This window comes from Hemitrygon akajei, chromosome 5 (genome assembly GCF_048418815.1).
Source record: "Hemitrygon akajei chromosome 5, sHemAka1.3, whole genome shotgun sequence".
Lineage (NCBI taxonomy): Eukaryota > Metazoa > Chordata > Chondrichthyes > Myliobatiformes > Dasyatidae > Hemitrygon > Hemitrygon akajei.
In genome coordinates this window covers 35393800-35537978 of record NC_133128.1, presented here as the reverse complement: position 1 = coordinate 35537978, position 144179 = coordinate 35393800, and the positions used below count along the sequence as shown (strand labels likewise).

Here is a 144179-nt window from a genome sequence, read left to right as displayed (position 1 = left end):
TTTGCATTGTCCAGATGATGCAGGGCAGCGTGGAGAGCCATTGAGATCGCATCTGATGTATAACTTTTGTGGAGATAGACAAATTTCAGTGGGTCCATGTCCTTCCTGAGAGACAGGTGTTGATTCTGCTCTCAAAGCATTTCATCACCATAGGTGTGAGCATACTGATAATTGTTGAGGCAGCTCACACTGCTGCTCTTGGGCACTGGTATAGTTGTTGTCCTTTTAAAGTAGGTGAGACTGTAGCAGAGAGAGATTGAAAATGTCTTTAAATACTCCTGCCAATTGGTTGGCACTGCTTTTCAGACCCTTACCAGGTCCTCCTTTGGGACCTGCTGCCTCCTGAATGACAGCCTGATGTCATCTTATGAGACAGAAATCACAAGGACATCAGATGCTGCAGAGATCCTCATAGCTGTGGGTTTATTCTCCTCCAAAGCAAACATGAAAGATGTTGATCTCGTCTGGTAGTGAAGCACCGCTTTTTAGGAAGTAATGGCTTGCAAACCCTGCCAGAGTTGACGTGCATCCGATGTCCCCTCCAACCTCCCCCGGAATTGTTTCTTGGCTCATGAAATAGCCCTCCACAAGTCATACCTGTTTTTTTTTATGCAGACCTGGATCACCAGACTTAAATACCACAAGATCAGCAGACTACAAACCTCCTGGTTCATCCACAGCTTTTGGTTTGGGAATGTACAGTAAATTTTTGTAGGCACACACTCATCCACACAGGTCATGTTGAAGGTAGTCACGACTGTGACATACTCATCCAGACTCAAAGATGATTCCCTAAACACAGTCCAGTCCACTGATCCAAACCAGTCCTGTAAGCACTCTTTTGCCTCCCTGGTCCATACCTTCTAGTTCCTCACAACTGGTGCTGCAGTCTCCAGTCTTTGCCAGTACTCAGGGAGTAGAGGTACAGACTTACCAAAGTGTGAGTGTGGGTAAGTATGGTAGGCATTCTTGAACTTAGTGCAACAGTGGTCCAGTGTGTTGGTTCCTCTGGCACTACAGGCAATTTGTTGATAATAATTATTTTAAATTGATAATAATTAATAATTTGAAAGCTGTTATAGATGTCCAAAGCAATTACATGCAGAAAAATAAACGCTTTCAAGTTTTCATTGGTTCTGCTCACTCTGCCAGCAGCTAAATATATATTGAATCGCTGTTTGAAGCATTTCCAGTTATCAGTTAGATTTCCAGTAAACTAGGGGACTTAGCCTCTCCATGACGGAAACTCTCAGCCTCTCTCCTGAATCCAGTGACCGTTGAACTTTGGAAACAATGTGCTCTCTCGCCTCATTGGCCAGCTTCTCTGCATTGTAACTAGCGTCCGACCTTTCGTACTCACGCAGTCACTTTCTCAGTCGTGCACTGAAATCACTTCCCTCCATGTTTAGACCTCACACTGTCTTCTGACACCATGTTATATTTGTCCTTAATGAAGACAAATTTGGTGCGGGTTTCTGTTTGAACATTTTATTACCAAACTCTGCTCAACCATGCACTCACACATGCAGGACACCATTACATTCCCAGTTCCAAGTGAACCCCTTGCATTGCCCCCTAGGAGCTGAGGTTCTTTATTTTGCTCACATAGTAACACAAAAGGATCTGGGCAAGAGGTTGTCACAGACATGACGGGTACAGTAATCAGACTTTAGTGCCCCTACAGGAGGCTGAAATCAAATCTGTTCCAGTCCTTTAAGATTAACTACACTTTTAAAATTATTTTACAATAATAAAGCACAGGTATCAACAATGAAAACAGTTTTTTACTACATATACATCATCTATGTGAAAAATGGTCTATAAATAAGTTACTATTATTATTTAGATACAATCTACCATCATGGAAACTTACACATTTAGATAATATGTCCCTTTTCTGTTTTTGGGCAGTGATTTTTCCCCACAATATTCTCTATTTGTTTGATCTCTGCCTGGCCATTTAGCACACCTTATCCCTTTATAATTCCTCTTGACTTTTTCACAAGCTCCCTTTAAGAACCATTCTCTGGTCATCTTTAGCAGCTATACCTCTTCATGCTCAATTTATAGTAATCATAAAAAGCAGAGGTACCAATAATAAAGCCTGTGACACATTACTCAGTGTGTTTTGCCAATCAGAAAAAAAATCTGTTTATGCTCATTCATGTTGTTTGGCCAGCCAATCTCATATCATTACCAAAATGTTACCTCCTGCACCATGGGTTTTATATTTCCTGCACTTTATCAATTTCCTTTTGGAATTCTAAGCATGGTGCACTCACAGGCTCTTCCTAACCATATGATACTTCCTCATTATTTTAAAATCTCAATTTAAAAACAACAGTGGCATGAATCTATAAAGAATTTACAGTTTTCTCTGAAGAATTAAGAGCAACATGAAGGTTATCTCACAAAACTCTGGTAAAGACACCTAGATTCTATATTTCAGAAATACATTTTCACTCCAAGCCACAAAAGAATCAGTAGTCTGAACACTGTCTATGATTTCTGTTCTAAGACCTGTGGGGAAATCAGTGCCTGATCAATCAATCAGAAATAAAACACAGATTGTTTGAAATATATAAAGTCAGGCAACATCCATAGAGAATGAAAAAGCATCAATCTTTGAGACTGATGACCATTCATCAGAACTGAAACATTAACTGTTTCTGAAGCATTGATTCTGCATGTATACGTGTGTGTGTGTGTGTGTGTGTGTGTGTGTGTATGTGTGTGACACACGTGCGTGCGCGTGCAGATGCTGCTAGTCCTGTTGAGTATTACAGTATTTTCTATTTTGCATTAGTCAGATGCTCAACTCCAAACTGAGATTAGTGCTCAGAGATTAACCTTATTTTTTTAATTGAGGTACGGTGTGGAAAAGGCCTTTCCAGCCCGTTGAGCCACACCTCCCATCAATCCCCCAATTTAATCCTAGCCTAATCACAGAATAATTTACAATCACCAATTAACCTACCAACCAGTATGTCTTTGGACTGTGGGAGGAAATCAGAGCACCTGGAGGAAACACACGGTCTCGGGGAGAATGTACTAACTCCTCACAGGCAGCAGCAGGAATGTTGCTGGTACTGTAATGCATTGTGTTAACCACTATTCTACCATCCCATTTCTGTAGGATAAAGAGATTCTAGGCTCTGATTCAGAACAGTTAGAGTAAATGCTGATCCTAAAATCACCAGGATCCTTTCCCTGGACCACACTGTTCCTTTCAGCAGTTCCCAATTCTGCGGCATAACTTATACAGCACTTCTCCCGGTGCAAGTGACCCTTGAACTCACAGACGGCCAGTGGGTCCCCATTTCCACTGAAAAAGCTGTCTTTGCCAATCATCAGCCTGCATCTAAGCCACCTAGACTATTAGGAAATAACCATCTCAAATAAACTAAAATGTAATCATTGAGTACCATCCTGACACATGGTCTGTGTCAGGATCAAGTTACATCATATCAGGATGATTCAGAGTTGAGTGTAATACAAGAGAGATGGTGTCCTTCAATCTAGATGTTTATTTATGAGCATATTTTAGTTGTTTACAATTTCTTCTTTGACACCACACAATAGATCCACTGCCAACCAAAACTTTTGTACTTTAATGTTAAATAAAAAGATAGTTTGTGTTTATCTTCAAATATTAGGAACATTTTCCATAGTACTATTAAAATTTCTTGACATATGATTGGAAATCAGTATTAGGATGAAACCCTTTAAAATCAAACTTTAAAGAAAAAGCTGACTATGAGCGGGCAAAGCTTCAAAAGTTTATTTATTATCAAAGCAGACAGACCACTCTGAGATTCTTCTTCTCCAGATGGTCATGAAACAAAGAAAACCATGGAAGTCAATTCAAAGAGAAACAGCAAAACCACCCCCCCACACACAAAAAAAAAGAATGGCAACAAAAATATTGACCCAAATCTCCCCCTCTCTGCACAAAATACACCTGGAATATTGAACCACAAAACCCCCTCCCCTGCACAACAAAAAAATGAGAAAGAATGGGCAAAATCACAGAATATAAAAAGTATAAGACTGAAGAAGTCCATTGTCTAAAGTCTAAATTCATAAGCACAGAACATCAATAACACCTTCTAGCATCATTGAAAGAGAGAGACATCGCTCGACCACAGAGGCCTAACCCTGGGGCACAGCGACAGGCCAGAGATTCCTACTCTGGCAGCAGAGGGGTCCCATCAGCGATCAATAGGCACGCAGTTGGAACTGAACCCTCACACACCTTCTGCATTCGCCTCGAAGTTTCAATCTTCCTCAACACTTCAATTGGTGAAATGAAGTTGAATATCTGCTTGTGCCCCATCTCAAAGTTACTTTGCCTCAATGCCTCGAGGGTTTGGGCTTGCTACCCGGAGACAGCAAAGTACTGGCTCACACAATCAATCTCCAAACTATAAGTCTCAGGCTGTAACAGTTCCAGAAACCCATTTAAGATGAAAGACAGATATAAAAGAAGTGAAATGGCTGCCTAACAATGGTGTGGGTGTACCTACACCTCAGGGACTGCAGCAGTTCAAGAAGGCAGCTCATCACCATCTTTGCAAGGGCAACTAAGGATGGGCAATAAATGTTGACTTAATTGGTGATGCCCACATCTCATAACTGAATTAAATAAATACATAGTATTAAACAGTTTCAGGATTTATCTGGAAGATGTCAACTAAGGGAGTGTTCCACCTTGACTGGAAGATGGAGTCTTGTCCATGGGTGAGTAGAGAAACTCATCAACAGGAATCCCAGCTCCTTTGCTTTCAGACTTCTCTCTTCCCTTAAACATCTTCTCATTCTTTGCACATTTCATTAAGTGCCGTGCAGGCATTTCCACAGCTCTCCCTCAGTCCTCTCTCCATTACAATCTTCATCTTTTAATCTATAACATGCAGCTTCCCTGACCTTAAGACCCCACTCTGTATTGGAGCAGTCAGTGTCATGCTTTCATTTGTCTGAGGTAAAGTTCTATTGGTAACAAGAATACTGAAGGGCATGAAATCTGCCACACTCCCAGCACCATAGCTATTATTTTCTATGTCGCTGTATTTTGAGAAAAACTCTTCTATAAAACAGTAAATAACCCTTTAACACTTCCTTTAAAAAAGCTAATGCCATCACCATGTCCAGCTAGATCATTTGTACATAAAAACAACTCTTTGCCTCATTTGGTTATGTTTATTGGAACATCTGGAATTTGTAAAAAAATATAAACATCTAATTAAATAATTCTTGCTATTTTTACAAATCTAAGATTTCAACCAGATTACTTGTTTGAAAAATTTCAAGGGTCAAATTTCAAAGTAAACTTATTATCAAAGTTTGTACATGTCACCGTACATATCCCTGAGATTTGTTTTCTTATAGGCGTTCACAGTGAGTATGAGGAATACAATAGAATCAATGAAAGACTGCCCCCAGATGGACAGCAACTAATGGCAAATAAGCAAAACTTGTACAAACACAAAAAGAAGAGGAAAAACAAAATAACAATAATAAGCAATAAATATTGAGAACATGAGACAAAGTGTCCTTGAACGTGAGTCCATTAGTTGTTTGAACAGTTCAGTGATGGGACAAGTGAAGTGAGTGAAGTTATCCCCTCTGGTTCAAGAGCCTGATGTTTGTCTGACAATGATTGCCCTTAGTATTGAACAGTTAGGCACAGACAGAATCTGTATTTACTGACAAGAACCTTTATTGTCACAGCTAAACAGCATGTAGGTTCACAAACTGACTAATGGTGAGCACACCAATTACGTTTCCCTGACACAGAACAAAAAGGTAATAATTAGGAAGAAGAGTTTACACTGGCCAGGCATTCCTCGTGGCCTCCACTTGTCCAACGTGGGGTCTTCCACATCTGCAATAGTTGGTCTCCAGAGAGTTGTCGCTGTCTGTACTCCAAAATTCTTCCTTTATCAGATCAGTCTCTGATGTTTCAGTTTCCCTGGTTCAAGCTAATCTGACTGACTTGTGTCAGTTCTCATTTGTTGTAGCTCAGGTCTACAAGCAGTACTTTTGTTATGGCCTGCACCTTCAACTTTCTGACTTAGGTAACTTCTTTTCTTCTATCCAACTCTGACTGGTTCAGACTGGATCATCCAGACACTGAACAAGAGAAGATCTGCAGATGCTGGAAGTCCAGGGGATGCACACAACATGCTGGAGGAACTCAGCAGGCCAGGCAGCATCCATGAAAAAAAAAAGTACAGTCATCATTTTGGGCCGAGACCCTTCATCAGGTCAAGAGGCAAAAAGATGTGGAGTCAGAGTAAGAAAGTGGGGGGGAGGGGAGGAAGAAACACAAGGTGATATGTGAAACTGGGAGGGGTGAAGTAAAGAGCTGTGAAGTTGATTGGTGAAAGCGATACAGGGCTGGAGAAGGGGGAATTTGATAGGAGAGGATAGAAGGTCATGGAAGAAAGAAAAGGGGGAGGAGCACCAGAGGGAGGTGATGGGCAGGAAAGGCGATAAGGTGAGAGAGAAAAATGGGAATGGGGAATGGTGAAGGAGGGGTCATTACCAGAAGTTTGAGAAATCAAGGTTCGTGCCATCAGGTTGGAGGAGATGTCCTCCTTCTTCAAAAAAAAGACCTTCCTTTCCTCCATCATCAACACTGCCCTCAACCACATCTTTTCCAGTCCTAGAAGGACTGTTTGGGGACCTGAATGATAGTGAGGGAGGGGTTCTGTATGGGCAGGTGTAGTACTTGTTCTGTTTGCAAGGACAAGTGCCAGGAGGGAGTTCAGTGGGGAGGAACAAATGGACAAGGGAGTCACGTAGGAAGCAATCCCTGCTGAAAGCAGAAAGTGAGGGTGGGGGATAGGAAAAGATGTGCTTGGTGATGGGATCCCATTGGCCCAGATACTGGCATTACCGAGATCACAGACTGTTGCTTCAAGCCTGCCATTTTACACAATAAACAGTTTATCAGAGAATGGACTCACATTTAGCAGAATTTCTTGTGTCCACATTCAATTGCTGACTACGTTATCCCAGAGCCAGAATCAGTTCAACAAACAGTTTACAAAATGGTGGCTGCAAGGACAGTCTCACAAAATGGCTGCCTCCATTCCTGTTCCCTGGTGGTCATTCTTTCTGGTCAACAGCTGAGGAATAATAACTGTTCTTGAACCCGGTGGTGTGGGTTCTAAGGATTCTATAACTTCTTCCAGCAGTGAAATGAGAGCATGACCTGGATGGTGGGGGTCTATGATGATGGATACAGCTTTCCTGTGACAGCTCTGTGTAGATCTGCTTAATGGTGGGATGAGCTTTATCTGTGATGGGTTGGGCTGTATCCATTGCTCTTTGTAGGCTTTTCCATACAAGGTGGTGTTTCTGTACCAGGCTGTGATGCAGCCAGTCAATATACTGTCCACCACACATCTGCAGAAGTTCGTCAACGTTTTAGATGACAGGCCGAATCTTCGCAAACTTCTAAGAAAGCAGAGGGGCTGCCATGCTTTCTTTATAATGGTACTTACTGGACTCGGGACAGATCCTCTGAAATAATAACACTAAGGGATTCAACACTCCCTTTTGCTTTTCAATTCACATATATCATTAAAATGTCTATATTACACTTTATAATAATTTAAGACGTATGTCATAGGGTATAGTTATTTCCCATACATCTACAGATAGTTGTCTCAGCACTGAGTTAAGCAAATCGGAGAGCTGGTGATTGGGTACGGGCTAGGAGTTAGTGCATGGGCCTGCATGTTAGCAGCCTGCATTGCATCCAATGTATTCAAGCAGCTGTGGAACGGGTACCCAGAAATGCTGAGGCCTTCAGATAAAGAGAACACTTCTACTGGGAGACTGTTTACTATAAGTGTACACACAGGCTGATGGTATTACTATATGCTTCCCTCTTTTAAATTCAGGTCACTTCAAAAGTACTATAGGTGTTGGATTAAAATAGCATCACACTGGACTGGTGGGGCACAATGGTGATATTTGTCACCATGACATTCTTTCCCCCCACCTCCCCAAATTTTAAAGCACGTGGTCAAACGCCAAACCCCAAGCAGAAGATATATAGAAGTCAAATTCTTTCTTGAAATCTGGTTCAGTCCATACCCTGAATTCCCCTGTGTGCACAACACATGCTATTGTTCACCATTTTAAAGTCTCTGTTCATAAATCATATGAAGGAGTTGCAATGTTTGTAGCAAAATTCAGAGGAATACTAACTGTCTTAAGTCACATTGTAGGAGATGTTTACAGGAATGAAACCAGGCAGGACAAACCCACTCACCGGAGTGCCAAATAATTATAGATGTTGTTATTTGGACAAGACTTCAGGTAACTAAATTTATAAACCTAGTGGAATCTGGCACTGAATTGGGAAATTCCAAGTGGGAGCATATTGACAATACCATCTCTCAGTGACTGTTGGCCAGTATTTCATGTTTTACAGTAGAATGCTCACAGGGAATTATGAATATCCACTGCCAGCATGAACCAGTAAAATCAGCTCCACTGAACTGACTGTTCTCCAACTCTCAGGCCATGTGGAGACACACAGACTATGCCCCACACTCCCACATCTCCACCATTATGTTGGACTGCATTGATCTGTAGGACTGCTGGCAGTAAGTTCAATTGAACTCAGAAAATTGGCTGCTGGGTCTGTGAGGAGAGTTCAATATCATTTCACCCCATTTACAACAGAGGGATGGAGAATGAAGGGGAGAGGATTAGACTGTCAAAGTGGCAAACAGGAAAACAGAGAAGCAAGGGAAAGGGGAAACAGAGGGGAAGGGGCAAAGAAGGGAAGGGAGAGAGAAAATGGGTTGCAAGGCAGGGGGTCCAAACTAAAAGAGTTCAGGAGACCAGATATCTCCTTCGATTTGGACTTCAGGCCTGATTTGATTCACTACTAGACCTCCAGCTGAATGTAGCCCTTTCTCCTCACTTTTCCTAACTCTGTCTCACTCACCCCTTCTCCCACTTTTCTTCCCTCTCCCCTTCATATTCTTCTGTCCTCTGCCAAACAGCCACCCCCAACTCCCCCGATTATCTCAATCTGACTTCCTCTGCTGGGACCAGAAGATCTTTCTGTCAGGGGCAGAACCCCAGGTCTTATTGACGCATGGAATCTATTGAGTAAGATATGGACTAACAAACGGAAGCTCGAGGACAGGACTGCATCAGGACAAACCTGGAAGCTCAGACACCGGCTGGGGCATAGTGGAGTAACTGCTTCAAAGACATGGAGTTCAGACCTTGCCAAATGTGCTATCAAAAATCAGGTGATGATAAACAAACTGTTGCAACTTGAATGGGTGGCGGCTGCACAGGTAGAAGGTCAACTGAGGAAGATCTGTACCAGCAAGGCGGCTGGACCGGATGGAGTTTCCCCACAATTACTGAGGGCCTGTGCGACTGAGCTGGGAGAACCACTACAGCGCATCTTCAACATGAGCCTGGAGCAGAGAAGAGTACCCAGACAGTGGAAAACATCCTGTATTGTCCCGGTACCGAAGAAACCACAACCAAAGGAGTTGAATGACTTCAGACCTGTTGCCTTGACGTCGCACATGATGAAGACCATGGAGCAGCTGATAATACAGAATCTGAGGCCACAAACCAGGCACACCCAGGATCCTCTTCAGTTTGCGTATAAGGAGAAGGTGGGAGTGGAGGATGCTATCACGTATTTGCTGCACAAATCACTCTCTCACCTAGAGGGGGTCAGTTGTGCTGTGAGGATTACATTCCTTGACTTCTCTAGTGCCTTTAACACCATCCAGCCCAAGATCTTAAGGCACAAACTAATGGAGATGGGAGTAGACTCTCACATGGTGGATTGGATAGTGGACTACTTGACAGACAGACCTCAGTATGTGTGGTTGGGAGACTGTAGGTCTGACACGGTGGTCAGCAGCACAGGGGCGCCGCAGGGAACCGTACTCTCTCCGGTCCTGTTCACCCTGTACACATCAGACTTCCAATATAACTCGGAGTCCTGCCATGTGCAGAAGTTCGCTGATGACACGGCCATAGTGGGGTGTGTCAGGAATGGACAGGAGGAGGAGTATAGGAAACTGATACAGGACTTTGTGATATGGTGCAACTCAAACTACCTGCGTCTCAATATCACCAAGACCAAGGAGATGGTGGTGGACTTTAGGAGATCTAGGCCTTATATGGAGCCAGTGATCATTAATGGAGAATGTGTGGAGCAGGTTAAGACCTACAAGTATCTGGGAGTACAGTTAGATGAGAAGCTAGACTGGACTGCCAACACAGATGCCTTGTGCAGGAAGGCACAGAGTCGAATGTACTTCCTAAGAAGGTTGGCGTCATTCAATGTCTGTAGTGAGATGCTGAAGATGTTCTATAGGTCAGTTGTGGAGAGCGCCCTCTTCTTTGTGGTGGCGTGTTGGGGAGGAAGCATTAAGAAGAGGGATGCCTCACGTCTTAATAAGCTGGTAAGGAAGGCGGGCTCTGTCGTGGGCAAAGTACTGGAGAGTTTAACATCGGTAGCTGAGCGAAGGGCGCTGAGTAGGCTACGGTCAATTATGGATAACTCTGAACATCCTCTACCTAGCACCATCCAGAGACAGAGAAGCAGTTTCAGCGACAGGTTACTGTCGATGCAATGCTCCTCAGACAGGATGAAGAGGTCAATACTCCCCAATGGCATTAGGCTTTACAATTCTACCACCAGGACTTAAGAACTTTTTAAAAGCTATTATTAATGCTTTTTGAGATAGTGATTTAGATGCATATCATATTTTTTTTACTGAGTTAAGTATTGTATGTAATTAGTTTTGCTACAACAAGTGTATGGGACATTGGAAAAAAGTTGAATTTCCCCATGGGGATGAATAAAGTATCTATTTATCTATCTATCTATCGATTTCATCCAAGGTTGGAAATTTCAATATTCAGTTCTTTTAATATCAACAGCAGTGCTGTAAAACTGCCAGTTTGGATGGGGAACAGCTCCACCTAGTGGGAGACAGATTAGCACCACAAAGATTTAAGTTCTTAAATTTTTTTTTAAACTACAAATGCCAGGAATCTGAAAGAAAGACAGAGAATGTTGCAAATGCATTGCAGGTAAGGCAGCATCTGGGGCAAGTGAAACAGAATTAACGTTTCAGGTTGTTGAACTCTGAGACAGGGATAACAATTGAATAACAAGCTCGCTGATAAGGGGTAAAGAACCAAGAAAGGTTGGTGTTACAGGAACACCAGAAGGGAAGTGCCAACAAGAAAATGGGTTTGATTGAGATTGAGATTGAGAAAACAGGGAAGAGGAAGAGGAATGAGGAATTTGAGAAATGAACACAGGGATGAGGTGTGTGTCTATCTATGGAGGAGGATATGCAAAGGGAAGGACATTCAAAGATGGCCCAAAGTATCCTAGTTAAGTCGAACAGAATTAAACATTTGATCTGGCTTGTTTCACAGCTCGCTCTCCAGCCAGTAGTGCAAATGGTACTTACTCTTACTTCTTCCCTCCCTGTCTCACTCTCCCCTACTCTCAGAATTAGGTTTATTATCACAGACATATGATATGAAATGTGTTGCTTTACAGCAGCAGTGCAGCACAAAGACATAAACGTCTTTAAGTAACAAAACTAAATAGTGTGGTGGTAGTCACAGTGTCATGGATTATTCAGAAATCTGGCGGGAGAGGGGAAGAAGCTGTACCTAGATTATTGAGTGTGGGTACTCCATCCCTGATGGTAGTAACAAGATGGTCAGGGTCAGGGTCCTTCTGATGGATGATACCTTGTTGAAACACCACCTCTTGAAGATGTCCTTAATGGTGGGGAGGGTTCAAAATTCTATGTAAATTTATTATTAAAGTACATATATATCACCATATACAACCCCATCATTTGTTTTCTTGTGGGCATACTCAATAAATCCATAATAGAATAATAACCAAAACATACTCAACTAAAGTGCACCAACTTGGGTGTTCACTCAGTGCACAAAAGCTAACTGTGCAAATATAAAAAAAATTGAAAATAATAATAATAAAATAAGCAATAATTATTGAGAACCTGAGTTGAAGATTCCTTGAAGCTAAGTCTATAGGTTTTGGGAACACTTCAGTGATGCCGAATGAAGTTATCTGCTTTGGTTCAAGAGCTTGAAAGTTGAGGGGTAACAACTGTTCTTGAACCTGGTGGCCTGAGTCCTGAGGCTCTTGTACCTTCATTCTGATGGCATCAGTGAGAAGACAGTATGATCTGGGTGGTGGTGGAGGGGGGTCCCAGATGATGGATGCTGTTCTCCTGTGGCAGGATTTCAGGTAGCTGTGCTGAGTGGTAGGGAGGGTTTTACATATGATGGACTTGGCCGTATCCACTAATTTTTGTAGTTTTGCCTATGGTAGAGTTGGCTGTGTCTATAATACACTGCAAGCTCTTGTGATCCTGTACATTGGAGGCTCCAGAATAGGCTACAAACAGTCAAGATGTTCTCCACTGTACATATAGAGAGATTTGCAGGACTGGGTGGTGATTTACCAAATTTCCTTCAATTCCCAATGATGAGTTGCTGGTGTGGCTTCTGTGCATCAATGTGTTGGGCTCAGGATAGATCCCCTGAGATGTTGGCACACAGGAGCATGAAGCAGCTCACTCTTTCCACCACTGACCCCTCAATGAGGATTGGTGCATTTTCTCCTGACTTTCTCTTCCTGAAATGCACAATCAGTTCCTTGGTCTTACTGATGCTGAATGCAATGTTGCTCTTGCAACACCATTCAACTCAACTGATCCATCTCATTCTTGTAAGCTTCCTCATTGCCATCTTTGTCCCTTCTCTCTATCTCACACCAATTTTAGCTCCTCCTCCCCACTTTACTCTCCTTCTTCACAACTCTCTTTCTCAATGCTTCACCTTATTCCTCGAAAACAGAGTCCATCAAATGGTGTCCCCAATAAAGTTTCTATCCCCCTCTGATCTGTTGCCCATTTCCTCTTCCCCAGTTCAAGAAGCAAAATGTTTTCCTTATACAGTTTTGAAAAGCATCAGTTTTCCATTATTGATGAATAGGGTAAATAAACTCAAGATTTGATTATGATTTTTTATTTAATTGCTTGGCATCCCTAAATTTACACTTATAGTATTCAAAAGTTCCATTTAATATCAGATAACATATACAATATACATGTTCATTTTAGAATATTTTTATTAATTATTATTGAAGATCAACAAAAAAGATACATTAAGTCAATATGTCATTATGTACAATGAAGAATTAAATTAGCAAATAACTGATTAACAAAGCTAAGCAATATATCAATAATAAGAAGAAAAAATAAAGTGTTAAGAATATTTTGTTTTGAAAGAAAAAAGAAGGAAAAAAAGAACCCCTACTAACTAAAAATAACTAAAAACCCCATTGGGAGCACAACCCTGGAGCTATACATCAGAAAAGTTTCCATAAAGGAAAACCATCAATCTGCCAACTCAAATCCATTTAAAGAAAAATCAGAAGGAAACGATATTAATTAACTCAAATCAGATGATAGTAGCAGGCAAATGAACCCCACCTTTTCTCAAAATCAAATTGAGGATCGAAAGTTCGACTTCTGATATTCTCCAAACTAAGACATAACATCACCTGAGAAAACCATTGTATTAAAATAGGAGCAGAAGCATTTTATTTCCATTTCAACAAAATAGCCCTTCTGGCCAATAATGTAACAAATGCAATTACATGTTGGTCTGATGGAGAAATACCATGAATATATTGAGGGATTATACCAAATAAAACTGTCAATTTATTAGGTTGTAAATTAATTTTTTTAAACATTAGAAATTGTAGAGAAAATAGACTTCCAAAAATGTTTCAATACAGAACATGACCAAAACATATATGTCAATGTGTATGTCTCGGTTTTACATCTATCACACTGACTATCAACATTAGGAAACATTTTAGACATTCTCTCCTTTGTCAAATAATAATGATGTACAATTTTAAATTGAATTAAAGAGTGACTGGCACAGATCAGAGAAGAGTTAACCAACTTCAAAATCCGCAACCAATCTTCTGTTATCAAGGTCATGTTAAGCTCTCTCTCTCAATCTTGTTTAATCTTAAGTGCAGGGTAATTGTGCCGTTGTAACAATAAATTATAAATTTTTCCAATAAAACGCTTCACTGAAGGATTCATATTTAAAATAACATCTAACAGGTCAGAATCCTGTAGAAATGAAAAATTACTTAAATATTCTTGTATGAAGTGTCTAACCTGAAGATATTATAGGAAATGTGAATACGAGAGAGAGTATTTAGATACTAATTTCTCAAAAGACATCAATCGGCCATGTTGGAACAGATCCATGAAGGAATAAAATCCTTTATTCCTCCGAAGAAGAAAGGTAGGATCACTTAATGAAGGTTTAAATAAATAATTTTGATAAATTAAACTAAAAAGTTTAAATTTTTTGAGATTAAAACATTATGAAACTGGAACCAAATTTGTATGACTGCTTAATCACAGGGTATAAATTTAAATTAGTAATTTTGGCCAGATGTACTGGTAGATAAGTTCTTAATAATGAGGTTAAGTGAAACTGTTTCACAGCATTCGATTCCAAATCAGCCCAAGGTGGTCGTTCATTTCTATCAGCCCAATATAACCAAAAACACATATAACATATATTAACAGCCCAGTAATACATTCTTAAATTAGGCAGAGCAAAACATCCATCTTTTTAATTTTTGTAAATGTTATTTACCAATTCTTGGTCTTTTATTAATCCAAACAAAAGATGAAATAATAGTTAACCTGAACAAAAACTTCTTAGTTAAAAAATAGGGATATTTTGAAATACATATAAAAATTTTGGCAAAATCATCATTTTAACTGCATGAATTCGGCCGGCTAATGAAAGTGTAAGTGGATTCCATCTACAAAATAATTGCTTCATAAAATCCACGAAAGGAACCAAATTAGCTTTATAAAGGTCTTTATAAATTTTAGTAATAATAATACCTAAATATTTAAATGAGTCCGTAACTCTAAAAGGAACATCATCATATATAGAAACAGAATCATTTAGGGGAAATAATTCACTTTTATGAGGGTTTAGTTTATATCCCAAAAACTTTCCAAAATCATTTAGTAGTTTCAATAAACCAGGAAAGGATTCTTCAGGATTCGAAATATAAACTAAGAGATCGTCAGCATAAAAGGGAGATCTTATGAACAGTCCCATTTATGAGAATTCCATGAATATCTTTAGCTTCACGAAGTGCAAAAGCCAAGGGTTCCAGCACCAAATTAAATAACAAAGGACTTAATGGACATCCTTGTCTCATAATCCGCAAAAGCCGAAAAAAGGAGATCTGCAATTATTAGCAATAACAGTAGCAATAGGGCTTTTATATATCATTCTGATCCACTTATTAAAATTAATACCAAAGCTGAATTTCTCTAAAACATTAAACAAGTATTTCCAGTCAACTCTGTCAAATGCCTTTTCAGCATCGAGAGAGACAACACATTGGGGAGACTTAGAAAAGGATGAATATATAATATTTACCAGTCTATGAACATTAGAAAAGGAATAATGGCCCTTTAAAAAACCTGTTTGGTCTTGAGAGATAATTTTAGCTAGAAAATTCTCCAGCCGATTAGCCATGATGTTTGAAAGAATTTTAGCATCCACATTTAATAATGAAATAGGTTTATATGAAACACAATCAGTAGGGTCTTTATCTTTCTTAAGAACTAAAGAAATAGAAGCTTCATAAAATGTGGGAGGTAACTCTCCTATCAAAAAAGAATCTTTAAGCATTTCCAACATATATGAAGAAAGCAATTTTTCTAATTTTTTAATAAAATCTTACAGAATAACCATGCAGTCCAGGAGCTTTACCAGATTCATTGAAAAAATAGCTTTCTGAATTTAGTTTTCAGTAATAGGAGCATCAAGAGTTTGTTGATCTTCAACTGAAATTCAAGGAAAATCAATCTTTTGTAAAAAAGCATTTATTTTAGAAGAATCAACTGGAAACTGAGATTTGTAAAGTTCAATATAAAAATCTTGAAAAATTTTATTAATATCTTCATAATTACATGCTAAACTACCATCTCCCTTACGGATTTTTTATATTTGTCTATTAGCTCTAGCTGCTTTTAATTGAGATGCTAATAGCTTATCATTTTTATCTCCAAACACATAAAATTGACTTTTCTGTAAGTTATTTTTTTTTTGAAGTTCATCATCAAACAATCATTTCCATAAGATGTATTTCAGGCATTGTACATATATATCACAAATCTCCACAAGGTATTTATCTGAGGTATACACTTATAGAAAAGAGCAGAAAGAAAAAACAAGCAAAAGGTAAAAACTATGTACAAGTAGACAGTGATTTTTTTTTACTACATATTCATTGATTTGTGAGAATAAAATCAGGCCTATGAGGCATTATGTAGTTAAACCATTTTTCCCAGTATGAATCAAATTGTTCCAGCTTATGATTAACAGATGCTGTTATCTTCTCCATTTAAGCAAATTTTTTTCAATAGGATAAGTTAATAATAAATTATATTGTGATTGGAGTTCAGCTCTTTATTAAAACAAATCAATGTTAGGAGAGATTTCATAAATATTATCCAAGTCTTTTATTTGTTTGGAAATCTTATCTAACTCTATTTTTGTCTGTTTCTTAAGCTTAGCTAAATAGGAAATTATCTGACTGCGCAAATATACTTTAAATGTATCTCATATAATCAATTTCAACACATCTCCCATATTATTAAAAATAAAAAAATCTTTTATCTGAGTCTCAATAAATTTGACGAAGTCCAAATTTTGTAATAAATTTTCTGGAAAACACCAAGGCAAATTTGCAATAACGACATCATTCAATTCAAAAGCTAAGCTTAAAGGCACATGATCTGAAAGAACTATAGCATCACATTCACATTTCTAGTCTTTGGTCAAAAATCAGAGAACCGCTATAAAATAATTGATTCATGAATATTTTTAGTGAACATGTGAAAAAAAGAAAAATCGATATCCTTAGGATGTAAATGTCTCCAAATTTCAACAAGACCAAAATCAATTAAAAAAGAGTTAATAAGTGATGCAGAACAACTTGGAAACCACTGATTGGCTGAACTCTTGTCAATCAAAGGATTTAAACAACAGTTGAAATAACCACCCATTAATAACATATATTCATTTAAATCCTGCAATAAAGCAAATACATTTTTTTAAAAAAGAAGGATCATCTACATTAGGTCCATATAGGTTAACCAGAAAAATTTTTCTATTACAAATTGTTCCTTTAACAATTAAAAATCTACCATTAATATCTGACACAATGCCTTCTTGGATGAATAAAATATTAGATTTAATAAAAATAGATACTCCCTTTGTTTATTTTTAAAGTTGCATGAAATTGAAGGTCCTTCCACGTTTAAAAAAATCTATTTTGATCGCCTGTTTTGGTATGCATTTCTTGAGCAAAAATTATATTGTGTTGGAATTGATTAATGACTTTAAACATCTTCTTTCGCTTAACAGGATGATTCCAACCACATATATTCCAACTTATAACGTTTATCTGTTTAGTCACATAAATACACGCATGCCAGCTCGGGCTAATCTAAACTGGCGGTGATAAGTAAAACCATATACAAAACATGCATGCTCCAGAACTCCATAATGGGAAAAAATACAAAAAAGAAAACTAAAATTAAGCCTATAGTTAATCCTGTAATTCAAAACTAACCCCAATCCTCCCACCACCCTGAAAAGCCCAAAATTTGGCAATAAAAGCTGAAATGCATCCCCATAGAGTACAAAAGAGAGATAATCCATGAGCTGCCCATTTTATAAAAGTGATTTTAAAAGCTCTCCTTAATTCCTCCCCCAGTTACAAAAAAAACACCATACTGCCCTAAAATAGAAAAGCCCTGCAGAAGAAAAAAAAATTTTTGTTAAATATAAAAAGCCAAACACACCACATCAAGTCATGTTAACTGGTTCTTCTGCCCACTTACAGGCCTTGCTTCTAACTGATATATATGCAATTTAAATATCAATTTACTTTGATGCCTTCCATTGCTTTACAGAGTATTATTGTGCTGGAACAATGGACACTGTTGAGGCTGAGTATTCATTAAAACATGGAACAGATCCCAGCAGAAATGGCTGATACGAGCGGGCACAATTTTACAGTGATTAGACGAAAGTATAGGGACCTCAGAGATGTTTTTTTTTTCAGTCATAGACCAGTGGGTGCATGGAAAGATCTGCCGTGTGTAGTCATAGAGGCAGACGCAGTAAGGACATTTGAGAGACTCCTAGATAGGCTCATAATGAAAGACAAATGGAATTCTCTACAGGACGGAAGCATTAGATTGATCATGGAGTAGACTGAAAGGTGAGCAGAACATCATGGGCCAAAGGGCCTGGACTGTGTAGCATTGCTCTACAGCATCTGGTTCCCTATATCCAGTATAAAAGTTCAGAGAAAAAAAATGTTTATACTTAATCCTTAGAAACAAGATGGGGAATGCAGAAACAATCTCCAAAAACACCAAAACAATAAAATTAAACAAAGAGAAAAATGCCCATGTAATCTCTAATGAAGAAAAATCAGCACCATTTTCCATTTAAGTTACATGCCCAATGAAAATCTGTTTTTAGAAAAAAACTAAGTATCTATCTACTAAGCACTCCCAACTATATATATAAAAGAAAGAGTCCTTATGAACTATGAAAACTATCACTTAATTAATGAAAAAAGGAGGATAAAAACAAATAATCAAACAATCTGTCCATTGTGTTCATTCACTCAGTAGACCAAACAGATCTTGGGAAAGTCATTCATCATTCACATCAAAAAGTTCACATCTACTTTAAATGGTTGATTGATCAAAGGACATCTTAAGCAAATCAGAAATCTTCAAAGCTTATCTTCTCCAAAATAACAATTGTTCAGCAAACCTAAAACCATTCAAACCTCAGTTACAACTGAAATAGAGTTAACATAGTCCAATGCCTCTTTGAGGTCCAGAAAAACACGTGGAGTTGAACCTTCGGGAAATAATTTTAATCAGGCTGCATATTGAAGTGATGGGAATAATCCCTTATCATAGGCTATCTTCATGGTTGGAATGAATTTAGACCACAGGTCCATAACTTCCCATGGATAATCTCCATAAAAACGAATCTCAGAACCCTTAAATTTAAAAACTCAGTGTTTCCTTGCATATTTTATGATTTGGTCTTTAACTTTAAAATGAAGGAAGCAAACAAAACTGACCTTGGTTTACTCAGATCCCAAGATTTTGAAGTGAAAATTCTATGCGCTCTTTCGATATCGGGAGGTTGAGGTAAAATATCTGGAAACTGAGATTGAAACAAATTAGCAAAATAGTTCAATAAATCCCCACTCTCAGATCCTTCCTTCAGTCCAACAATTTGAATATTATTCTGACGAGATCTTGCTTCCAAATCGCTAATCTTATGTTGAGACTTTTCCAAGCGGGCTGAAATATCCACTATTTGACGCTTTAAGTTCAGAATTCAGGGAAATAATATTTTCTTACACAAATTGAAAACTCTCTCATAACAACTTCATCTCAGAAGAGATAGCATCAAGTTTTACCATGTTGTTGTCTATTTTCCTGTTGAGAGCCATCAGCGAACATTCTGGACACTCAGCCCAAGTCAGCATATCCTCTGACTATTTCCCCTTTCTATTGCTGGATTCAGGAAGCTGCTTTCCACTTCTTAAAGATTGTGACAAAATAACAACTATTCCCCTCTAAGATCCAACAAATAAAAGTTAAAAATTCAAAGTTTAAATTGGGGAAAAGGAAGAATTAATTGCAGCCACTCGAACTGTGTGTCACTCCATTAGACAGTAGGCGGAGTGTCCCTACAATATACAACCTGAAATTCTTGCTCTTTGCAGACATCCACAAACAGAAGGGGACCCCTAAGAATGAGTGACAGTAAAAACATTAGAACTCCAAAGGTACTCCCACTCCCTTCCACCCACGCAGATGCAGCAGCATAGCATCAACCTCCTCCTCCTCCTCCTCCTCCTCCTCCACTTACTACAACAAAAAGTGTCAGCACACTCCACCTACCAAGCAAGCAATAGCAAAGCCCCCAAGAGAGGACATGATCTACAACAGAAACTAACCATTCACCCAACAATTCAAAATGCCACAGACTCCCACCCTCCCCAATAAAGGGCAGAGAGGTATCGCTCTGCGAGAGGGTAGAATGACAAACATACTCCCTGTTTATGGTGTTAAAGTCTGCTTTTCTTCCCCTACCCCACCACTGAGTTCACCGACTCGAGATTCAGCAACTAACTCTCCCCCTGCCGTCAAGAGAAATAGACAGAGAGAGTGTTCACCAAGGACAGAGATCTCCGACAGCTGATCCGCTGTTCCCAATATTCCATTTTCTCTCACGATGCTTCAGCCGGTGACACCGGCCAGGAATCAGCTCATCCATAGGGGTACAAAGCCTCAGCACCCTGCAGGGAACCTCGTCTTCAAGTTTGCATCCTTGAGACATCAAAAAACAGCCAGTGTGTGAGATTCACCACCAGTTTTGTCATTCCCACACAGCCGCTTGCCAAATGAGGAAAACAATATTGGAAATGAAGAGTAATACATGGGCCACACTGTACATACAGGCAGACTGCAGAGAATTATTTCAACCATTTCTGTACTTATCTCAAATTCCCAGCACCTGAGGATTATTTCTTGCTTTAATAGCTCTTAACCTCCAACAAAGAGGCAAACAATTGGAGAAACTCAGCCGGTCAAGCAGCATCTGTGGGAGGAAAAGAACTGAAGTTTCATGTTGAGACCTACATCAAGACAATTCCTCTCCCCGCCTCCACCACCCACAGCTGCTTCCATATCTGCTGAGTTCCTCCAACAGACTGCCTTTGCTATCGATCTCAGAGGCTGCAGACTATGGTTTCATGAATCTGAACGACTTTCAAAGACTTCAAAGAGTCATAGAGAACTACAGCAGGGAATCAGGCCCTTCAGTCAATCTAATCTGCTCCAAACCTTTTAAACTGCCCAGTCCCATTCACCTGGACCCAGACCATAGCCCTCTATACCCTCTATGTACCAATCCAAATTTCTCCTAAATGTTGAAATTGAAATTGTATCCACCACTTGAACTGGCAGCTTGTTCCACACTCTCACCACCCTCTGAATGAAGAAGTTTCCCTGCATGTTCCCCTTACACATTGCACCTTTCACCCTTAACCCATGGTAGTCTCATCCAACCTCAGTGGAAAAAACCTGCTTGTATTTACCCTATTTATACCCTTCATAATTCTGTATACATTTGTCAAACCTCTCCTCAATCTTTTATGTTTTAGAGAATAAAGTCCTAACCTATTCAATCTTTCCTTATAGTTCAGATCTTCCAGTCCTGACAACATCCTTGTAAATTTTCTCCATACTCTTTCAGCCTTATTTACATCTTTCTTGTAGGTAGGTGACCAAAACTGCACACAATGCTCCAAATTAGGCCTCACCAACATCTTATCCCTAATCACCATAACATCTCATCTCCAGTACTAGAAAGGCCAACATGGCAAAAACTTTCTTTACAACCCTATCTACCTGAGACGCCACTTTCAATGAATTGTGGACCTGTATTCCCAGATCCCTTTGTTCTCCCACACTCCTCAGTGCACTACTGTTCACTGTGTAAGACCCACCCTGGTTGGTCCTCACAAAGTACACCTTACACTTGTCTGCCTTCAATTCCATCTGCCATTTTCACCCCATTTTTTTCATTGGTCCAGATCCCACTGCAAGCTTTGATAGTTTTCTCACTGTCCAGTACACCCCCAGTCTTGGTGTCATCCCCAAATGTGCTGATCCGGTAAACCACATTATCATCCAGATCATTGATATAGATGACAAACAACAATGGATCCAGCACTGATCCATGCGGCACTTCACTAGTCACAGGACTCTAGACAGAGAGGCAACCTCTGCTACCACTCTCAGCCTTCTCTCACAAAGCCAACATCTAATCCAATTGACAATCTCATCTTGAATTCCAAGAGACTGAATCTTCTTAACCAACTGCCTAAGATGGATCTTGTCAAATGCCTTGTTAAAGTCCATATAGACAACGTCCACTGTCTTGCCTTCATCAACTTTACTGGTAACATCCTTGAAAGACTCTATAAGATTGGTTAGACACAATCTACCACACACAGATCATGCTGTCTATCCCTAGTCAATCCCTGCCTATCCAAATACTCATACATCCGGTCCCTTTGAATACGTTCCAATAATTTTCACACTACTGATGTCAGACTCAACAAGCTATGATTTCCTGGTTTATTATTAGAGCCTTTCTTAAACAGTGGAACAACATTAGCCATCCTCCAGTCCTCCGGGACCTCACCGGTCAATAAAGATGATTTAAGTATCTCTGCTAGGGCCTGTGCAATTCTTCACTTGTCTCCCACAGGTTCCAAGGGAACAGGTTGTCAAGTCCTAGGAATTTGTCCATCCTGGTTTGCTTCAAGATAGCAAACACCTCCTCCTCTGTAATGTGTATAGGGTCCAAGACCTTGCTGCTACTTTGTCTCACTTCTATAGACACCATGTCCATCACCCAAGTAAACAAAAAGGTGAAAACAATCCATTTAAGATCTCTCCCATCTCTTTGGATCCATGCATAGATTACCATTCTGATCTTCCAGAGGACCAGTTTTGTTCCTTGCATCATTTTGCTCTTAATACACCTGTAGAAATGCCCATCCCAACACATTTCAAATTATAGTCAGTGCCTTTAACCAGGCCCATTTGAAGGAAACCCTGCCCAGTTGTCACCAGCCCATAACCTGTTGCAGCAGAGGTCCCAATTCACTGGACCACTGCTAAACTATGGTAAGGAATGCCTGTCATTCCTTTCCTAGACCACATTTTGGCAGGTTGGATAATTTGGCTGTATTCCTTCTACCTGCGTACAGATAGAACCAAAAGAGCAAGGCTCCAGAGATCAAGACAACTAAGAGGTGGCCACAGGAGGCCGACAAACAGGATTGTCTTGAGTCAGTGGTTTGGGCCATGTTCAAGCACTCATCTGAGGATCTGAATGACTACACCAGGGTCAGAATAGACTTTATTAAGACAGCTATAGTTGAGTGCAGCCCTACAAAATTGTTCAGAGTTTTCCCCACTCAGAAGCCCTGGATGAGCAACAGAATCCAGAATTTGCTGAGGGCCAAGTCAAAGGCATTCAAGAGAGATGGCTTTCATCTTATACACCTTCAAAAATACTACAAGAGGTGCAGGTACAATCTCCTTAAAGCTATCTCACGGGCAAAGTGGAGATTCCAGACTAGTCTGGAATCAACGAGGGATGTGTCTAAACACGTTGATGAAGGTAGAGCAGTAGATGTAGTGTATATGGATTTCAGCAAGGCATTTGATAAGGTACCCCATGCAAGGCTTATTGAGAAGGTAAGGAGGCATGGGATCCAAGAGGATATTGCTTTGTGGATCCAGAAATGGCTTGCCCACAGAAGACAAAGAGTAGTTGGAGACAGGTTATAATCTGCATTGGAGGTCGGTGACCAGTGGTGTGCCTCAGGGATCTGTTCTGGGACCCCTTCTCTTCGTGATTTTCATAAATGACCTGGATGTGGAAGTGGAGGGATGGGTTAGTAAATTTGCTGATGACACAAAGGTTGGGGGTGTTGTGGATAGTATGGAGGGCTGTCAGATGTTACAGCGGGACATCAATAGGATGCAAAACTGAGCTGAGAAGTGGCAGATGGAGTTCATCCCAGATAAGTGTGAAGTGGTTCATTTTCATTGGTCAAATATGATGGCAGAATATAATATTAATGGTAAGACTCTTGGCAGTGTGGAGGATCAGAGGGATCTTGGGGTCTGAGTCCATAGAATGCTTGAAGCAGCTGCACAGGTTGACTCTGTGCTCAAGAAGGCATATGGTGTATTGGCCTTCATCAATCGGGAATTGAATTTAGAAGCCAAAAGGTAATGTTGCAGTTATATAGGACCTTGGTTAGACCCAACTTGGAGTACTGTGCTCAGTTCTGGTCACCTCACTACAGGAGGGATGTGGAAACTATAGAAAGGGTGCAGAGGAGATTTACAAGGACGTTGCTTGAATTGGGGAGCATGTCTTATGAGAATAGGTTGAGTGAACTCGGCCTTTTCTCCTTGGAGCAATGGAGGATGAGAGGTGACCTGATTTAGGTGCATAAGATGATGAGAGGTATTGATTGTGTAGATAGTCAGAGACTTTATCTCAGGGCTGAAATGGCTAACACAAGAGGGCACAATTTTAAGCTACTTGGAAGTAGGTACAGAGGAGATGTCAGGGGTAAGTTTTTTTTATGCAGAGAGTGGTGAGGCATGGAATGGGCTGCCGGTGATGGTGGTGGAGGGGGATAAGATAGGGTCTTTTAAGAGAATCCTGAATAGGTAGAAAAATAGAGGGCTATGGGTAAGCATAGGTAATTTCTAAAGTAAGTACAGGTTTGGGACACAATTGTGGGCCAAAAGGCCTGTATTGTGCTGCATTTTTTCTATGTTTCTATGGATGCTGAACTGCCGTGGCAGGGTTTGAATGCTATAATCTCCTACAAAGCTTAATCTAGTGACCAAGGGGACAGCTTATCTGGAAGTGAAATTCTGCTGTCCCCTGATCACCAGAACAGGGAGGAACCATCACACACCCCCATGTCTCCTGATGATCCTTTGGTCTCAGTGTCTGAAGATGACGTGCAGACTGCCTTGGAGACTGTGGTGAACTACATATACCTGTCTGGACACGACCCCTGCTGACTGCTCCTGTGGCTCCTCCCACAGACCCCTGTATAAAGGCGACTGAGGCCTGAGTCTGGCCTCTCAGTCTCCAGGATGTAGTATGGTGGTCAACCACTGCTTGTTCCTTCTTCCAGTCAATAAAAGCCGATATCTCGCCTTTACGTCTCAGAGTGAGTTATTGATGGTGCATCAATTTTATTGACTAGAAGTTTTAAAACATGGAAACCATTTTACGTCCGGAAAGATTGGATTTGGACCCCCAAGACCCTGAAGCAGCTCTTGCCTTTGAACTCTGGCTTGCATGTTTCCAATCATACTTGGAGGAGGTACGTGCAACTGATCCCGCTGTTATGCACAGAATTCTCCTCTTGAGGGTCACCCCAAAAGTTTATTCATTTATCAGGGACCTGTCGACCTACGAAGGGGCACTGGACACCCTCAAAAGACAGTACCTGCGGCCGGTGAACACCGTCTACGCAAGACATCGTTTAGCTACCCGACGACAGTGGCCTGGAGAATCGGGCGCCGAATTTCTCCGAGCCCTACAGACACTCGTCCAAACTTGTGACTGCAAAACGCTCACGGCGGAACAGCATGCGGAACTCTTGGTACGAGACGCCTTTGTTACAGGAATCAGGTCAGTGTATGTGCGCCTGCGGCTGCTGGAAAATGCCGATCTTACCTTACACTTGGCGATCGAGATGGCCGACATGCTGGAGGCTGCTCTGCACAACGCTGATGCAGTCCAGCCGCGCGATTCCCCGCCGGTTCCGTGGACACCTCAGACCCCGCCGCCGCCGGTTCCCGCGAGCGAATTCGCCAACGCCGCTGCCAGTCGCGATTCCATGAACTCCCCGAACCCGACCACGGCTGCGGCCAGGCGAAAGCCCGAGCGGTGTTACTTCTGCGGACTCGAAAAGCACCCCCGAAAATGCTGCCCGGCCCGAGAAGCGACCTGCTCCAGCTGCGGGAAGAAGGGCCATTTTGCCAAGGTCTGTAAGTCTAAACCGCGAGCGGGGGTCGAGCAGCGCTGCGTGTGAGACGTGGGGGCCGCCATCTTGCATGCCCGGATGTGGGCGGCCATCTTTGTCGGCGTCAACATGCCCCGCCCCCAACCCACCGGTGTTTACCGGGTACCAAGACAGCAGTTCCACTCTGGCCACCGTAACCCTCAACCAAAGCGCCCCGCACCAGCTTGCAAGGTCAATGATGGACATCCTGGTGGAGGGGCACAGGACTAGCTGCCTGTTTGGGCAGCACTGAGAGTTTTATTGACCCGGACACAGTGCAACGCTGTGGACTCGTGACATGGCCGGTAAGTCAGAGAGTCACCTTGGCTTCTGTGTCGCATTCCACAGACATCCGGGTGGGTTGTGTAGCGACATTGGTGGTGCAGGGCACAGAATATCGGAACTTTGCTCTACTGGTCATGCCTCAATTGTGCGCGCCTGTGCTATTGGGGCTGAACTTCCACAGCCATCTTGAAAGTGTGACTATGGCATATGACGGGCCCCTCCCACCACTCACTGTCAGGAATCCTCAGTTTGGTGGGACTTCACCATATACCCCGCTACTGACCACACACACACACACCGAACCACACGTCCTGCCCAGCACCATGCCGACAGCTGCACTACCGACACCACTTGCAGCCTCTCCACCCTCAAGATCCCTCCCCCATCGCTGTTCGCCAACCTGACCCCCGACTGTAAACCGGTGGCAACTAAAAGCAGTAGGTACAGCGTGGGGGACAGGACCTTCATTCAGTCAGAGGTGCAGCGGCTGCTCAGGGAGGGGATCATTGAGCCAAGCACAAGCCCTTGGCGGTCCCAGGTGGTTGTTGTTCGGACTGGGCAGAAAAATAGGATGGTCATGGACTATAGTCAAACCATCAATAGGTTCACGCAGCTTGACGCGTACCCCCTACCCTGCATCGCGGATATGGTCAATCAGATGGCTCAGTACAAGGTGTACTCGACAATAGATCTGAAATCCGCTTATCACCAGCTCCCCATCCGCCCAGAGGACCGCCCCTACACCGCCTTCGAGGCGGGCAGCAGGCTCTATCACTTCCTGCGCGTCCCATTTGGTGTCACAAATGGTGTCTCGGTTTTCCAGAGGGAAATGGACCGGATGGTGGACCAGTACCAACTGAAGGCCACATTTCCCTATCTGGATAATATCACCATCTGTGGTCGCGACTGGCCAGATCACAACGCCAACCTCCAACAATTTTTCCAAGTGGCCGAAGCTCTGGACCTTACTTATAACATGGACAAGTGTGTGTTCGGAACCACCCGACTCGCTATCCTTGGGTATGTCGTGGAAAACGGAGTCATTGGCCCTGATCCCGACCGTATGCACCCCCTGTTAGAACTCCCTCTTCCCACCACTCTCAAAGCCCTCAGATGGTGCCTGTTTTTTTTTTTCCTATTACGCCCAATGGGTCCCCCATTACGCAGACAAGGCCCGCCCCCTGGTCAAGTCTACCACTTTTCCCCTCTCTGCTGAGGCCTGCATGGCCTTCAGCTGCATTAAAAGGGGACATTATCAAAGCAACGATGCATGCGGTGGACGAGACCATTCCCTTCTAAGTAGAGAGTGACGCCTCCGATTTCGCGCTGGCTGCTACCCTCAATCAGGAAGGCAGGCCAGTAGCATTCTTTTCTCGTACCCTTCAAGGCTCTGAAATTCGGCACTCCGTGGTGGAGAAAGAAGCCTAGGCCATAGTGGACGCTATTAGGCACTGGAGGCACTTTCTCACTGGCAAAAGGTTCACCTTGCTGACCGACCAGCGCTCGGTTGCGTTCATGTTCAGCAACCAACAGCGGGGCAAAATCAAAAATGATAAAATTTTGCGGTGGAGAATAGAACTCTCCACCTACAACTATGACATCCTGTACCGGCCTGGCAGACTCAATGAGCCCCCTGATGCCCTATCCCGGGGAGCATGTGCTAGCGCACAGCTCGACCAGCTATACACCCTTCATGCACATCTTTGCCATCCGGGGGTCACCCGATTTTACCATTTCGTGAAAGCCCGGAACCTGCCGTACTCCCTGGAGGACATCAGGACAATGACCAGGGACTGCCAAATATGCGCTGAGTGTAAACCGCACTTCTACCGTCCTGAAATGGCGCAACTTGTTAAGGCCACCCGCCCTTTTGAGCGACTGAGTGTTGACTTTAAGGGGCCTCTTCTCTCCACCGACCACAATGTCTATTTTCTCAATATTATTGATGAATACTTGCGGTTCCCCTTTGCCATTCCCTGCCCCGACACCACTACCACGTCCGTCATAAAAGCCCTGCGCCAGCTCTTCACTCTGTTCGGATATCCCTGCTATATCCACAGTGATAGAGGGTCCTGCTTTATGAGTGATGAGCTGCACCGGTACCTGCTAGCTAGGGGCATTGCTACTAGTCGGACCACGAGTTATAATCCCCGGGGAAATGGACAGGTGGAGAGGGAGAATGCCACAGTGTGGAAGGCCACACTCTTAGCCCTTAAGTCAAAAGGGTTGCTGGTCTCTCGATGGCAGGAGGTCCTCCCTGAGGCACTCCACTCTATCCGCTCCCTGTTATGTACGTCCACCAATGCCACCCCTCACGAGCGCCTATTCTCTTTTCCTAGGAAGTCTGTCACTGGGACCACCCTACCAGTTTGGCTGACGTCCCCAGGGCCAGTGCTGCTCCAGAAACATGTGAGGAGTAATAAATACTCCCGGCTGGTCAAGAGAGTTCACCTTCTACATGCGAACCCCCAGTATGCCTACGTGGTCTTACCTGATGGGTGGGAGGACATGGTCTCCGTCCATGATCTGGTGCCCGCAGGAGCAGCAGACCGCTACCCCGAACACTCCCCGGAAACTATGAACCCTGTACCTGAGGTGACACCGCGCACACCAAGCCCTACACAGACTCCTCACGACACTCATATACCGGGAGTCTCGTACGCGTATATTCCAGGTGCCTCGCACACGCGTGAGGGATCACTGACGCCTAGTGGGCTGACACCTCCAGTCAGGCCGGAACCAGCACAACCCCCATCTCCGGTGCAATCACCACCGGCACCTGTGCAATCACCACCACCGGCATCTGTGCAATCACCACCACCGGCACCTGTGCAATCACCACCACCGGCATCTGTGCAATCACAGCTGGCACCTGTGCAATCACCACTACCGGCACCTGTGCAATCACAGCCGGTGCTACTTAGATCGCAGCGACAGATTCGACCACCTGATAGACTTAACCTGTAAATATACTTGTAAGAAACTTCGCCCCATGGGGACTCTCTTTTAAAACAAAGGGGGGGTGAATGTGGTGAACTACATATACCTGTCTGGACACACCCCCTGATGACTGCTCCTGCGGCTCCTCCCACAGACCTCTGTATAAAGGTGATGGAGGTCTGAGCCTGGCCTCTCAGTCTCCAGGATGTAGTATGGTAGTCAACCACTGCTTGTTCCTTCTTCCAGTCAATAAAAGCCGATATCTCGCCTTTACGTCAGAGTGAGTTATTGATGGTGCATCAGAGACAGTGAATCCGGATGGAGGAACCTGGCGGAGGTTCAACAGGTTCAATAACAGTTACTACCCCACAACCATCAGGCTCTTGAACTAAAGAGGACAACTACACTCATTCTATTTATGGTATTTCCACAACCAATGATCTCACATAAAGAACTATTTATCTTGTGACTTCATGCTCATTACTTATTGCTATTTATTTATATCTGCATTTGCACACTTTGTTGTTCATTGATCCTGTTTACAGTTACTGTTCTGTAGATTTGCTGAGTATGGCCACGGGAAAAAGAATCTCAGGGTTGTATGTGGTGACATGTGTGTACTCTGATAATACATTTTACTGTGAACTTTTTAGAAGCCCTTATGATTATCCTTCACCTTGTCTGCTAGAGCAACCTCATGCATACCTTTAGCCCTCCTGACTTCCTCCTTGTGGTCTCTTTCATTTCGTATACTCAAGTATTGCTCCTTCCAGCCTGTATCTGCTATGCACATCCACCTTTTTCTCAATCAGGGCCTCAATATCCCTCAAAAATCAACCTTCCCTAAACCAGTTCTCTCGCCTTTTTTTTCCTGACAGGCACATACAAGCTTTGCACTCTCAGAATTTCAATTTTGACGGCTTCCCGTTTACCAAGTATACCCTTGCAAGAAAACACACTTGCCACATCCATTCTGATACCATCAAAACTGGCCTTTCTGTAATTTAGGACCTCAACCTGAGGACAGGCCAATCCTTTTCCATAATTACCTTGAAACTAATAGCATTGTGATCACTAGATGCAAAGTGTTTCCCTACACAAACTTCTGTCACCTGCCCTCTCTCAGGAGATCAAGTATTGCACTGTCTTGATGGGACTTCTGTGTATTGATTAAGGAAACTTACCTGAGCACATTTGACAAACTCTATCCCATCTAATCCTTTTATAGTATGGGAGTCCCAGTCAATATGTGGAAAGTTAAAATCACCTACTATCACAGTTGCACTCACAGATCTTGATTTTGGAGATGACGTAGTCCTGCTCTCTGACCAGATGGAGGAAGCACAGCAGCTACTGACAAAAATGGAAATTGAGTGCAATAAAGTTGGACTTCACCTAAACATAAAAAGATAGAGTACATGGTGTTCAACTGTGATGAAGGTACTCTCAAGAACGTAAAGAATGATACCATTAAGAAAGTCTTAGACTTCAAGTATCTCAGGTCAAGAATGATGAGTTCGGAGAAGGACATAAAGATATGGAAGGCGCTGGCATGCAGGGCTATGAACGACATGAAGGAAATCTGGAGGTCGAACCTGACCAGAGGGCTCAAAAAGAGGATCTCATAGCAGTCATAGAGTTTATTCTCATGTACAGATGCGAGTCGTGGACACTCACCAAGACCATGCAAAAGTCACTGGATGGTTGCTATACACGAATGTTCCGGATGGCTCTTGACGTGAGTTGGCAACCGCATATGATGAACGTCAAGCTCTATGTCAACCTACCGATGCTCACTACTACAATCGAGAAGACTGCAACTAGCGGGGCACTGTCTATCCCACCCTGAGCTACCTGCCAGCTTAGTCATCACATGGGAGACCAAGCATGGGAGGATGAACCCTAGGTGCCCTCCAAAGACTATGGTCAACATGCTCCTAGAAAATAGCGGTGTGGCTAACATAGATGAACTGAACTCACTGATGTGGGAGCAGGAGGAGTGAAGATTCTGTCATCATGCCCAACGCCAGCCCCCTAGGCCTGAGTCGACATAGTAGTAGTAGTACTATCACAACCTTGTTTCTTGCAACAGTCTGCAAGCTCTCTACAAATGTGTTCCTCTAAATCCTGTGGACTGTTGGGTGGTCTACATGTATAGCCCCATTCACATGGCCACTCCTACCTTGTTTATTCCTCAGTTCCACCCATAAAGCCATAGCAGATGAGTTCTCCAGTCTGTTCTCACTGCATTGAGAACTGCCGTGATATTTCCCCTGATTAGTAACACCACCCCACCCCCTTTAAACCCTCCCACTCTGTCACATGTTCTCAATATTTATTGTTTATTTTTATTTTCCCTTTTGTATTTGCACAGTTTTTGTGTTTTGCACATCAGTTTTTGGTCTGTCTTGTGTGTGGCTTTTCATTGATTCTATTGCGTTTATTTGTACTTACTGTGAATGCCCACAAGAAAATGAATCTCAGGATAGGATATAGGGAGATAAATATAGTTCGATAATAAATTTACTTTGAACTTTGTGAGCAACAAACAAAATGCTAGAGAACATAGCAAGTCAGGCAGCATCTATAGAGAGGAATAAAACAGCCAACACTTCCTGCCAAAAACCTTCCTCTCCATTGATGCTGCTTGGCCTGCTAAGTTCTTCCATCATTATTTGAGTGTTGCTCTGGATTACTGTTATCTGTGATGAGAAAACAATGGGGAGATGGGGTCCAGAGTTGACCCCCGTGAACTATGCTGCTAACGAGAGAGAGAGAGAGATAAAGAGGGGGAGAGGTGCCATGCTACACATACTGATAATGAGAGAGACACAAGGATTTAAAATTATGGCTTCTTTGCTGATTGTTGACTTTACTTTCAAGGACTCTGCCTGCTTGTGTGAATCCTTGCTGACACAGCAGAGTGATGCCAGGTGCCTGCTGAGACAGGAGGGAGTGGCCAGTTTGATGGACATGATCAGTTAATGGATGGCTGGTACCCCGCTGGGGAGATAAAAGATGGAGTCTGCTGAGACACAAGCAGACACGCCACTGGACACTGAAAGAGTGTTGTGCACCCACAGGAAGGTGGGGGCTTGGAGGATCAATTCGGGGGAATCGGTCAGAAGCTCACAGTGTGTGAAACCAGGCCGGTGGGGGCTTGTGTGTGTGTCCACCCACACCTGGGTGATGAGCCCACCACTGAAGAACGGTCTGGCTGGGAACGGAGGGGTCATAATCGGTGACCACAACGGTACAATGGAACAAGAAGACAACGGAAGGTTTGCCTGCTGCAGCTGCTCATCTCTCGCTTGCTCTCTCTCTCTCTCTCCAACGTCACAACAGCAACTACCTGATCCCAAACTGAACTGAACTCTGCATTATCTTAAGACTATTCATTTACCCCTAGACTATGATAGAGCTTGGTTTTGATTCTTATTCCTACACTTCTGTATTTATGATTGCTAACTTGTTTTGTATGTATATTTGCATTTTTGATACTGTATTACTTAGTTTACTAATAAACACCTTTGGTTACAGTACCACCAGACTCCAATGTATCATTCAATTTCTGCTGGTTTGGTAACCCGGTCATAGGGTACGTAACAAATTGGGGGCTCGTCCGGGATTTTAACCATCAAACTGGGAGGTTGTTTGATTGATCGGGGTAAATTCTCTTACCTGATTCGGTGTGTGGGAAATACAGGTAAACAGCAGTAATGGAGATTGACAAGTTTTTAAAGGAGCCAATTTCAGAGGCACTAGGGGATGCCAGAAAGTTGGAATTGTTGAACGGTTGAAACTTGTGAGGGTGAAACTGGCAATGAGGAAGTCGGAGATACAGAGAGCCATAGTTGACCACTATGTATCTGAGGAGGTGTTTTCTGAAGAGCAGCTGGAGATGTTTCCCGAGAGTAAACCCAGTGGGGTTGAGCTTCAGCTTCAGATGGAGAGATTAAGGATGGAGGAGGAGGAAAGGAAAAGGGAGCATGAGTTCCGAATATGGAAGCTGGAGGCTGAAGAAAGGGAGAAGGAAAGGCAGTTTGAGATGGATAAGATAAGAGCATTGCAGGAAGGGAGACATGTGGTGGACCCAGACAGGGTGTTCAAGATTGGTCAGGAGGTTAAGTTGGTACCACCATTCGAGGAGATGGATGTCGATAGGTAGTTCCTCCATTTTAAGAAAGTTGCTATGAATCAGGACTGGCCTAAGGAGAAGTGGGCTGTTCTGTTACAGAGTGTTCTTAAGGGGAAGGCTCAGCAAGCCTATTCGGCATTGTCTGTGGATGAAGCTAAAGATTATGATGAAGTAAAAAGGGCTATATTGAGGAGTTACGAGCTGGTTCCAGAGGCATACCAGCAGAGGTTCCGGAATTTAAGAAAGCTGTGGGACCACACAAATTTAGAGTTTGCCTGTGAAATGCACAAAGTAAAGTTTCCCCCAAATAAGAGCTACCAGAAGGGTAGTAGGGATGGTAGAGAAAGCCCACCAGCAAAGTCAGAGAATAAGCCGGGGACTAGTGGAAAGGGTAAGGAAGAGGAAAAGCAGGCTGGAAGGAGGTTTCCCAGCTTTACATGTTATAATTGTGGGAAGGCTGGTCACATAGCATCTAAGTACCTAGCTCTGAAGAAAGAGACAGGAAAAGGAAAGGCGACAACCCCAACTGGCTACATTGGGCTGATCAACAGACTGATGAGGAAGGAGACGTCAGATAGAGTTCAAGAGGGGCGTGAGCAGTTTATTTTGGACGGGTTAGTATCTGTGAAGGAAGGGTCAACCCCAGTTCCAGTTTGGATCTGGAGAGACACTGGGGCTTGTCAGTCATTGATCTTAAGAAAGGTGTTAGAATTCAGTGATGAGAAGGAGGCTGGGGAGGTAAATGTGATAAAATGTATGGGAAAAGCGACCGAGGCGGTACCATTGCATAAGGTATTTTTGAAGTGTGACTTAGTGTCCAGATCAGTCACAATCGGGGTGCGATCTGCACTCCTGATACGTAATGTGGATGTCTTACTCGGTAATGATCTTGCAGGTGGGGATGTGTACTCAGCAATGAAGCTGACGAGCAAGCCTGTAAGGACTGAAGACCCGCCCATAGATTCTAAGGTTTATCCCACCTGTGCAGTAACCCGCAGCATGTTGAGAAAGGTGGCTATGACAGGCACAGATTTAACTGAGTCCGGCGTTGCTTTAGCTGAGACGTTGTTATCAGGAGGTGTTAGAGGACAGTGAAGCTAAGGGAAGTAAGGGGGACGAGACGGATTTATTGTTTTCAAGAAAAGACTTTGTGGAGGAACAGAGGGAAGATGAGAAACAGATGTGGCAGCTGGAAGGTCCAGGTTTGGACACTGGTGATCAATATAGCTTGAAAGAGCTGGTTGTAGTTGAAGAATTTAAGTGTGTTCCCGATGATATAAGGGCATTCCGAGATGAAAAAGATGTGGCTACCTTGAGGGAGTCTGCTGGGTTAGCAGATGAGGTTGTTTTAACCTGCAAGGTTGAGTTTACTCCAGATGGGAGTTGCCCAGAGAGTAACAGGAAGGATCAGGGGAACTTGGAATTTGAAACTGGGACTGGTATTGAAAGCCTAGAAGAGGCAGATGTCCCGTTTGCCTGTGTTCAGGTTGTTGAAGTACCTGTGAGTTCACAGGGTACTGAACCTTGTGTTGAAACTCAGGAAAGGTCTGAGGTATCTGACTTGGTTAAAAAGGAATGCAATCCTTTTGGGTCAGATAGACTTGATTCAGTGAGTAAGGGGTTAACCCTGGCACCAGTGGAAGGTGAGGATTCTCAGTCACTTGTGTTAGACGGTGTTCTAAAAGTTAGTGATAAGATGAAAGCTTGTGATGTGAATATCCTTGAAGATAAAGGGAAAAGTATTGTTACTGGACTTCTGAATAAGGAAAATTTAAAGTCTGAATTGGTTTTAGAAGTAGTAACCATGCTAAAGGGTCAGTGGTCTGTTAACAAGGTGCTTGCTAGTTTATTACAGTTTGTTTTGAAATTTAAAGATAAACAACTTGGTGATGTTGTTCAAGTTTGTGATTTGGAGAGGCAAAAATTGAAGTGTTTTAACCAATAGGGATCACCTGCAGGTGTTAAACTGGAAACTAATAGACTTAAAGATCTTGAAGATAAAATTAATGACTTGCTTAAAATTAATGAGTTGTTTGGAAGTTCAGCAAATGGGCTTAGTCTGGAAAACATTGGTGATAAGCTAGCTCCTGTGAAGGGAGTCTGTGAAGGCCTATTCCAAACTGGTGAGCACACTGATCACGTGAGGGTTAAGTGTTCTGTGTCGAAGTGGAAAAGAGATAATGACTCCTGATGAAGAGTTTCGGCCTGAAACATCATCACTACCCCCTCCCATAGATGCTGTCCAGCCCGCTGAGTTCCGCCAGCATTTTGTGTTTTTAATGGTTGACAAAACACCACTTTGAATAACAAGATCTGGTTCTGCAGGAATTTGATTTTTTTTTGTAACAAAGCATGTGAATAATAAAGACAAGGTCATGGTAGATTGACTGACTGAATGATAAGTTTAAAAGTGAAATATAGATTAGTATTTGTATACACTTCTGTAATGTGTTACATGGTAATCACACATGTATTAGTTTAACCTCTGTAATATACACCTACGTTAAAAAAAACTATTCCACTGTAGAAAAAGAATTACTGTCACTTATCCTAGCATTACAGCATTTTGAGGTTTACATTTGTCCGGCACAGAAACCATTGATAGTTTATACTGATCACAACCCAGTAGTATTTTTGACTAACATGAAGGATAAGAATAGACCACTACTAAGTTGGAGTCTGATGTTACAAGAATTTGATATACAGATACAACATGTAAAGGGAACTGACAATGCAATTGCTGATTGTTTATCTAGGTGTTAGATTTGAAATTATATCTGTGTTACTCTGTTGGCTAATGATGCATCTATATTATATTAGACTCTGTAATGTGCCTTACTATTGAATTTATCCCCCCTCCCGGTAAAAATTCTTTTAAGGGTGGAGGTGTTATGTGTGATGAGAAAACCATGGGGAGATGGGGTCCAGAGTTGACCCCCATGAACTATGCTGCTAATGAGAGAGAGAGATAAAGAGGGGGAGATGCGCCATGCTGCACATACTGATAATGAGAGAGACACAAGGATTTAAAATTATGGCTTCTTCGCTGATTGTTGACTTTACTTTCAAGGACGTTGCCTGCTTGTGTGAATCCTTGCTGACACAGCAGAGTGATGCCAGGTGCCTGCTGAGACAGGAGGGAGTGGCCAGTTTGATGGACATGATCAGTTGATGGATGGCTGGTACCCCGCTGGGGAGATAAAAGATGGAGTCTGCTGAGACACAAGCAGACACGCCACTGGACACTGAAAGAGTGTTGTGCACCCACAGGAAGGTGGGGGCTTGGAGGATCAATTCGGAGGAATTGGTCAGAAGCTCACAGTGTGTGAAACCAGGCCGGTGGGGGCTTGTGTGTGTGTCCACCCACGCCTGGGTGATGAGCCCACCACTGAAGAACGGTCTGGCTGGGAACGGAGGGGTCATAATCGGTGACCACAACGGTACAATGGAACAAGAAGACAATGGAAGGTTTGCCTGCTGCAGCTGCTCATCTCTCGCTTGCTCACTCTCTCTCTCTCTCTCTCTCTCTCTCTCTCTCTCTCTCTCTCTCTCTCTCTCTCTCTCTCTCTCTCTCTCTCCCTCCAACGTCACAACAGCAACTACCTCAACCCAAACTGAACTGAACTGAACTCTGCATTATCTTAAGACTATTCATTTACCCCTAGACTATGATAGAGCTTGGTTTTGATTCTTATTCCTACACTTCTGTATTTATCACTACTAACCTGTTTTATATGTATATTTGCAGTTTTTGATACTGTATTACTTAGTTTACTAATAAACACCTTTAGTTACAGTACCACCAGACTCCAATGTATCATTCCATTTCTGCTGGTTTGGTAACTCAGTCACGGGGTACGTGACAATTACCAGCATCTGTAGAGTCTTGTGTCTATGAAGAACTTTACAATACTGATAAATCACATTACCACTAGGTGGTGCTATTCTCCACTAAAACATTGGAGAAGTTTATGAGTCATTCTAGTGTTTGATGGAAAAGTAACTGTACATTGTCAGAACATCATTTAAATGTCTTTCTTGAATGCACTCAAGTACAATTCCACCCTCCCACCCATGCCCAACCCTATAACCTCTCTTTACAATTTAAAATTCTATTCATTGTCAGGGATGCAGTTTTGCTCTGGCTAGTCTTTTTCTGTAAGCTTATAGTCCAATAAAGTTTCTCACCAGACCACTCTCACATTTTATCTTAACATTTATTTTAATCAGTTTCTTTGGTCCTTATTTGCTGAGTTCTAAAATGTTCCTCCTTCTCCTCCCTTTTTCTGGAATAGTTACAAGCCTATTCCACTATCAACCATTTTATCTTTTGGGATCATGTCAGAAATCTGAGCTATTTAACCGACTTTACTTTAATGCAGGATTTGATTATGTTGAGATTACATTACTGAACTTGGAATACAGAGATCTGGTCTAATGCAGAGACCTCGGCCAAATAAATAATTCTGGACACAGGAAGCTCGGGTCCATGATGGTCAACTTTCTGGACTATCACTGGACAAAACATCTCGTTAATATGATGTGGGGGAAAAAATTGGGCCATCTTTATCTAATCAATACCACATTCGATAACTACCAATCGGTGCAAGGACAATTAGTAACACACATTAGAAAAAATAATGAGAAAAAATATTGTTTAAATAGAGTGAAAATGTAAAATATTGTTGAATTATGGATCTGGAAATCTTGGTATCCAAAAGCCAAAAATTAGCATGCATGTACAGTAATTGGAGAGGCAAATGCAATATTGCTCTTTATTGCAAGAAGAATTGTGTATAACGGAAGTTTTGATTAAAGTTTACAGGGAGCTGGTCAAATCACACCAGGAGTTCAGTGTGAAGATTTGGTCTCCATATTTAAAGAACAATATACCTGCATTGGAGGCAGTGCAGAAAAGGTCCAGAAAGTTGATTATTGGGATGAAGGACATGACATATGAAAAATCAAATCAGCATATTGGTCTTACATTCACTGGAGCTGAGAATGAGAAGTGATTGTATTGAAAATAAGATACTGAGGCAGATTGACAGGGTTGATGCTGCCAATGTTACTCCGGTGGGATGATCTAGAACTAGGAGGCATACTTTCAGGATAAGAGATTGCCCATTTTAGGGAGAAATGAGGAAGGATTTCTCCTCTCAGAGGTTTATGGCTCTGTGAGAGCTGCAAAGGCAAAGTCATTGAGATGGAGATCAACAGAACCACACAGGAGTCAAGGGAAGTTGGTAGAGAGCAAGGAAGTGGCATTGGGACTAAGATTAAATCAGACCTGCATCAACCACTTGTGCTGGAAGCTCATTCTACACTCTCAATGCCCTCTGAGTGATGAAGTTCCCCTTCATGTTACTCTGAAACATTTCACCTTTCACCCTTAACCCATGAGCTCTAGTTTTAGCCTCACCCAAACTCAGTGGAAAAATCAACCTGCATTTACCCTATCTATACCCCTCACAATTTTGTATACCTATATAAAATCTCCCCTCATTCTCACATGTTTTAGGGAATAAAGTCCTAACCTATTCAACCTTCCCTATAACTCAAAGGTTTAACAGTTCATTGATGATCAAAGTATGTATCTGCACACAACTCTGAGATTCATCTTCTCCAGATAGCCATAAAACAAGGAAAGAACATAACAATCTTCCAGAGAAATATCAAACACACCCTAGCACCAAAAAGAAAGACATCCCAATTATCAACTGCTAAAACCCCTCCCTCTGCACAAAACACAACAAGAACAAGGACTGAGATCCTTAAGACCCAGCAATATCCTTTTAAATTTTCCCTTGCACTCTGTCAATCGTATTTACATCTTTTCCATAGGTATGTGACTAAAACTTTAAACAATACTCCAAATTAGGCTTCACCAACATCTTATACAACTTCAACATATCATCCTAACTCCTGTACTCAATAAACACACACAAAATGCTGGTGGAACACAGCAGGCCAGGCAGTCTCAGCCCGAAACATTGACAGTGCTTCTTCTTATAGATACTGCCTGGCCTGCTGCGTTCCACCAGAATTTTGTGTGTGCTGCTATAATTTCCAGCATCTGCAAATTTCCTCGTGTTCCTGTACTCAATACATCGATTTATGAAGGCCAATGTGCCAAAAGCTTTCTTTATGACCCTATCTACCTGTGATGCCACTTTCAAGGAATTATGGATCTGTATTCCTGATTCCCTATGTTCTACAGCACTCCTCAGTGCCCTACTGCACAGCTTGCAAGTCCTACCCTGGTTAGTCTTTCCGAAGTGCAATACCTCTCACTTTTCTTCATTATGTTCCATCTGTCACCTTTCAGCCCATTTTTCCAGCTCATCCAGATCCTGCTGCAAGCTTTCATAGCCTTGTTCACTGTCTGCTATGTCTTCAATTTTGGTGTCATCTGCAAATTTGTGGATTTAGTTGACTACAGTATCATCCAGATTGTTCATATGGTGACCAACAACAATGGAATGAGTACCAATTGCTGTGACTCACCACTAATCACAGGCCTCCAGTCACAGGTGCAAACATCTCTGGCTTCTCATATGAAGACAACATCTAATCCAATTTAATACCTCATCTTGAATGCCAAGTGACTGAACCTTCTTGACCAACCTTTCCAGTGGGACTTTGTCAAAAACCTTAGTAAAGTCTTGGTAGACAACGTTGACTGTCTTGTTTCCAACAAATTTTCTGGCAACTTCCTCAAAAAATTTTATAAGATTGGTTAGAAACAGACTACCACAAACAAATCCCTAATTTTTGTTTATTTGGTATTTTAGTATTATTTGAGTAATCTTGTAAGTATATTGGTTGTTTAAGCTTTCTTTGTGTTTATACAATTCATTATAACCAAATAACCATATAACAATTACAGCACGGAAACAGGCCATCTCGGCCCTTCTAGTCCATGCCAAAAGCTTACTCTCACCTAGTCCCACTGACTTGCACTCAGCCCATAACCTTGCATTCCTTTCCTGTCCATATAACTATCCAATTTTACTTTAAGTGACAATATCGAACCTGCCTCTACCACTTCTACTGGAAGCTCGTTCCACACAGCTACCACTCTCTGAGTAAAGAAATTCCCCCTCGTGCTACCCCTAAAATTTTGCCCCATAACTCTCAACTCATGTCCTCTTGTTTGAATCTCCCCTATTCTCAATGGAAAAAGCCTATCCATGTCAATTCTATCTATCCCCCTCATAATTTTAAATACCTCTATCAAGTCCCCCCTCAACGTTCTGTGCTCCAAAGAATAAAGACCTAACTTGTTCAACCTTTCTCTGTAACTTAGGTGCTGAAACCCAGGTAACTTTCTGTAAGTCTTCTCTGTACTCACTCTATTTTGTTGACATCTTTCCTATAATTCGGTGACCAGAACTGTAAATTAGGCCTTACCAATGCCATGTACAATTTCAACATTACATCCCAACTCCTATACTCAATGCTCTGATTTAAAAAGGCCAGCATACCAAAAGCTTTCTTCACCACCCTATCCACATGAAATTCCACCTTTAGGGAACTATGCACCATTAATCCTTGATCACTCTGTTCTCTTCTAACCGGCCTAAATCTCTCTGCAAGCTTTGCAAACCTACTTCATTATCCACAACACTACCTATCTTAGTATCAACTGCATACTTACTAATCCAATTTACTACCCCATCATCCAGATCATTAATGTATATGACAAACAACATTGGACCCAGTGCAGATCCCTGAGGCACACCACTAGTCACCGGCCTCCAATCTGACAAACTTGTCTCTCAACTCTCTTGTTTTCCTTTCAATTAGTTTTGTAAGAAGTTACAAAACATAACAGTGGTGATCAGGTATTTTTTTAAAGCAAACTTGAAAAAACTACCTAACTGTTGAGGCACAGCAAAATGTGCACGTTCAAAAAATGCAGCGCAGTGCATGTTTCTTTGGAATGGTAGACACATTTGAGTTTTTTTTTTAAGGGCAGGAAATGGAAGAATTTGTGGGTTCATGAGCAGTGAGTACTAGATGATAATAATCATAAATAAAAAAGAGCAGAAATGACTAGTTATATCAGAAAGATAGACACACTCAATTGCTCAACTGGTTACTGGTTCATGTATACTGAGCTAATTGAACCGTATTCTGAAGCAAATGAAATAGCCTATAAGAAATGAGTACCAATTTTGCTGAGTGCATTGGGTTTCAAGCCATGCAGTATGCTTTGAAGTTTGACCAACCAATCCAACTGAAGTGAGTTTTACTGACATCACGAAAGTGATGCACGAACAATTAGAAACAAAACCATTGTTGATTGCAGAACACTTTAAGTTTCACAAGCAGAATCAAAAAGAAGGGTGTCCATTTCAGCATATGTGTCTGAATGGAAGAAGTTGTTTGAGCATTGTCAGTTAAGTAGTGGGCTTAAAGATGCACCGAGAGATCGTTTCATTTGTGGAACCTTACAAGAAAGCACTCAAAAATGGTTCCTAACTGAAGCATCAATTACGTTTGAAAGAGCATTTGAAATTGCTGTATCAATGGAAACAGCAGACAGAGGCACAATTGAGTTGCAGTCAGGAATGACAGTATAACGTCTAAATAGAAACCAGCCTGGCTAAACAAATTGCATTACTATTGTTGCAGGGGCTAACATGCGACCCCTGTGAGTTTAAAAGTGACACTTTCAGAAAATGCAATAAAGTAGGACACATACAAAGAGCAGACAAAACTAAACAGACTGCACAGGGAAGAAAGAGAGATGAAAAGCCAATTTGTAGTTTCAAAAGGAGAACTCATCTGCACGCTGTTGATGAAAAATCTGATAATAATGAGAGTGACACAGGACCGGGTAGTCTTTAGTCTTTAGATGTACAATGTGTAAACTAACAAAAGACAAGCAATATGGCTTACACCACAAGTGAACAGTAAATTAAGTAAAATGGAATTGGACACTGGCTCAACTGTTTCAGTTATTCCACAAAATCTGTTTGAATGGCATTTCAAAGAGACTGAACTGAAGCCTGCAGATATACAACAAAGAACTTATACTGGAGTAAAGATAACTCCTGTAGGAATGACATTTGTAACACTGAAATACAACAACCTACAAGCCATATTGGACTTGTATGTGGTAAAAATGGGAGAACCAGCATTGTGGGGATGTGATTGGCTGAGACAGCAACTGCAACTTGATTGGAGATTGATCCACTCTTTGCATGCAACATTCCCTCCAACGGAGTCAACTGAAAGTGAATTAAGAAAGGTACTGGATGATGCCACAGCTGTCTCCATGGTGTACACCATGAACCATTGCCCAACAGAGGGCAAACAGGTGCTGATGCCAACTTCTGTGTCTGGAAAACATATTGGATCAAGGAAGGACCATGCTGCTCAGAGGAATCATGAAACAGGCAAATGCAGTTGGACTGACTACAACAGATTTTGTAGGCAACATAACTGAGAAAGCTTCTGATATGTTAATCAGGCAGTTACTTGTGAAATGTGGTTGTGTTTTAAGCTGAAAGAGAGTTCTAGAGCTACAGGAAATTACAAGCATTTTGGCTTTTGTGAGCATAAAGAAACAGAATTTACTCTGCATTAAGGTTATTGCATGAACTTCGAGTGGGAGACAGAAATTGGAATCTTTTGAAGAAGTAACAAGCAGGATAGACAAAGGAGAATTGGTTGATGTTGGATACTCGGGATTTCAAACCGCCTTTGCAAGGTTCCAGACATGCTTAACAAGTTAAGAGCCCATGATATTACAGGAAAAATACTAGCCTGGATAGAGCATTGGCTGATTGGTAAGAGACAAAGTGTGGGAATAAAGGGAGCCTTTTCTGGCAGGCTGCTAGATATGTAATGTCCCACAGGGGTCTGTTTTGGGACCGATTTCTTTACAATGATTGGGATGACGGAATTGATGGTGTTGCAGCCAAATGTGTGAATGATACAAAGATAGGTAGAGGGGTAAGTAGTTTTGAGGAACCAGAGGGGCTACAGAAGGACTTAGACAGATGAGGAGAATGGGCAAAGAAATGGCAGGTGGAATATAGTGTTGGGAAGTGTATAGTCATGAACTTTGGTAGAAGAAGCAAAAGTGTAGACTATTTGCTAAATGGTGAGAAAATTCAAAAATCTGAAGTGCTAAGGGACCTGCAAGTCCTTGTACAGGATTCCCAAAAGGTTAATTTGCAGGTTGAGTCAGTAGTGAGGAAGACAAATGCGATGTTAGCATTCATTTTGAGAGGACTAGAATATAAAAGCAAGGATGTAATGTTGAAGCTTTATAAGGCCTCTCTTGGAGTATTGAAAGCAGGTTTTGACATTTACTTAAGAAAGGATGTGCTGACGTTGGGGAGGGATTAAAGGAGGTTCACAAAAATGATTCTGGGATTGAAAGCTTTATCATCTGAGAAGTGTTTGATGGCTCTGAGCTGGTACTCACTGGAATTGAGAAGAAGAATGAGGGGAGATCTCATTGCAACCTATCGAATGTTGGGAGGCCTCGATACAGTGGATGTAGAGAGGATGACTCCTATGTTACAGAAGAGCAACGCCAGAGGACAGAGCCTCAGAATAGAGGAACATCTATTTTGAACAGAGATGAAGAGGAATTTCTTTAGAGACAGGGCTCAAAGGGATACAGGAAAAAGGCAGGAGGCTGAGAGGAAAAGGGAAATAGTTCAGCCATGATGGAATGGTAGAGCAGACTCAATGGGCCTAATGGCCTCTTTCTGCTTCTATATCTTACAGTATTGGTCTAAAAAACTGCTTGCAGAGGTGGATGCAGGGACCAAACCCAGCTAGAGAATGGAAGGCCAAAAAAGAAAGGAGGTGATGGAGATATGAATACAGAGGATTAATCAAATTATATGGTTGAGGAAACCAATGGGGAGAAATTAGATTGTAAAGGGGGCAATTGGTGGGAGAATGCACCAGTGCTCTGGATGTATCTTCCCAGGATCAAGAAACACAAACTAGAAGAAAAAGGAAGGAGAAAAAAAGTGTACAGAGCTATCATTAATGGAGAATGTGTGGAGCAGGTTAAGACCTACAAGTATCTGGGAGTACAGTTAGACGAGAAGCTAGACTGGACTGCCAACACAGATGCCTTGTGCAGGAAGGCACAGAGTCGAATGTACTTCCTAAGAAGGTTGGCGTCATTCAATGTCTGTAGTGAGATGCTGAAGATGTTCTATAGGTCAGTTGTGGAGAGCGCCCTCTTCTTTGTGGTGGCGTGTTGGGGAGGAAGCATTAAGAAGAGGGACGCCTCACGTCTTAATAAGCTGGTAAGGAAGGCGGGCTCTGTCGTGGGCAAAGTACTGGAGAGTTTAACATTGGTAGCTGAGCGAAGGGTGCTGAGTAGGCTACGGTCAATTATGGATAACTCTGAACATCCTCTACATAGCACCATCCTGAGACAGAGAAGCAGTTTCAGCGACAGGTTACTATCGATGCAATGCTCCTCAGACAGGATGAAGAGGTCAATACTCCCCAATGCCATTAGGCTTTACAATTCTACCGCCAGGACTTAAGAACTTTTTAAAGCTATTATTAATGCTTGTTGAGATGGTGATTTAGATGCATATCACATTTTTTTTTACTGAGTTAAGTATTGTATGTAATTAGTTTTGCTACAACAAGTGTATGGGACATTGGAAAAAAAGTTGAATTTCCCCATGGGGATGAATAAAGTATCTATCTATCTATCTATCTATCTATCTATCTATCTATCTATCTATCTGTCACAGCCACTAAATGTAGTTTCTGAGTCAACCACCACGGAGGAAACCCCAGAACCTGAGAATGTTTCACAGACACAAATCTCATCTGCAAAGCAGAGTGATCCCCTTGTCAGGAAAGATATTATCCCACAAGAGTATTTTTAGGCCTGAATGGGACAATTCAAAATTCACTCTGCTGTGGATGTGTGTATTATGTAACATATTGTGTATACAGTTGAGATGTATTCTATATTGAAGTGGAATTTATAATTAAGCAGGGAGGAGTGTTGTGTATTTAATATTCCAGGAATCTTGTAAATGTATTATTTGATTAAACATTCTTTGTTGTTTATACAATTCATTACGGTTATATGTAAAAAATACATGAATTGCATACATTACAACACTACCATAGTATATGTGCACGCTTCACCTAAAGTAAAAATGATGCACATGTCTTATCTCCCCAATCTCTTCATTTTCTTTCATTTAGTTTTTATATTTTTGGAATTACAAAACATATCAGTCCATTTTTGTATACTCAGTCCCTTAGGATACCTTCCAATAACTTACACACCACTTATGTTCAGCTCACTGGTCTATAATTCCCAGCTGATTCTTAGAGCCTTTCTTAAACAACAGAACAATATTAGTTGTCCTCTAACCTTCTGAAACCTCACATGCAGCTAAGCATGTTTTAAGTATCTCTGCTAGGGCCTCTGCACTAGCCTCCCAAAAGGTCCAGGGGAACACCTTGTCAGATCCTGGGGATTTATTCAAGACAATAAACACCTCCTCTCTGTAATCTGTATTGGGTACATGATCTCACTGCTGCTTTGACTCTGTGTCCATCTCCCAAGTAAATACAGATGCGAAAAGATTCAGTTAAGTTCTTCTCCATCTCTTTTGGCTCCGTGCAGAGATGGCCACTCTGATCTTCCTGAGGACCAATTTTGTTCCTTGTTATTCTGTAGAAGCCCTTAGGATTCTCCTTCACCTTGCCTGCTAGAGCAACACCATGCCTTCTTTTAGCTCCCCCCACCCCCGATTTCCTCTTGCATTTCTTATACTCCTCAAGTACCTCAGTAGCTCTTTCCTGTCTGTACCTGCTATGCACCTCCTGCTTCTTTATCAGGGCCTGGTTATCTCTCGAAAACCAGTCCAATCCTAATAGAAAATCTAGTATGGCTCCTCGATAGTTGGAGTCTCTGTGTTCAGATTAAGGAAACTTTCCTGAATCTATTTGACAAACTCTATCCTATCTCATCCTTTGACAATATGGGAGACCCAACCAATATGTGTAAAGTTAAAATCACCAACTATCACAAACTTATGTTTCTTGCAACAGTCTACAATCTCTCTCTCTCTACAAATTTGCTCTTCTAAATCACACGTAACTATCGGGTGGTCTGTAAGCCCCATTAACATGGTCACCCTCTCTTATTCCTCATTTCCACCCATATAGCTTCAGTAGATGAGCTCTCCAGTCTGTCCTATCTGAGCACAGCCATGACATTCTCTTGGACTAGAAATGCCATCACACACCATTTAATCTGTCCCACTCTAAAAAGTCTGAAGTATCTGAACCCTGGAACACTGAGCTGCCTGTCTTGTCCCTCCTGCAACAAAGCCTCACTAAAGTCTATACTGTCATAATTCCACGTACTGATCCATGCCCTTTCCTACAATACCACTTGCATTGAAATACACACAACTCAGAATATCACAGCCTTCAGTCATAGAGAAGTACAGCACAGAAACAGGACTTTTGTCCCATCTAGTCCATGCCAAAACCACTTAGACTGCCTACTCCCATCAACCTACACCGGGACCATAGCCCTCCATACCCCTACTATCCATGTCCCTATTCAAGCTTTGTTTAAACATTGAAATCGAGCCTGCATGCATCACTTGTGCTGGCAGCTCATTCCACACTCTCACAACCCTCTGAGTGAAGAAGTTTCCCCTCATATTCCCCTTAAACTTTTTCTCTTTCACCCTTAACCCATAACCTCTGGCTGCAGTCCCACCCAACCTCAGTGGAAAGAGTCTGTTGCATTTACCCTATTTATACCCCTCATAGTTTTGTATTCCTCTATCAAATCTCCTCTTAATCTTCTACGTTCTAAGGAATACAGTCCTAACCTATTCAATCATTCCCTATAACTCAGGTCCTCCAAACCCGGCAACATCCTTGTAAATTTTCTCTGTACTCTTTTAACTTTATTTACATCTTTCCAGTGGATAGGTGACCAAAACTGTACACAATACTCCAAATTAGGTCTCACCAATGCCTTATACAACTTCAACGAAACATCCCATCTCCTTTACTCAGTACTTTCATTTATGAAGGCCAATATGCCAGAAGCTCTCTTTGCAATCCTATCAACCTGTGACACCACGGTCAATGAATTCTGGACCTGTATTCCCAGATCCCATTGTCCTACCATGCTCCTCAGTGCCCTACCGTTCACTGTGTAAGACCTATCCTGGTTGGTCCTACCAAAGTGCAACACCTCACACTTGTCTGCATTAAATTCCATCTGCCATTTTTCAACCCAATTTTCCAGCTAATTCAGGTCCCTCTGCAAGCCATAATAGCCTTCCTCAGTATCCACTACACCCCCATTCTAGGTGTCATCCAAGAATTTGCTGATCCAGTTAACCACATTATTATCCAAATCATTGATACAGATGAGAAACAACAATGGACCCAGCACTGATCCCTGCAGCGCTCCACTAGTCACAGGCCTCCAGTCAGAGGCAATCCTCCACTACCACTCTCTGGCTTCTCCCACAAAGCAATTGTCTAATCCAATCTACTACCTCATCTTGAATGCCGAGCAACTGAACTTTCTTGACCAGCCTCCCATGCAAGACCTTGTCAAATGCCTTGCTAAAGTCCATGTAGGCAACATCCATTGCCTTACCTTCATCCATTTTTGTGGTAACTTCCTTGAGAAACTTTAGCATTGGTTAGACATAACCTACAATGCACAAAGCCATGCTGACTATCCTTCCATCAGTCCATGCCTATTCAAATACTTATATATCAATTCCCTTGAAGTACCTTCCAATAAGTTTCCCACAACAGTTGCCAAACTCATGGACCTGTAATTTCCTGGTTTACATTTAAAGCTCTTCTTAAACAGCAGAACAAAATTGGCTACCCTCCAACCCTATGGTACCTATTCTGTTGCTAAGGAGTGCCACTATGCTAAACCTCTTAATCCCTGATTTTGTATGTAGGCTTAATAACACCTTTCCCATGTCTTTCTACTGTCTGCACTGGTGGTCTGGCTCCCATCCCCCTGAGACTCTGGTTTAACCATTATGCATCACAAGCAAACATTCCCACTAGAATATTGTCCCCCTCCAGTTCAGGTGCAAACTGTCCCTCCTGTCTGTTCCCCTAACTAATGAATCCTCTGTCAGTACAGCTCACCTCTTCCTCCCACTTTCCTTCTGAGCCACGGAGACAGACTCAGTGCCAGAGACCTGACCACCATAGTTTTCTTCCGCTAGGTCATCCCTCCAACAAGTATACCTGCTGTTGAGGGGAGCAGCCACAGAGATACACTGCACTGGCAGCTTAGTCCTTCTCCCCCTCCTGACCATCATCCAGTTCCCCACGTCCTAACCATCACCCAGTTCCGCATGTTCTGTACCTCGGGTGTAACTCTGTCCTTTCTGTCAATCAAACCATCATCCTCCCAAATGATCTGATGTTCATCCAGCTCCAATTCCTTAACAGGATTGGAAAGAAGCTGCAGCTGAATGCACTTCTTGCAGGTGTAGTTATCATCTACTCTTCACCCTTTTGAGTTCTTAATTACAATATAGTTAATAAACTTAATAAATTAAACAGAACCAATTGTTGCAGTGTTTTAATAAATTAAGCAATAACATGGATGCTGCTTTGACAAAGCTAATATTACACTCTGCTTCCTTGTAAATGTGACTGCCCCCAGATAATATTGCATCCATTATGATTAGGTAATTCAGTAAATACATCTATTTTTATTCATTTATTAAGATACATCGTAGAATAGGCCCTTCCAGCCCTTTGAGCCGCTCCACCCAGCAGTCCTCCAATTTAATCCTAGCCTAATCACAGGACAATTACCAACTAACCTACCACCAGTTGGTCTTTACACAGTGGAAGGAACCCAAAGTAAACCAATGTGGTTATGGGGATAACATACAAACTCCTTACAGGCAGTGGCGGGAATTGAACTCAGTTCACTGGTACTGTAAAGCATTGTGCTAACCACTACACTACAATGCCACCCCAACCACAACAATAAATTATACACAATTGAAAAATAGCCCCAAATCTAAGGATAATTGGAGTAAAAAATGATTCCACCATTCTCTTTAATGAATTACAAATGTGCAGTTGCCTTTTGTGCACTTTATGTAGTCCTGTGCAGTTTTTATGTTGTTTTACATAGCCTTGTGTTGTCTCACATAGTCTAGTATAGTGTTGTGTTGTTTCCTGTAGCACCGGGGTCCTGGAGGAATGTTGTTTGCTTTTACTGTATACTGTACCAGCAGTTTATGGTCGAAATGACAAAGAACTTGACTTGACTTGACTTATCTGTCCAGATGCTTGGTGCCATATACACATATAATATACAATGTCATGACAACAACCTTTGCCTCAATGTCATCAAAACAAAAGAACTGATCATTGACTTCAGGAAGTGGGATGGTATATATGCTCCTGTTTATATCAATGGCACAGAGGTCAAGAGAGGTGAGATCATCAAGTTCCTAGGAATGAACATCCCCAATAGCCTGTCCTGGTCCGAACACATAGACACCATGAGAAGGAACCTACCCAGCACCTCCACTTCCTCAGGAGGCTAAAGAAATTTGGCATGTCCTCTTTGAACTATCACCAACAGTTATCCATCGGAAGTATCCTGTCCAGATGTAAGATGTAACATGGTTTTTGGCATGGTTTACCAATGCTCACACATGATTCATGGTTTTTTGTTTCAGGGTAAATGTCTCCATGGGAAGATAGTTTGATTATAGAGTCACTGCCATCAGGACAGCAGGCCAGGCAAATGATTTGCAGGAAAAAATGATGAAAAGAAAATGTTTGTGTAGTTTTCATCCACACAGATTTAAGAACAAGTTATCCATGGTAAATTTTGTAACTTCATTTCTGTTGCAGAGATGCTCTGAGTCAGACTTTCTAACAAAAGGAGGAATGGAATATGGCCAATGAAGTGAGACTCCAGAAGCCTGGAATATGGTCAATGAAGGAAGTCTGGAAGCCTGGAATATGGCCAATGAAGTGAGTCTGGAAGCCTGGAATATGGCCAATGAAGCGAGTCTGCAAGCCTGGAATATGGCCAATGAAGCGAGTCTGCAAGCCTGGAATATGGCCAATGAAGCGAGTCTGCAAGCCTGGAATATGGCCAATGAAGCGAGTCTGGAAGCCTGGAATATGGCCAATGAAGCGAGTCTGGAAGCCTGGAATATGACCAATGAAGCGAGTCTGGAAGCCTGGAATATGGCCAATGAAGCGAGTCTGGAAGCTTGGAATATGGCCAATGAAGCGAGTCTGGAAGCCTGGAATATGGCCAATAAAGCGAGTCTGGAAGCCTGGAATATGGACAATGAAGCGAGTCTGCAAGCCTGGAATATGGACAATGAAGCGAGTCTGGAAGCCTAGAATATGGACAATGAAGCAAGTCTGGAAGCCTGGAATATGGCCAATGAAGCGAGTGTGAAAGCCTGGAATATGGCCAATGAAGCGAGTCTGGAAGCCTGGAATATGGCCAATGAAGCGAGTGTGAAAGCCTGGAATATGGCCAATGAAGCGAGTGTGAAAGCCTGGAATATGGCCAATGAAGCGAGTGTGAAAGCCTGGAATATGGCCAATGAAGCGAGTCTGGAAGCCTGGAATATGGCCAATGAAGCGAGTCTGCAAGCCTGGAATATGGCCAATGAAGCGAGTCTGGAAGCCTGGAATAAGGCCAATGAAGCGATTAGGTTTCCTCCACTCCTCAACAGTAGCAACATCATGATATTTTATATTACCAGCATACTTGAGCTGCCCCAAAGGAATTGTGCTTGCAATATTTGATATGATTTTACCAGAATACTGTGTGAAACATCTGTAAAGCCATAACATCAGCTGCAGAGGTAGGCAAGGATTACATTACCACCAACAATAACATTGAAAGTTAATCGGTGATGCCCTTTCCAGTCTGTTGCTGAAGATACAAGAGCTTGCTGCACATAATCTACTATAGCATCAGAAAGGTCAGTGAAACTTTCCATTCAAAGAGGTCTGCTCATTTCCGGAGTAGATAAAAGGAAAATAAATGGATGACCAATTTTCATGTAGGATCTTACTGAATATTCAGAATGCATTCAGTAAAATCCCTTACTGAAGGTAAGAAAACTTGAGCAGAGCTGGGGAGTAACATACAGACATGATTGTCAAACAAAAGCATATTATAAATAATCAGGTCCCTCCCAGGTTTGCAAGTTGTGACTGGCTGGGTATCACAGACACTTAGCACTTGATCCACAGTCATACAAAACTTTGTATCAAAACTTTGGATGGGGGAGCCAAATATCACATTTTTCCCCCAAACTGACAGTTCTAAACCTATATAACATACTGAAGAGGAGGAGGAAGAGAACGTAAAGAGACTTTAAAGGAATTCAGACAAACTGAATGAGTGGGCAAAATCAAGTAAAATGGAATATAATTTGAAAAAACTTTGAGATCATCCAGTTTGATACACAAAGCACAAAACTTTGCTCCACAATCAGACATCCATTAATGTGGAGAAAACAATATTGTGAATTTGCCAGAGATGCAGTGGATAAGTGGAACAACTAATATGATATTGAGCCAATGAAAGATCATCCTAGTTTGTGCAGTTAAACAGGGGATCAGCCCAGGTGACAGAAAGAACAGAACATCATTAACCTCCTGGACTAGAAATGAATAAAGAACAAGAATCGTTGAAGATACATTTTAAAGAAAATTTGAAAGTCTATTACAATGATGCAGGAAAGATATTTTTAGTTTCAGAGAAACACGGTTGGCAGGTAGGAGTATCAGAGGAAAGCTAATTTCGTAACAGAGTTCATAATTCATTTAGATCTATCATTGATAACAAAAAAGGTCAAAAGAAGAAACAAAGTCCTCAATTGGGGTAATGCTTTACAGTGACATGTAATTTACCAATTGTTGATTGGAAACATAAACTTGAAGTTAAAACACTTTTAAAGCAATTGGAGAAGAGTTTCAAAGGTTTAGATAAGCATATTCTCATAGAGAAAAAAGTGTAGGACTTCCTGACAACATAGTGAATAGGATTGGATAAATCAAAGAAAGAGGAGGTATATACTGGCCACCCAGAGAAAGCTGAAATCATGTAGAAAATGTTGACGAAGTAGGAAAGCCAAGAGAGGGTATGCAAAAATAAAAATAAAAATAGATCCAAAGTTTCTATATAAGCACATAAAGAGTAAAATATTGACTAAGCGTAGAGTAAATTAGGGACTACTAAACAACGGGGTGACCCGTTGGGGCACCCTTTGAGAGAAAGGTAGTACAGCCTGATGTGACCAGAATGAACATGACATTTTCCTGAATGCTGTTGGTATTGCTTAGATTTGGAAATTGAAGAAGAAAAACCAGTTTATTAAAGAAGAAAGATGCGTAGCAAGGCAAATGTAGCTCCTCCTCGTTTAAAGGACACTTTTGATGGCAACATTTCTGGTTGATTTGCTACCCTTGTGCCTCCCGTTGTCATTCTAGAGACGTGCAGTCCATTCATTCATGCGCCGTCTCTTCATCTCTTCTGCTATTTATTCTTTGTCTCTGATCTTGGAGACATGCATTTCTCAGCTCTTTTGTCTCTTCCTCTCTCCTCCTCCTGTGCCTGTTGTCATTTTGGAGATGTGCATGCCTCTCCTCCTCGGTCTCTTCTTCTGTCACCTTTTTTGTCCTGAATCTTTGATCCTGGAGCCGTGCAGCCCTGGCCTCATCCGATTCTTGTTCTCTCCCTCTCCTTGCCGCTTCCTGATGACGTGTGGTGTCATTTCTTGACTATAATATCCCCCTTCTCTTTCCATGTGGCATAAATAGACTGACCATTTTTTTACCCTAATGCTGGATAGAAGATATGAAGTAACACCAAAGGAAGCTGTGATGATGTGGTTGGCGCTCTCCTAAATGGACGTGACATAGTCACCGCTGTCTTTTGACTGCAGCAAAAGGTTTTATGAGTGTCTTGAAGAATGTCATTAATGGTTATGGGATGTTATGTCATGCTTAAATTTAGAGAAGATCCGATGTTCAGTTTTTGAATCTAGTCAAGACTTTTATATATTGTGGGGACCATTTTGAGTTATTTTCAAAACCTTTGATTTGTTGCAAAAGTACAAATGGTGGCTAATAATATATTTCGTTATATGATAAGGGTTTTCACCCTTTTTTCTTGCTTTTCCTAACAGCTCTGACTTTGGTAGTGGGTTTAGATTTTTTTTCTGTATAACAAAATTATTATATTTCAATATTATGAGTTAATTTAATTTTATGAATATAGGGTCTTGTGATTGTAACTGTATTTTTAACACAATGTATTTGGTGTTTTTTTTTACTTATAACATATATCTTCTTGTACTCTGTATTCCTTTATGCAGAAACTAATAAAAATATTGAAAGAGAAGTACGTCATTACAATAAGATTTAATGATCCCTTATTGATGGGTGGCAGTTAGATCTGTCCTAATCCTGCACATGCTGATGGTGATATGTGACCGCTCGAAATAGAGCTGCCCTGCCCTTTTGCTCTGCTTGGTTTCACTGCTGAGGCTGGCCGTGCGCATACGTTGTGGTGTCACATCCCAATCTCCATGATGGCGGATCAGCTCTCGAGTGAAAGGCAGCCTGGTGATTTTTGCGAATGAGCAATTTTAAATGAATATATAACCCTAAACTTTGCCTACATTCTGTAAGTTAGCGCATTTTAAGTTGATTGAGCCGAAAGAAGTGCCACTGTAATGCACCATTTGCGCTAACTGGAGGTCACAGACAGACCGAGCATGAGATTTTTAGTAGTATATAGATAGATAAGTAGATAAATGTGATACAAATGCAATGTTAGCATTCATTACAAAAGGATTAGAATATAAAAGCAAGTATGTAATGTTGAGGTTTTATGAGCACTTGCAAGGCCTCACTTGGAGTACTGTGAGCTGTTTTGGATCCCTTATCTGAAAAAAGGATGTGCTGACATTGGAGAGGGTTCAAAGGAGGCTCACGAAAATTATTCCAGGATTGAATGGCTTGTCATATGAAGAGCATTTGATGGCTCAGGGCCTGTATTCACTAGAGTTTAGACGAATTAGGGGTGACCTCACTGAAACCTATCAAATGGTGAAAGGCCTTGATAGAGTGGATGTGCAGAGGATGTTCCCTTTGGTGGGAGAATCGAAGACCAGATGACACAGCCTCAGAATAATGAAGTGGCCTTTTAGAACAGAGAAGGGGAGGAATTTCTTTAGCCAGAAAGTGGTGAATCTGTGCAATTCATTGCCAAAGGCAGCTGTGGAGGCCAAGTCTTTATGAATATTTAAGGCAGAGGTCAATAGCTTCTTGATTGATCGTGGCATGAAGGAATAAAAGGAGAAGGCAGGACTTTGAGGATCAGAGGAATAATGGATCAGCCATGATGAAATGGCAGAACAGACATGATGGGTCAAATGGCCTAATTCTGCTCCTGTATTTTATGGTCTTATAAAGGTAAACTGTGTGTTGGCATGAGTAAGATTTGTAATGATTTTTTTATGACTGATCCCTGAACAGAAGATGTACCAATATTACAGATAAGACAAATGAATGTGATAAGGGTGGAGGAAGCAATTAAGTAGCTTATCAATCCATTATCTCTGAAAATGGACAACTTGCTAAGCCTGAATGTCATGACATTAGATCCCTGACTACATTTTTTTTAAGCAACACTCATAAAAAATCTTTTTACCCCCAGTCCTGGTGGTCCAAAACATCAACTCTGTTCTTTTCCATCGATGCTGCCTGGCCTGCTGAGTTCCTCTGGCATTTTGTGTGTGGTGCTCGGATTTCCAGCATCTGCAGATTTTCTCTTGTTTACAGTTTTTAAAATCCTATTTCACCACATGCATCAAGCCATCTGTAGCAGCCAGTATAGCCTTTAATATTATACTGTTGTTAAGAAAGTGAGGCAGTGAAAAATCTTGCTGTTACTGGGCAGTTAGTATAACATCAGAGGTGGGTAAGTTAGTAGAAATCATTCCAAAAGCCACTGTGTGAGAAGGTTGAGTCTGATTAACCTGATTGAATCTTTTTATTGATGATTGATAAGTGTGTTTACTATCATAAATTTTAGCACAACTTTTGATCAGGTGAGTTGCACATGACATAAAAGTGAAATCCCAAAGAATCACAGGGAATATGAAAAATTTGATTGAAATTGACTCAGTGACAGGAAACAAAGAATAATGTTGACTTTCTTCTTAAATGAGCTTTCATAGGTCTCCATACTTATTGTAATATGTTTTTAATACATGTATATATATATACACACACACACCATGGTAAAGAGGTGTGCTGATGTTGTAGAAACTGGCCATGCAGTCAACAGTAAGGAGGAAAGTTTTGGACAACAGAAAATTTTTCATTAAGTTACCAATGTATATTGGCAGATTTAGTTTACATAATGTCAGTCAATTTCTATTTATTTGACAGAAATAATTTCAATCATTTCCAATTATTTATTCGGCACTGAAAAGTCTGAAACATTTCCAGATGTGATATTCAATAAATGTCCAAAACTTAGTAACCAGTGAATACTACACCATCTAAAGCTTAGAGGTCACCAGTGACCAAAAAACTCAACAGTACTAGTCATGTAAAAGCTGAGACTACAGGAGCAGGCTGGGGGCTAGTATACTGCAGCAGTGACTCCCTTCCCAAATAAGCAAGGCTTTTCCACCATCTTAAAGACACAATTCAGGTATGTGATAGAACAACTTTTAAGAAACACAGTGTTATTCAGGTGAAAGCAGTCCACTTCAATGGCATTTAGTTAACCACATTAAACATTCATTCTCTCCACTTCTGGTACACATTGGCTGCATATGTACAACAGTCTGCATATTTAGAGGAACAAATTTGTAATGAGATCGCAGACTTTTGCAAGAAATACATAGTTTTTATAGTAGGCGATTTTAAGTTTCCACATATTGACTGGGGTTCCCATACTGTAAAAGTACTAGATAGGATAGAGTTTGTCAAATGTGTTCAGGAAAGTTTCTTTAATTAGCACAAAGAAATCCCAAGAAGAGACTGTGTAATACTTGATCTCTTTTTAGGGAATGAGACAGGGCAGGTGACTAAGGTTTGAGTAGGGGAAGACTTTGCATCTAGTGATCATAATGACATTAGTTTCAAAGTAAATATGGAAAAATATAGGTCTGGTCCCCTGGTTGAGATCATAAATTGGAAAAAAAGCCAATTTTGATGGTATCAGAAAAGATTTGGCATGTGAGGATGGAGACCAGCTGTTTTCTGGCCAAGTTGTACATGGTAAATGAGTGGCCTTCAAAAGTGAGTACCTAGTTTGTACGTGCCTATCAGAGTAAAAGGCAAGGATACAGGTTCAAGGAACCTCGGCTTTCAAGAGATATTGGGCCATGGTTAAAAAAAAAAGGAAGTGCATAGCAGTATAGGCAGGTGGAAACAAATGAAGTACTTATAGAGTATAAGGAGTGCAAGATAACTCTTGAGAAAGAAAGGAGGGCTAGAAGAAGACATGAGGTTGCCCTAGCAGACAAGGTGAAAGAAAATCCTTTGAGGTTTCTGCAGATATGTTAAGAGCAAAAGGATTGTAAGGGACAAAATTAGACCTCTGGAAGATCAGAATGGCAATCTGTGTGTGAGGAGCCAAAAGAGATGGGAGATCTTAAATGGATTATTTTGCATCTGTATTTACTTAGGGGATGGACCCTGAGGCTATAGACATGAGGCAAAGCAGCAGCAAGGTCATGGACCCTAAGCAGATTACAGAGGAGGAGGTGTTTGCTGTATTGAGGTGGATAAATCCCCAAGGCTGGACAAGTTGATACTTCAACCCTCTGGGAGGTGTGCAGAAAATATAGGGGCCCTAACAGAGATATTTAAATCATCCTTAGCAACAGGTGCACTGGAGGATTGGAAGTCAGCTAATGTTGTTATTCTATTTAAGAAAGCCTCTGAAAATGAACCAGGAAATTATAGCCTACTGAGCCTGACATTAGAAGTGGATATGTTATTGGAAGGTGTTCTAAGAAACTGGATCTATGAGTATTTGGAGAGACATAAATTGATAAGGGCTGGCTTTGTGCATGGTAGGTAGTGTATAACCAATCTTATAGAGTTTTTGAGGGCTTTACTCAGACAGTTGATGAAGCCAAGGCAGTGGATGTTGTCTACATGGACTTTAGCAAGGCATTTGACAAGATCCTACATGGAGGTTGGTCAAGATTTAGTTGCTTACCATTCAAGATAAGATAGTAAATTGGATTAGACATTGACTTTGTGTGGTAGTAGATGGTTTCCTCTCTAACTGGAGGCCCGGGACTAGTGGAATGCCACAGGGATCAGTGCAGTGTCTATAGTTGTTTGTCATCTATGCCAATGATCTAGATGATAATGGGGTTAACCAGATCAGCAAATTCACAGATACACCAAGATTGGGGGTGTAGTGGACAGTGAGGAACACTATCAGACCTTGCAATGGGATCTGGATCTACTGAAAAAAAAGGCAGATGGAACTTATGCAGAAAAATGCGAGGTGTTGCACATCGATAGGACCAGCCAGATTAGCTTACACAGTGAACGGTAGAGCACTGAGGAGTGTGGTAGAATAAAGGGATCTGGGTTGTGAAAGTGAGGAACAAGCTGCCAGTGCTCAAGCATATGAGCTTGATTTCAACATTTAAAGGTTCAAAAAGTTTCAAAGGTTAATTTTATTATCAAAGCAGGTATGCAGTATAAAATTCTGAGATTCGTCTTCTCCAAATATATCACGAAACAAAGAAAGCCATGGAAATTGTTGACAGAAAGACATCAACAACCCCATACACATAAAGAGACAAAAACTTGCAAGCCGCCAATACCCTCCCTCATATAAAAGAACTAACGCATCGCCCACACAGAAAAGCAGCAACAAGAACATCAAACCCCCAACCCCCTTTCTCGTGCAGAATAATTAACAGGTCGCCCACATGGAGAAACAGCAGCAAGAACTTCAAACCCCCAACCTCCTCCCTCGCCCAAAAAAACTATCACATCATCCATCCGGAAGAAAGCAACAAGGACATCAAAAGTCCAAACTCCCAACATTCCGATCAGCAACAAGGAAGAAAACACAGAAAACTGAGGGAGACCAATATGAACTTCTGTCCACACCAACAATCACAAAAAACTCAGAATCTCGATAACTTTCTCTGACAGTGACTCGTACACAACAGCCTTCCAAGGAGAATGATCGCTCAAACACAACGACCTTCCAAGGAGAGTGACTTGAACACAGAACACAGTTCAAATTTGGAAAGTTACATGGATGGGAGGAGTATGCAGGGCTATGGTACGGTATGGAACTAGGCAGTTTAAATGGCTCAGCATGGACTAGATGGGCCAAAGAGTTTGTTTCTGTGCTGTATTGTTCTATGACTCTGTACTAAATGCTTTGCAGTTACTCATCCAGTCCACCCCAATGTTACCTCCCAAATCCGTGCACTCTTCCACAGACCGAGTAATTTGTCCTTCTTGTGATGTATACTTGGGAAAATATTGCGCAGAACTGGAAGGATTCGTATGCCTGTCATGGTACTACATTTTTATTTAGTTTCAAGACAGATGGTGGATTTTGTTTCAACATCTAATCTGAAAATGGGCCACAGACACCACAGCCTTTTCTTTTTTTTTGCTTGAATATCATCTTGGGTATACATTGAAGTCTCTGGGGAAGAATGAGAGCCACCATCTTGTGTCAGATAGACAATGCTTTGAGGTGGTCATTGGTGGGATGGTGATTAAATTACTGAACTGGTATCCATAAGCAAAACCATTTACAGTGCCTATAAAAAGTACTCACCCCCCCCCCCCCCACCCTTTGGAAGTTTTCATGTTTTACAACATTGTACCACAGTGAATTTAAGTCATCTTTTATGACACTGATCAACAGAAAAAGACTTCTTCGTGTCAAAGTGAAAACAGATCTCTACACAGTGATCTAAATTAATTACAAATATAAAACACAAAATAATTGATCTCTCTCTCTCTCTCTCTCCACTTCCCCCCCCCCCCCCCCGTCTTGTTTTACGGCAGTTGGCACCAGGCTTAATGGTGCATTACCGCCACCTTCTGCTCCGGAATGTGCGACAGACTCACATTCTAAATCCCTTCACCCAATCGCTCACACACACACGTACCATGACCTACACTTCATCCTTCCATCTTTGGCCATCCTAGTACCCTATTCCTGTTTATCCATCATATCCTATAAAAAACCCCTGTACCCCTTAAGAAAGCTAAAAATATCCTAACCTGTGCTCTCTCTCCCATGCCCAGCAACCCTTTTAATGTGAATTCCTGCACCCCCAATCCCCTTAGATTAATTCTCATCATCTCTCTGTATCCCGTATGTCCTGCAACTCAGAACTACATGTTCTACTGACTCCTCTTCCTGACATTCCTCACACAATCCTGTCTGGTGTTTCCCTATCAATTTCAATGTTTGGTTTAGTGCACAGTGCCCCACTTAACCTATTCCACACAATTTCCTCTCTTCTGAATCTACTACCTACCCTAGTACCTGCAACACATTTTTTGTATTTGATATAAATGCCTCCCTTTCCCCTCCCTGTCCCATATTTCTTGCCACATTTGGTTGATTTTTTCCCAGATTACACAATTAACCTCTGCTTTACTGATACTAATGTGCATTTCTATATTTTCTTTCTTTAATGCACTCTTTGCCAACTCATCCACCCTTTCATTCCCCTTCACCCCTACATGAGCTGGAACCCATAGAAATTTAACCTGACCTCCCTGATTTGCAACTCTTGTGACTGACTGAAGGAATTCATGAAGTACATCTTGCCGGCTGTTTGAGTGAGAAGACCTTAAACTTGCTAGAACTGAAGATGAATCTGAGCATATCAATGCTTTGACTAGTTTAGTTTTCTCCACCCAACGCAACGCAACCAACACTGCCATCATCTCCACTGTATACACCACTAACTTATCAGATGTTCTTCTGCTGATTGCAATTGCTTTTGCTGGTATAGCCACCCCAAACCCTGTCACTCCTGTTTCAGGTTCCTTAGCACCATCTGTATAGACCTGAGTATAATCACTATACTTTTCCATCACATGACATTTAAATACACTTACCAAATCAGTTTTATATTTTCCTTTCCTTTTTACCTCTAACAAATGCCAGTCTACATCAGGCCATACAAGCTTCCATGGAGCTACAACCGGATAAACTACTGAAGGACTTATCCTTAGATCAAACACTCCACATTCTCTAGCAATATCATTCCCTACCCGACTAAAGTTTTCCCTCTGAAACCTCCCATTTTCCCAGGACTCCTGCACACTCCTTTAGTAGGGTGAGAATCATTGTGTCCCTGCAAATTAGCCCAGTAGTTTGCCATCAATTGCATCCTCCTTAAATCCAAAGGCATTACCCTTATTTCTACCTGCAGGGCTGATACTGGTGATGTTTTAAAAGCCCCACTGTACATTCTCAAAACCTGAGCCTGAATCACATCCAGTTTCTTTATAAGAGACCTAGCTGCTGATCCATATGCTACACTTCCATAATCCAACACAGATCTTACTAAAGCCACATACATTCCCTTCAATGCTGAACAACTTGCTCCCCATTCCCTATGAGTTTTCTCTACTGAAAATCTACATCCTCAATCATAACCCCACTCTACCACTTCATCAATTGCTCCTTGTAGTTTCCTGATTATATGCTTCATGTTCCTGCCTCTTTTCCACAAGTCCCCATCATCTGCAAACAGTGACCTACCTATATCCACTGGTACCTTTGTGAAGACATCATTGATCATACTGATGAAAGGTAATGGGCTAATCACACTACCCTGAGGTGTGCCACTTCCCACTATGTACTGTTTTGATCATTCTGATCCAATCCGAACTTGAATTTTTCTACCAAACAAAAAATCTTTAATCCAATTAAAAACTCTCCCCCCAACCCCCATCTAGTTGCAGTTTAATTAATAATCCTTCCTTCCACATCATATCATAGGTTTTTCCAATGTCAAAAAACACTGCAACTACTGATTCTTTATTTGCCTGGGCCATTCTTATTTCAGTCTCTAACCTTATCACTGAGTCCATGGAATTCCTTCCCTTCCTAAAACCACTCTGATAACTTGCCAGCATTCCTCTCTTCTCAAGATCATACAATAACCATTCTGTTATCATCAATTCCATTACCTTACATATATTTTATGCTAGTGTTATTGGCCTGTAGCTAGTGGGTTTTGACCAATCCTTGCCAGGTTTCCTTATTGGAATTACTACTGCTTCTTTCCATGCAATTGGTAATCTTCCCTCCTCCCACACTCTGTTATAAAAATGCAGTAACTTCAAGAGTGCTCCTTCTCCTAGATTTTTTTAGCATAACATAGCATATTAGATCTTTCCCTGGGGAGGTTGGTCTTGATCTCTTTATTGCTCTCACTATTTCTGCCAAAGTAAATGGATAATCAATTATATCATCTGTTTCTTCCCTCCTGTTTAACACACCTGGGTATTGATTCATTGTTCTTTCCCTTCTCCCTTCTTCAGACAAATTTTCTGAACTATGTATCTTTACAAATGATTTGGCCATGATCTCAGCCTTATCCTTGCTGGAGACTGCTGTTTCCTCCTCAAATATCATTACTGGATGTTCCCAATCCCTTCTATCTCCCCCCCATCCTCTTAATCATTCCCCATACCTCTCCCACAGGCGTTGGTCTTCCTATTTTGTTGCAAAAACTCTTCCAACTTGCCCTTTTAGCTTGACGTATAGTTCTTCTCACCACTGCCTGTGCCTTCTTATATTGAATCAAATGCTTGCATATTATGGGTCCTTTTAACTAGCCTGAATGCTCTTTTTCTGTTTTTTTACAGCCTGACAACATTCCTCTGTCCACCATGGCACTAGTTTTCTATTCATCCTATTTTTACTCCTGGGTATAGATCCTTCTGCTGCCATAATAATTGCTGAAGTTACTGAATGTTTAATTCATCTATATTTCCAGAAATGTCAATCTTTGTCAATGCTTCTTCACTTAACTTCTGGAACTTACATCAATCCACTTTTCCAAACACCCACTTTGGGAGCCCACCACCTGGTCTTACTTCAACTCTTTCACCCACTGAACATAAAACTGGGTAGTGATCACTGCCTACTGTTGAAGCAGTCCAAACTCCCCAGTTACTAATGCCAGCCAAGATATTAGACACTAACGCAATATCTAATACCGACTCAGTTTCTGTTGTTATGTTTATCCTTGGTCCTCTACCATCATTCATACACACCAAATCCCTTTCTTCCATCTAATCTTGAATTACCTTTCCATTTGAATCTGTAATCAGATCCCCCCATATTGTGCTGTGATCATTGAAATCTGCACACCACACTACTTTGTCTGTTTTGTACTTGTATCCTTAAAAGGCTGTCCAAATCCAAACTTTTACATGGATTGTAGTAATTAATTATAACCACTCCCTCCCCTCTCTCCCACATTTCCACCACTATGTATTCCTGATCATCTCCTTTTTCCAGTACCCTATACGGTATACCTTGCTTGATTAACATAGCACAACCCCCTCCTCCCCCTAGATTTCTATCTTTCCTTATCATTATATACCCATATGCCACAAAGTCTAAAGCTGGTTTCAACCAAATTTCCTGAATACACACTAGATCCAGTTTTACAACCATTTCCTTAATAAAGTCCTTAAATTCCTGGCCATTGGCCAGTAAACTCCTTGCATTCCATTGCAAAAGAATCACCATAATGAGCATTAACCAACCTATGACACTTCCTGGCTTGACTGATTAGTGAGGTTCTCCCTCACTTCTTCCCATGTCAGTCCTACTAACCCTAAATGGTTTACTGCTGCTTTGACCACCAGCTGAATTTTGTCACTTTTTGACTTTACCTCAGCCGTACTATTAATCATTCCTGCAATGAATGTTACTAGAGCTTTTTTTTCTGCATAAATCCTGTCATTTGTTTTTTGTTGCATTTCTCACATCCCTATAGCTCCCTGTTCATTGGGAGCATTATTCTGTTCTCTTGACATTCTTACAGCTTTTGCATAAGTGATCTTTCTTTTCACACTTATTTCTTGAATTTTATTCTCCCGTCTCATAACCTCACACCCCCTATATGCCACATTATGAGCTCCTCCACAACTACAGCATTTTGGTTGCACTCCTGTTCCGCACTTTCAATATTCATGATCACCCCCACATCTAGCTCATCTCCTCTGCCTTTTACAGTTTTTAGCTATGTGTCCAAACCTTTGACAATTATAGCACCTCAATGGCTTTGGCACATATACCCTTACTGGGTAACTCATGAAACCCAGGAACACTTTCTCTGACACTCCTTCAAATTCAATCAATACTGCTTCACTTTCCTTTTTCATTCCCTCCTTTGTTCTTTTCAGTCTTAGAACATTAACTACCTTTCCCCCTTTGATACTCCTCTTTATCTCCTCCATGTTTATACTCATTGGTACACTCGTAATCACTCCTTTACAACCACCATTTCGTGCTCCCACCTTCCCTGTATATTCCACCTTGCATTTTCCCATCTCTTTTAGATTGAGTGCTTTCTCAAGTTGTTCCTCATTCGCACATCTTACCAATAGATTGTCATCATTAAGGACTTTTGCAAATACTATTTCCCTCATCTTATTTGCCAGAGTTGTTAGCACAAACGGGTTAATTTTCTTCATGTGTCCTTATGCCTTCTCATTAAACCTAATTATGACAACACCTCCTCTCTGAACTTGTTCATCTTCCTCACTTTCAGAACTCTCTCCACTGTCATTTCTTATTCTTTTATTCCCTTTGTCTCGGTTTTCATTCATCCATCCCCTCACTATCTGCTCATTCCCTTTATTTCTCTCTTCACAATTATCCATTTCTCCTCAGCTGCCTACCTCTGATCCCAAATCCCTATCCCGCTCCTTCTCCACTCTCTTTCCCTCAGCCCCTCCTCTCACCTTGTCTGCCATTACCGGACCCGGGCAACCCCCTCCCAGCAATTCCCACTCCTTCCCCACTCTCTTTCCCTCAAAAGTTCCAAACCACATTCACGCATGCACCAACCAGCCAGCCATAATTGATTGCTTAGGTATTTACCCCCTTTAAAATGACACACCAAATCATCACTGGTGCAGCCAATTGCTTTTAGAAGTCACATAATTAGTTAAATAGGGTGTTGCAATTGATTGTGGTAAACATACACCTGTAGTTGGAAGGTCCAACAGCTAGTGAGTCAGTATCCTGGTAAAAAGTATACCATGAAAACAAAAGAAAACTCCCAACAACCCCGTGATAAAGTTGTTGAACAGCGTAAATCAGGAAATGGAAACAAGAACATTTCCAAGTCACTGAATTTTTCCATTGAGAGTAGGTGAGATTCAAACAAGAGGACATGAGTTGAGAGTTAAGGGGCAAAATTTAGGGGTAACACGAGGGAGAACTTCTTTACTCAGGGAGTGGTAGCTGTGTGAAACGAGCTTCCAGTAGAAGTGGTAGAGACAGGTTTGATTTTGTCATTTAAAGTAAAATTGGATAGGTATATGGACGGGAAAGGAATGGAGGGCTATGGGCTGAGTTCAGGTAGGTAGGACTAGGTGAGAGTAAGTGTTCAGCATGGACTAGAAGGGCCGAGATGGCCTGTTTCTGTGCTGTAATTGTTAAATGATTATATATTATTATATATGCAGCTTAATAGGAGAGTGGCAAAGAGAAAGCCGCTGTTGAAACAAAACTCACATGAAATCCCAGCTAGAGTTTGCCAAAAGGCATGTGGGAGACTCTGAAGTCAGCTGGAAGAAGGTCTATGGTCTAACGAAACCAAAATTAAGCTTTCTGGCTACTAGACTAAACATTATGTTTGGTGTAAGCCAAACACCGCACATCTTCAAAAACACACCATCCCTACTGTGAAGCATGGTGGCAGCTGCATCATGCTGTGGGGATGCTTCACTCCAGCAGGCCCTGGAAGGCTTGTGTAGGTAAAGGGTAAAATGAATGCAGCAAAATACAGGGAAATCCTTGAGGAAAACTTAATGCAGTCTGCAAGAGAACTGAGACTTTAGAGACACACGAGTGAATCTGCAGATGCTGGAAATAAATAAAAACACAAAATGCTGGCAGAACTCAGCAGACCAGACAGCATCTATGGGAGGAGGTAGTGACGACGTTTCGGGCCGATAACCCTTCATCAGACTTTAGAGATTTGTTTTTCTGTAAGACAATGATCCCGAGCACAAAGCCAAAGCTACCCAGGAATGGCTTAAAAACAACAAAGTTAATGTCCTGGAGTGGCCAAGTCAGAGTCCAAACTTCAATCCAATTGAGAATTTGTGGCTGGACTTGAAAAGGGATGTTCACTCACAATCCCCATGCAATCTGACAGAGCTTGAGTGGTTTTGTAAAGTAGAATGGCGGAAAAGTTGCAGTGTCCAGATGTGCAAAGCTGATAGAGACCTATCCACACAGACTCAAGGCTGCAATTGCTGCAAAGGATGTAAATGTTTATGCAATAGTTATTTTGTGTTTTATATCTGTTTTAGATCGCTTTGAAAAGATCTGTTTTCACTTTGACATGAAAAGAGTCTTTTTCTGTTGACCAGTATCAAAACAAGTCAAATTAAATCCATTGTAATTCAATGTTGTAAAACAATAAAATATGAAAACTGCTGGGGGGGGGTGAATACTTTTTATAGGCACCGTATCTTCATTTACCGGTATGTGATTAAGTCCATACAGCTGCTGGGCAGTGAACTAAATAAATCAGAAATCAATCATTTGTATCAGAAATGGTAACCAAGAAACTACTGGATTCGCTACTGTTTTTAGGGAAGAAAATTTGCTGCCTTTAACTATCCAGGCTATATTTAAATTCATCACCATCAGTCTGGCACATGCAACTGCTTGCTCTGTTTAAAGGTAATTAGTGATTGTCAGTTTGACTTATTCTTTTTGAAAAGATAATGAAGTGCATTTCTGAGGACAGTGTGGTAGGTACAGCTCTGCCTGAGTTGTCAGATGTGATTTGTTGCCTGACTTCAATGACACTGACAATGCAAGACAGCTTATAAAACTACCAACAGTGGGACAGTCTGACGACGCCCAACATTCAGCTTGCAATCAGAGTCCCACTCCACAAGATGTTAAAGAACAGTTTATTTACCTATTGTCGCCATCTCCAATTGCCTCTTCATCTCAGCCCTGGGTAGGAAAGGATAGTCCTCCTAGGACCCAGGAACCTGTAGGTCTTCACTTTTGGAAAATTCAGAGTTTTCTTTTGAAATCACTATCACCAATAATATTAAAATGAATATGCCTGGGCTCTTGGCTTCTGCCATTTTTTTGTGAGTGTGAATATAAACTTAATCAGGAGTCTTTGGATTCTTGGAAAGTGTTCTTGGACATCTGAAGGAATGAGACTATGACTCCAAGCTGATTGTTGGCCACCAATTATCACTTAACTTGGGCCAATGGTTAAAGCTGGAACTTTATTTTGTCTATTTTAACAATTATTTCAGCTCTGTGGAAGTGGAAATAGAATAAGAGGATGATTTGGCCCTGATTTGTTTGACAGGGATTTGTACAAATGTAGTTTGAAATTGTATAGGGATAGCTACGTCAATTCCATTATAGATAATGCTGGCTATATCTGTATGAGAAAACCCCATGTGAAAAAGTTAAACATAAAAGCGGTAATATCTATGAATTTTAATAAAATCAGCCCTTTTTTAAGCTAAATTATCGTTGGTTGAACTGGAAGAACCATGTAAATTGAGCGATTATTTGCATGCACATTGTAAACAAGATAGCAGGAATAAATCCAAGTAAAGATGAAGTAAACATTCAAACTATAATAAGTATCAGTTATGAACAACATTACAGAAAATGTTCAAATTAAAATAGCACCATTTGATGTCCAGAAAAGATTCTTAGTGTCAGAATGTTTGGATATGGCCTAAGTAGGGGTGGGGGGGGGGGGAGAAAGAGAGGAAGAGGAAGAGGGAGAGGGGGAGAGACAGAAAGAGAGAGAGACTGAAGCAGGTCAACAATTTAAAAATAAGTGTTGTAGTATTTAAAGGAAAAACAAATAAATTAACACCAGGCCAACAGGGCTATTAACTAAATCTCTCAAATGGAAAGTTAAATGCAATACTGTAGCCAGAAACAACTCAATGCTAAATGAATACTGCTCTTTTACACTGTCTGTGGAAACAGTAGTCCTCTTTCCCAGACGAGGGTAAGCAGGGAACGTAACGTTACTGTGCTTTGGGTCAAGTCTCAACAAGACTTTGACGAAAAGAAGAAACTTAAATACCACCATCATGAATCCGTAATTAGATGGAACATGAATATTCATGAATGCAATTGCCGAGCTGGTTCTGCATCCCACCTGCAAGATCCCAATTCATCAGGTGTCACATCAATATTACAAGTTTCTGGTGTCAACATCGTAGATGATTGATCCTGTCCCAACAAATTGATGGAACCATGCAGAAGGCATGAACACTCTGATACACTGGATCGCAAGAATCTGCAAAGGATTGTGGACTCAGCAACTCAATCCCGGGTTGCATCAAGAAGACGACATCCTTTGCTAAGGACTCTTACCTTCTGGGACAATGTACTCTTCTCATTACTCCCATCAGAGCAGACCGAAATCCTGTGCCAGCCATCTGGCAGGAATGTTCAAGGACATCTTTATCTCTCACTGCTACAGTCAGAGGTTTCCACCTGCTTCAAAAGAGCAACAAACTCACACTCTGGAGCTGAGTAATCCTTCTGAAACTTGAGCTGCATATCAGTGCTGAGATCTCTGTTCACGCAGTAACATGTCAAATCACTGTCGATAACACCGTCAACCACTTGGCAGATAATTGAGACTAGATCAGTGGGATGGTTATTAACCGGACTCGATTTGACTTGCTTTTCAGAAACAGGGCATACCTAGGTAATTTCTCACACTGCCAGGTAGATGCCAGCTTAGTACTGGTGCAAGTATTTCTGGAGTTTTGGTGTTCAGCAATATAGCTGAAACAGTTCTAAAGTTTTTTCTTTTCCCCATGCTCTCAGCTATTTCTTGATGTAGTGAATGATATTGGTTGCAAACTATTTTCTGTGATAGTGAGAATCTCAGGAGAAAGCATGTCCTGGCTGAACACGTTGGCAAATGCTTCATGTTATCCTTTAGCATTCTTAATCTCATCATTGTTGAAGTCCCCTTGGGTTAATTGTATCTACTATTCATGAATGAATGGGACAGGACTGCAGAGTTTTAATCTTTATTATTCTAAATCTATACCCTATTAATTTTGTTATGGGGAATAGTTTGCTACAGTTTATTTCATCTATACCCCTCATAATTCTGTTACTTCAATCATGCTCTTTCTTACTATCCTTCACTCCAGGGAAGAAATACCTAACCTCTTCAGTCTGTTTGAAGATGGGATTTTGTTTCCTCAGGGTGTCAGTACCTCCAGTTGAACTCTGTCTTTTTGTGTGTTTCCCCCTAGCTGTCAGTCTGTGGTTTTGTATTGCCATGTGCTCCTGTCCCCACTCCTGCTCTACTCCAGCCCCTGTATTACTGAGTACTCCATCTCTCGTCTGTTTCCTATTATTACCTGTATTGCTGCAACCTGTGTCTCATTGTGCTCCACCTATCACCTGCCTCTCTGTTTATTGTTCAGTGTATTTCAGTCCTGTGTTTTCACCTGTTTGTTGCCAGATTGTGCCAGTGAATTTTCCTGAGCCTTTCCAACATTTGTACCTGTACTCTGTATGAATATCGACTCTGCCTGTTTCCTAATTCTGGTTTTTAGATTTCTCTGGATGTTTTGATTTCTGCCTGAACTTTGATGCCAACTTTGTTGCCCCTCTAGATTTGCCTCTCAGTAAATATCACAGTGTGCACAGTACTGGGTCTGTGATCGGGTCCCTGCTTCCATGCCCTGACAGCACAATCTGGCCAGAATGGATCCAGCAGACCCTGGCCGTCCTGGAACAACATGGAGTGATGCTGGGGAGACACCAGAACCAGCTGGACTCTGTGTTCAGGGCAGTGGAGTCATTTTCTGCCAATGTAGCCAATCCTGTGGCCCTGTCACAGTCATGCCAGCTGTCCCAGAGCACCCACCAACTTTCTGCGACTGCATCCTCTGCCCTGCCCTCCGCATTCTCATTTACTCCTCTCGTCCAAGAGCCCCATCTGTCTCCTCCAGAAAAGTACTCAGGTGAGCCTGGTACCTGGTGCTCTCTTCTTGCCCAGTGCATCCTCATTTTTGAATTACAGCCAACAACTTTTCCAGCTGATCGTGACAAGGTAGCCTACGTCATCACCCAACTGTCCGGTCGGGTGAGAAAATCTGGGAGGCAGGCTCTGCTTTCTGCAGTAGTTTTCAGTTATTTTCTGAGGAGAAGAGAAAAGTGTTTGATTGCTACAAACATGGGAGAGAGGCTGCCCGTGAAATACTGCACGTGCACCGGGGGTGCAGATCTGTGTCAGATTATGCCATAGAGTTCTGGACCCTAGTCACCTTCAGTGGCTGGAACTCGGAGATAGAGTATGACACCTTCCTGAATGGCCTCTCCAAAGACATCAAAGATGAGCTGGTCACCCAAGGCCTTCCTGCCACCTTTGAAGCCCTGGTGGATTTAGCCATCCATATTGATGTTTGCTTTCAGCAGCGCCGCAGAGGGAGGGGATTCAGAGGGGCACTGGGTGAATTCCAAGCTCCTCATTAGTCTACATTGTCCTGCCGTTTGCCCCCATCTACAATCCAGAGCCCAAAGCTATGAAGGTTGACTGTACCTGCCTGACACTGACTAAAATATACTGAGCAATAAACAGAGAGGCAGATGATAGGTGGAGCACAATGAGTTACAGGTGGCAGCAAAACAGACAAAATGAGAGACAGAGTACTCAGTAATACAGGTGCTGGAGTACAGCAGGAGTGGGGACAGGAGCACATGGCAACACAAAACCACAGACTGACAGCTAGGGGGAAACACACAAAAAGACAGAGTTCAACTGGAGGTACTGTTACATACCCCGTAACTGGGTGTCTAACCAGCAGAGAAAGAAGAATCCATTGGAGTCTGGTGGTACTATATTCAAAAGTGTTTATTAGTAAAATCAGCAAATCAATACCAATAATGCAAATATTTAGATAACACACATTAGCAATAATAAACCTAAAAGTGTGGGAATAATAATAAGCAATAATAAACAAGCTCTATCGATGTCTAGGGGATAATGAATTGCCATAGAAAAGTATAGAGTTCAGTTCAGTTCATACATGCTGAAGTAGATATTGGTTGTTGTGTTGTAATCATTGGAGAGAGAGAGAGAGAGAGAGAGAGAGAGAGAGAGCAAGCGAGATGTAACAGCTACAGTCAGGCAAACCTTCCTTTGCGTTCTTGATCCGTCGTGTCATTGTGGCCATTCAGTTATGACCCCTCTGTCCTTCAGCTAGACCGTTCTTCTGTGGTGGACTCGTCACTCTGGCATGAGTGGACACACACACAAGTCCCCACCGGCCCTGCTATAACACTCTGAGTTTTACTGACCAATCACTTTGATCGGTCTCCGATGCCCCACACCTTCCCGTGGGTTCCAACACTCAATCAGTGTCCACTAGTGTGTCTCCTGGTGTGTCTGAAGGATGTCTCTCCAGACCTGACTTTTATCCCTACTCACGGGGTCTCAGTTGTCAATCAATTTTGAATGGCTGTGTCCATCAAACCTGCCCACTCCGGCTGTCCACTGAGGAATGTTAATGAACAGATGGTACAAGATAAATAACCCTCTCAGAAGTCATAATACGGTGAATCAACAAGTCTCTGTCCCCTCTCTTATCTGTAGCAGATGTTCTTGCATGTTTTCTTTTCCATTTCTCTCTCTCATGAGCAGCATAGCAACAGTAACGGTTTCTGATTCTCCTGGGGTGGGGGGGGGGACATGGGCAACTCTGCACCCTTCTGCCCATCAAAGCTGTTCATCCTTCATAACAGTACTGACACAGGGATTGTATGGTGGAATTTTCTACCAATGCTATCAAGGGTAGATGCATTATCTAAAATAAATTATGGTGAAAATGAAATCAGAGGCATTTATCCTTTATGACAGTTCAATCATTACCTGTGTAGCCACAGTGTGGGAGCTACAGCATATCATTGAGTCATAGAGAAGGACAGCAAACAGAAACAATCCCTCTGACCCATCTAGTCCATGAAGAAGCCATTTAAACTGCATACTCCCATCAACCTGCACTGGGACCATTGCCCTTCATACTGCTACAATCCATGTACCTATTCAAACGTTGCTTAAACATTGAAATCGAGCTCGCATGGACCACTTGTCCTGGCAGCTCATTACACACTGTCACAACCCTCTGAGTGAAGAAGTTTCCCCTCACACTCCCCTTTAGCTTTTCACCTTTCACCCTTAACCCATGACCTCTAGTTGTAGTACCACCCAAACTCAGTAGGAAAAGCCAGCTTGCAGATACCCTATCTATGCCTCTCTTAATTTGGTATACCTCTGCCAAATCTCTCAATCTTCCATGTTCTAAAGAATACTGTCCTAACCTATTCAAATTTTCATTATAACTCAGGTCCTGCTGGGGGTTACATGCTTATTAAATCAGTAGATATAAATTCTCTCCCTCCTAAATGGAAAGGTCTGTATCAAGTTCTACATTTAGGAGGAAGAGAAATTCTATCTACTGATTTAATAAGCATGTAATCTCCTGGTTTGAAAGAGTGAGTGTTACTTTCCCCTGGCCTGGGCAGTGGCAGCACAGCCTAGCATGGTTTGCCCGTAAAGCTCCACAAGGGGCTTGGGCATATTGTCAGATACTTTCAACAGTCTGGATAAGGCCAGCTTGTGCAGGGGTCAATAGGGGTCATACTCCTGTTGGTACTTTAAAAGGGGTTAGTGATGCAGTGATTCCCAACAGGGGCACTAGGGGAAATAGAAGTCACCAGAGGGCATTTGATTCTTGGGTGGGGCTTTAAGCAGCACCCCAACTTGAGGCACGAGACCTGACCAACCATTAGTAAAGCAAGCTCTTCAAGAAAAACCACATCTGAAACTCAGTAACCTCATCCAAACTTACCAACCAGACAGATGTTATTGGGGATGCATAAATTAGCAACCAGGATGCCCAACAGTTCCCCTTGACTCGCGGCACAGAACAAGTTCAAGCAATTTAACAGTTGGTAAGTTGAGTACACCCTCTTAACTTCCTGTGCAGATCTGCAGAAAACAGGTCACACAATGATACAGTGTTGGGTGGAACCGAACGGTGAAATGGAGTCAATCAGTGAATATCCCGGCATCGAGGATCTCTTTTGAGGTGTTCAAACCAATCACGGCTTCAGATGTGCGGTCAAGAAACACCTTTGGGAATTATGAAATCTTGCGTGATTAGTCAATTGTACTAAATGGAATAGTGTAATGGTATCTTGCTGAACACCAGCTCTATCCCGACTAACATTCAGATTCCAGTCTGAATCCTGGTCAATGTAATTTTCACTATTATGATCATTTTCGTCTTCACCTCACTGTTCCTTTGCATGCCATTACCATTGTTCCATCTATGTCAACACACTACCGTCATCAACATCCAATAGGTATTCCCAGTTTGTGTTATTTTTTAATTTTAATTTAGCACTGTTAATGATGGATAAATATGTACTGATGATCTCTATGAGTTTGAAGGTGGTGAAGCCTTGAATTCTAATCTTGCTAAGAAACAGAAACTACAGAATGTGCATCAATACAATGTTACATACCTGAAGTATGGTTTTATTCCATTCTTATCAGATCAGCAGTGCCCTTTATGTCTTAGTTATAATACTGTTGTGTCTAATGAAGCTATGAAACCATCAGGATTGCAGGAACACTTCCATAAAAGGCACCCTGAAAGGGCTACTTATGGTATACTCTGTGGCAGAAGATGAAAGAAACATTTGAAAAGAATTGCACACACGTTTGCCAAGATAGCTAAAAATCATCTTGATCGTGGTCTCGTTGCATCTTATAACATTTCCAAAATGTTAGCAAAGTGTGGAAAATCTCATACAATTGATGAAACAAAATTGAGTATCAACTATGTAGAGCTACAAAAAACAGAATTTGGGATACTGCAGGATGAGTCATTTGTGTGAGGCAATGAGGCATTGTTAATGGCATATGTACAGGTTTCAAAAATGGAAAAGTTTACAAAGGGATTCATTCTCATAAGAAGTCAAAAGAAATATCAATAGATATTTATACCTATGACAAACTCAAAATGTACATTGAGGATAAAAGTATTCACATTAGGAACATGATTTCTTGTGCAACAGATGGAGCACCATATATGATAGGTTGCTATGTAGGTTTAGTGGCATTTATGAACAAAGAAATTTGAAGTCTGTTTGCAATCCATTGTGTAATTCATCGTTGCCATCTTGCAGCAAAAAACCTCAGCCAAGAACATGTTTCAAGCATGACTCTTGTAATTTGTACTATCAACAAAAATTAAGGAGTATTCATTAAATACCAGAATATTTCACTAGTTATTCCTAGATAACAAAGAAGAGTTTGAATGCTTGCTTCTTCACACTGAACTGTGTTGGCTGTCAAGAGGCTGCTGCTCAAAATGTTTCTTTGATCTTTTTGACACTGGTTGAATTTTTGCTCAAAGTCAACAAGAGCTTGGGAAACAAGTTTGAACTTTTATGTTGAAACGTGTCATGCCAATCTCCCTCTAGATTATATTCTTTTATAGTAGTTTTCCATATTTTAAGAGGCAATTTCACCCATGGGTTATCAATAGTGTTTATGTACCTTTGCAGGTTGTTATCAGCCAAAATTGCTTGTATGGGGCTGGGATCTACCCGTTCCTCAATGTTTTTCCATTGAGCGTCATATGATGGGTTGCACCAACATATCACAGCTCTCAACTGTGCTGCAAAATGATAATCTCTAAGAGAAGGTAGGCCCCATCCCCCCTTTTCCTTTGCTAATTGCGAAGTTTTGAGATGAACTCTAGGCCTTTTACCCTGCCAAATATACCTTGATAGCATCTTGTTCCATTCATTAAATCGATTATGATTAATCTCTATTGGTAGAGTCTGAAAGAGATATAACAGTCTGGGCAGTATATTCATTTTAATAGACTCAATCCTTGAACTGAGATTGAAAAAAGGAATCAGGTTCCATCTTGGGGGGACGTCACGTGATGACATAGGATCGAGACGTGGAAATCCAGCTCTCCCGTAAAAAACTAATAAATTAATGTTTAAGTGAAGAAAAGTTAGTAAATATTTTCTAAAAAATACATCTAAACTACTCAGGAATTTCCTTAAATATGTCTCCTAAACAGACGCAGAAGAAAACTACTACTTTGAAGACAGTACAAGCTGGGCCAGCCACCATGAAGGAGCCTCGGACTCAAGTGCATCTTGCCTCCGGCGATACAGAACAGGAATCGGCGACAACATCTACAGTCTCCAAGAAGGAACAACAGGAACTGCGTGTGTGTGAAGGAAGGGACATGCGCAAACACGAGCAATTTGAACTACAAATCCCAACTACGATTGGAAGTGGAAGTGAAAATGAATCCGAGGTGGATTTGGATTCTCTGGAACATACAGAGGAAGATGAGGAGGCAAAAGAAGAACAACAGGAAGAGGTTGGAGGTGGAAGATCTTCTGGAGACATAAGAAAAGTTTTGGTGCAAATAATGCATGAATTAAGAGAATTAAAAACATTAAAAAAAATAAAAGAAGATATTAAAAATATGAAGACTATGTTTGATAAAATGGTGAAAAAACAGGAGAAAGTGGACAAGAAAGTTAAAAAGTTGGATGAAATAACAGGAGACACTATTGATAGAGTAAATAAAATGGAAGATAATATTCTTGCCTGGACATCAGAAAAAAAAATGACTGTTGGAAAAAATAGACATGCTTGAAAATTTTAGTAGACAAAATAATATTAAAATTGTTGGTCTCAAAGAAGGGATAGAGGGAGAGGATCTAATATAATTTTTTCAAAAATGGATCCCGGAAAATTTGGGAATGGAAGAGGGAACCCAGTTGATTGAAATCAAAAGGGCCCACAGAGCCTTAAAAACCTCAACCTGATCAAAACCCACGCCCAATCTTGATAAAATGCATAAGATACCAAGAAAAAGAAAAGATCCTGAAGGCGGCTGCCCAACGTACCAGAAAGAGAAATGAACCATTGATGATAGAAGGGAAAGCAGTTCTTTTCCATCCTGATATAAATTATGACCTTTTGAAGAGAAAGAAGAAATTTAATCCAGCAAAAAGAGTTTTATGGGAAAAGGGTTATAAATTTATATTGCGCCACCCGGCAACACTAATAATTTTTTTGGATAACGGAAAAAGAAGATTTTTTACTGATCATCGGGATGCAGAGGAGTTTGCACAAGAACTCCCAAATATTCACTAGACACAGTAAGTATTTAAAAGTGAAGCAGATTAAAGATGAAGACAGGGACAGTGAAGTGAGTTGATGGACATTAAGGACAAAAGAATATTTAAATATACTTTTAATTATATGATACGGGGGAGAAACTTAAAAATTTGAGAAAAATTAATTGAGAGTAGATATTATTTTTTCTTCTCTTACATATACTTTTTTCACGCTACGGGGGAGCTGGGGGAACTTCGGATCAATCGCTATGGGATTCACGTGTGTAATCATGGTGTTTGCCATGACCCGCATAACGGAGGGGGGTAATGTTGTGGTTTTTTTTTCATTCACAACATTAGCAGGGGGGTTTTTTGTTTTTTTTTTCTTTATAATCTATTTTTCTTTTATTTTTCTTTCTTTGCCTGGATGATCGGAGGGGAGACACATAGCAACATGGAGAATTTTAACATAATTCCCCAATGTGAAGCTATTGGCTGGAGATGGCCAAACATCCATTTGTGGTCTGAACTGACCGCAAGAACCTGGCCTATATTCAAGAGATAAAGTGATTACTCTTGCACCAGGCTTGCTTGTGTTTCCAGAAAAAGCAAAGAGGTCCTGAAAAGAGATTTTAGAGAGCTAGGTAGAAAGCTGAGAAGAAGAACCTGCAGGGCAGTACTTTCTGGATTGCTGCCTGTGCCACACACCAGTGAGGATAGAAACAGGATGATTTGTTTCATCAAAACAGAGATGCGAAGAAATTTCTTTGGCCAGAGGGTGGTGAATTTGTGGAATTTGTTGCCACGTGCAGCTGCGGAGCCCAGGTTGTTGGGTGTATTTAAAACAGAGATTGAGAGGTTCTCAATTAGACATAGCATCAAAGGTTATGGGGAGAGGCTGGGAAATCGCACTGAGGAGGAGAGAAAAAGGATCAGTTATGATTAAATGGTGGAGCAGACTCAATGGGCCAAATGGCCTAATTCTGCTCCTATGTCTTATGGTCTTAAAGATCAGTTATGCAACTGTCTATGTTCTCCTCTGCACTTGGGCCCACCTGGTCTATGTCTCTCCTGGTAGTTCATTGGTTAAAGGTACAGAAGCATTCCATAGCTTCCCCAGCCCGATGATAGATCGGCCTATTGTGAGGCTTGTGGGCTCCCATTATGTTGACAAGCTACTATGATGTCACTAGCAGGACCACATGGTCTACTGACTTTCTCACCTGTGGTGTTTCTAGTCTCACTGAAGCTGAAGTGGGTCCTGGTTTATTAAAGGTTACTTTCATTGTAGTGTTCTTGCAACAGTTGATCAAAATGTGAATGGAGAGTGACCGTCCCCAGATGCGGTTCTGAGCTCAGTGTTTGAACAAGTCGAGGGTACTCAGCAGCAAATGGAAACAGGAATTCTCAGTGTTCCGTACCATGTAACTGAGATGAGTAGTGTCCACCTACACTTCTTCATAGGCTTCATCCCAAATGTGGTGCACCCCCTTTCCCACACCATACTGGGGTGCAGACTTACATTAGACACCTGGCTGAAATTGGTAAAATTAATTAATTAGATCAGCTGAGCCTCCTGAAAAACAATCATAGTTCTCAATCCATACAGGCGTTTGAGAAGACAAATGCTCACCTCATCCCTGCTAGGAATCCTTGGACCCTATCTCAGCCTTTTCTCTAAGCAAGGATCATCCATCTGAAGTCTTCCAGTCATTTGCTGGCCAAATGCCACATTGTTTTAATGGTCGGGTAACTATATCCTACTAACCTTAGGAATATCTTGTTTGGCCACTGTCATTCCATCATCACCAATCTTTTGAAATTAGCAGTAAGTCTTTTAAAGGTCGGGTAACTATATCCTACTAACCTTAGGAATATCTTGTTTGGCCATTGTCATACTATCATCACCAATCTTTTGAAATTAGCAGTATGTCCCTGCTGCCACTGCTAGTTGGCCAAATGCTTACACAGCTGCAGAGAGATAATATCAAACCAGTTCCTGGCATATATCTAAGATAGACAAACAGTGAGATTTGTTGACAAGATGATTGCAAGGGCCTTTATGATGCAAATGAGATTCAAAGTTTAAAATAGAATACTGCAAATACTTCTGGTTGTGACAACAAAGAATATGGGGACTTGGAAAGGGTGGAGAAGAATTTCACCACAATGTTATCTGGACAAACGTGAAATGTTCACTCTGAAACATCAGAGTTTGGAGCGTGATGTGACATAGGTTTAATAAAACCATAGCAAGCATAGAGAGGGTAGATACATGGACCTTTAACTGCAATATGGAAATATCAAGTTGTAAGCTTTAACGTAAGGGGTAAGAAAGTTGAAAGCAGATTTCAGGTTTTTTTATAAACAGAGTGGTAGTTGCCTGGAATGTGCTTCCAGAGGATGTAGTGAAAGCAGATACAATAGCAATGCTTAAGAGGCATTTAGACAGATACAGGAGTAAGACAGCGATCAGAAGGATAGAGTACAAGAAGAGAGGATTAGTTAACTGGCCCCATGGTCAGTGCAGACCTGTGAAGTCTAAGGTCCTGTTCCTGTGCTATGACAGAAGCCTTGATCAGATCAGATTTGCTTCACACAACGTAAAGAAAAAGCCATTCAGCTCAACCAATGATTCGTACAAAATTCGTAAAAACTAGGCTTGTTGGTGTTTCCAGAAAAAGCAAACAGGACCTGAAAAGAGATTTTAGAGAGTTAGGTAGAAAGCTGAGAAGCAGAACCTCCAGGGTAGTACTTTCTGGATTGTTGCCTGTGCCACACACCAGTAAGGATAGAAACAGGATGATTTGACAGATAAATGTGTGGCTGAGGAGCTGGAGCTGGGGGCAGGGCTTCAGGTTCTTGGACATTCTGATTACTCCTGGGGGAGGTATGACCTGTTCAAAAGTGACAGGTTGCACCTGAACTTGAGGGGGACCAATATTCTTGCAGGCAGGTTTGTTGGGGGAGGATTTAAACTAATTTGGTAGGAGGGTTGGAACCGGAGTGAAGGGACTCAGGATAGGATGGATGGTGAAAAAGTAAAGACAGCTGCATGTCAGACTGTCAGGAAGGGCAGGCAGGTGAAGAGATATTGTCGCAGTGAACAGGGTGAATATCAGTACATTAGGAATGCAAAATCAAGGGGTTCCGGTGACGTCATCGTCGAGAATGGCAGCTTAAGTCACTAGCTCCTCCAGAAAAATGTGTATTATGCCCCATTATCCCATCAAATATAATATTTTTCAAAAATATTTGAACTGAAAAGTGGGGCAAGAATGGGGAAAAAGAATGGAAATAAAAAAACGGCCCGCGGCCGAGTGGAGTGCAGCGAGCGGCTCTCCTACCCGACCGCGTGCTAGCGAGACTTACGCTGGGCCTCGTTCAGGCAAAGCGGCGAATTTCTTCAAAATCCTGAAAGAAATAATGGAGGTCCAGAAAGATATAAAACAGCAGCTCCGTGATATTAAGTCAGAGCTCGCCAGCGTCAATCAAAAAATAGCGGTGGCAGAGACTCGAATTGAGAAGGTGGAAGATAGCGTTCAAAACATGGAACAGATACTGGGTAAGACAATAAAAATATTACATCACCAAGAAGGTAAACTGCTTGACCTGGAGGGAAGATCACGGCAGAAAAATATCAGAATCTACAACGTTCCTGAAGGAGTTTGTCGGAAAGATACTGCCGGACGCGCTGGATCTTCCCTCGGCTATGAAGCTGGAAGTCGAAAGAGCCCACCGCGCGTTAGTCCCGAAACCCACCCAGGATAGAAAGCCACACTCAATAATAATTAAATTCCTTCGGTACAGCACCAAGGCGGAGATTCTACGAAGGGCCTGGGGTAAGAAGAGAGTGCTTTTCGATGATAAATTAATATATTTTGACCAAGATTACCCTTCCCCCCACGGTCCTGCAGAAACCCAAAGAATACTCTGAGGTAAAGCAAGTACTAAAGCAAAAAAAGATTAGATTTCAATCTCTGTACCCTGCTAAACTTCGAGTGTTTTATGACAACGGGACGTGGTTGTACCAGACAGTGGAAGAGGTGACTACAGACATGAAGGCCAGAGGGTTGCCCGTCAGCGTGACCAAAACAAAAGAAAGCCTGGCTGAGGAATTGTCCTGCTCCGCTTGGGAAATAGTGCGAGAATCAAGAAGGCAGGAGACGGGAGGAGACCAAGAGAAATATATCAGGAAGAGACTGGGAGTTTCTCAAAGACAGTGCTCACCCCCTTCAGCAGAGCCATAAGGTTTGGCTAACTTTAAAAATGTTGAGAAGCTAAACAGAAGCTAAAGTACATGGAGATATACCAATCTCGAGAAACATTTTTTATAATATGGATTTTATATTACTTAGTTGTTATTCTTTATTCGCTCACTTACTCCTTTTTCCTCACCAAAATGGGAACATATGTATGTGTATGTAATATGTGTCTGTGTGTGTATGTATATACATATATATTCAAGAAATTCAAGAAACTTTTGAAGTGTTTTACAAAACTCTGAATTCTAAGGTTCCAGGGGGAAGCATAACCCAAATTGACACCTTCCTGAATTCTCTAGAGTTACCTACTTTAAGCAAAGAACAAAATAGAATGATGACTGCTGACATAACTGAAGTTGAGCAAAAAGCTGCAATTAGTATGCTTAAATTAAGCAAAACACCAGGATCAAATGGGTATATTGCAGACCGGTACAAAGAATTTAAAAATTAGTTAATTCCTGTTTTACTCCCCACACTGAACTGGGCTCTAAAAAAGGCACAAATGCCAACCAGCTGGAAGGAAGCGATAATCTCAGCTATAATGAAAGAAGGCAAGGATAAAATGGAATGTGGGTCAGTTAGACCAATATCCGTTCTTCATGTAGATTTAGAAATGTAGATTATTTACCTCCATCATGGCCAAACAATTAGAAGAGTTTCTACCCATACTGATACATAACAATCAGACTGGTTTTATACAACAATGCCAAACACAAGACAATATATGAAGGCCACGTCACATTAAGGATTATATACAGAAAAAAAAATCAAAGCAATAGTGATAAGAGTGGACACAGAAAAGGCATTTGATGTGGTTAATTGGAATTTTCTTTACAGAATTTTACATAGATTTGGTTTCCATGACACAATTATTAAAACTATACAGACACTATATGACAACCCTACTGCTAGGATTAAAATCAATGGATATTTATCAAATAGTCTTAACCTAGAAAGGGGCATGAGACAGGGCTGTGCATGGTCACTGCTACTGTTTGCATTATATCTGGAACCATTAGCTCAATACATCAGACAAAATGAAGATATCAGCCGAATTACTATTAAAGGGGCAAAGCATAAATTGGCTTGTTACGCAGATGACATTTTGATCTATCTAGGGCAATCAACTTACTCTTCATATAACTATAACCCACCAAGAGAAATTTAAAGTAGATATCCCTGGGCATGGCAAACAGAGTCTTTCAAATATTTGGGCATCATTATGCCAAAAATGTTGGCAATATTATCAGAATGCATTTATCAGCCTATATATAAAGAAAATTAATGAAGATATAACAAGATGGAACCTAATTCCCTTTTTTAGTCTCAGTTCAAGGATTGAATCTATTAAAATGAATATACTGCACAGACTATTATATATCTTTCAGATCATACTGATAGAGATTAATCAAAATCAATTCAATGAATGGAGCAAAATGTTATCAAGGTATATATATAGGTATAGGACTTATAAATCACAAGGCTACCCAGTGCTGTGTCACTCTCATCATTATCAGATTTTTATCAACAGCATGCTGATTAATGCTGTTGTTGAAACTGCAACTTGACATTTTATCTTTATGTCTTCACTGTGCAGTCCATATATTTTTGTCAGCCCAAAATATTCTTCCTATTTTGTTTAATTTTCTGCAAGTTTTGCCTTTAAACCTGCATCTGTTTGTTGTAAGCTAACACAATTGTTCAACCAGGCAGATTTCTGTTTAGATGTTGCAATTTTGCTCACACTCAATTCCATTCCTGTTTGCAACTCAGTTGTGTCTCTCACTGCTATTTCTATTGATACATTGATTCCAAATGCTCTTTTAAATGTGAGTTGTTCTTCAGTTAAAAGCATTTAAGAATGCTTTCTTGTAAGACTACACAAACTATACAATATATTTGTGCATCATTAAGCCCATCACTGAACTGACAATGCTCTGACAATCTCTTCAATTCAGCCTAGTAAGTTGAAATATACCCCCTTCCTTTTGATTCCTCTTACAAAACCTGAAGCATTCTATAATCAACAATGGTTTTGTTCCCGCATGATATTAGCAAAGCATATTTCAGCTAGTTTTGTTGGAGCAGTTAAACTTCAAAGCAAACTGTATATTTTTCCACCTATTGTATGCAGCAAAACTGGCATTTGCTTCTCATCGGCTATTTCATTTACTTCAAAAATATTACTCAGCTTGTTCAGTATACATTATCCAGTTATCTGTTGTGCAACCAAACACATCTTTCTTTATGATGCAGCCAGCCACTTCTGCTTTATTTATTTATTATTTTTATTATCATCCAGTACTCACTGTTTATGAACTCAGAATTTTGTCCATTTTATGCCTATTTTTTAACTCAACCATCTTTCTCCCCATCCAAAGACATATATGCATACTATTTTAAACTCTAACATCACTCCCTCTCCTTCTCCTTCTGAAGAATGAAACATAGGTAGTAACCTCGGGCTCATTTTAAAACGACCTTGTTGCCGTCATTATGTTTTGTAATTCCAAAAACTAATCAAAAGAAAAACACAGGAGTCCAGGGATAACGTGTCTACTTTGTTTTATTTATTTTAGTGGGTGTGCACATACAACAGGGTGGTGTAATTACGTATGCCATTCACACTCCTCTTACAGATAACCAATAATGTATAACATATAAAATTATGTATAACAACAAAGAATACTTAATCAAACAATATATTTACAATATTACTTAAATGTTACTGATATTAAATACACAACATATCCTGCCTGTTATTTCCTCAATGATTTCCAACAGATTTGTCAGGCAAGATTTCCCATTAAGGAAACTATGCTGACTTTGGCCTATTTTATTATGTGCCTGCAAATATGAAGAGAGAGAGAGAGAGAGAGAGAGAGAGAGAGAGAGAGAGAGAGAGAGAGAGAGAGAGAGGGTGCAGGATTAGACCATGTGAGATATTGAAGGGCACAAGGAATAAACGGAGTATGGGATTCAACAAGCAAATGTTGCAAATGTTGGAAATCCAAAATAAAAACAGAAATGCTTGGATTCATTTGAGGAAAGACAAGAGTATTCGTGGATGACAAAATTGTTTGAATGTTTGTTTTTAATGGTGCTGCCAATTAAAATGAAAATTTGCATATGAATTACCATTATAGCATTGTCAGACTGGGCTTCAATGTTTGTTCTGTGCTATTGCAGATTTAAGCTCCAGAAGTGATTACTAACACAAGCTCACTGTGAGCTCCAAACATGGAAGATCAACACTCAAAAAAGTCCACCCTCTTTTGTTCACCTTTCCGTTGGGGTTTTGTCCTGTTGTTACTCATTGGATTGATGGCGATGGTTCTAAATTTTCAATGAATGAAGGTGTGTAGAATAAATGCAACAATATGTTCATGATGTAGATAGATGAAACAAGAATTTGACATGTTGAGTATAACAATGCAATGTTTATGTATGGTGACTTCTTGCTGCAATCTGAATATTTGACTTTGTTTTAAACCTTTTCATTGGAATATCTGATTTAATTACACATACTGTTTCTACAACTTAACATCTGATTGAAATGTGTTACCTGTCTTTTGCCCATATGTCTTTATATCTCTCTCTGTTCACCTATGCAAATTCCAAACTTGCATACTTGATTTTCCGAAATTCACATGGTCTGTGCTTTCTTTCTGTTTCCACTTTCCCGATATTACTGTATAACTAAAATATATTTGCTTAAAGTTCTCTGGATTTAGAATTCAGAATGCAATATTCTCATTTCCTTTTTTAAAGTCTTTGTAAATCGACTGGTCTACAGAATACACCCTTCTTTATTATAACTGGCCCAGATTCTTCAGTTCTAATGATGCAATTTTCCATACTTACACAGTGAAATGGTGAGCACCTTCAGGATATCTGCTCATGAACTTGAGTTGACAATCCTGAAGTTTCAGCCAAAGGCTTATTGTTTCTCAGTAGATTATGCTCTTTTGAATCTTTCTCCAATGTAATCAAAAGAAAAATAATCTGAATTGTCAAAAAAGAAGTCTTTATGAGCCATTTGCTGTAAAATATCCTGAACATTTTAGGTGCTTGTTGTGAGGTCTCAGAATTTAAATGCTATAAGAGCAACAGGCTTCCTTCTTACAGTAACATCCGCATGATGCTAAGCTAGAACACATCATCAGTGATATTACCTGGGGTCATCAGGTGTTTCGGGTCTTTCAACATCATACACCCTCACCCAGTCGACCCGACCGGGGTTAATCAGATCCCGGCCTGTGCCCCAGCGGATCTGCCCTCTTTATCCAGAGCCATCCTGACGCTTTCTCTGCTGCGTCTGTGGTGGTAGAAATGGCTCCTCTTCTTGTCTCTCCCATGATTCCAAGTGCAGTGTATACTTTGCAGAGCGACTTTAATTACTGCTTACAGTGAGACGCTATGTATGTGTATTGTAATTTCTTCACATAAATAGCTATAAAGACAAAAATTGTAAGGTTGGCTGTATTTAAGCTTTTATGACACAAATATTCAGTTTTAATTAAGTGCTCCTTTAAATAGTTAAAATATCAGTTTCCTGTCCTTCTTCATTGATCCCTGTCTATGAGAATTCTTTTATGTGCTTGGCTGTTCAGCTGTTTTTTGCCTGAAGTCAATTGTGTGAACATGAAGAAAAATTGTAAAAGGTCAAAGTTAGAGTTCTGTGCCTAAATGCACCAACATTTTGTAACAAGTTAAGTGAACTGATGGCAGAAACAAGCATAAATATGAATGAATAGATATTACAGAAACAAAATAGCAAGATGACAAAGCTGGATACTGAACGTTTTGGATAATTTAACAATTTTGAAGAATATGCAAAAATAAAAAGGAATTTGTGAGCTTCTGTTAACAATGAATGACGGTGCAGGAGTGAAAAATGATGATCATTTAGAAGATCAAGTTGTAGAGTCATTTCGAATGAAAGAGAAAAATAGCAAGGGAAAGGAACTACTGATGGCAATGATCTATAGACTCTCTAGGGCAGAACATAAATCAAGCAATTACAGGAATGGTAAGAAAAGTTACGGCAATAATTGTGGGTGAATTTAATCTTCAGATATGTCAATCAATTGGCAAGGTAAACATGGTGTGATGTAACTTTACAAAGTGTTCATGATCCCTAGTAGAATGCATTGTGGAACAAACCCGGTATGAAATATTTTAGATCTGCAAGTATTCTATATACTTTACAATGATACAGAATCAGTGATGGTTGCTTAGTAAAGAGTCTTCATGGAGAGAAAAGGATTTCATTTTCACTTTGAGAATAATAAAATTAGTTCTAAAACTAATATTTTAAAATTGAAATAAATTTACAAAGTTGTAAGGTATAATTGCCTAAAATAGACTGGGAAAATAATTAAAATAATAAGGAGGGGCAAGTATTCACATAAAATCTCAATGAAGGTGTATAAAATGAAGTACGAGGAGGATGATCAATCCATGACGAAGTAAAGAATCAGAATCAGGTTTATTATCACCGGCATGTGGCATGAAATTTGTTAACTTAGCAGCAGCAGTTCAGTGCAAAACATAATCTAGCAGAGAGAGAGAGAAAAAAAAGTATTAATAAATAAACAAGTAAATCAATTGCGTATATTGAATAGTTTATAAAAATGTGCAAAAACAGAAATACTGTACATTAAAAAAGTGAGGTAGTGCCCAAAGCTTTGTGTTCCAAAGAATTGTGTTACTAACAAAATAACTGTGAATAAAAAGTGCTACAGCACACAAATATTAAAGTACTGAGACGGTGCAATATGAGTGCAATACTGCTTAGCACTGTGATGTGAGGGTCAGCAGGGTCACAGCCTCAGGGATGAAGCTCTTCCTGTGCCTGCTGGTGCGGGAGCAGAGGCTCCTGTAGCAACTACCAGATGGGAGGAGAGTAAAAAGTCCATGGTTAGGGTGAGATGCATCCTTGATAATGTTTTTCACCCTGCCCGGGCAGCATTTATGGTATATGTGGTGGTCAATTGGGTGCTGATAATCCACTGGGCAGTTTTCACCACACGCTGGAGTTCTTTATGGTCTGATACGGGACAATTGCCATACCACACTGAGATGCAGTTGGTGAGTATGCTCTCAATGGTACAGCGGTAAAATTCCGTCAGTATCCTGGGACAGGGGTGACCTTTCTTGATGCTCCGCTGGAAATAAAGGCACTGTTGCGCCTTTTTGATTAGGATGGAGGAGTTCAGGGACCAGGTGAGATCCTCGGAAATGTGTATACCATGGAATATAGAAGTTTTTGATTGTATTTGTTGACATTCCAAATCTCTTCAGACACCTACTAAAGTATAGCCGCTGTCTTGCCTTCTTTATGACTACATCGATGTGTTGGGACCAGGTTAGATCCTCAGAGATCTTGACACCCAGGAGTTAAATCAATCGCATAGTGACATATAAAACAGAGCACATAAGGACAGCAGATACTTTCTGAAGGATGTTATTAAACAATGGGTTTGTGCACCAAACTGGTATATGAGAATATTGGAAAAACTAGCCTCTTAAGCTGCATTTAATTTACTGAATGTAAATTTTTGTGCTGTCATGATGGCACTTTTTAATCAAACTTTAATCATTAGAGTTGTTTTGCTGAAATACAGTATCTGCCGACTGTTCACAACAGGAACAGTGCAATGATTGGAATAAAATATCAACTTTTTACAATAACTGAACAAGTGTTCAAACAAGTGATTACCTAAACCAGTTTGTTTCCTAAAATATAGCTGAGCAAATACAGTCAGCTAGGGCAGTCAAAGAACATGTTCATTTGATTTCTGGGTACCCTAGACAGTAGTTGAATTGGAATCGGTTTATTATTGCCGCATGTACTGAGATACAGTGAAAGGCTTGTCTTACATACTGTTCATACAGATAAAATCATTATACGGTGCATTTAGACAGAGCAAATTGGAACAAAAAATGCTGAATAAAGTGTAGCAGGTAAAGGGAAAGTGCAGTGCAGGTAAGCAATAAGGTGCAAGATCAGAACAAGGTATTTTTGTGGTCAAAGAATTCATCTTACCATATCAGGGAATCATTTAATAGACTTATTAATGTGGAGTAGAAGCTGTCCTCGACCCTGATGGTACATGCTATCAGTTTTTTTAAATCTACTAAAAAAACCACCCTGTATTGGTATTGGGTTTTCTGACCATGAAATTCTAAACTCAAACTAAGATCTTAAGCCCTATCCAATATAGCTACGGGTACACTCACAAAAGGGAGGTTATAGAGTAGCCCCCTACTCTTTAAAGTCTAGATCAAGTCCCTATTTATCCTCCACTGTGGGCTTAGCTGTCAACACCCACTATTTGAGCGGTGGATCACCCCTCCCTACCAAGGAGCATCTATTTCCAGTGAACAAAGTCATTTAAACACAGTTCATTAATTTTAGGGATTAATTTTAAATCCAGACAAACTTTTAAAACACATTTAAAACTCACAGAGATTTTCTATCTTATAAAAGATTCCCAAAACACAAAACATTTCCAAAACGCAGGTAAAATTCCTATACGTTAAGCAGACTTCAACTCATTTTAATGAGTTGCAGATGAATAAGTCATCCATCGCAGATGTTGGAAGTAGAGGAATGATTTTTTGTTCCTTGTCTTTCTGTTATTCTTCTTGATGTTACTTGATCATTCCTAACAAGTCTGACTGCACTGTAACATATATACTTTTTTTTTTGTTTTGCTCTTTGGATAACTTCTTACACATATAATATTTTTGCATTTACCTTTCACACTGATGATAGAAACATGGAAAGCCTACAACATAATATAGGCCCTTTGCCCACAATGCTGTGCGGAACATGTACTTGTCACGTACCCTGTGACTGGGTTACCAAACCAGCAGAAATGGAATGATATGTTGGAGTCTGGTGATACTGTAACTAAAGGTGTTTATTATTAAACTAAGTAATACAGTATCAAAAATGCAAATATACATATAAAACAGGTTAGCAATGAGAAATATTGAAGTGTAGGAATAAGAATCAAAACCAAGCTCTATCATAGTCTAGGGGTAAATGAATAGTCTTAAGATAATGCAGAGTTCAGTTCAGTTCAGTTTGGGTTGAGGTAATTGCTGTTGTGATGTTGGAGAGAGAGAGAGAGAGCAAGAGATGAGCAGCTGCAGCAGGTAAATCTTCCGTTGTCTTCTTGTTCCATTGTACCATTGTGGTCACCGATTATGACCCCTCCGTTCCAAGCCAGACCGTTCTTCAGTGGTGGGCTCATCACCCAGGCGTGGGTGGACACACACACAAGCCCCCACCAGCCTGGTTTTAAATTTTAAATCCTTGTGTCGCTCTCATTATCAGTATGTGTAGCATGGCACCTCTCCCCCTCTTTATCTCTCTCTTGTTAGCAGCATAGTTCACGGGGGTCAACTCTGGACCCCATCTCCCCATGGTTTGCTCATCACACATAACATACTTAATTAGAAATAAGATACATAGAAACATATAAAATCTACAGCACAATACAGGTCCTTTGGCCCACAAAGCGGTGCCGAACATATCCTTACCTTAGAACTACCTAGGCTTATCCATAGCCCTCTATTTTTCTAAGTTCCATACGTCCAACCAGGAGTCTCTTAAAAGACCCTTTCATTTCCACCTCCACCACCATCACCGGCAGCCAATTCCACGCACTCACCACTCTCTGCATAAAAAATTTACCCCTGACATCCCCTCTATACCTGCTTCCAAGCACCTTAAAACTATGCCCTCTCATGCTAGCCATTTCAGCCCTGGGAAAAAGCCTCTGACTATCTACACGGTCAACGCCTCTCATTATCTTGTACACCTCTATCAGGTCAACTCTCATCCTCCATCGCTCCAAGGAGAAAAGGCCGAGTTCACTCAACCTATTCTCATAAAGCATGCTCCGCAATCCAGGCAACATCTTTGTAAATTTCCTCTGCACCCTTTCTATGGTTTCCACATCCTTCCTGTAATGAGGCGACCAGAATTCAGCACAGCACTCCAAGTGAGAGTCTGACCAGGGTCCTATATAGCTTCAATATTGCCTCTCAGCTCTTAAACTATGACCAGGGTCCTATATAGCTTCAATATTACCTCTCAGCTCTTAAACCAATCCCAGATCTAATGAAAGCCAATGCTCCATATGCCTTCTTAACCACAGAATCAACCTGCGTAGCAGCTTTGATTGTCCTTTGGAATCAGACTCCAAAATCCCTCTGATCCTCCACACTGCCAAGAGTCTTGCCGTTAATATGATATTCTGCCATCATACTTGACCTACCAAACTGAACCACCTCACAGTTATCTGGGTTGAACTCCATCTGCCACGTCTCAGCCCAGTTTTGCATCACATCAATGTCCCATTGTAACCTCTGACAGTTTTCCACACTATCCACAACACCCCCAACCTTTGTGTCATCAGCATATTTACTAACCCATTCCTCCACTTCCTCATCCATGTCATGTATAAAAATCACAAAGAGTAGGGGTCCCAGAACAGATCCCTGAGGCACACCACTGGTCACCGGCCTCCATGCAGAATATGACCCATCTACAACCACTCTTTGCCTTCTGTGGGCAAACCAGTTCTGGATCCACAAAGCAAGGTCCCCTTGGATACTATGCCTCCTTACTTTCTCAATAAGCCTTGCATGGGGTACCTTATCAAATGCTTTCCTTAAATCCATATACACTACATCTACAGCTCTATCTTCATCAGTGTGTTTAGTCACATCCTCAAAAAATTCATTCAGGCTCGTAAGGCACGAATTGCCTTTGACAAACCATGCTGACTATTTCTAATCATATTACGCCTCTCCAATGCTCATAAATCTTTCCTCTCAGGATCTTCTCCATCAGCTTACAAATCACTGAAGTAAGACTCACTGGTTTATAATTTCCTGGGCTATCCCTACTTCCTTTCCTGAATAAGGGAACAACATCCACAATCCTCCAATCCCCTAGAACCTCTACCATCCTCATTGATGATGCAAAGTTCATTGCCAGAGGCGCAGCAATCTCCTCCCTTGTTTCCCACAGCAGCCTTGGGTACATCCCGTCCAGTCCCACTGACTTATCCAACTTGATGCTTTCCAAAAGATCTAGCACATCCTCTTCCTTAATATCTACATGCTTAAGCTTTTCAGTCCGTTGCAAGTCATCCCTACAATCGCCAAGATCCTTTTCCGTAGTGAATACTGAAGCAAAGTATTCATTAAGTACCTCTGCCATCTCCTCCGGTTCCATACACACTTTTCCAATGTCGCACTTGATTGGTCCTATTCTCTCACGTATTATCCTCTTGCTCTTCACGTACTTGTAGAATACCTTGGGGTTTTCCTTAATCCTGTCCACCAAGGCCTGCTCAAAGCCCCTTCTGGCTCTCCTATTTTCATTCTTAAGCTCCTTCTTACTAGCCTTATAATCTTCTAGATCTCTATCATTACCTAGTTTTTTTAACCTTTTGTAAGCTCTTCTTTTCTTCTTGACTAGATGTACAACAGCCTTTGTACACCATGGTTCCTCTACCCTACCATCCTTTCCCTGTCTCATTGGAACATACCTATGCAGAACCCCACACGAGTATCACCTGAACATTTGCCACATATCTTCCGTACATTTCCCTGAGAACATCTGTTTCAAATTTTTGCCTCCAAGTTCCTCCCTGATAGCCTCATATTTCTCCTTACTCCAATTAAACGTCTCCCTACTTTGTCTGTTCCTATCTCCCTCCAATGCTATGATAAAGGAGATAGAATTGTGATCACTGTTTCCAAATGCTCTCCCACTGAGAGATCTGACACCTGACCAGGTTCATTTCCCAATACCAGATCAAGTACAGCCTCTCGTCTTGTAGGGTTATCTACAAACCTTTGTACATATTGTGTCAAGAAACCTTCCTGAACACACCTGACAAACTCCACCCTATCTAAATCCTTCACTCTAGGGAAATGCCAATCAATATTTGGGAAATTTAAGTCTCCCACCACAGAAACCCTGTTATTATTACTCCTTCCCAGAATCTGTCTCCCTATCTGCTCCTTGATGTCCCTGTTACTACTGGATGGTCTATGAAAAACACCCAGTAGAGCTATTCCTAACTTCCACCCACAGAGACTCTGTAGACAATCACTCCATGATTTCCACCTTTTCTGCAGTTGTGACGCTATCTCTGATCGACAGTGCCATGCCCCCACCTCCTTTGCCTTGCTCCCTGTCCTTCCTGAAACATCCAAAGCCTGTCACTTGAAATTACCTAGGGTTACCTATATCCCTCTTTTCCCAAGCTCCATGTATCTATCCAAGAGTCACTTAAGATATCCTATCATATCTGCCTCCACCACCGTCACCGGCAGCCCATTCCATGCACTCCCCACTCTCTGTGTAAAAGAACTTACCCTTGCCTTCTCCTCTGTACCTACTTCCAAGCACCTTAAAACTGTGTCCTCTTGTGATGGCCGTTTCAGCCCTGGCAAAATGCCTCTGACTATCGACACAATCAATGCCTCTCATCATCTTATACACCTCTCATCCTGTGCCACTGCAAGGAGAAAAGGCCAAGTTCAGTAAACCTGTTCTCATAAGGCACGCTCCCCAGTCCAGGCAGCATCCTTGAAAATCTCCTCTGCACCCTTTCCATAGCTTCAATTTTTTTAATGTCTTTTATTACCTCACAGCTCTTAAACTCAAACCCATGGTTGATGAAGACCAATGCTCCATATGCCGCCTTAACCACATAGTCAACTTGCGCAGCAGCCTTGAGTGTCCAATGGACTTGGATCCCAAGATCCCTCTGATTCTCCAAACTGTCAAGAGTCTTACCATTAATACTGTATTCTGCCATCATACTTGACCTACCAAAATGAACCACCTCACACTTATCTGGGTTGAACACCATCTGCAACTTCTCAGCCCAGTTTTGCATCCTATCATTGTCCTGCTATAACCTCTGATAGCCCTCCACACTATCCACAACACCCCAACCTTTTGTGTCATCAGCAGATTTACTAACCCATCCCTCCACTTCCTCATCCAGGTCATTTATAAAAATCATGAAGAGAAGGGGTACCATAGAACCATAGAACACTGCAGCACAGTACAGGCCCTTCAGCCCTCCATGTTGTGCTGACCCATATAATCTTTTAAAAAGTACTAAACCCACACTACCCCATAACCCTCCATTTTTCTTTCATCCATGTGCCTGTCCAAGAGGCTCTTAAATACCCCTAATGTTTTAGCCTCCACCACCATCCCTGGCAAGTCATTCCAGGCACTCACAACCCTCTGTGTAAAAAACTTACCCCTGATGTCTCCCCTAAACTTCCCTCCCTTAATTTTGTACATATACCCTCTGGTGTTTGCTATTTGTTCCCTGGGAAACAGGTACTGACTATCTACCCTATCTATGCCTCTCATAATTTTGTAGACCTCTATCAAGTCCCCTCTCATTCTTTTACACTGCAATGAAAAAAGTCCCAGCTCTGCTAACCTTGCTTCATATGACTTGTTCTCCAAACCAGGCAACATCCTGTAAATCTCCTCTGCACCCTCTCCATAGTTTCCACATCCTTCTTATAATGAGGTGACCAGAATTGAACACAATACTCTAAGTGCGGTCTCACCAGAGATTTGTAGAGTTGCAACAGGACCTCTCTACTCTTGAACTCAATCCCCCTGTTAATGAAGCCTAGCATCCCATAGGCCTTCTTAACTACCCTATCAAACTGTTCAGCGACCTTGAGGGATGTATGGATTTGAACCCCAAGGTCCCTTTGTTCATCCACACTCTTAAGTAACTGACCATTAATCCAGTACTCAGTCTTCTGGTTTGTCCTTCCAAAATGCATCACCTCACAGTTGTCTGGTTTGAACTCCATCTGCCATTTTTCTGCCCAACTTTGCACCCTGTCTATATCCTCTTGTAACCTTCAACAACCTACAGCTCCATCCACAACTCCTCCAATCTTCGTGTTATCCGCAAACTTACTCACCCATCCTTCCGCCTCTACATCCAGGTCATTTATAAAAATCACAAATAGCAGGGGTCCCAGGACAGATCCCTGCGGCACTCCACTGGTCACCAACCTCCAGGCAGAATACTTTCCTTCCACAACTACCCTCTGCTTTCTTCCTTTAAGCCAATTTTTTATCCAAATAGCCAAGGTTCCACTTATCCCATGCCTCGTGACTTTCTGGATGAATCTCTCGTGAGGGACCTTGTCAAATGCTTTGCTAAAGTTCATGTAGAACACATCCACTGCCATACCCTCATCAATTTCTTTAGTTACCTCTTCAAAAAACTCAATCAGGCTCATGAAGCATGATTTTCCCTTCACAAAGCCATGTTGACTATCCATGAGTAGACTGTACTTCTCCAAATGCTCTATCCTTAAGAATCCCTTCCAGTAGTTTGCAGACCACCGACGTAAGACTCACTGGTCTATGGTTCCCAGGTTTCTCCCTATTACCTTTTTTAAACAAGGGAACTACATTTGCCATTCTCCAGTCCTCTGGCACTTCCCCTGTAGCAAAAGAGGATTCAAAGATTATAGCTAATGCTCCTGCGATCTCTTCTCTCAATTCCCACAACAACTTGGGGTGTATCATATCCGGCCCTGGGGATTTATCAATCTTAATGTTTTTAAGAAGAACCAGCACTTCTTCTTCCTTAATCTCCACACTGTCCAGCACACAGGACCGCTCTACTTCAATCTCATCCTGATCACGATCCTTTTCACTTGTGAATACTGAAGCAAAGTACCAGAATAGATCCCTGAGGCACACCACTGGTCACTGACCTCCATGCAGAATATAACCTGTCTACAACCACTTCTGTGGGCAGGCCATTTCTGGATCCACAAAGCATGGTCCCCTTGGATCTCATGCCTCCTTACTATCTCAATAAGCCTTGCATGCAGTACCTTATCAAATGCCTTACTGAAATACATTTACACTACATCTACTGTTCTACCTTCATCAATGTGTTTAGTCACATCCTCAAAAAATTCAATCAGGCTCGTAAGGCATGGCCTGCCCTTGACAAAGCCATGCTGACTATTCCTAATCATATTATGCCTCCCTAAACGTTCATAAATCCTGCCTCTCATGATCTTTTCCATCAATTTACTAACCATTGAAGACTCACTGGTCTATAATTTTCTGGGCTATCTCTACTCCCTTTCTTGAATAAGGGAATAACATCTGCAACCCTCCAATACTCTGGAACCTCTCCCGTCCCCGTTGCTGATGCAAAGATCATTACCGGAGGCTCAGCAATTTACTGCCTCACCTCCCACAGTAGCCTGGGCTACATCTTGTCCCATATTGGTGACTTATCCAACTTGAGGCTTCCAATAGCTCCAGCACATCCTGTTTCGTAATGTCGAAATGCTCAAGCTTTTCAATCTGTTGTAAGTCATCACTTTAATTGCCAGGATCCTTTTCTGTAGTGAATGCTGAAGCAGCTGATCTGAAAGCTTCTGGGGACAGAGTTCCTAGGTACCCCTAATTAATGCTGGGAATTCTGACTCTGAGTACACAACCCTTCCAACTATTGACAGATCAGTTATGTGATGTGCTATGTGATGGTATCAATCTGGTCTGCAAGCTTCCTTTCTAAGCAAATTCCTTGTCTGGTTCGATCCAAGTTCAATTAGTACAACATCGTTGACTTCCACTACATCTAGCCCAGTTCTGGGGGCCAGCATCCTGTGTTCGATAGACAGTGCTGTTTTATTTGGAAAGTAGTCCTTTTAACTTCAAACCAATTATTGCTTGCTACTTACTTCAAAAACCAAAGACAGGTTCTTGTTTAAGACAATGAATATTGGTTAGAAATTTAACATACTCAGAACAACTCTTTGATCTCTAGAAGCTCACAGCTGCAAGGTTAGAAAGCTGAAGTTGGCAAAAAGGCTGACTGGCCCTGGACAGTGATTATACATCACAAAACAATGTCACTTTATATGCATACAGTCTATGTATATAACAGCACTTGTACATTATGTTTACCGGATTGTTTTTATTTTTATATATCATGTCTTTTAGTTTGTTATTTTTGTGTTCTTTATGTTTTTTATGCTGCATTAGATCCAGAGTAATGATCATTTCATTCTCCTTTACATTTGTGTACTCAGGAATGACACTAAACATTCTTGGATCTTAAATCTTCCGTCTGATGGAAGAGGGGAGAAGAGAAATTTCTTGGGCTGTGTGGGGTCTTTGATAATGCTGGCTGCTTTACCGTGGCAGCAAAGTGTACAGAGAGAGTCAGTGGAGGGGAGGCTGGTTTATATGTTGTGCTGAGCTGCATCCACATCTCTGTAGCTTCTTGTTGTCATGGGCAGAGCAGATGCCCCATTATGCATCCATACAGGATGTTTCTCGTGGGGTTAATTGATAAGGGCTGATGGGGATGTGTCAAATTCCTCTTACTTCTTGAGGATATCAAGGAATTGTTGAGCTTTCTTGGCCATGGTGTCTACATGGTTGATTCAGGACAGGCCATTTGTGATATTCACTCTCTGGAATCTGAAACTCTCCACCCACTTGACACCACTGATATAGGTAGGACTTCGGTCACTTCCCCCTTCCTAAAGTCAATGACCAACTCTTTTGTTTTGCTGACACTACAGGAAAGATCATTGTCATGACACCATGTCACTAAACACTATACCTCCTTCATGTACTCCAACTCTTTGCTATTTGAGATACAACCCACTATGGTGGTATCATCTGCAAATTTGTCAATGAAGTTAGAACAGAAACTGGCCATAGAGTCATGTGTGCACAGGGAGTAAAATAAGGGGCTGAGGACACAACCTTAAGGAGCAACAGTGTTTAGAATAATTGTGGTAGAGATGTGTCTGCCTATCCTTACTAATTGTGGTCTGTTGGTCAGGAAGTCAAAGATCCATTTGCAGGGGTAAATGTTGACCCCAGAGTTCAGAGTTTGCAGATGAGTTTGCTTGGAGTTATAGTACTGAAGGTGGAGCAGTAGTTAATAAACTACAATCTGACAAAGGTGTTTTTATTGCCCAGATACTCCAGAGATGAATGTAGGATAGGAGATGTTATCCACTGTTAACCTGCATTGGCAGTGGATAAATTGTAATGGGTTGAGGTTGTAGGGAAAGCTTGACTTAATAAATACCATGACCAGCCTCTCAGAGCATCTATGATAGTGGATATTAGAATTACTGAGTGGTAGTCATTAGGCATATTGCCATGTATTTCTTGGACTCATGGTTGATAATGGCCTTCTTAAAGCAGGTGGGAACAACAGAAAGAAGCAGGGAGAGGTTAAAAATGTTTGCAAATACCCCCACCAGCTGTCTGCACAGGATCTAAGTACACATCCAGGGACACCATCTGGGCCAAATGCTTTCCACAGGTTCACTCTCCAGATGGCTAATCTAGTACCTGCAATGGTGAATGTGGGTTCAGCTGCACTGTCAAGATGTGTGGTGATGTACTCATTCCCCTCTGTTCAAAACAAGCACAGAAAGTGTTCTAAACACATCAGGAAGGGAAATGTTGTTGTCAACAATGCTGTCCAATCTAATTTTGTTGCCTTTTAAGCATGTAAGCCCTGCCATAATTGACAGCTGTGTTGGAACTCAATTTTTGTCTGCTGCAGTTACTTGTCATCTTTAATAGCTTTTCAGAGGTCATATTTTGGTTTCTTGTAAAGGTTAGATTTAGTTGATTTGAATGTGGCAGAGCTGAACTTTAGTAGGGTTGGATCTCCCAGTTCATTTGTGGATTTTGGTTTATCCTTTTTGGTACAGTTCTTAACATGGTGTGTGAAGGAAGAGAAGCTGGTGCAGTTACTATTACAAGAGAGAACGTGCTCAAAATGCTAAAAGACTTAATGGTACATAAGTAATCCAGACCAGATGAACTGCACCCTAGGGCTCAAAGGTAGCATTAGAGATTGTTATGGCATTAGAAATGATCTTTCAAAAATCATTGGACTCTGGCATAGTGCCAGAGGACTGGAAAATTGCAAATGTCACTCTGCTCTTTATGAAAGGAGGAAGGCAGCAGAAAGGAAATTATAGACCAGTTAGCCCGACCTCAGTAGTTGGGAACATGTTAGATTCAATTGTTAAGGACGAAGTACTGGAGTACTTGGTGACACAGGACAAGGCAGGACAAAGTCAGCATGGTTTCCTTCAGAGAAAATCCTGCCTGATGAACCAGTTGGAATTCTTTGAGGAGATTACAAGTAGGATAGATAAAGGGATGTAGTGGATGTTGTATATTCAGACTTTCAGAAGGCCTTTGACAAGGTGCCACACATGAGGCTGCTTACCAAGTTAGGAGCCCGTGGTATTATAGGGAAGTTACTAAGATGGTTAGAGCATTGGCTGATTAGAAGAAGACAGTGAGTGGGAATAAAAGGACCCTTGTCTGGTTGGTTACCAGTGACTAGTGGTGTTCCACAGGGGTCGGTGTTGAGACCACTTCTTTTTATGCTGTATATAAATGATTTAGATGATGAAATAGAAGGCTTTGTTGCCAAGTTTGCAGATGATATGAAGATTTGTGGAGGGGCAGATAGTGTTGAGGAAACAGGCAGGATGCAGAAGGACTTAGACAGACTAGGAGAATGGACAAGAAAGTGGCAAATGAAATATAACGTTGGAAAATGTATGGCCGTGCCCTTTAGTAGTAGAAATAGATGCACAGACTATTTTCTAAAAGGGGAGAAAATCCAAAAATCTGAGATGCAAGAGGCCTTGGGAGTCCTTGTGCAGAACACCCTAAAGGTGAACTTGCAGTTTGAGTCAGTGGTGAGGAAGGCAAATGCAACGTTAGCATTCATTTCAAGAGCTCTAGAATACAAGAGCAGGGATGTGATGCTGAGGCTTTATAAGGCACTGGTGAGGCCTCACGAGTACTGTGAACAGTTTTGGGCTCCTCATCTTGGAAGATATGAGCTGCCATTGAAGAGGGTCCAGAGGAGGTTCACAAGGATGATTCCAGGATACCAGGAATGCTTCATGGCTCTGGGTCTGTACTCGCTGGAATTTAGAAGGATGAGGGGTGATCTCATTGAAACCTTTCAAATGTTGAAAGGATTAGACAGAGTAGATGTGGAAAGGATGTTTCCCATGTGGGAGAGTCTAGGACAAGAGGACACAGCCTCAGGATAGAGAGGCACATCCATTCAAAACAGAGATGCAAAGAAATTTCTTTGGCCAGAGGATGGTGAATTTGTGGAATTTGTTGCCACGTGCAGCTGTGGAGCCAGGCTGTTGGGTGTATTTAAGACAGAGATTGATAGGTTCTCAATTGGACATGGCATCAAAGGTTATGGGGAGAAGGCAGGGAAATGGCATTGAGGAGGAGAGAAAAAGGATCAGCTATGATTAAATGGCGAGGCAGACTCGATGGGTCAAATGGCCTAATTCTGCTCCGATGTCTTAAGGTCTTAAAGACCGGTTATGCAACTGTCTATGTTCTCCTCTGCACTTGGGCCCACCTGGTCTATGTCTCTCCTGGTAGTTCATTAGTTAACGGTACAGAAGCTTTCCATAGCTTCCCCAGCACGATGATAGATCGGCCTATTGTGTGGCTTGTGGGCTCCCATTATGTTGACAAGCTACTATGATGCCACTAGCAGGACCACGTGATCTACTGACTTTCTCACCTGTGGTGTTTCTAGTCTCACTGAAGCTGAAGTGGGTCCTCGTTTGTTAAAGGTTACTTTCATTGTAGTGTTCTTGCAACAGTTGATCAAAATGTGAATGGAGAGTGTCCGTCCCCAGATGCGGTTCTGAGCTCAGTGTTTGAACAAGTCGAGGATACTCAGCAGCAAATGGAAGCAGGAATTCTCAGTGTTCCATACCATGTAACTGAGATGAGTAGTGTCCACCTACACTTCTTCATAGGCTTCATCCCAAATATGGTGCACCCCCTTTCCCACACCATACTGGGGTGCAGACTTGCGTTAGACACCTGGCCGAAATTGGTAAAATTAATTAATTAGGTCAGCTGAGCCTCCTGAAAAACAATCATAGTTCTCAATCCATACAGGTGTTTGAGAAGACAAATGCTCACCTCATCCCTGCAAGGAATCCTTGGGCCCCATCTCAGCCTTTTCTTCTCTCTAAGCAAGGATCATCCATCTGAAGTCTTCCAGTCATTTGCTGGTCAAATGCCACGTTGTTTTAACGGTCGGGTAGCTATGTCCTACTAACCTTAGGAATATCTTGTTTGGCCACTGTCATGCTGTCGTCACCGATCTTTTGAAATTAGCAGTAAGTCCCTGGTGCCACTGCTAGTTGGCCAAATGCTTACACAGCTGCAGAGAGATAATATCAAACCAGTTCCTGGGATTATATCTAAGATAGACAAACAGTGAGATTTGTTGACAAGATAATGCAAGTGCCTTTATGATGCAAAAGAGATTCAAAGCTTGAAAGGGAATACTGCAAATACAAACAACACACACAAAATGCTGGTGGAACACAGCAGGCCAGGCAGCATCTATAAGGAGAAGCACTGTCAACGTTTTGGGCCGAGACCCTTCGTCAAGACTAACTGAAAGGAAAGATAGTAAGAGATTTGAAAGTAGTGAGGTGAGGGGGAAATGCGAAATGATAGGACAAGACTGGAGGGGGTGGGATGAAGCCAAGAACTGGAAAAGTGACTGGTGAAAGTGATTCAGAGCTGGAGAAGGGAAAGGATCATGGGATGGGAGGCCTTGGGAGAAAGAAAGGGGGAGGGGGGGAAGAACCAGAGGGAGATGGAGAACAGGCAAACAACTAAATATATCAGGGATGGGGTAAGAAAGGGAAGAGGGGCATTAACAGAAGTTAGAGAAGTCAATGTTCATGCCATCAGGTTGGAGGCTACCCAGCCGGTATATAAGGTGTTGTTCCTCCAACCTAAGTGTGGCTTCATCTTGACAGTAGAGGAGGCCATGGATAGACATATCAGATTGGGAATGGGACGTGGAATTAAAATGTGTGGCCACTGGGAGATCCTGCTTTCTCTGGCGGACCGAGCGTAGGTTTTCAGCGAAACGGTCTCCCAGTCTGCGTCGGGTCTCACCAATATATAAAAGGCCACACCGGGGGCACCGGACGCAGTATACCACACCAGCCGACTCACCAGTCCGGTGCTCCCGGTGTGGCCTTTTATATATTGGTGAGACCCGACGCAGACTGGGAGACCGTTTCGCTGAAAACCTACGCTCGGTCCGCCAGAGAAAGCAGGATCTCCCAGTGGCCACACATTTTAATTCCACGTCCCATTCCCAATCTGATATGTCTATCCATGGTCTCCTCTACTGACAAAATTAATCCAAACTCAGGTTGGAGGAACAACACCGTATATACCGGCTGGGTAGCCTCCAACATGATGGCATGAACATTGACTTCTCTAACTTCTGTTAATGCCCCTCCTCCCCTTCTTACCCCATCCCTGACATATTTAGTTGTTTGCCTGTTCTCCATCTCCCTCTGGTGCTTCCCACCCTCCTCCCACTTTCTTTCTCCCGAGGCCTCCCGTCCCATGATCCTTTCCCTTCTCCAGCTCTGAATCACTTTCACCAGTCACTTTTCCAGTTCTTGGCTTCATCACACCCCCTCCGGTCTTCTCCTATCATTTCGCATTTCCCCCTCCCCCCACTACTTTCAAATCTCTTTCTGTCTTTCCTTTCAGTTAGTCCTGACGAAGGGTCTCGGCCCGAAACGTCAACAGTGCTGCTCCTTATAGATGCTGCCTGGCCTGCTGTGTTCCACCAGCATTTTGTGTGTGTTGTTTGAATTTCCAGCATCTGCAGATTTCCTTGTGTTTGCACTGCAATTACAAACATACTTCTGGTTGTGACAACAAAGGATATGGAGTCTTTGGAAAGGGTGGAGAAGAATTTCACCACAATGTTATCTGGACAAACTTGAAATGTTTACTCTGAAACGTCAGATTTTGAAGGGTGATCTGATAGAGGTTTTAGAAAAACATAAAAAGCATAGATAAGGTAGATACACCGAACTTTATCCGCGGAATGGAAATGTCAATTTGTAAGTTTTAACATAAGGGGTAGGAAAGTTGAAAGGAGATTTGAGGGAGAGGTTTTCTATAAACAGAGTGGTAGGTGCCTGAAACGTGCTTCCAGAGGAGGTAGTGGAAGCAGATACAATAGCAATGCTTAAGAGGCATTTAGACAGATACACGAGTAAGACAGAGATCAGAGGGATAGAGTACAAGAAAAGAAGATTAATTAACCGGCCCCATAGGCAGTGCAGACCTGATAAGTCTAAGGTGTGTTCCTGTATAGAGGAGAGGAGTTAACGACAAATTATAATTTTAACCGACGAAATATGGCAGCCCAATCTTTGTTTGTGTTTTCTAGCTTAGTATTTTTTTGGTTTGGGGTTTTTCTTTCTCTTTTTTTCTTTTTATAATTATCTTTTTCATAGTTAATTACTAAGAGACTGGGAGGTTAGACTCCATTTGCTACTTGGAATATGTGTTTTTACATCTTAACCGTTATTAATATATTCCTGATCTCTATGTTCCATTATCAATATTGATATGTTTGTTAATGGGAAACTTAATAAAAATATTAAAAAAGAAAGAAAGGAAGGCAAATGCAATGTTAGCATTCATTTCAAGAGCTCTAGAATACAAGAGCAGGGATGTGATGCTGAGGCTTTATAAGGCACTGGTGAGGCCTCACTTGAGTATTTGAACAGTTTTGGGCTCCTCATCTTGGAAGAGATGTGCTGGCATTGGAGAGGGTCCAGAGGAGGTTCACAAGGATGATTCCAGGATATGAGGAATGTTTGATGGCGCTAGGTCTGTACTCACTGGAATTCAGAAGGATGAGGGGTGATCTCATTGAAACCTTTCAAACGTTTGAAGGACTAGACAGAGTAGATGTCGAAAGGATGTTTCCATTGGTGGGAGAGTCTAGGACAAGAGGACACAGCCTCAGGATAGAGAGCCACGTCCATTCAAAACAGAGATGCAAAGAAATTTCTTTGGCCAGAGGATGGTGAATTTGTGGAATTTGTTACCTCGTGCAGCTGTGGAGCCAGGCTGTTGGGTGTATTTAAGGCAGAGATTGATAGGTTCTCGATTGGACATGGCATCAAAGGTTACGGGGAGAAGGCAGGGAAATGGCATTGAGGAGGAGAGAAAAAGGATCAGCTATGATTAAATGGCGGATCAAACTCGATGGACCAAATGGCCTAATTCTGCTCCTATGCCTTAAGGTCTTAAAAATAGGTTATGCAACTGTCTATGTTCTCTGCACTTGGGCCCACTTGACACAATATGTAGATAAGCCTACGAGAGGAGAGGCTGTACTTGATCTGGCATTTGGAAATGAACCTGGTTAGGTGTCATATCTCTCAGTGGGAGAGCATTTTAGAGATAGTGATTATAATTCTATCTCCTTTAGCATAGCATTGGAGAGAGATAGGAACAGACAAGTTAGGAAAGCATTTAATTGGAAGTAAAGGGTAATATGAGACTATCAGGAAAGAACTTGGAAGCATAAATTGGGAACAGGTGTTCTCAGGGAAATATATGGAAGAAACGTGGCAAATGTTCAGGGGATATTTGCATGGAGTTCTGCACAGGTACGTTCCAATGAGACAGGGAAAGGATGGTAGGGTACAGGAACCATAGTGTACAAAGGCTATTGTAAATCTAGTCAAGATGAAAAGAAGAGTTTACAAAAGGTTCAAAAAACTAGGCAATGATAGAGATCTAGAAGATTATAAGGCTAGCAGGAAGGAGCTTAAGAAAGAAATTAGGAGAGCCAGAAGGGGTCATAAAAAGGCCTTGGTGGACAGGATTAAGGAAAACCCCAAGGCATTCTACAAGGATGTGAAGAGCAAGAGGACAAGATGTGAGAGAATAAGAGTGACAAACAAGAGTGACAGTGGAAAAGTGTGTATGGAACTGGAAGAGATAGCAGAGGTACTTAATGAATACTTTGCTTCAATATTCACTAAGGAAAAGAATCTTGGTGATTGTAGAGATGACTTACAGTGGACTGAAAAACTTGAGCATGTAGGTATTAAGAAAGAGGATGTGTTGGAGCATTTGGAAAGCAACAAGTTGGATAAGTCACCGGGACTTGACGAGATGTACCCCAGGCTAATGTGGAAGGTGAGGGAAGCGATTCTGAGCCTCTGGCGATGACCTTTGCATCATCAATGGGGTTGGGAGAGGTTCCAGAGGATTGGAGGGTTGCAGATGTTGTTCTATTATTCAAGAAAGGGAGTAGAGATAGCCCAGGAAATTAAAGACAAGTGATTCTTACTTCAGTGGTAGGTAAGATGATGGAGAAGATCCTGAGAGGCAAGATTTATGAACGTTTGGAGAGGCATAATATGCTTAGGAATAGTCAGCATGGCTGTGTCAAAGGCAGGTTGTGCCTTATGAGCCTGATTGAATTTTCTGAGGCTGTGACTAAACACATTGATGAAGGTAGAGCAGTAGATGTAGTGTATATGGATTTCAGCTAGGCATTTGATCAGGTACCCCATTCAAGGCTTATTGAGAAAGTAAGGAGGCATGGGATCCAAGGGGATCTTGCTTTGTGGATCCAGAAATGGCTTGCCCACAGAAGGCAAAGAGTGGTTGTAGACGGGTCATATTCTGCATGGAAGTCAGTGACCAGTGCTGTGCCTCAGGGATCTGTTCTGGGACCCCGACTCATTGTGATTTTTATACATGACCTGGAAAAGGAAGTGGAGGGATCGGTTAGTAAATTTGCTGATGACAAAAAGGTTGGGGGTGTTGTGAGTAATGTGGACGGCTGTCAGAGTTTACAGTGGGACATCAATAGGATGCACACTGGACTGAGAAGTGACAGATGGAGTTCAACCCAGATAAGTGTGAGGTGGTTTATTTTAGGAGGTCAAATATGATGGCAAAATATAGTATTAATGGTAAGACTCTTGGCAGTTTGGAGGATCAGAGTGATCTTGGTGTCCGAGTCCATAGGACACTCAAAGCTGCTGCACAAGTTGACTCTGTGGTTAAGAAAGCATACGTAGCTTTGGCCTGCATCAATCGTGGGATTGAATTTAGGAGCTGAGAGGTAATGTTGCAGCTGTATAGGACCCTGTTCAGACCCCACTTGGGGTACTGTGCTCAGTTCTGGTCACCTCACTATAGAAAGGATGTGGAAACCATAGGAAGGGTGCAGAGAAGATTTACAAGGACATTGCCTGAACTGGGGAGCATGCCTTATGAGAATAGGTTGAGTGAACTCGGCCATTTTTCCTTGGAGCAATGGAGGATGAGAGGTGACCTGATGAGAGGTGTATAAGGTGATGAGAGGCATTGATCGTGTGGATAGTCAGAGGCTTTTTCCCAGGGCTGAAATGGCTAGCACGAGAGGGCACAGTTTTAAGTTGCTTGGAAGTAGGTACAGAGGGGTAAGTTTTTTACAGAGAGAGTGGTGAGTGCGTGGAATGGGCTGCCAGTGACAGTGATGGAGGCAGATATGATAGGGTCTTTTAAGAGACTCCCGGACAGGTACATGGAGCTTAGAAAAATAGAGGGCTATGGGTAACCCTAGGTAATTTCTAAGGTAAGGACATGTTCGGCACAGCTTTGTGGGCCGAAGGGCCTGTATTGTGCTGTAGGTTTTCTATGTTTCTATGTTTCTAAGCCTTGGTTAGTAAGTTTGCAGATGACACTAAAATGTGTGTTATCATAGATAGTGAAGATAGCTATCTAGAATTAAATGGTATCTTGGTCAGCTGGGTAAGCAGGCTGGGGGATGGCAAATGGTTTAGTTCAGATAGGTGAAAAATATTGTCTTTTGCGAGGACAAAGGAGGGTAGGACTCTCACAGTGAATGGTAGAGCTTCCAGGAGTGTAGTAGAAAAAAGAGTCCTCGGATTACAAGTACATGTTTCACTAAAAGCAGTATCTCAGGTGGGCAGGATGGTGAAAAAGAGCATTTAGCATGATAGCTTTCATCGGCTCGAACATTCAGTATGAAAGCCAGGATATTATATTGCAGTTGTGTACCGTATTGCTGTCCCAAAATAAACTTCACAGCGTAGGTGAGTGATAAACATAGTTTTCATTCTGATTTGGAGTAATGCTTTTAAATGTGGTCACCCTGCTATAGGAGAGATGGTATTGATCTGGAAAGGGTGCAGGGAAGATGTACAAGGATGTTGTCAGGATTTGTGTGACTGACATAGAGAGAGCTTGAGCAGGCTAGGACTTTATTCTCTGAAGTGTAAAAGAATGTGGGGTGATCTTCCAGAGGTATATATAGTCATGAGGGCATAGAGAGGATGAATGCATATAATCTTTTACTCTAGGTTAGTGAATCAAGACATAGAGGGCATAGATTTAAGGAGAAAGGGTAACACACACAAAATGCTGGAGGAACTCAGCAGGCCAGGCAGCATCTATGAAAATAAAATACAGTCGGCGTTTCAGGCTGTGGCCCTTCAGCAGGTTTTGGGTGTCAGCCCAATGTGTCAACTGTATTTTTTTCTCCATAGACACTGCCTGGCCTGCTAAGTTCCTCTAGCATTTTGTGTGTGTGTTGCTTGGATTTCCAGCATCTGCAGATTTTCTCTTGTTTGTGATAGGAGAAAGGGTATCTAGGCTGAATTGATGTATCTGAGACAAAGTGCTTGCTTCCTTCCATATGAGTCTGTTTCTGTAATCTTATTTTTACTACAGCTATCTGTCCATCTACATCTCTTCCCTGTAATATGATGTTACATCTATACTCTGAGATAACTTTCAAAGTTCAGTTCTTTCCTTCATTTCTGACCTTCTATCTTCCCGTCTGGCAAGATTCTGAACAACTCCCTTAGGGTATTAAAATCCCTGCATTTTCTGAGGCTTCAATTTGGTAAGTTAAGAAGATGAACCTTATGTACAAATATAGTTATTTTACTAAAATATTCCATTCTACAGTTTGGAGATGAAACAGATGGAACATGGAAGAAATATCCAGATCCAAAGTTTAATCACACAGCAGAGCAGCTAAAGGAAGAAACACCGTCATCTTGGACTGACAGACTTTTAAAATGTGGCTATCAGAATCACAGCTTCACCCTGAAGAAAGATCAGAGGGTGCGGCTCTGATCAAAATGATTGAATGGCCAAAGCCTCCCAGACCTAATGTGCCTTTTCAGAAAAGCAGTGACCCATCACATGCATATTTTTTTTATTTTAAATTCTGGAAGGACTTTCTATGTTGGAGATCAGTTACAGGTGATGGTGCGTATGTACGATCTTGAAGGAAATCCGAAGCAATATGGGGGTGACTATCTCCAAGCCTGGATCCACACTCCAGAGTTGAAAGCCGGTTCAGCAGGAACAGTTATAGATCACCAAAATGGAACTTATCACATCAATTTTACCCTATTCTGGCCAGGAGAAGTCCACGTGTCTGTTTCTTTGGTTCATCCCAGTGAAGGGGTTCAAGCCCTTAAAAGAATACGGAAGGAAAACCCAGACAGAGTGTATTTTAAAAGCACTTGCAAATCGGGGAATACCTTGCAGGTCACTGTGTGTAATTTCTGTTTGTCTCAAACTAAACCGCTCTGTAACTTTACTGATCTCAGAACTGGGGAGCCCTGGTTCTGTTACAGACCAGAGAAGCTTCCCTGCTCATCTCGTGTCAACCATGCGATGGGAGGTTATAAGAAGAACCTCTTAATTGGAGAAGAATTACATTATTTTCAAAGGTACGGTAATCATTCTCATTAGATACTAGCATTCATTTTCTTCACATCTATAAACTGATTTCATAAACTAATCAAATTAATTTCTTTAAAAGAGCAGTGTGATTCATCTCTGTAAGCTGAAGCCATGCATCTGGCTGAAATTCTCATTGAGCTTAAGGAATACAAGGGGTGGCAGGTGCTGCAAAGATATTGAACTGTCCATGCTGATGCAGGTTCTCGGCCTGAAACGTTGACTAGCCCTCTGCCTCCACAAATGCTGCTTGGCATGCCCACATCCTCCAACTGTTTGGTTTTTGCTTTCTTTTATCCCTTCTGAGGATGGGAGATTATTGTTGATCTGGAAGTATAAGCACTTTAATGTGGGAAACCTCCAAAACTGTGGTGGTAGTGGGCATAATCACACTCAGATCACGACAATCTGCCTACCACGAAATGCTGTAGATGGTCTGTAAAAACCATTTTCTATTGGAGCCTACTAATATCTGACCTGTTGCAAGATTCATGTGGTAATCCTGTAGTCTGGAACCCAAGCAAGACTTGGTTCCATTGCCAGCCTTTGGGCATTGGTGGTTAGGTTATTCGTGAATAGAAGTGTCTTAGCAGAAGTACACATGACCCCTTCCATCACTAGTGACAATTCACAGAATAAAAAACTGACAGTGTAGTAAATCACATACATGTGATTCTGCAGATGCTGGAAATTCAGAGTAATGCACACAGAATTCTGGGAGAACACAGCAGGTCAGGCAGCGTCTATGGAGTGGAGTAAACAGTCATCATTTCAGGCTGAGACCATTTATCAGGACTTTCTATCCCTGTCCAATGCCTTGGTAAAGCTCATGAAGTTGTGGTCACTGACTCTGAATTGTTTTCCCACTGAGAGATCTCCCACCCGACCAAATCTACTATGGCCGCCTCTATCAGCCTGTATATATAATATGCAAGCAGTCCTTTCTGGACGCATCTAACAAATTCCACCTTATCTAAACACTAAGGTGCTGTCAATTAATATTAGGAAAGTTGAAATCACCCATGACAACAACCATGCTACTTTTGCAATTTTCAAAAATCTCTCTCCTGATCTGGACTTAGTGTCTGTAGTGTTATTGGATAGCCTACGAATGCTCCTAGTAGAGTGATTGCTCCCTTCATATTCTTTACTTCCACCCACACTGACTCAGTGGACATCCTCCCTTTCTGCAGCTTTGAAACTATCCTTGATTAGCAATGCCATTCTCCATCTCTTTTACCTCCCTCCCTTTTGAAACAGCTAATTTCCGGAACATTCAGTAGCCACTTCTGACCTTTTGACAGCCAAGTCTCTGTAATGGCCTTAACATTGTAGCTCCATGTATTAATCCATGCTCTAAGTTCATTACCCTTGTTCCTCATATTTCTGTCACTAAAATAGACACATTTCAACCCATCCAACAGATTGCATTAATACCCTATTCACTGCCTATCCTTCCTCACAATCGCTCTGCACACTGAATCTACCTTTACAACGACTGCCCCATCCCCTATCTTATCATTCAGTTTCCCATCCCCCTACCAAACTTGTTTCAACCCTCTCCAACTGCTCTAGCAAACCTGTCTGCAAGGATATTGGTCCTCCTCGAGTTCAGAAGTAACCTTTCCTTTTCATACAGCTCATACCTTCCCCTGAAGAGAACCCATGATCCACAAGTCTGAAACCCTGTCCCCTACACTAGTTCTTCAGCCACATATTTATTTGCCAAATCATCCTACTTTTACCCTCACTGACACATGGCAGAGGCAGCAATCTAGAGATTGTCATCCTTGAGGTCCTGCTTTTCAAGTTCTTCCTTAGCTCCTCATATTATTTCTTCAGGACCTTATGCCTTTCTGTAGTTATGTCATTGGTACCACAACTTCTGGCTTTCACCCACCCACTTGAATTAACAATCAGTTGTTGTTGGCTCTGTTTTTAGGTAACAATATGCTCAAATGATAAACTATCCTCTTTTATTTCTTTGCTTCCTACAAAATTAAACATTTATATGTCACATTTCATGGGTGCAGTAGATTAAGAAATAATAATATATTTTCAGTCAGAAAAATATCAAGAGGCCAATATTACCCAAAGATCAAGGTTATGTAATTGTAAAGCCTTCACCTCATTCAGGTAAGATAATACTAATATACTGACTTAACAAATTAGAGATTTGTGTACGAGGGATTATGTTAGTAATGTTGGGAGTAGTTCTTCCATGCTGAAGATTCTCTTATATCCTAAACAGAATTTAATATCTTACATAGATTGTTATTAATTTTAGGATCATATTAGAAACAAATACTGTATTTTGTTTGTTTCAACATGAATTTACTTGGTTGTTCAATACAAATGGGATTGTGTTGATGAATTTGCTTTTCTTAATGTGGAAAATTCTCAAGTGCTTGAAGCTCCACATGTTATCCTGATCCTAATTTTTAATTTAAATAAGTTGTCTGAATATCTATGCTCTCTATGAAGTATGAAGGAATACTGCACTTTTGCAGATGCTATGCATTAAACTGGGGCTGGCTCTATCTCCTCAGCCGATTTTGGCATCCCAAAGCATATGTTCAAAGAAGAGGAGGGGAATGGTTGTTCAGACACTTTCAGCCAGCATTACTCTGACAGATTGTCTGGTCATTATTAGAGTACATTTGTTGGTCTTTGCCAAATTAACTCCCAAATTTCTCATTTTACAATGGTGATTGCACCCTTTTTAAAGTCCCTACATTGGCTTTAGATTGCTCTGAGAGACCCTGACGTGAACATGAAAGATGCATTTGAAATTCATGTCTTTTTTTTACTACATTGACATATCAAGCACAATTTTTAGGAGCTTGTTTACTTTCTATGTTATTCCATCTAAATCATTTCATTTCATTTTCGCACATGTTGCCATTGCTTATATTCCTTCTGGGTAGCCCCCAACTTGATGGTATAAAGATTGAGGTCTCGAATTTCTGGTAATTGCTCCCCCTTCACCATTCCCATTTTCTGTTTCCATTTCTCACCTTCTCACCTTGTCCCCTTACCTGCTCATCATCTCCTTCTGATGCTCCTCCCCCTTGCCTTTCTTCCATAGTCTTCTATAGTCTCCTATCAGAGCCCTTTATCTCGTTCACCAATCAACTTCCCAACTCTTCATTGCACCCCTCCCCTTCTCCTGGCTTCACCAATCATCTACCACCATGTACTTCTTCCTCCCCCCTCCCCACTTTCTTACACTGACTTCTCCACTTCATTTCTAGTCCTGAAGAAGAGTCTCAGCCTGAAACATTGACTGTTTAGTCTTTTCCATAGAAGCTGCCTGGCCTGCTGAGTTCCTCCAGCATATTGTGTGTGTGTTGGTTTGGGTTTCCAGCATCTGCAGATTTTCACATGATTTTCATTACTGATTTTCTGTCTAATATTCTCTTGAAATTTGACATTAATGCTTTTAAACAGTGGATTATAAATCAAAGGCATTGTACTTAAATTTCTCTCTCCTAATTTCTAGGCAAAAATCTCAGTGAATGTCTCCCCGGCAAGCCATTCCTTTCACCAGCTGGATTTTATTATCAGGATAAATGGATATCAAAGACCTGTAGACTTCAAAACTTTGACACGCCAGCAAATGTTATCAACTGTCTTCATGGGAAAGTTGTTTATATTTATGGAGATTCCACTATACGTCAGTGGTTTGAGTATTTGATACGTTTTGTACCAGGTCAGGATTCCCATTTCTCATTATTCATTGTAGTCTAATGCTTTAAGCTTTATATTTACTCCAATTCATAATCAAGTCTGTGTTCTTCTCGTGCAACTTACACTTTCTTGCACATGAACATTTTATGCTTCTTGAGGATGAATAGCGTTACCATTTCTCCATAAAACACCTAAGCTGCAAGGACACGTAAAATCTCTGAATTATACAAAATAGGCAATAATACTTCCACACAGAAAAAAAACCTGACAAATATTATAATAAAATCCACCAGTTAAAGGTAGACAATTGGAAACTTTGAGTGTGCATTCAAAGACAGCTCTTCATGAACCCACCAATCTCAGACTTGCACAGTGGGAGGAAAAGCTGTAATAATTCATGGAATTCAAAGTGCTGACAATTATGAGGTATTTTTTCAATAGAAGAAATGTCTTCAGTTTGAGCTTCTCCAAGGACAACCATATTTTTTTGCCTGTCCAAATTACATCAATGGATCTTATTTGGTTCTAGCCGGGTAATAGCTCCCAGAAATACTTACAAAGGTCTTAATGTATGATCAGTTGAGAACAATGCTTGAAACAAGTCAATTATGTTCTACTTGCTAAATATACCAATCACAATATCTGGGCTAACAGTAACAGAAAGTAGCAAAGCATACAAAAAAGTAGTGGATATGGCCCAGTCCATCACATGAAATGACTTTCCACCACTGTGCACATCTACACAGAGTGCTGTTGAGGGAAAGCAGCTTCCATCATCAAGGAACCCCACCATCCAGGTCATGCACTCTTTTCACTGCTGCCATCAGGAAGAAAATACAGGAGCCGCAGGACCCACACCAACAGGTTCAGAAACAGTTCTTACTCCTCAACTTGAGAGGATAACTTAACTCAACTTCACTCACTCCATCATTGAACTGGTCCCATAACCTCTGGAAACCTTTGCTTTCCTTTTGTGTTTGCACTGTTTGTTGTCTTTTGTAATGTAGGGTATTAAATAAATTAGGAAATTGGAGACAGGAAATTGTGAAAAAGTCAATACAATAATCATAGGCGACTTTACATATAGATTAGATTTATCAAATTAACAATCTAGTATAAGGATGAATTCATAGAGTATAGATCAGATGTCTTCCCACAGCAGTGCAATAAGGAGTCAGTGAAGGAACAGAAACTTTTAAATATACTGTAACACTAAGTATCTGGTGATTAAGTAAGCAATTTTAATGCCCTGGTTAAGATTTTTCCTGCTGTGCTTTGAGGTATTTCATTTTACTATTTATCTGTAAAACTAGTATGTCCTGCTGGTAGAATGTTTTGGTTTCAGATAAAGACAAGGAGCCATATTGTTCAACTTAGGAATGTTGTGTCAGCCAATCAGGATGGTAGGATTGGGAGAAGGTTCTCGGAAGAGCTAGAATGAGAGAGATTTGTGATGGACAGTGGTGGGGTTTGTGGTCTTTTGGCGGGAGATGCAGAGAAGAGAAGATCGGGAAGAGGTGATTGGAAGGAGTGTTTTGTGAGATGGAGTCCAAGATGGGAAGCTGTACTGGTGACTGGTGATGAGAATGCAGTGCTGTGAGTAATGGTTATACCCAGCTTTTGGAAGAGATGGGCTTCAACGGTCATGTGCACATTTAGATCTGTCTAACTGTAAAGGGACCTTTAATTTTATTCTTTATTTTATTTTCTTAATAACTGTTTGATAAAGCTGAAATTGGTAACATACTTTCATATTTTATGCTAGTGTGTGATTTGTCATTTCTTGGTGATGGTTAATTCCGTATGGGCAATATTTATGCAGCATTAGCTCAAATTCGGGTTCTGATAATCAGAATATCCCAACTCCCCTGTTTGGTTAGGCTCCAATCATACAGACTCTAGACTTATATTGTTATAAAGGTGGCCTCTTCACTGCTGACTCACATGACAGTTAGCAGAGTTAGTTATCACACCAAATTTGTATATGAGCCCGGTGAGAGGGTTACATTTGTGGGAGCTTGTCCAGGATTCGGTGAATAATATGTGAGTGCTGTTTAAGTATTGATTAAGTGGTTTGTGTATTTAAGCCTGTGTCAGTGAAAGTGATGAAGGTACTTTATTATGGACACCACAGGAATTAAGGTATGTTGTGATTTGGAGAGATTATCTACAAATAATACTTGTGTTCTGAGCAGGGTGGATATTCAAAGTCCTGATGAACTGCTAATTAGAGTACGGAGTTCTGTAAAAGTATTGAGGAAAGTCACATTGGTTGAATGGCAGTTAGATCAATTGGCTGGTAAGAATGTCATGTTAGTCCAGACTAGTAGTGATGTAGCGGAAGTTGCACTGCCTGGAGAGGGCCATCCTTACTTTTAGAGAAGTGGCCATGTAGCTGAGGGTAAAAACGTTAAAGATGAATTGTAAGTTGCTGAGAGTGAAGACTTTAAAGACAAGTTGATCTCGTTTCTGCAAAGTGAGAGATAGAAGTTGTCTGATGTGAAAGGTAGAATAGGTCCTTGTGCAGCTGACTTAAATTCTGAGCTGGTTTCAACAATTACTATTGATAAATGCAACACATACCTGTGGAGACTCAAAGACCATAGGTTGAGAGTGTTTTCTGGAGTCAAGCCACACAGATGGGAGTTTTGCAGGATGGAGTGAAAAACCTGCAAGCCGAGGTTTCTTGGTTGATGTCGGCTAGTGCTGCCACCAAGTGTGACAAGTCCAATAAGAAAGTGAACCCACCAGTAGGATGTACTAAGCAGAGAGCTGCTGCTGACAGGGGCTCTGGGCAAGGGAAGCGACCAGTATTTTACGTTACCACTGTGGTGAGGATGGACATTTCAAGCAGGAGCGCAAAGGACAAGAAAACCTTTGGAAAATAACTTTAAAGTTGCTTAAACAGAAAAGGAAGTCAGGAAGCTTCAGAGAGACCCAGTAAGGGAACAACCTGGCACCTCGAAGAACGGAAGTCCCTCTAGTGTTAAAGCAATGTGTGTGTTTTCCACAGTGGGGAACTCAGAGGCAAGGCTATGGCAGGATAGAGCTGTGGATCATTTGGGAGCTTCTGGTTGTGCTATTCCACAGGCATATTGCAATTAACTGCTCTGGATACAAAGCAGTTGCCTGCCTTGAGTCCTGTGGAATTGGCAGCAGCCCAACCCTTGTACAGTAAAGGTACCATTTAGTCATCTGTTGCCAAAGGCGGTATGGCCCAACTTGAAAAGACAGAACACCCTACCAATGAGGGAATGGAGCAAGCTGGAGTTGAAGAACCAAGTGTTATACAGGGTCACATCTCCTCCAGATAATCCTTGGCGTTCCCGGTGGTTTCAGGTAAAGATACGGAGCCGTATTGTTCAACTTAGGAATGGTTAGTCAGCCAATCAGAATGGTGGGATTGGGAGAAAATTCTAGAGATCTGGGCAGAGAGAGATTTATGATGGACAGTGGTGGGGTTCATGGCCTTTTGGTGGGAAATGCAGAGGAGAAGGTAAGGAAGAGGCTATTGCAAGGAGTGCTTCACGAGATGGAGTCCAAGATGGGAAGTTCTGTCAGTGATTAGTGATGAGAATTCAAAGCTGTGAGTAATGGCCATACCCAGTTTTTGAAGGAGATGAGCCTCCAATGGCCTTGTGCACATTTAGACTGGTCTAACTGAAATGGGGCCTGTTATTTTTGTTCTTCCTTTTCTTTCTCTCATTATCTGTTTGATAAAGCTGAAATTGGTAAATATGCTTTCTTTATAATTTTATGCTGTTGTGTCATTTCTTGGTGATGGGTAATTCTGTAAGGGCAGCATTCACTCAAAGCAAGGTTCCGTTAATTGGAACATCCCAACTTTCCTGTTTTGTTGAACCCCAAATCATACTGACCCTAGATGTATATTGTTATAAAGGTGGCCTTCTCACCACTGAGTCACATGGTTGTTTACAGAGTTAGCTACTGAGCCAGGTTTGCATCTGATCCTGGTGAGAGGGTTACACAATGATCATAATATAGAATTTTATATAAAGATTGAAAGCGATTGAACACAATTGGAAGCTGTCTTCTAGCTGAATATAGCAAACTGAACAGAGTCAAGGAAATGTTGGGAAAGGGCTTCACTGACTATTACAGGTTGTCCATGGCAAGAGAAAAAGAATAAAAACAAGCGACTTTGCAAATGCTGAATATTCAGAGCAACACACACAAATGGTTGGATGAACTAGCAGGTCTATGGAGGAGAAAGCAGTCGATATTTCAGGTTGAGTCTCTTTATCAAGACTGCAATCGAAGGGAAGAAGCCTTTTTACTGAGAAAGAATTTGCTGCCATGTCTACTTAGGCTGCAAGTAAAGTATTATTTATAAAGAAACAATGGCTAACTTTAAAAAGTATCAGAAATAGCTGACAAGTAATATACAAATATTGAGACAAATAAGCTAGGACAGTGGTAAAGCTTTGGAATGTAAAGGTAATATCGATTCAAATGAAAAGTGTACCCTGCTGAAAAGCAGTAAGTCTGAAGACTGGGGACATTTCAGAAGCCTGCAGAACAATACAGATGGAAAGGAAAAGAGTGTGAGGACTTCCATGTAAAAGTAAAAATGAAAAGATTATCCAAAATTAATATGGTTCCTTTATAAATTGAGACACAAAATATTATACCAGGCATAATGGTGAACTGTAAGGAAGTTAAACAAATATAATGAAATAATTCAAGAGTAGACTCATTTTTCATGAATTCTACAGAGCCCCAATGAGACTTTGTGTGGGAAATAGAGTGCGGAGGAAGAAGATACTTGTGTGAGATGGAGTTTAGTGAAGATTCACAATTGATTTCTGGGAGCTTGGATCTGTCATAATAAGAAAGATCATGTTGATTAAACCATACTTTTCTGAGTTTAGTAGAATGCATGGCTCTGTCATGGCAACACAGAAAATTCTTAGGGACAGTCAGGGTAATTTCAGTGGAGTGTCCATAACCAGAAGTTACTGTCTCAAAACATGGGGCTGGCCATTCAGGACTGAGATGAGAAAACATTTGGTCACCTGGCAGACAGTGAATCTTTGGTTCTCACAAATAGGCTACCCAGAAGAGCTGCAACTCCTCAGATGAAGTGTGTTTTCAAGAAAAAGACCATAAGACATAGGAGCAGAATGAGGCCATTTAGCTGCTAGTGTCCCTTTCCAATCATCTTTGGCCAGCTCCCCTCTCATGCCTCTTTCATCCTTCTACTCCACTGTAATACTGATACATTTGACTTCAGCTGCTCCCTCTCAAATAGCAGGATGAATTCTATCATATTATGATTACCTTTCTTCTGAGGGCTCCTCACCTTAAGCTCCCTAAGCAAATCCAGCTCATTAGGCAACACTCAGTCCAGAACAACTGATCCCCTATTGGGCTCAACCACAAACTGCTCTAAAAGCCATCTCATAGGTATTCTACAAATTGTCAGTTGTTGCTCCTTTTCACACCTTGGGCAGTATGTTTTGCCATTTCCATAAGACCATAAGACATAGGAGCAGAATCAGGCCATTTGGCTCATCGAGTCTGCTCCACCATTCAGTCATGGCTTATCCTTTACTTTTTCCTCTTCAGCCCCACTCCCCCACATTCTCCGTATAACAATAGACAATAGGTGCAGAAGTAGACCATTAGGCCCTTCAAGCCTGCACCGCCATTCTGAGATCATGGCTGATCATCTACTATCAATACCCAGTTCCTGCCTTGTCCCCATATCCCTTGATTCCACTATCCATAGGATACCTATCTAGCTCCTTTGATGCAGTGTCCAATCAAGAACCTATGAATCTCAATCTAAAATACACCCAGTGACCTGGCCTCTACAGCCACCTGTGGTAATAAATTCCACAAATTCATCACCCTCTGGCTAAAGAAATTTCTCTGCATCTCTGCTTTAAGTAGACACCCCTCTATCTTGAGGCTGTGTTCTGTTGTCCAAGATTGTCCCACAATGGGACAAAATCCTTTCCACATCAACTTTATCTAGGCCTTTCAACATTCTTAATGTTTCAGTGAGATCCCCTCTCATCCTTCTAAGTTCCAGCGAGTACAGACCCAGAGCTGTCAAACATTCCTCATATGTTAACACTTTCATTCCCGGAATCATTCTTGTGAAAACCCTCTAAATCCTCTTCAATACCCTCATATCTTTTCTTAGATGTAGAGCCCAAATCAGTTCACAATACTCAAGGAGAGGTCTCACCAGTGCCTTATAAAGCCCCAGCATCACATCCCTGCTCTTGTATTCTAGACCTCCTGAAATGAAAACCAAAAAAAGGATGCTTTCATCCCCACCCACTGCCAATGCTCTAACCATGCCAGTAACTTTCCGATAATACCATGGTTCCTAACTTGGTAAGCAACCTCATGTGTGGCAGCTTGTTAAAGGCCTTCTGAAAGTCCAAAGATACAACATCTACTGCATCCCCTTTATCTATCCTACTCAAAGAATTCCAACAGATTCAACAGGCAATATTTTCCCTTAGGGAAAACATGCTGATTTTGTCCTACCTTGTCCTGTGTCACCAAGTATTCCATCCCCTCATCCTGAACAATTGACTCCAACATCATCCCAACCACTGAGGTCAGGCTAACTGGTCTATATTTTCAATCCTGCTGCCTTTGTCCTTTCTTTAAGAGTGGAGTGACATTTGCAGGTTTACAGTCCTATGGCACCATGCAATAGTCCAAAGATTTTTGAAAGGTCATTACTCATGCCTCCACAATCTCTACCACTACCTCTTTCAGAACCCTAGAGTGCAGTTCATCTGGTCTAGGTGACTTATGTACACTTAGGCCTTTCAGCTTTTTGAGCCGTCGTTGTCATGACTATCCCTCGAGGTCAAGGATGATGGTCTTCGTTCCATTGATCTATCGTGGCCCACAGAGTGAAGACACCTGTGCGTGTATTTGTTTAATGTGTACTTGATGTTGCACTCCAAGAAGAACACGATACTTCACAGATCATTCAAATGATTCCAATGGCATGGAAACCACGACGATTGGAGCTGATGAATTTGTTGCAGCCTTCATCTGCCTTCACAGCCATTGAGTTGGAAATAAACTCATCAGTCTGTTCCACCGTTGAGGTCTTGGTTGGATTGTTCTTTGTCAGGTACCTCACCCTCGACCTTACCACCATGGGTGACCCTACCAGGAGCGTAGCTCCAGTCGGCATCGCTCTCAGAATCTCAGGACCACACAAACTTCTCCACCACAACAAGGTGGCAATCCATGGAGAAGCTTTTTGAGCATCTTCTCCCTTGTAATAATAACTGCAATCACTTCTCTTCCTCACCCACTTCAACATTTGGCATACTGCTAGTGTATTTCACAGTGAAGACGGATACAAAATACTCATTTAGTTCATCTGCCATCTCCTTGTCCCCCATTATTATTTCTCCTGTCTCATTTTCTAGTGGTCCTATATCCACTCTCATCTTTCTTTTCTTTTTTTACGTACAGTGGCATGCAAAAGTTTGCGAACCCCTGGTCAAACTTTCTGTCACTGTGAATAGTTAAGTGAGCAAAAGATGAACTGATCTCCAAAAGTCATAAAGATGAAACATTCTTTTCAACATTTTAAGCAAGATTAGTGTATTATTTTTGTTTTGTACAATTTTAGAGTGAAAAAACAGAAAGGAACATCATGCAAAAATTTGGGCACCCCAACAGATTTGAGCTCTCAGATAACTTATACCAAGGTCTCAGACCTTAATTAGCTTGTTAGGGCTATGGCTTGTTCACAGTCATTGTTAGGAAAGGCCAGGTGATGCAAATTTCAAAGCTTTATAAATACCCTGACTCCTCAAACCTTGTCCCAAAAAGCAGCAGACATGGGCTCCTCTAAGCAGCTGCCTAGCACTCTGAAAATTAAAATAAATGATGCCCACAAAGCAGGAGAAGGCTATAAGAAGATAGCAAAGTGTTTCAGGTAGCCGTTTCCTCAGTTCGTAATGTAAATAAGAAATTACAGTTAACAGGAGCGGTGGAGATCAGGTTGAGGTCTGGAAAACCAAGAAAATTTTCGGAGAGAACTGCTCGTAGGAATGCTAGAAAGGCAAATCAAAACCCTTGTTTGACTGCAAAAGACCTTCAGGAAGATTTAGCAGACTCTGGAGTGGTGGTGCCGTGCTCTACTGTTATTTTGAAACTGTAAAAGATGGAAATAAAAAAAGTAATCTTGCTTAAAATATTAAAGAAATGTGTCATCTTTAACTTCATGCCTTTTGAAAATCAGGTCATCTTTTACTCACTTAACTATTCACAATAACAGAAATTTTGACCGGGGTATCCAAACTTTTACATGCCACTGTACTTGAAAAAGCTTTTACTATCTACTTTGATCTTGTTGTTAGCTTGCTTTCAGATTTCATCTTTTCCCTCCTGATAATTCTTTTAGTTGCTCTCTGAGGTTTTTAAAAGCTTCCCACTCCTCTATCTTATGGCTAATTGTTGCTTTGTTGTATGCCCTCTCATTTGCTTTACTTCCCTTGTCAACCACAGTTGTACTATTTTGCCATTTCAGTATATCTTCATTTTTGAAATACATCTATCCTCTTCCTTCCTCATTTTCCCCAGAAACTCACACCATTGTTGCTCTGCTGTCATCCCTGCCAGCATCTCCTTCCAATTTACTTTGGCCAACTCCTCTCTCAAACCTCTGCCACTGAAATACTGTTATGTCAGACATTACTTATGACTATCATAACATTGCCCTTTTGACATACCTTTTCTATTTCCCATTGTAATCTGTGGTCCACATCCCATCTACTGATGGGGTTCTTTTACCTTTGCAGTTTCTTGACTCAACCCCCAAAGACTGAATATTTTCCAATCCTATATCACACCTTTCTTCTGCTTTGATGCCGTTCTTCATCAGCAGAGCCATGCACCCCCTCTACCTACCTTCCTATCCCTCTGATACAACGTGTAACCGTGGACATTCTGCTCCTGACAACAACCATCCTTCAGCCATGATTCAGTGATGGCCACAACATTATACCTGACAATTTGTAAAAGAGCAACAAGATCATCCACTTTATTTCTTATACTGTATTTGCTACCCTTTTTGATTCTGCCTCACTAATGCACTGATACTCACACTACTGGTTCCAATTTTCTCCTATGATCTGCCTGCCCTTCCAGACAGTCTGACTGTATGCTATCTTCGTTATTTCACCATCCGTCCAATCCTGAGTCCCTTCACTCTGATTCCTATTCCCCTGCCAAATTAATTTAAACACTCCCCAACAGCTGTAACAAACCTGGCCATGAGTATATTGGTCCCCCTGACTCTTCAGGTGCAACCTGTCCTTTTTGTACAGCTCTCCCAGAAGAGATCCCAATGATCCAAAAATCTGAAGCCCTGCCCCTGCACCAGCTTCTCAGCCACACATTTATCTGTCAAATCATCCAGTTTCTACCCTCACTGGTGTAGTTTCCTGGGAGACTCTGGGTCTCTCAGGACTCCAACATCTGGCATGAAAAACACACAACAGCCATTTACTACACTCAGTACAGTAAGAGAAAAAAAGACTATGATGTTTAGATATGAGTGGATTTGGAGATGGTACTGGAAATAGGAATTGGGGTTACCCATGATTTTATTGGATGAGAAAACAATAATATAGGGTTAAATGGCCTACTCCTGCTCACTTTCTTATTTTAGGAGTTTCCTTCCAGTGGCTTGGCTGGCTCTATGCCTCTTCTGCCACTGCAACATGACAGGATCATTATTGCTCCAGGAGAGAAGCATTGACTTGCATGATGGTCTTCATATGGATCAAACATAGTGTGAACATTGAGGGGCTCATTGCAGGGAGGAGTACCTCTCAACACAACAAACAGACAAATGGCCATTTTCAGTGAGATCAGTCAAAATCTTATTGAATGACTGAGCAGACTCAAGGTGCCAAGTGGTCCAGCTTTGATTTATTATGTTCTTTATTTTGTTATGAGTGATGAACAGACCTGATGGACAATGGGGTGCAGAGTTAATCATTCCCCCCTCCACCTCCCCGAGAATCACGAACTATTGCTGTTGCTATGCTGCTCATGAGAGAGAGAGATAAAGCCCAGGCAAGAACATTTGCTGCAGATAAGAGGGGGAGAGACACTGTTGATTTACTGTACTATGACTCTTCCTGGATTATTTACCTTCCACTACAAGGACTTTGCTCGTTAACTTTCCTCAGGAGATAGCAGGAGTGGCCTGATTTGATGGACATGGTCATTCAGAGTTGATGGATAGCTGAGACCCCGTGAGTGGGGATAAAAGACAGGTCTATAGAGACACCCTTCAGACACACCAGTGGACACTGACTGAGTGTTGGGAACCCACAGAAAGGTGGGGGCTTCGAAGACCGAACCAGGAGATCGGTCAGTAAATCTCACAGTGTTACAGCAGGGCCGGTGGGGACTTGTGTGTGTGTCCACTCATGCCAGAGTGACAAGTCCACCACAGAAGAATGGTCTAGCTGAAGACCAGAGGGGTCATAACTGAATGACCACAACAACACGATGGATTAAGAAAGAAATAGAAGGTTTGCCTGCTGTTGCTGTTACATCTCACTCACTCTCTCTCTCTCTCTCTCTCTCTCTCTCTCTCTCTCTCTCTCTCTCTCTCTCTCTCTCTCTCTCTCTCTCTCTCTCTCTCTCTCTCTCTCTCTCTCTCTCTCTCTCACTCTCTCTCTCCAATGATTTCAATACAACAACCATAACCAGCTCAGCATTTAGGAACTGAACTGAACTCTATACTTTCCTATGACAATTCATTTACCCCTAGACATCGATAGAGCTTGTTTATTATTGATTATTATTATTATTCCTACACTTTTAGGTTTATTACTGCTAACTTGTTTTATATGTATATTTGCATTTTTGATATTGTATTGTGCAGTTTACTAATAAACACCTTTAGTTTGGTACCACCGGACTCCAATGGATTCTTTCTCTGCTGGTCAGACACCCAGTTATGGGTACATAACAGTTTCCTGCAGGGAAGACTACACATCATAGGGTAAATGGTTTATGCAGCAGCCTGAAGAAATAAATTAACTAGTAACTGACCTGTAGGGAGTTGATTCCTTTAAATGGTACAGGTAGAGGTCCCTTCCTCCTGTTGAGCAAGTGTTGCTCTATATGTGGTTAAAGTTTAAGCCAGAACTTGAATTTCAGTTGAACAGTTCTGTAATCATGCTGGTAAATGGCATGTTCTGCTAATTCAATAAACATACTTCCAGCAGACATTCATTGCTGCCCAACAACTTCAACCTGACCGCATCTTCAGCTGTTCTGCCTGGAAATAGTTATGCTCACTGCCTCTTCCATTCTGAGAATCTAAGACCTCTCAAAAGCAGATGTAAAAATCTGAATTTTACACGACAGAATTCCATGAGATGCATGCAAGCAAAGTTCAGCATCAAATCGTCATATTATTTCAATGCACTAAGTATTACCACAAACAGAAGGTAACAAATGGTTGAAATTATTTTGAATTTGGTTCAAATTAATTACTCACCAATGACATCCTCTGTGAAAGTTGCCATGGTTGATTAGTTTTTGACAATGTATTTCACTCCATAATTCATCCTAGCCATGTCTCATCCTTGGCAATCCAACCATAGCCAGAGTACTTACAACACTGCAGTTCCTCTTTAAATAACAACTATATAATTGTGGAATCTTTCATATCGCTGTCATTGACCATCTTTGTCTTCAACACGAGATATGTTGGTGAAATTTTCTGAAGAGGTTACATGAAGTTTAACATCACTGCTGAAGATCAATGCTTTCAGCCTCTCCAGTACTGGACATAGAATGAAAGGTGTACACTACTGTGCAAAAGTCTTAGGCATGTATATATAGCTAGGGACAAACAGACAGACATACTTTATTGACCCCGAGGGAAATTGGGTTTCCTTACAGCCGACCAAAAATAGTGTAGAAATATAGCAATATAAAACCATAAATAATTAAATAATAATAAGTTACTCATGCCAAGTGGAAATAAGTCCAGGATAATTGGCTCAGTGTGTCTGACACTCCGAGGGAGGAGTTGTAAAGTTTGATGGCCACAGGCTGGAATGACTTCCTATGACGCTCAGTGTTACATCTCGGTGGAATGAGTCTCTGGCTGAATGTACTCCTGTGCCTAACCAGTAGATTATGGAGTGGATGGGAGTCATTGTCCAAGATTGCATGCAACTTGGACAGCATCCTCTTTTCAGTACAGTATACGTTGTCTTTCCAGTTACTAAATAGCACTTACTACCACTGAGCTAATATAAAGATAAGTACTCTTATCCCAGTTCTCCAACCAACCTTCTGTGTTAAACAATATGCAATACTTTGCAGAAGTCTAGGGCACCCTAGGTATATATTTAAGCCTAAGACTTTTACACAGCACTGTAGCTCTAGTTTGACACATTGATCTTTTAAAGGTTATGCTGGTAAAATATTGTTTTAGTTGTCACTTAATAAATTATTACTCAGAATTGTTTAAATCATTTTCTCTTCAGGCCTCAGAAAGTTCGATCTGGGCCACTCATTGAAAACTGGACCCCATCTTGCTCTGGATGTGGACAACAAGATCAAGATAGATTATTTTGCGCATGGGAAACCAATGCGCATCGAGCCCATATCGAGTCAGGACCTGCAATTCATTGCAAATAAATTGGATGACATTCAAGGAGGACAGAACACAGTTATAGCCTTCACTATCTGGTGCCATTTCAATACTTTTCCGGTGGAGCATTACATCCGACGACTACAGAACATTCGGAAGTCAATTCTACGCTTGCTGGGTAGAAGTCCTGATACAGTAATTGTAATAAAGACAGCCAATGTCCAGGCCATTTCACAAGGGATTAGTCTCTATAATAGTGACTGGTTCTCCTACCAGCTTGATTTAGTGATGAGAAGGATGTTTGAGAGCATCAATGTGGCATTTGTGGATGCATGGGAGATGACTATAGCCCACTATCTGCCACATGAACTACACCCCAAGGAAATCATCATCAAGAATGAAGTATCTGTGTTCCTTTCATATGTGTGTCCTTTGAAAAAGGGTTAAATGCTACCTGAACCTTTTTCATCCTGAGAATGCTATATGTTTATAAATTGAATTCCAAGAACAATTTTTTTAAAAATTATGTCATTCAGGTATTTTAAAATAATCAAAAAAATTGTAAACTCTTCCCTTTCTGTACTGATTTTAAAATTAATAATTTTCCACATTCTGATCAGGACTTAGGTGAAACAATAGGAGTATGGGACATTGTGAATCTATTGGGAAAAAGTAGCTGAATCAAGTTAATACAGAATGGAATCAGAATCAGGTTAAGGTTTATTATTACTGAATCATGATGTGAAATTTATTGTTCTGTAGCAGCAGTACAGTGCAAAGACATTTTATAAATTACAAAATAAATAAATATTGTAAAAAGAATAATGAGGTTATGATCAAAGACTGGATGAGCGTGGCTCTTTCGGCTTCTGTACAGTACTGGGTAAATAATCTTAGGCACATATATATATATTGCTAACTTTGCACAGTACTGTATTTCTCAATGAGGAGCATTGTTAATCTGGCGGGAGCAAAACATGTCGGGAATGGCAAAGGTGGAGTCCCACAGGAGAGGTGTGGGACAGGTGGCAGAGAAGGAGTTCCGGGGGCGTTGGTGCAGGTGCAGACACACCCAGACCTGAGACACCAGGCAAAGTCATTTGATTCCAAACAATTGTTTTATTGATCATCATAAAATGTCTTTCTGGTGCTTCCTGCTCCCTCCCTTTTCCCTTCTCTTTTTCCCAACCACGATTCCCCTCTCCCTGTCACCTTCCCACTCTCTGTCCACAGTAGAGACCCATATCAGAATCAGGTTTATCAGCTGTGGTTTATCAGATATACCTGTCTGACTGCTCCTGTGGCTCCTCCCACAGACCCTGCTGACTGCTCCACTAGCTGCCTGTTTGACACGGGCAGCACTGAGAGTTTTATTCACCCGGCCACAGTGCAACGCTGTGGACTCGTGACACGGCCGGCACGTCAGAAGATCACCTTGGCTTCTGGGTCGCATTCCACAGACATCCGGGTGGGTTGTGTAGCGACATTGGTGGTGCAGGACACATAGAGTATCGGAACTTTGCGTTCCTGGTCATGCCTCGACTGTGCGCACCTGTGCTGTTGGGGCTCAACTTCCAGAACCATCTCAAAAGTGTGACTATGGCATATGACGGGCCCCTCCCACCACTCACTGTCAGGAATCCTCAGTTTGGTGGGACTTCGCCATATACTCCGTTACCACACGCATATACACACCGAACCACACATCCCGCCCAGCACCATGCCGATAGCTGTGCTACTGACACTACTTGCAGCCTCTCCACCCTCAAGATCCCTCCCCCATCGCTGTTCACCAATCTGACCCCCGACTGTAAACCGGTGGCGACTAAAAGCAGGAGGTACAGCGCAGGGGACAGGGCCTTTATTCATTCAGAGGTGCAGCGGCTGCTCGGGGAGGGGATCATTGAGCCGAGCACAAGCCCATGGCGGTCCCAGGTGGTTGTTGTTCGGACTGGGGAGAAAAATAGGATGGTTGTGGACTATAACCAGACCATCAATAGATTCACGCAGCTTGACGCGTACCCCCTACCCCGCATCGCGGATATGGTCAACCAGATAGCTCAGTACAAGATGTACTCGACAATAGATCTGAAATCCGCTTATCACCAGCTCCCCATCCGCCCAGAGGACCGCCCCTACACCGCCTTCGAGGCGGGTGGCAGGCTCTATCACTTCCTGCGCGTCCCATTTGGTGTCACAAATGGGGTCTCAGTCTTCCAGAGGGAAATGGACCGGATGGTGGACCAGTACAAACTGAAGGGCACATTTCTCTATCTAGATAACATCACCATCTGTGGTCGCGACTGGTCGGATCACGACGCCAACCTCCAACGATTTTTCCAAGTGGCCGAAGCTTTGAACCTCACTTATAACAAGGACAAGTGTGTGTTCAGAACCACACGACTTGCTATCCTTGGGTATGTCGTGGAGAACGGGGTCATTGGCCCTGACCCAGACCGTATGCGCCCCCTGTTAGAACTCCCTCTTCCCACCTCTCTCAAGGCCCTCCGGCGGTGCCTGGGTTTTTTTTTCCTATTACGCCCAATGGGTCCCCCATTACACAGACAATGCCCACCCCCTGGTCAAGTCTACCACTTTTCCCCTCTCTGCCGAGGCCCGCGCGGCCTTCAGCTGCATTAAAGGGGACATTATCAAAGCAACGATGCATGCGGTGGACGAGACCATTCCCTTCCAAGTAGAGAGTGACGCCTCCGATTTCGCGCTTGCCGCTACCCTCAATCAGGAAGGCAGGGCAGTAGCATTCTTCTCTCGTACCCTTCAAGGCTCAGAACTTCGGCACTCTGCGGTGGAGAAAGAAGCCCAGGCCATAGTGGAAGCTATTAGGCACTGGAGGCACTATCTCGCCGGCAAAAGGTTCACCTTGCTGACCGACCAGCGCTCGGTTGTGTTCATGTTCAGCAACCAACAGCGGGGCAAAATCAAAAATGATAAAATTTTGCGGTGGAGAATAGAACTCTCCACCTATAATTATGATATCCTGTACCGGCCTGGCAGACTCAATGAACCCTCTGATGCCCTATCCCGGGGAACGTGTGCTAGCGCACAGCTCGACCAGCTGTATGCCCTTCATGCCCATCTTTGCCATCCGGGGGTCACCCGATTTTACCATTTCATTAAAGCCCGGAACCTGCCGTACTCCCTGGAGGACATCAGGACGATGACCAGGGACTGCCAGATCTGCGCTGAGTGCAAACCGCACTTCTACCGTCCTGACACTGCGCAGCTTGTCAAGGCCACCCGCCCTTTTGAGCGACTGAGTGTTGACTTTAAGGGCCCCCTTCCCTCCACCGACCGCAATGTCTATTTTCTCAGTATTATTGACGAGTACTCGCGATTCCCCTTTGCCATTCCCTGCCCCGACACTACTACCACGTCGGTCATAAAAGCCCTGCGCCAGCTCTTCACTCTGTTCGGATATCCCTGCTATGTCCACAGTGATAGAGGGTCCTCCTTTATGAGTGACGAGTTGCGCCGGTTCCTGCTAGCTAGGGGCATTGCTACTAGTCGAACTACGAGTTATAATCCCCGGGGGAATGGCCAGGTGGAGAGGGAGAATGCCACAGTGTGGAAGGCCACACTTTTAGCCCTTAAGTCAAAAGGGTTGCCGGTCTCCCGATGGCAGGAGGTCCTCCCTGAGACAATCCACTCTATCCGCTCCCTGTTGTGTACGTCCACTAATGCCACCCCTCACGAACGCCTATTCTCTTTTCCCAGGAAGTCTGTCACTGGGACCACCCTACCAGTTTGGCTGACGTCCCCGGGGCCAGTGCTGCTACGTAAACATGCGAGGAGTAATAAGTACTCCCCGCTGGTCGAGAGGGTTCACCTCCTGCATGCTAATCCCCAGTATGCCTACGTGGTCTTGCCTGATGGGCGGGAGGACACGTTCTCTGTCCGCGACCTGGCGCCCGCCGGAGCAGCAGACCACTACCCCGTACACTCCACGGTAACTATGAACCCTGTACCCGAGGTGACACCGCACACACCGTGCCACACCCAGACTCCTCACGACGCTCATGTACCGGGCATCTCGTACGCGTCTATTCCGGGGGCCTCGCACACACGCGAGGGATCCCTGACACCTCCAGTTGGGACAGAACCAACCCACTCTCCGCCTCCGGTGCAAACACCACCTCCGGCACCTGTGCCATCACCACCTCCGGCACCTGTGCAATTGCAGCCGGAGCTACGTAGATCGCAGCGAACGATTCGACCACCTGATAGACTTAACCTGTAAATATACTTGGGGACTCTTTTAAAACAAAGGGGGGGGGGGGTGAATGTGGTGAACTGGATATACCTGTCTGACTGCTCCTGTGGCTCCTCCCACAGACCCCTGTATAAAGGCGACTGTAGGCTGCTGCTCTCCCTCATTTTCCCCAGGATGTAGTGTTGTTCATTCTTCAAGTCAATAAAAGCCGATATCTCGCTTCCTAAGTCTCAGCGTGAGTTATTGATGGTGCATCATCAGCATTCACATGTGTTATGATTTTTTTATGTGTGGCAGCAGTAGAGTGAAATACATGAAATTACTAGAGTACTGTATAAAAGTCTTAGGCACCCTAGCAATATATAAGACCATAAAACCAAAAGATATAGGGAAAGAATTAGGCCATTTGGCCCATTGAGTCTGATCTGTTATTTCAACATGACTGATTCATTTCCCTCTCAGCCCCAATCTCCTGCTTTTTCCTTTCCTTGTATCACTTCATGCTCTGACTAATCAAGAATCTATCAACCTTTTCCTTAAATATACCCAAAAACTTGGCCTCCACAGCCACCTGTGGCAATGAATTCCACAAATTCACCACCCTATGGCTAAAGAAATTCTTCTTCATCTCCATTCTTAAAGGAAGTCCCTCTATTCTGAGACTGCATCCTCTTGTCTTGGACTCCCCCATCATCCTCTCCACATCCACTCTATCGAGGCCTTTTAACATTCGATGAATTTCATAGAGATCCCCCATCATTCCTCTGAATTCCAGTGAGTACAGGCGCAAATCCATCAAAAGCACCTCATACAATTGGCCTTTCAATCTAGGAATCATTTTGATGAATCGTTCTTGTATATCTTCTTTCTTATATAATGGGCTAGTTAATGCTCAAACAACAAAGACAAGGTTTTCTTTCGCTTAAACAACTTTACTTTCATCGACAACTTCCAATAGGGGTGCCATCTTTTATACCCACAATACCCCCTTTCCCCCTCTTGTGCATGCCCATAACAGGGAAAGTGCACATGCCTACTTAATACTTAGATAGCCGAAATGAACAGAACTGAACAATCTCCTATCCTTTTTCGTATATTCATTTTTTAAAATTAAAAACAATTTAAAGACAATTTAAAAATAATTCAGATATCCATTAGGACATGAGATCTAGTTCTAGCCCTTGATGCTGATACAATTCCTGAGGTGCCAAATGTCTTCACTAAGTGCCTTGAATGGCACAAGAGCTGGCTCTCCTTTCTTTATGAGATGGTCAGCAAGTTTTCCTTTGTAGTTGACTATAGTGCGTGAGAGATTTTCTGTGTTTAGACAAGTTCTTTGATGCTGCTCATCTCTTGCCAAAACCTCTTTTCTGTAACTGACTGGGTGGATTTGATGGTAAAGTGTAGTTGTCTATGACACAAGTTATTTGTAGACCGTCCTTTGGTTCACCATGGAAAGGCTCAGAAGAGAGTGTGGCCAGATAAACAGTATTGTTAATACCTTCAGATTTTGCGAGGGTTTCTCCTGCCAGTGTACTACTGTTCCTACAACTCTTTCAATCCTTTTTGATTGTCAACAATCTTCCCTCTTCTCCCATCAGTACAATAAAATGTCCCCTTGAGTCCCTCCATCTGGAAGACTCCCAAGCAAGGCAGCACTGAAGACAACGAGCCTCAGTGAGCTATCTTTTCCAAGCTGTTGCAACTTCAAGACTACCTTTTCAGATTGAATTCTGCACATTACTTTGTTTGCCTCATGTGAAGTTTGCACTGTGGCATTTTTGTGCTAGATGTCAAGTTGCAGGCATCAAAGATTATGTCAGGTCTGCTCTGACTTGCCACCCAAGGAATCTGACCCATCTTTGACTTAAGTTGCTCAGCTTTAGCTTCAACGTATGGCACGTGAGGATTCCATGCGGATTGTATGAAGATTCCTTCTTGGTGCAGTTGTACTGTTCTTTCATAGCAAGGCTGTCTGTCCCCAAATAGCATTTCATGTTCCTCATGTCCAACCTAAAAGGCGGACTTTAGCTGAGAGATACCTGTTGTGGCAAAGTTTTCTGAGCCTCCCCATATGAAGTTATCTATATAACAGGCAAGTACTCCAATCACATGACATTCTGAATCTCAACACTAAAAACCAGCTAGATCTACTTGTGGCATCCTTCCTCCTGTTTTCAACCTTATTTCCTTGATCTTTTTATACAAGCAGAGTGACACATCTGCTAGACCATATACACACTTTTTGAGTTTCCACAGTGTTCTTTCACTTCTGGCTTCACGTAGGGGTTGAATGTAAATATAATTTGACAGACCATTCCCTGTAAGAATGCAGATTCTATGTCCATGCAATGGGGTTGCCAATGCTTTTGATGTATCACTGAGAGAAGTACACGGAGAGACTCTGTTGCACATGTCTGTGAGTCTTTTCAGAGTTCTTTTATGTTCAGTTCCTCAAAACCACTAGCCGCCATGCTAGTGTAATTCCTGTTGGAGTCGCTATCAGGGTGCACACCCATCTTGTAGACATTGTCATTTGAATCTGGCTTCCTCAAACACTCCATTACTTCTGTACTACTGATTTCATCCTGCTTTGCAGATTCAAGCAACACCTCATTAGTGCATGCAGTGCTGAAGTATGTTTCCCAACCTATTCACTCCCTGTAGGGCCCTCTAGAGTAGGTGGTCTGTCAACCAGTACAGTGGGAACATTACTGCAAGAACTGTATGCTATTGTTGTCTTTGTTTCAATGTTAAAGTTCTCTGCTGTATTTCTGAATTCATCATTGTTAAATTCACTGCTGTTATCACTGAATGCTTTCCAAGGTGGGCCTTGCACACTTGTCCATGAATGGATGAAGTTTTTTTTAACTATATCTGAGCTCTCTTTGTGTTTACAATGCTACCAGCACTGAAACGTATGAACTCATCAATGATGTGGAGATACTACACTCCCTGCTCCAGTTCATGTAGGTCTATGGCTCCTGTTTCATCGTATTCAGATGCTGGTGGCAGACCAACCTCAGGCTTGATCTTTCCAAACTTTTGGCATGTCTGATAGCTTTAGAATGGAAACATAATCTGCATTTTTATCCCCAGAACTCTTAAGCAGTTCCTGAAGTCCAGCAATCGAAGTGTGTCCAAACTGCTTGTGAAGTTTGAGAACAGTTTGTATTTCTCATCTATGTTCATGTTTTCTGTGACAGTACTTCATTCTCACATTGATTCTCAGCAATGTCTTTATCTTGAATGATCACACAGTAATGTCCAGGGCTGGTGAGCTCAAGAGACACTGGTTGTTAAGTCTCTTCAGTTTGCCAGACCTGGCCATTACTTGCTTGCTCATTCTCCATACCCAGGATTGCCCCTGCTTTCTTTGGGGAGGATTTACTCAAGAATAATGGAATGTTCATTGTTACCACCTTTGTTTCGATGTAACATTTTGTCTGCCTTATTTTTGTGGGAATTTTCACTCTTTCGCTGGAATGTATATGCTTTCCATCTCTAAATTTGAATGCTTTGATACTAAGTGTATCTGTGTTCAACAGTTTCTGCACTTCATTCTGGTTTAGTTCACTTACATAGTTTTCAAGCCATTTTTCTCCACACACTGTGCATGCATATGCAATATCAATATTAGAGACTCTATCATCAAAATCTCTGCCTCAGATTTATCTGCATTAGTAAGTGATTCCTTTGTGATATGGCACTCTTCTACATCTTCACATTTGCTATTTTCTTCAGCTAGCCTAAGTTGTCTATCCTGTGCAGAGAGTTTCTTGCCCAGTGGTAAATACTTTGATATACCACACATTTTGATCTTCTGCCGTACTTGTTTATTATACTTGTGCCAGGTAATGGTGCCCTTGTCTGGTCCCTCTGAGACCTACGCTTGCTATACTCTCGTTTCTATTCAGTGAAGTATGTCGTTTCCTGACTCAAACTAATTCTGACTGTTGTCTTGGCAGCCTTTTCTCCGAAAAAATCCTCTTCAATGCTGACTTCAGAGATAAAACTACAAGTTCTGTACATGCAGTTAACACTTACTGTCTGTCCATTATGTCTATGTATGCAGTATCCAACAATTTAAAAGCAATACAGTATCAGGAAGTTCCATTTATATTTATACATGCAACTGGACTTCAGTTCAAAATCAATAATATAATCAGTCATATTTTTAGAATTGTCTCTGTAAGTTGTGTTGAAGTCTAGATACGACTCATAAATCTGATCCTTTTCTTCCTTCAAAAAAACATAGTCAAGTATATTTATTAGCATATTCATACCATCATCTTTGTTCAAGTCTTCCACCAAAATTCTCATCCTGGTCTCTTTTGTTCTTCCCAAAAGCAACAGCACAACGGTAAGGGCCTGCTTGTTCTTTTTGAGCTTCGTAACAAGAGTCCATATTCCAATTTCATTTCTCCAGCTTTCGGAAGGCTTGCTCTCTTCGAATTCTGGCAGGATCCTAGAATTGGAAACCATCCTCTGCTACCACTGTTAACACTCAAACAACAAAGACAAGGTTTTCTTTCACTGAAACAACTTACTGTCATCAACAACTATTGGGTTTTGACTATTGACTTTTATGACTTTTGGCTTGTTGTAATTGGGTAGTCTGGGTGTGTTAATGTCAAGTTACACAGTGTTGAAGAAACACTTAGAGCACATTATGCATGGAAGCATTCTGGGTACTTGTATAGTTTAAACTGTCCTTCAAAAATGTGTTACATTTAGATCTCTCTCTCACACACACACACACACACACACACACACACACACACACACACACACACACACACACACCTCTGTCTTTGATATATTTTTACAGGATAAATATTCTTTAACAAGTTACACAGCTGATAAACGGTTTCACAAGATGAAGTATCTTTGTTTTGCCAACATTCATTCTGTGATCTGCTTGGTAGGATATCAAACAGTCCCCTCTGCTGGACAAACAGGATATATGATAATACAACTGAAGCTTTTACCATTCTTTTATACTTTCCTTTTACGTTTGAGCTCCCAAGTGAAACACTCGGAGTCATACAGGCACTTGTCATAGAAAGAGGTCCTTCTTCCTCTGGTCTATACTAACCCAGACTGGCCTGGATTTAGCCTTATCCCTCTAAACCATTCTTATCCATGTACTTGCCCAGGTCCCTATTAAATGTTGTTATTGTGCCTGCCCCGACCACTTCTTCTAGCAGCTCATTCCATAAGCTGACTGCATTCCGTGTGAAAAAAAAGTTACACATCAGGTTCCTATTAAATCTTTCCCCTTTCATTTTAAACACAAATCCTCCAGTTCTGGATTCCACAATTTCTTCAGGGTGTTAGGTACTAATTTGAAGGATATGACGTCCAGGGTTCTGATCTCAGGATTGATACCCATAGACCATAAGACCATAAGACAAAGGAGCAGAAGTTGGCCATTCAGCCCATCGAGTCTGCGCCACCATTTCATCATGAGCTGATCCAATCTCCCCCTTGGTCCCATTCCCCCGTCCTCCTACCATAACCCTTGATGCCCCGACTACTCAGATACCTATCAATCTCTGCCTTAAATACATCCAATGACTTGGCCTCCACAGCTGCCCAAATCAACAAATTCCATAGATTCACCACCCTTTGGCTAAAAAAAATATTTCGCATCTCTGTTCTGAATGGGCACCTCAAGTCATGTCCTCTCGTACTAGACTCCCCCACCACAGGAAACAACTTTGCAACATCCACTCTGTCCATGCCTTTCAACATTTGAAATGTTTCTATGAGGTCCCCCCATCATTCTTCTAAACTCCAAGGAGTACAGTCCTGCCCCAACCATACTACCCATGCTACGTATGGCCTGAAGTAGAAAGATAATACAGTTTAACATGTTGCTAAAGAGATAGCGCAGTCGTGAGGATCATTGTGCTCTCTTCCTGGGAAGGTGGGACCTGTAGAGATGTTGCAGGCTGCACAGCAAACTGAAGGGTAACTAATACCCTTGCTGAAAGGTTTGCTAGTGTTGCTCCAGCGGGGCTGAAACTAGAGTTACAGGGGATCGGAACCAGAGTGCTGGAGCAGACAGTGAAGTGATTGTGAGAAAAGATGTTATTAAACCTATATGCAAAGGCAGGAATTAAAAAGTTAAGCATGGTGGGAATAATGTTCTGAGTTTCATTACAAGGAGTACTGTAGGTGAGGCAGATGAGCTTAGAAAAAGGATCAGCACACAAGATTGTGATATTGTAGACATTGGTGAGAATTGGTTGCAGGAGGGACAAGACTGTTTCAGGGTTCCATTGTTTACGATGTTATGATCTTGACGTTCTATAAGATGTTGATAAAGCCTAATTTGGAGTATTGTGTGCAGTTCTAGTCACCAGGAGCAGCCTGGGGAATATTCCATCAGGCCCCGGGGAGTTACCGTCCTGATGTATTTTAACAACTCCAATACCTCCTCTCCCTTAATATCAACATGCTCTAGAACATCAACCTCACTCATTTTGTCCTCACCATCATCAAGTTCCCTCTCATTGGTGTATACCAAAGAGAAGTATTCATTGAGGACCTTACCCACTTCCACAGCCTCCAGGCCCATCTTCCCAACTTTATCTCTAATGGGTCCTACCTTCACTCCTGTCATCCTTTTCTTCTTCACATAATTGAAGAATGCCTTGGGGTTTTCCCTTACCCTACTCGCCAAGGCCTTCTCATGCCCCCTTCTTGCTCTTATCAGCCCCTTCTTAAGCTCCTTCCTTGCTACCCTATATTCCTCAATAGACCCATCTGATCCTTGCTTCCTAATCCTCATGTATGCTGCCTTCTTCCACCTGACTAGATGTTCCTACTCACTTGTCACCCATGGTTCCTTCACCCTACCATTCTTTATCTTCCTCACCGAGACAAATTTATCCCTAACATCCTGCAAGAGATCCTTAAATATCGACCACATTTCCATAGTACATTACCCTGCAAAAACATCATCCCAATTCACACCCGCAAGTTTTAGCCTTATAGCCTCATAATTTGCCCTTCCCCAATTAAAAATTTTCCTGTCCTCTCTGATTCTATCCTTTTCCATGATAATGCTAAGGGCCAGGGAGCGGTGATCACTGTCCCCTAGATTCTCACCCACTGAGAGATATGTGACCTGACTCGGTTCGTTACCTAATACTAGATCTAGTATGGCATTCCCCCTAGTTGGCTGTCAGCATACTGTGACAGGAATCTGTCCTGGACACACTTAACAAACTCTGCCCCATCTAAACCCTTGGAACTTATCAGGTGCCAGTTAATGTTAGGGAATTTAAAGTCACCCATGATAACATCCCTGTTATTTTTGCACCTTTCTGCCTCCCAATCTGCTCCTCGGTATCTCTGCTGCTACCAAGGAGCCTATAGAATACCCCCAATAGAGTAACTGCTCCCTTCCTGTTCCTGACTTCCACCCATACTGACTCAAAAGAGGATCCTGCTTACATTGCCCACCCTTTCTGTAGCTGTAATAGTATCCCTGACCAGTAATGCCACCCCTCCTCCCCTTTTCCCCCCTCTCTATCCCTTTTAAAGCACTGAAATCCAGGAATATTGAGAATCCATTCCTGCCCTGGTGCCAGCCAAGTCTCTGTAATGGCCACGACATCATAATTCCATGTATGTATCCAAGCTCTCAGTTCATCACCTTTATTCCTGAAGCTTCTTGCATTGAAGTACACATAGTTTAGCCCTTCTACCTTACTACCTTTATACCCTTTATTCTGCTTCTCTTTCTTCAAAGCCTCTATATATGTTAGATCTGGCTTTACTCCATGCACTTCTTTCACTGCTCTATCGCTCCGGGTCCCATTCCCCTTGCAAATTAGTTTAAACCCTCCCGAACCATGCCAGCAAACCTACCAGCAAGGATATTGCTCCCCCTCGAGTTCAGGTGAAACCCATCCAAACTGTACAGGTCCCACCTTCCCCAGAAGAGATCCCAATGATCCAAAAATCTAAAATCAAGCCCCCTGCACCAACTCCTCAGCCACACATTCAACTGCCATCTCCTCCAATTCTTACCATCACTATCACATAGCACTGTCAGCAATCCTGAGAACGCCACCCTTGAGGTCCTGTTCTTCAGCCTTCTGCCTAATTCCCGAAACTCACACTTCAGGACCTCATCCCTCTTCCTGACTATGTTGTTTGTACCAACAGGTATCACGACTTCTAGTAGCTTTCCCTCTCATACCAGGATGTCATGCACCCCGTCAGAGACATCCCGGACCCTGGCACCCGGGAGGCAACAAACCATGCGGGTGTCCTTCTCACATCCACAATATCTCCTGTCTGCTCCACTAACTATAGAGTCTCCAATGACGACAGCTCTCCTCTTCTCCATCCCACCCTTCTGCACCACAGGGTCAGACTCAGTGCCAGAGGCCCTGCCACAGTGGTTCACAACTGGTCGGTCGTCCCCACCAACAGTATCCAGGACAGTAAATTAATTATTCAGGGGAATGTCTACAGGGGTGCTCTGCACTACCTGTCTACTCAACTTCACTTTCCCCCCTCTGACTGTCACTCAGCGACCTGCTTCCGGCAGCCTAGGTGTGACTACCTCCCTGTAGCTCTCATCTATGACTGCCTCATTCTCCCTTATGAGTCGAAGGTCATCCAGCTGCTGCTCCAGATTCCTCACACGGTCTTCCAGATCACCCAGCCGCATGCACTTCTAGCAGATGTGACTCTGCAGGAGAGGGGAGTTCCCCCAGGACTGCCACATCTCACAGTACAGGCACATCACCGTCTCAGGAGGCATTGTAAAGACTAATAGGGAACAAGCTTGTCCTCCGCCTCTTCCCGTTGAAGCCTCTCGAGTCAAAGCCGCAAAGTTCCACTCCTTCACTGACCCACTCACTCACTGGCCACTTTCCTCTGACATCCCCTCTGTACCTACTCCCCAGCACCTTAAACCTGTGTCCTCATGTGACAACCATTTCAGCCCTGGGAAAAAGCCTCTGACTATCCACACGATCAATGCCTCTCATCTTCTTATACATCTCTATCAGGTCACCTCTCATCCTCTGTTGCTCCAAGGAGAAAAGACCGAGTTCACTCAACCTATTCTCATAAGGCCTGCTCCCCAATCCAGGCAACATCCTTGTAAGTCTCCTCTGCACCCTTTCTATGGCTTCCACATCCTTCCTGTAGTGAGGCGACCAGAACTGAGCACAGTACTCCAAGTGAGGTCTAAGCAGGGTCCTATATAGCTGCAACATTACCTCTCAGCTCCTAAATTTAATTCCACAATTAATGAAGGCCAATACACTGTATGCTTTCTTAACCACAGCATCAACCTGCGCAGCTGCTTTGAGCGTCCTCTGGACTTGGACCCCAAGATCCCTCTGATCCTCCACACTGCCAAGAGTCTTACGATTAATACTATATTCTGCCATCATACTTGACTGACCAAAATGAACCACCTCACACTTATCTGGGTTGAACTCCATCTGCCACTTCTCAGCCCAGTTTTGCATCCTATCAATGTCCCACTGTAATCTCTGACAGCCCTCCACCCTATCCACAACACCTCCAACATTTGTGTCATTAGAAAACTTACTAATCCATCCCTCCACTTCCTCATCCAGGTCATTTATAAAAATCATAAGAGTAAGGGTCCGAGAACAGATCCCTGAGGCACACCACTGGTCACCAACCTCCATGCAGAATATGACCCATCTATAACCACTCTTTGCTTTCTGTAGACAAGCCAGTTCTGGATCCACAAAGCAATGTCCCCTTGGATCCCATGCCTCCTTACTTTCTCAATAAGCCTTGCATGGGGTACCCTATCAAATGCCATGCTGAAATCCATATACACTACATCTACTGCTCTTCCTCCATCAATGTGTTTAGTCACATCCTCAAAGAATTCAATCAGGCTCGTAAGGCACGACCTGCCCTTGACAAAGCCATGCTGACTATTCCTAATCATGTTATACCTCCCCAAATGTTCACATTTCCTGCCTCTCAGGATCTTCTCCATCAACTTACCAACCACTGAAGTAAGACTCGCTGGCCTATAATTTCCTGGGCTAGCTCTCCTCCCTTTCTTGAATAAAGGAAAAACATTCGCAACCTTCCAATCCTCTGGAACCTCTCCCGTCCCTATGATGATTCAAAGATTATCACCAGAGACTCAGCAATTTCCTCCCTCACCTCCCACCGTAGCCTGGGGTACATCTCATCAGGTCCCGGCGACTTATCCAACTTGATGCTTTCCAAAAGCTCCAGAACCATCCTCTTTCTTAGTATCAACATGCTCAATCTTTTCAGTCTGCTGCAAGTCTGCACTACAATCACCAAGATCCTTTTCCATAGTGAATACTGAAGTAAAGTATTCATTAAGTACCCCTGCTATTTCCTCCGGTTCCATACACAATTTCCCACTGTCACACTTGATAGGTCCTATTCTTTCACGCCTTATCCTCCTGCTCTTCACATACTTGTAGAATGCCTTGGGGTTTTCCTTCATCTTGCCCACCAAGTCCTTCTCATGGGTCCTTTTGTCTCTCCTAATTACCTTTTTAAACTCCTTCCTGTTAGCCTTATAAGCTTCTAGATCCCTAACATTACCTAACTCTCTGAACCTTTTGTAAGCTTTTCTTTTCTTCTTGACTAGATTTATTACAGACTTTATATGTCACGGTTCCTGTACCCTATCATAACTTCCCTGTCTCATTGGAATGTACCAATGAAGAACTCCACACAAATATCCCCTGATCATTTGCCACATTTCTTCCGTATCTTTCCCTGAGAACATCTGTCCCTAATTTAAGTTTCTAATTTTCTACCTGATAGTTTCATAATTCCCTTTACTCCAATTAAACACTTTTCTAACTTATCTGTTCCTATCTCTCTCCAATGCTTTTTTAAAGGAGATCGAATTTTGATCACTATCTTCAAAATGCTCTCCCACTGAGAGATCTGACACCTGACCAGGTTCATTTCCCAATACCAAATCAAGTACAGTCTCTCTTCTTAGGCTTAATATGTAGTCTTATTGATTGATAGTGGTATACAAAATTATGAGGGATATGGATAGCATAATTATAAGCAGGGTATTTCCACCGTGGTTGTGTGAGACTAGAACAAGAATTAGCACACACAAAATGCTGGAGGAACTCTACAGGTCAAGAAGCATCCATGGAAAAGAGTCTCGAAGAAGGGTTTCAGCTTGAAACATCGACTGGCTATCCTCGACTGAAACCACCCTGGGTCCAAGGTTGAAGTCCAACAAGCCCAGTAAATATGAGTTCCACAAGCATAGAGAGTCGCACAGAGACAAGCAAACTCTTTGATCCTTTGTTCTAACACATTAACTCAGCCCAGCTTCTTTCATTCAAACAACATGTGTTCATTAACACAATGTTCAGCATAGCCTTATAAATCCATAGTCACTTTAAAGGACACTGCTCATTCATTATTCACTATTTTTCTGGACACAATATTCCTTGGACTTAGAGAAAGACATTAATTTTACATATAATCAATTCGCCCGAATCCAAAAAACAGTCCATCAAGTCAATTTGACAGACACTAAGAAAGAATGCATCAACTCAGCTCCCTACAGACATTTTGTCATTACCAAACATCCTCATGTTAATGATGCCAGAGTCTAGGAAAGAATCCAGTGGCTATCAGCAACATTAGACATTAACAAACCTGCAGTGCTTACTTTGCACTGACACTCTACATGCTGCAAGTTCAGAAAGAGTTACATTTTATTTTGAACTGTTCAGACATTCATTCAATGTGTTACAAAATTAAATACAACACAGGAGGACATACAAGGATAGTGTCTGCACGGTTAGCGGTAGGGCACTGAGGAGTGCAGTGCACAGAGTGATCTGGATACACTGATCTATAATTCCTTGATCACGGTGTCACATGTAAATTGGGACATATAGATATATATATAAAAAAACTTCTGGTATATTTGTCTTTGTAAATCAATGCACTGAGTTACAGGGGCTGTGATGTTATCTTGAAGTTGTATAAAATGTAGGTGAGGCCTAATTTGGAGTACGTTGTGCAGTTCTGGTCACCTGCCAACAGGAAATATATAAATAAATTTGAAAAAGTGCAGAGAAAATTTGCAAGAAGGTTTCGAGGACTTAAGGACCTGAGTTAAAGCTTGAACAGATTAGGATTTTATTCCCTAGAGCGTAGGAGAATGAGGGGAGATTTGATAGAGGTATACAAAATTATGAGGGGTATAGACAGGGTAAATATAAACAGGCTTTTTCCTCTGAGGTTGGGAGGGAGTAGAGATCATATTTTAAGGATGATTTTGTTCACGCTGTTGAGGGTGGTGAGAGTGCGGATTGAGCTGTTACCAGAAGACCTAAATGTGGGTTTGATTGCAACATTTAAGAGAAATTTGGATAAGTACATGGATGGGCAGGGTATGTATGGTTAAGGCCAAGGTGCTGCTCGACAGGACTAGGAAGAATAATAGTTCAGCACTTACTGTTCAGCCAATGAGCATGTTCCAGTGCTATAGTGCTCTATGTGTATCTCGATAGGTTCTAGTCAATAACCTCCAGTGAAGGATCAAATTCTAGCTAACTAAAGTAGCTTGTTTGCACCTACAGTTTGATTTATAGTTGGCTTGTTTTTATTGGATAGTGTGGGTGTGTTAAAGTTGAATTGCACAGAAATGTTTGAGAATCACTGATATAGCACATTATGCAAGGAGACATTCTATGTGCTTGTGTAGTTTAAACTGTCCTTCAAAATATGTCAGATTTAGATTCATACATTCAATCTTAGCCACAATTATATCTTTTAAAACCCTCTCCTATTTGTCACTAATAATGGTTATGGCAAGTTATTTCATTGTACTGACATACACTTACGAAAACCAGTTAGATCATTTTTGTAACCAGCCTCTCTGTACTTCCAAAAAAAACATTTACTTCACCAACAGATTGGAAAACTATGGAATAATGATACATGCTCCTTGATATTTCTTGGTGACCTGGTCATGTAACTAATTATGTATGGCTGATATGGAAAGGGTGGTGTATGAGCTAACTGAAAGGTCGCACATGCATTTGGTGTCCAAAATAGCAGGTGATTTATTGAAAATCTGGTGCACACCAGGAAACCAGTTAAAGATGATGTACCTGAGCAGGAATTTGGTACAGTTTTTACATTCTCAGTTAACAAGATTACCTGTAAAACTATAATTTACTAACATAATGGTGGCTACAGGGAGACTTAATTAATAAGTAATCATTAATTAATTATTAATTAATTAAAAGTATATTAATTATTAATTAATAGACCAGGTCCTAATTATAGAATAAAATTGTCCAGAAGACTGCACTCCTGGTTGTCACAAGTGGGTCATCACTTCCCCAGCTATAGGTTGACTCATAGAGCCTAATGGCCGAGGTAAGAATGACCTCATATAGCACTCTTTGGAACAGCGCAGTTGTCTCAGTCCATTACTAAAAGTGCTCCTCTGTTCAGCCAAGGTAACATGCAAAGGATGAGAAACATCGCCCAGATTTGCAAGGATTTTCCATAGGGTCCTTTGTTCTACCACAGCCTCCAGTTTTTCCAGATTGACTCCTATATCTAGCCTTTCTAATCAGTTTATTGAGCCTGTTGGCATTACATGTGTTGATGCCATTGCCCCAGCACACCACTGCATAGAAGATTGTACTGCCAACAACAGACTGGTAGAACATGTGAAGGAGAGGTCTGTACACTCCAAAGGACCTCAGTCTCCTCAGGAAGTAGAGGTGACTCTGGTCCTTCTTGTGCACAGCCTCAGTATTGGTGCTGCACTCAAGTCTGTCATCCAGGTGCACCCCAAAGTACTTGTAGGTCCTCACCACATCCATGAGCTCACCATCAATAGTAACAGAGAGCAGTGCAGGCTTAATCTTCCTAAAGTCCACACCCATCTCCTTTGTCTTACTGATGCTGAGCTGCAGTCGATTCAGCTTGCACCATTCAACGAAGTACTCCACCAGAATTCAGCCTCCTCTTCACCCTTTATACGCCCAACTACTGCTGAGTCATCCGAGAATTTCTGCAGATGAAATGACTCACTGTTGTATCTAAAGTCCAAAAGATTGCTAGCAGTTACAGAAAGTTGTAAAATTAATCAGGTCCACCTTGGGTACTTGCCTCTTTAGTATCCAACATGTCTTCAAGGACTGGTGCCTCAGAGAGGAGGCGTCATCCATCATTAAAGACATACCGTCTTCTCATTGTTACCATCATGGAGGAGGTACAGAAGCCTGAACCACACACTCAGTGATTCAGAAACAGCTTCTTCCCCTCTGCCATACAATTCCTAAATTGAATCAAAGAACACACCTCACTTTTGTTATTGGAATGCAGCAGGCCAGGCAGCATCTATAGCGAGAAGCACTGTCGACGCTTCAGGCCGAGACCCTTCGTCAGGATGAAGGGTCTCGGCCCAAAACGTCGACAGTGCTTCTCCCTATAGATGCTGCCTGGCCTGCTGTGTTGCACCAGCATTTTGTGTGTGTTGCTTGAATTTCCAGCATCTGCAGATTTCCTCGTGTTCACTTTTATTATTTCTGTTTTTGCACTTTTAAATTTAACTATTTAATATACATATGTAACACCAATGTAAAAATTTCACTGCTGTATTGTAGGGTCTGTCTGCTTTCAGCTTATCAGGGTTTGATCTAAGATAGGGGGCTTTATTGCTCAACTTAGGAATGTGGTGTCAGCCAGTCAGGATGGTGGAATTGGGAGAAGCCTCTAGAGAACACCTGGCAGAGAGGTTTCTGTCACAGACACTGGTGTGGCTTGAGGTCTTTTTGACGGGACCTGGGACAAGACAGGTGGGAAGGTGACTGAGGATGCCGTCCCTGTGGCACAAGTTGTTTTGTGCAGATGAATGGCCTCAAGGAGGAAGGTCCAGTACTCCTGTGGGGGAGCCCATTTATTCAAGATGGATTGTGAACAACATTCAGAAGGTGGTGTGTGTTTTCACGCAGCCCGTGGGTCCAGCGTCTGAGCAACAGACAACTTCAAGATGAGCTCTGACTCATGTGCACATTTGACTGTTACATTATAATGGGCCCTTTTGTTTTGTTCTTTTCTTTAATAGCTATTTGGTTAAGCTAATTTTCTTAAATATACTTTCTTATAACTGTATGCAGTGTACAGTCTGTTATTTTTAGCCAAAGGGTGATTGCATGGGAGCAGCAAGTTACACAGTACTCACACAAATTGGGGCTTGGGTAAGCACGACATCCCAGCCTGGCGGGACCCGGATCGTATCAACCCTGGACAAGGTAGATTTCCTCGCAGTTGAGTCCGGTGGTTGTTAGTGAGGTGCAAACGAGCCACATCTCTAGAAATGCTCAGTCAAGAGGGGTTTCTCTCTCTCTCACACACACACACACACACACACACACACAAGGCAGTTCACAGTTCTTTTTCTATATTATCATGTATTGGACTGTACTGCTGTCACTGTCATCACGGTTCGATATGGCTCAAGTGCAGAGTGAGAGACACTGAAGCAAGTCGATAGTTCACAGACTTTAATACAAACAGTGTTAAAAGGAAAATTAAACAATAAGCATTAGGCCAAAACAGGGTCATTAACTAAAACTCTCAAAGAAAAAGGAAGCCCACACTGAGGCTGAAAAGAACATCTAAACATTTGTACAATGTCCTGTGTATGTTACTCAAAATGGCTTCTTTGGGTTGTTACGAGTAGGAATGTGTCTTTATAACCATATAACCATATAACAATCACAGTACGGAAACAGGCCATTCTGGCCCTCCTAGTCCGTGCTGAACTCTTAATCTCACCTAGTCCCACCTACCCGCACTCAGCCCATAATCCTCCACTCCTTTCCTGTCCATATACCTATCCCATTTTACCTTAAATGACACAACTGAACTGGCCTCTACTACTTCTACAGGAAGCTCATTCCACACAGCTATCACTCTCTGAGTAAAGAAATACCCCCTCGTGTTTCCCTTAAACTTTTGCTCCCTAACTCTCAAATCATGTCCTCTCGTTTGAATCTCCCCTACTCTCAATAGAAACAGCCTATTCACGTCAACTCTATCTATCCCTCTCAACATTTTAAATACCTCGATCAAATCCCCCCTCAACCTTCTACGCTCCAATGAATAGAGACCTAACTTGTTCAACCTTTCTCTGTAACTTAAGTGCTGAAACCCAGGTAACATCCTAGTAAATAGTCTGTGTCTGATAAGTATTTCTCTCGCTGTTGTTTCGCTTTAGAATGGCTGATATGGTAATTGTATTCATTTGTTAATCAATGGGGAATGTTATTGTGTTTTGTGAGGCTGGGAACTTGGGGGAGGGGTTTTGCGGGCTTTTTGGTGTGAAGAGAGTCGAGAGGAAGACGGACGAGGAAGGTGGACGGGCGCTGGACTGCTCGTAAGACCACCGGGGTGGTCCCAGGTGCAACGAGTGGCTGTCGGATGGTTCGTTGATTGAGCTCCTACGATGTGCACTACACTGACTGAACTTTGATAAGTTGGCGCCTTTTGTTTTTTTCTTTCCATATATATATATATATATATATATATATATAGTATTGTCTAATACCTCTTTAGTTCATGTTAGTAAACTCTATAAAGTGTATTTCATAACGGTTTTTGGTGTGAAGTTGATACGATGGGCGGCGCGAGGCATAAACTCAATTCTCACAGCACCTGTGTGTACGGGAGGTGGGTTGGTGAGTGGCTGGATCTCCTTTTCCCCTAGACATATACCAGCCTTTTGGGTAAGTGTTACATTTGTGGGGTGCTCATCCCGGATTGGATTGTCAGGGGGCTGTGGAATCACGCAGGCAGCAGAGCGGAGATGGACAGAGATAA

At 41.8% G+C, this 144179-nt stretch overlaps 1 protein-coding gene across 1 annotated transcript; it reads left to right on the top strand.

Moving 5' to 3' along the window:
- Positions 1–50630: 50630 nt before the first annotated feature.
- On the top strand, positions 50631–123505 carry LOC140728630 (NXPE family member 3-like). Its single transcript, XM_073047631.1, is given in 8 exon segments — positions 50631–50910; positions 69186–69658; positions 105940–106075; positions 106078–106178; positions 106180–106715; positions 108788–108861; positions 110228–110437; positions 122952–123505. Coding segments are annotated over 8 exon segments (2364 nt in total).
- Positions 123506–144179: the final 20674 nt, after the last annotated feature.